The sequence below is a fragment of the Oncorhynchus masou genome, chromosome 21 (assembly GCF_036934945.1).
Source record: "Oncorhynchus masou masou isolate Uvic2021 chromosome 21, UVic_Omas_1.1, whole genome shotgun sequence".
In the NCBI taxonomy this organism is placed as follows: domain Eukaryota; kingdom Metazoa; phylum Chordata; class Actinopteri; order Salmoniformes; family Salmonidae; genus Oncorhynchus; species Oncorhynchus masou.
Genome location: NC_088232.1, coordinates 17235587 through 17351828, shown reverse-complemented (window position 1 = coordinate 17351828; position 116242 = coordinate 17235587). Strand labels below are relative to the sequence as shown.

Sequence of the window (116242 nt, the reverse complement as noted above, 5' to 3'; positions counted from 1 at the left end):
TGGCCTGGTTTAGATCTTATCTGTCAGAAAGATACAAGTTTGTCTCTGTGAATGGTTTGTCCTCTCGCAAATCAACTGTAAATTTCGGTGTTCCTCAAGGTTACGTTTTAGGACCACTATTGTTTTCACTATACATTTTACCTCTTGGGGATGTCATTTGAAAACATAATGTTAACTTTCACTGCTGTGCGGATGACACACAGCTGTACATTTCAATGAAACATAATGAAGCCCCAAAATTGCCCTCGCCCTCGTGTTTCAGACATAAGGAAGTCGATGGCTGCAAACTTTCTACTTTTAAACTCGGACAAAACAGAGATGCTTGTTTTAGGTCCCAAGAAACAAAGAGATCTTCTGTTGAATCTGACGATTAATCTTAATTGTTGTACAGTCGTCTCAAATAAAACTGTGAAGGACCTTGGCGTTACTCTGGACCCTGATCTCTCTTTTGATGAACATATCAAGACTGTTTCAAGGACATATTTATTCCATCTACGTAACATTGAAAAACATCTGAAACTTTCTGTCCAAAAATGATGCAGAAAAATGAATCCATGCTTTTGTTACTTCTGGGTTAGACTACTGCAATGCTCTACTTTCCGGCTACCCAGATAAAGCACTAAATAAACTTCAACTAGTGCTAAATACGGCTGCTAGAATCCTGACTAGAACCAAACAATTTGATCATATTACTCCAGTGCTAGCCTCCCTACACTGGCTTCCTGTCAAGGCAAGGGCTGATTTCAAGGTTTTACTGGTAACCTACAAAGCATTACATGGGCTTGCTCCTACCTATCTCTCTGATTTGGTCCTGCCGTACATACCTACACGTACGCCACGGTCACAAATGCAGGCCTCCTAATTGTCCCTAGAATTTCTAAGCAAACAGCTGGAGGCAGGGCTTTCTCCTATAGAGATCCATTTTTATGGAATGGTCTGCCTACCCACGTGAGAGACACAGACTCGGTTTCAACCTTTAAACCTTTACTGAAGACTCATCTCTTCAGTGGGTCATATAATTGAGTGTAGTCTGGCCCAGGAGTGTGAAGGTAAAAGGAAAGGCTCTGGAGCAATGAACCGCCCTTGCTGTCTCTGCCACTGGGATTCTCTGCCTCTAACCCTATTACAGGGGCTGAGTCACTGGCTTACTGGTGCTCTTTCATGCAGTCCCTAGGAGGGGTGCGTCGCTTGAGTGGGTTGAGTCACTGATGTGATCTTCCTGTCTGGGTTGGCGCCCCCCCCTGGGTTGTGCCGTGGTGGAGATCTTCGTGGGCTATACTTGGTCTTGTCTCAGGATGGTAAGTTGGTGGTTGAAGATATCCCTCTAGTGGTGTGGGGGCTGTGCTTTGGCAAAGTGGGTGGGGTTATATCCTTCCTGTTTGGCCCTGTCCGGGGGTATCATCGGATGGGGCCACAGTGTCTCCTGACCCCTCCTGTCTCAGCCTCCAGTATTTATGCTGCAGTAGTTTGTGTTGGGGGGGCTAGGGTCAGTTTGTTATAGCTGGAGTACTTCTCCTGTTTTATCAGGTGTCCTGTGTGAATTTAAGTATGCTCTCTCTAATTTTCTCTTTCTCTCTTTCTTTCTCTCTCTCGGAGGACCTGAGCCCTAGGACCATGCCTCAGGACTACCTGGCATGATGACTCCTTGCTGTCCCCAGTCCACCTGGCCGTGCTGCTGCTCCAGTTTCAACTGTTCTGCCTGCGTCTATGGAATCCTGACCTGTTCACCGGACGTGCTTCCTGTCCCAGACCTGCTGTTTTCAAATCTCTAGAGACAGCAGGAGTGGTAGAGATACTCTTAATGAAAATGAAAAGCCAACTGACATTTACTCCTGAGGTGCTGACTTGCTACATCCTCGACAACTACGGTAATTATTATTAGTTGATCATGCTGGTCATTTATGAACATTTGAACATCTTGGCCATGTTCTGTTATAATCTCCACACGGCACAGCCAGAAGAGGACTGGCCACCCCTCATAGCCTGGTTCCTCTCTAGGTTTCTTCCTAGGTTTTGGCCTTACTAGGGAGTTTTCCCAGCCACCATGCTTCTACACCTGCATTGCTTGCTGTTTGGGGTTTTAGGCTGGGTTTCTGTACAGCACTTTGAGATATCAGCTGATGTACGAAGAGCTATATAAATACATTTGATTTGATTTGTCACACACACACACACACACACACACACACACACACACACACACACACACACACACACACACACACACACACACACACACACACACACACACACACACACACACACACACACACACACACACACACACACACACACACACACACAGACCAGTGTGGGCTGAGCTCCTGTAATCAAAAGGCTTTCATCTTTAGACAACTGGAATATTAAATCCACAGAAGATTAAAGCAAAAAGAAATTCCAGACAGAAATTCAGAACAGATTCATCCTAACAAATACATGTGGACAAACAGAAACATGCACTAACAAACAAATACACACACAGTTTATGCAAAGGCTTTGTGTGTGTGTGTGTGTGTGTGCTCAAACCCCTAGAAATCTTCTCTTACACACGGTTATCATTTTTAAATAAAATATTTGCCGTTCTGGCTCGGACAAGGCTCACTTACTTAGTTATTCTTCATTCCCCAGACCTTTTCTGTGAATCACCATTTCCTCAGCTCCATTCATGCTGATGTTATCCTGTGTGGAGAGTTGCACATAGCACACACACAGAGAGAAAGGGAGAGTTTTTATTATTCAAGTGTAGGCTATTATTATTATATGTTTATAGGCTTCATTTAATTTAGTCTAGATGTGTGCATTTTTATTACATATTTGTATATCTATTATTCAAATATTGTTAAATTGTTAAACATTTTTAAAGCACTGTAGGTAATTTGAGCCGTTAATTTATATTACAACATTAAGTGGACAGTGTTGTTGATGTTGTTGATGCACATGTGTAGCAGGTCACTGTTCCCTAGCCGCAGGCAGAACAGTTGAAACTGGAGCAGCAGCATGACTAGGCGAACTGGGGACAGCCAGGAGTTATCAGGCCAGGTAATTCTGAGGCATGATCCTAGGGATCAGGTCCTCCGGGAGGGAAGGAAGAGAGGGAGAGAGAAATAGAGGGAGCATGCTTAAATTCACACAGGACACCGATAAGACAGGAGAATTACACCAGAAATAACAGACTGACCCTAGCCCCTTGGCACATAGACAATTGCAGCATAGATACATAGCATAGAGATTGAGACAGTCCGACGATACCCCCAGACAGGGCCGACCAGGCAGGATATAACCCCACCCATTCTTCCAAAGCACAGCCGCCACACCACTAGAGGGATATCAACAGACCACCAACTTACTACCCTGAGACAAGGCTGAGTATAGCCAACAAAGATCTACTCCACCACACGAGCATACTACTCAATAAAAAAAACAATACACAATCGTAACCCCCTATCAAAATATAGCTACAAATGTTTTACTCCATAATCCAACCAATCCTCCTTTATTTATATTTTTCTAGGTATCCAATTGGTAGTAGTTACAGTCTTGTCTCATTGCTGGTCAAGAGCCATGCATCCTCCGAAACACAACCCAACCAAGCCGCACTGCTTCTTGACACGATGCCCATCCAACCCGGAAGCCAGCCGCACCAATGTTTCAGAGGAAACACCATACACCTGGCGAACTGGTCAGCATGCATTGCACCCGGACCACCACAGGAGTCGCTAGTGCACAATGAGACAAGGATATCCCTACTGGCCAAACCCTCCCTAACCCAGTCAACACTGGGTCAATTGTGCACCATCCCATGGGCCTCCCGGTCACGGCCATCTGCAACAGAGCCTGAACCCAGAATCTCTGGTGGCACCACTAGCACTGCAATGCAGTGCCTTAGACCACTGCGCCACCCGGGAGGCACCAATCCTCCTATATGGCAGTGAAATATGGGGCACATATTACAGTCAAAATACACATCATGGGGCAAAACACCTACAGAAAAACTGCAGAATACACATCATGGGTCAAAACCATCCTACATGTAAACAGAATTTCAACCAACCATGCATGCAGAGCAGAACTAGGAAGACTTCCTCTTTTACTGCCCACTAAAAAAATGGGCATGCGAATGATGGGTGCACCTAGCCCAATCTGACAAATGGTCATACAAGCCCAGAGCATTTATGGAGAAGCGACTGCCCAGAGAGTGACTTAACAAAACTAGCCCCAAAACACAAGATTAAAATGAACACAAGTGATCTGACCCCAAGGACAAAATTTACAGCTGGAGGTGAACAATATGAACGCATACATCAACAATTGGCGGCGTGAAGTTGATGGTCAGAGAATGATGGAATGCTACCAAACATTGGAAAGATACTTCACTTCAGCTGAATACTTAAACTATTTAAAAGATCCCCAAAAAATAAAACCTTGACCAAATGCAGAATTAATGATCATAGCCTGTCAATTGAAACCGGACGGCATCAAAAAACATGTTTGGCCAGTGAGGATGTCCTCACTGTGGGCTAGGAGAAATAGAAAGCGAAGGTAACTGCCAAATTAAAGGAAAAACTAACATAAAGTGTCTTTATAGGGCGTTGAGCCACCACGAGCCAGAACAGCTTTAATGCACCTTGACATAGATTCTACAAGTGTCTGGAACTCTATGGGAGGGATACGACACCAGTCTTCCACAAGAAATTCCATACTTTTGTGTTTTATTTGATAGTAGTTGAACACGCTGTCTCAGGCACTGCTCCAGAATCTCTCATAAGTGTCCAATTGGGTTGAGATCTGGTAACTGAGACAACCATGGCATATGGATTACATCGTTTTCATGTGGATGAGGGCATTGTCATCCTTGGTCCATGGCATGGTAGCCAAAATAATGTCCAAAATAATGGCCTGCCCAGAATTTTTATACAGTACTTGACCCTAAGGATGATGGGATGTCAATTGCCTAATTAACTCAGGAACCACACCTGTGTGGAAGCACCTGCTTTCAATAGTCTTTGTATCCCTCATTAACTCAAGTGTTTCCATTATTTTGAATTTATAATTGATTAAATGTACCTTTTTTTATTTTAATTTTATTATTATTAAAAATGAAAAGCTGAAATGACTTGAGACAATAATAATTCAAAATTAAATGTTAGGCAAAAAGGTCAACTCTACTCTATCATTCCTTGAATCAGATGGGTCATTCAAAAGTAACTGATATTGCCAACTACTTTAGTGATTTTTTTAATTGGCAAGATTAGCAAACTTAAACATGACAGCCAGCAACAAACGCTGACATTACACAGCCAAGTATATCAGACCAAATTATGAAAGACAAGCATTGTAATTTTGAATTCCGGAAAGTAAGTGTGGAAGAGGTGAACACAATTGTTATTGTCTATCAACAATGACAAGCCACCGGGGTCTGCCAACTTGGATGGAAAATTACTGAGGATAATAACAGACGAAATTGCCACTCCTTTTTGCCATATCTTCAATTTAAGCCGACTAGAAAGTGTGCGCCCTCAGGCCTGGAGGGAAGCAAAAGTTATTCCCTTACCTAAGAATAGTCAAGCCCCTTTACTGGCTCAAATAGTCGACCAATCAACCTGTTACCAGCCCTTAGTAAACTTTTGGAATAAATTGTGTTCGACCAGATACAATGCTATTTTGCAATAAACAAATTGACAACAGACTTTCAGCACGCTTATAGGGAAGGACATTCAACAAGCACAGCACTTACACAAATGACTGATGATTAGCTGAGAGAAATTGATGATAAATAAATTGTGGGGTCTGTTTTGTTAGACTTCAGTGTGGCTTTTGACATTATTGATCATAGTCTGTTGCTGGAAAAACTTATGTGTTATGGCTTTACACCTCCTACTATATTGTGGATTAAGAGTTACCTGTCTAACAGAACACAGAGGGTGTTCTCTAATGGAAGCCTCTAAAAGAAAGAATCTGGAATTCCACAGGGCAGCTGTCTAGGCCCCTTACTTTTTCCAATCTTTCAAACAATATGCTACTGGCTTCGAGTAAAGCACTATACACATGCCAGCTACCACAGCAACCGAAGTGACAGCAACACTTAACAAAGAGCGGCAGTTAGTTTCAGAATGGATGGCAAGGAATAAGTTAGTCCTAAATATTTCAAAAACTAAAAGCATTTTTATTTGGGACCAATCATTCTCTAAATCCCAAACCTCAACTAAATCTTGTAGTGAATAATGTAGAAATTGAGCAAGTTGAGGAGACTAAACTACTTGGAGTAACCCTGGATTGTAACTGTCATGATAAAAACATATTGTTACAACATTAGCTAGGATAGGGAGAAGTCTGTCCATAATAAAGTGCTGATCTGCATTCTTAACAGCACTATCAACAAGGCAGGTCCTACAGGCCCTATTTTTGTCGCACCTGTAGTATTGTTCAGTCGTGTGGTCAGGTGCCACAAAGAGGGACTTGCAATTGGCTCAGAACAGGGCAGCACGGCAGCCCTTGGATGTACACAGAGAGCTAACATTAATAATATGCATGTCAAATCTCTCATGGCTCAAACTGCAGGAGAGATTGACTACTACATCACTACTTGTATTTGTGAGAGGTGTTGAATAAACCGAGCTGTCTGTTTGAACTACTGGCACACAGCTCAGCTACTGGCACACAGCTCAGACACCCATGCATACCCCACAAGACATGCCACCAGAGGTCTCTCCACAGTCCCCAAGTCCAAAACAGACGATGGGAGGCGCACAGTACTAAATAGAGCCCTGCCTACATGGAACTCTATTCCACATCAAGTAACTCATGCCAGCAGTAAAATTAGATTTAAAAAACAGGTCAAAATACAGAGGTAGATGTGGTAGTAGAGTAGAGGCCTGAAGATGCACACTTAATATGTTGTGAAATCTGTTATGAATGTATTGCAATGTTTTTAAAATGTATAACTGCCTTAATTTTGTCTGAACCCCAGGAAGAGTAGCTGCCTTGGCAGCAGCTAATGGGAATCCATAATAAATCAAATACAAATCTTTTGTTATGGCAAATCTAAATAAGTTCACAATTAACAATTTGCTTAACAAGTCACATAATAAGATGCAGGGACTCTGTGTGCAATAATAGTGTTTAACATTATTTTTTAATGACTACCTCATCTCTGTACCCCATCTGTAAGGTCCCTCAGTCGAGCAGCGCATTTCAAACCACAAAGTCCAAATGAGTATGACATTGTTGCTGCCCGTAGCATTGAAGGCAAGGGAAGCCAGCGAGCATCTGGCCTCCCCTGACAAAAAAAGTGTAAAACATTTTCCAATCAGCGTTGATCTAAACTGAGCGAGCTCTACTGTGAATGGTCGTGGTTAAGTGAAGCCAGCTTGGATTTGCTGTCACTCATATCAAATCCCATTGAGAGCATACGTCATTGACAGAAACACTTAAATTGTTTCATCTTGTAGTGTTGTTTTCCTCCACTGGCTAGCTAGCTAAAATTAGCCCTCTCCTAAATTAGCCATGTATGGAGATAGTGATTTGGACTTGTGGTTTTACTTAATTCTTCATTATGGGCAATGATTATAATGGTGATTCTGATCCATTCATTAATATGTACATTGTTGTGCCCCAGGCCTGAGAGGATGGAAGTTCAACATGTAGCTAGATGTAGAAGGTTATTGTTAACTAGCTAACGTTGCCCATGATTGGAAGTTAACCTAGTGAGCAAGCATTTTAGCCAGGTAGCCTAGGACAACAAAAAAATAAGAGTGTATGACAGAGTGACAGACTGTTTTGTCAAGGAGGATGGCATTGGCGTTTCTCTACAAGTAGGTCGAGTCAACATGTTTTTCTACTTGCGAGCGTGTACACACACACACACACACACACACACACACACACACACATACACACACACACACACACACACACACACACACACACACACACACACACACACACACACACACACACACACACACACACACACACACACACACACACACACAGAAATCAGAACCATAGACAGCCACATCATATTTAACTTACGTTGATTGGACTAAATAGTTTTTGGTATCTTTTAGTTGTCCCTGTATTAGACTAAGTATAGGTGATTTGATAATGTTGGGATGTTAAAGTTGAAATGATGCTGGAATAGTGGAGGCAGCTCCTGTTTTCTTTCCCTCATGTGGCGCAGCGGTCTAAGGCATCGCATCTCAGTGCAAGAGGTGTCACTACAGTCCCTGGTTCGGATCCAGGCTGTATCACATCCGGCCTTGATTGGGAGTCCCATAGGGTGGCGCACAATTGGCCCAGCACCGTCTGGGTTTGGCTGGAGTAGGCGGTTATTGTAAATAAGAATTTGTTCTTACTGTAACTGACTATCCTAGTTCAATAAAGGCTAAATATATGTATTTTTTTTTACAAAAAACTCTGTGGTTCTAAATCAATAGTTTAGAATTTATTCTGCCACTGTGTCTTCTTATTGTCGGGGGGTGGGAATGAATGACAAGGTCAATGTTGCCAAAGTGAAGTGATACAAATAAAATTATGAAAACAACAGCGACAACATAATCTTCATAATTGTTGTGTGTATCACTTCACTTTGGCAACATTGACCTTGTCATTCATGCCATTAAGAGAGACACACAGAAAGAGAGAGAGGAGAGAGGGTTTTTTATTAAACTGTAGGCTATTCTTTTTTTTATAAATTTATCAGACACATTTTATTGAGCCTAAATGTGTGTATTCTTATTAAACATTTGCATATGCATTATTAAAATATTGCTCTTCAGGCAGCAGAAAAGACAGAAGACAGAAGTACTAGGGGAGTACTAGGGGAGTACTAGGGGAGACCAGAGAGCATTTTTGGTAGCTAGCAGGGTTGGAGTTGATTCCATTTTGATTCAGTCAATAAACTTAATATTTTCCTCAATGCTTTTCAGTGACAGAAACTGGAATCAGAATCAGAATCAACTGAATTGAAATGGATCTGACCCCAAACCGGGCGAGGTGGTGTGTAATTCACTCAGTAGTGGTTGCTCTGGAAGAGGGATGGTTTAAAGCCAGTGTGCGTCCCAAATGGCATCCTATGCCTATTCTATATGTAGTGCACTGCTTAAAAAAAATGCCAAAAGTAGTACACTACAGAGAGAGATAGGGTGTCATAAGGGACACAACCCCAGAAAGAAACATCAAAGTTATAGGCCACAACCTCCACGGAATACAACAAGATAAAGAATGAGATTTGTAATCTGATTATCATGTTTTATTATCTGCTCATGGGATCATCTCTGAACCCTGTTTCGGTGTCACTGAGGCTGTTTTAGTTAATGAGCTAGTTTAATAAGCACTGGATTACTAATCCCTCGGATAGAGGACACTCTCACAGATATGGTTACTACAATTATACATTGGTATAGTGAGGGTAGGCTAGTGTTTGTGACAGAGGAAGGAGAGGGGAGAAGAGGAGCAGAAACGGTTCCTCCTTCCCAGATGTACTACAGGCTTCTGTTTTATTTTCATAATTATTAGGATACTACAATTATAAATTGGTATGGGGTGGTCGGCTAGTGTTTATGGCAGAGGAGTGAGAGGGGAGACAAGCAGCAGAAACAGACATTCCTGAAACATAAAAAACTCAAATAAGAAGAAGCTATGACAGAAAAAAACGCTATCCGAATTCTAAGAGATAATAAGAGGATGTATGATTGAATGGGTCTCCCGATGAAGAGTGTGAGTGTGTGGGCAACAGGCCATGGGGTGGGGTTGGTTTGGTTGGCATCAGGGCGGGGGTAAAGAGGGTTGGGGGATTTCAAATCTGCTTCGTGACCATCTGGCCCCAGCAGCAGCTGTTGTCCAGGGCAGGGGAGAACGGTCCTGCCCTGATGCCCCATGGGATTAATGAGAGGTCAGTCAGCATGGTTGGACTGGAGACACTACTGTCACCTAAACACACAGACACGCACGCACACACACACACACACACACACACACACACACACACACACACACACACACACACACACACACACACACACACAAACACACACACACACACACACACACACACGTCTCTAATGATCTGCCAGCAGCCTTTGTGCATAATATCGGAATCATCCTGCTTCGCGTAATAATATAAAACGAATGTGCATGTTAAGTAAGAATTACATATTATTTGGTGAGACAAAAGACTGAGAAAAGAAGAGAGCGAGAAAGTAATCGAGACATGGGGAGAGAGAGCGAAAGAGAGAGAGAAAAGGAAAGAGGCTGATAAAAATTGATTTCCCTGTCTGTGTTGCCGTGGCGACAGTGGTGGATGGTGGATGACTGATTTCCTGTACAGCTGTGTAGCTGGGGGGGAAAGGGGGGAGCGAAGGATGAGGAGGGGTGAAGAAGAGAGAGAGAGAGAGGGACTCTATTGACGTCATAGGCTGGGGGAGGAGTTTAGATGTCCATGTTTCCTGTAGATTTGAAACCACATCTGATCTCTCTACTCCTCAGTGTTTTTACATGGACAGATTGGCTTCTTGAATTGACAGTTATTACAATTCACGACAGAATTTGTAGGGTACAATAGTAAATATACAAACGATTGGGAGATGAGGTTGAAGATGATGTTGAATGGAAGGTTATGATGTTCCAACCATCATACTGAGAGAGGGAGAGAGAGAGAGGAGGGGTGTCCCTATTGTGTACAATGTTATTAATGTTCTCTTTAACCTATCCACCCACACAGCATCTCTCTCCACGAGAAACACTCATCCAAAGCACAACACAACTCTCCATCCCACTCAAGTCCTGTAGTGTAGAGCAAAACTCAACAATTGGGAACACTTACTCATATACTCTTACGCGCAAAGCGTACTATACACAGTTCCCTCATATACACATGCTTATAGCTTTAAGAAACCACTGTAACTTTTTGTCACAATCAAGTAAAAGTATACTGTACAGAAAAGCCAATCACTCTCGTACACTCACATATGTATACACTATTCCCTCTTATACATAGGCTATACTAAAGTCATATAAGTAACAACTATGACTTATATCCTTGGAGCCAGAGCACATAGGGAGGGGCTAGAGAGAGACAGGTATGTCGCATCTATGTGCAATGTGTGTGTGTGTGTGATGATGATGTTGCCTCATGATTCCTCATCTCTATTCGACCCTTCTGCAGACTGCACGGCTCTGGCTTGGTGCTGTAGGAACACAGCCAACATTGTCACCTGGTGGCTAACTAGGGTATGACGAGGTAGAAAATCTGCTGAGGTAAGATGTTCTCCGTGGGCAGCAGAGGGCAGCATGTCTTCATGGATACAGCATCTTGGCTTTCTCCAGTGTTCTCAGAATGTCGATCAGAGAGCAGAGGACTCAGTTTGAATCCTTTAAAATTCCCCCACTTAAAGTAATTCATGATCTAACATTATTTGGACAGGTGACTGACTCTACTACAGAGCTTTTCTTTGATAAACCAACTGTTAAATCCGTGAATACTTCACGGAAGGGTTAAAGTATTCACTTGTCTAACAGTTTATTTACATTTTAGTCATTTGGCAGACACTCTTATCCAGAGCAACTTACATTCATTGTACTCAACCAAGTTAAGTAGGGGGAAAACCCCGGAAATCACAGTCACTGCAAGTAGATCCATCTTCGAAATAGCCGCTATCGGAATTGGTTTCAGGAAGAAAATAAGTACAATGTTTTAAATTATTCGAACAGGGCCAGTGTGTTTGACTGTCTGATGTTTTTATTGCTCTGTCTGTTATATAATAATGGCTTCCACAAGATTGACCAAACATCAGAGAGGACAGGACAGCTCGATTTTGGCAAATAAATGTACCTTTTTATTGAATTGTTATGGGTATTATTACCAAGGCGGCACGCCCCAGACTTCATATTAACAAAACATTTTCACTACTACAGGGTTTGACCCCAAAGAATGTTTTTCCTGAAGGGAGATCCTTTCACAGAAAGGACTATGGATACTTAGTGCAGACATACAGACACTTACTCTGTGTCAGTATGGCCGTGTATATACAGTGCATATCATAAGCATTCACCCCCACCACCCCCTTGGATTTTTTTTCACATTTTGTTGAGTTAACAAAGTGGGATTGAACTGGATATAATTGTGATTTGTTGGTACATTTTTATCACTACCCCACACACACAATTATGTGTAAGGTCTCTCAGTCGAGTAGTGTATTTCAAGCACAGATTCAAACACAAAGAAAAGGGGGCTTTTCCAATGACTCACAAAGAATGACACAGATTGGTAGATGGGTAAAAAAGTAGACACAGAATATCCCTTTGAGCATGGTAAAGTTATTAATTAAGCTTTAGATGGTGAACCAATACACCCAAGACACAGGTGTCCTTCCTAACGGAGTTGCCAGCAGAGGAAGGAAACAGCTCAGGGATTTCACCATGTGGCCATTTAAAAAAAAGTAACAACGTTTAAAGGCTGTGATGGGAGAAAACTGAAGCTAGATCAACAACATTGTAGTAACTCCACAATATTACCCAAAATGACAGAGTGAAAAGGCTCTAAACAATTCATACTGCAACAAAATGTGCCAAAGGACTTTTTGTCCTGACTAAGTTTTATGTTTGGGGCAAATTCAACGCAACACATCGCCAAGTACTATGATCCATATTTTCAAGCATGGTGGTGGCTGCATCATGTTATGGGTATTCTTGTCATTGGCAAGGATTAGGGAGTTTTTCCAGGATAAAAATAAACAGAATGGAGTTAGCCACAGGCAAAATCCTAGAGAGGAACCTGGTTCCGTCTTCTTTCCACCAGACACTGAGAGACCAATTCATCTTTCAGCAGGAAAATAACCTAAAACACAAGGCCAAATCTACACTGCAGTTACTTACCAAGATGTTCCTGAGTGGCCTAGTTACAGTTTTGACTTAAACCTGCTTGAAAAGCTAATGGCAAGACTTGAAAATGGCTGTCTACCAATGATCAACAACCAACTTGACAGAGCTTGAAGAAGTTTGAAAGAATAATGTGAAAATATTGCACAATCCAGGTGTGCAAAGGTCTAAGAGACTTACCCAAAAAGTCTCACAGCTGAAATCGCTGCCAAAGGTGTTTCTAACATGTATTGACTCAGGGAAGTTACATATTTATCTAATCAAGACACACTGTCCATGACATAGACTGACCAGTTGAAAACTATGATCCCTTATTGATGTTGCCTGGTAAACCCACCTCAATCAGTGTAGATGAAGGGGAGGAGACAGGTTAAAGAACGATTTGAGAAAATTGAGTCATGGATTGTGAACGTGTGCAATTCAGAGAGTGAATGGGCAAGACAAAAGAGCCTTTGAATGGGGTATGGCAGTAGGTGCCAGGTGCACTGGTTTGAGTGTGTCATCATGAACTGCAACGCTGACAAGTTTTCACACAACAGTTTCCCATGTGTATCAAGAATGGTCCACCACCCAAAGGACATCCAGCCAACTTGACAGCACTATGGGAAGCATTGGAGTCAACATGGGCCAACATCCCTGTGGAAGGCTTTTGACACCTTGTAGAGTCCATGCCCAACAAATTGAGGCTGTTCTGAAGGGGAAAAAACAGGGTGAAACTCAATATTAGGAAGGTGCTCTGTTTTGTACACTCAGCGTATATGTGTGTTCTATTTTCCGTTAATTCAAATGTACATGAGTATTTTGTGTAGATCATTGACAACAATACATTTTGAAGAAATCCATGGGGGCTGAATACTTATGATATGCACTGTAGCCTAAGTCACCAGAGTAGAGAGTTTATTTGAATGCAAAAGTTTTCAGGTTGTGGTTCTGTTTTTATGGCTATGTACCTGGACACACTCTGGGTTAATATATCACCAATAATCTACCAGAAAACGATTCATTTCAACATGTGAACAACCTTCTTTCTGTTTCTCAGATACCCAATATTAATGAGTAGAAATAATAAGTAACATCTTGTTGGAAATAAACTGTTACAGCGTTAATTTTTGCTTTGAAATCACACAACAATATCAAATTCATAAGTGTATTAATTATTACACATTTCTTTCCAACAATTGTTTCTTGCTGCCTTGGCCTGATCTGTGTTTCTAGGCCAAGATGCTTTGCTCTGTGGTTCTAGGCCAAGATGCCATGCTCTGTGGTTCTAGGCCAAGATGCCATGCTCAGTATTCTAGGCCAAGATGACATGCTCAGTATTCTAGGCCAAGATGTCATGCTCAGTATTCTAGGCCAACGTGTCCAGCTGATGAGACCAGCTGTGAAGAGAAGTGAAAATGTCAGGTCTCTCCACTGTACCACAGCAGAGCTGCTTCTGAAACATTCTAAAGGTTCTAGAAGTTTTTTTAGAGGGCTCTAGAATGTTATAGAATAAAGATCTCTGGAGAAGCAATGGAAAAGCTCAGCTAGAATGTTGATCCACACTAACAAATTATTGCTTAACTGAGGCACACAGTAGTTTTGAATTCCAAGTACATAATGAAGTAGAAATCTGTTTTGTTCATTACTCTAGCGATATTAAACCATGTGAATGAGGTTTGGAATTCAACTGTACATGCCTACTATACTATCACTACACATAAAAGGAGGAGGTCACTGAAACGGTCTTCTCAATAAGGTTTACTGACTGGGGTAGAATTGCAAAAGTACTGAATGTAAAACAAATTTGGAAGACAAACGCTAAATTTAATTTACATTGAATAGGTACGGTTCAGAGATTTAATAGTAAGAAATCTCTATGATGATAGCGAATAAAAGAGGCAAGAGAGGGCAGTCTTGTCTGTTTCCACACCTTAACGGAAAGTAATGTATAAGAAATCTAACTTTCTATTTGTGAAGTGTTGGGTTTCACACCTTACCTCTTGGCCAATTAAACGGATTGTTATCAATGTTCTTCAGCTACTGTACGTTGAAACCACGACTATACCTGGGTAAAAAGGGGCCCAATATTGAAAATAAGTGAATTTGGTGTCACATGGTTGTAACACTGTCACATACACTCCTCGGACAGTTCATTAGGTACATCACAGCGTCAAGGGTTTACATCCAGTCAGCGGAGGTCCTGTGGGCGAAAACAGCTCGGTGACGACGGAGGTCAAAGGAGAATGGCAAGAATCGTGCAAGCTAACAGGCGGGCCACAAACAGATAAATAACGGCACAGTACAACAACAGTGGTGTGCAGACCTGCACATCGGAATGCACAACTTGTCGATCCTTGTCACGGATGAGTTGGAACGGGCTGTTTTCAGCATAAATGTACCACCATCCGATCTGCAGCAACAGGCGTGATGCCATTGCGAGGACCAACATCCCTGTGGAATGTTTCCGACACCCAAAGTATTTGGGCTCTTCTGGAGGCAAAGGGGGGTCTGACCCGGTATTAGATGGGTGTACCTAATAAACTCTCCTGTGAGTGTACTTTGCTTATAATACTGACACACTCCAACTGCACACAAAGAATACCTTTTCAACATATACAACAAATCTCACTGTTCTAAAACACTCCATACAAAAAATATTACACTTTCTACTTCCAATCAGCTAAAATTATAAAATGAAAGAAACAAATGTAACAAGTTCCAATTTAAAATAATTATCGAGACAAAGCAAACAAAAGACAGTTTTAAGGACTAACAAAGACAGCCGAGTGAAAAAAATAATAAACTACCAACATATAGAAAGAACAAAGTGAAAATGTCAGTTTCATAGCTGGCCTAAAGCCAACCCAGCTCCATTGTGTGTGTGTGTGTGTGTGTGTGTGTGTGTGTGTGTGTGTGTGTGTAGATTACATCTAAGCTTTCCTCAGCTCTGTACACAGACAGACAGGTGAGAGCATGTAGAAACTCATCCTGCCTAAAGCATCAGACCTGGCACAGCCAATGATGTAGTCGGGAAGTCTTGAATGGGCTACATTTCACATGACAGGAACCTAACTACCACAGATTTAAATAAGTGACACGTTTAACATAAAGCTAGGCTAGGGATGGTAGATGACATTAGGGTAATCCCCTTCATTGATTATTGGTTAATCTGCTAAAACTGTTTGAATAACGATGTTTAAACTCTGAAGTCAATGATTAAAGGTCCAATGCAGCCATTTTTATCTCAATATCAAATAATTTCTGGGTAACAGTTAAGTAGCTTACTGTTTTCAGTTAAAATGGTGAAAAATAAACAAAAATAGCTTCTTAGCGAGGAACAATAACTTTGCTAGGACTGTCTGTGAGTGTTCTGAGTGGGGAGGGGATATTGGCAGAGGTTTGGTACTCTTTCTTATTGGTCTGTTAACTAATTTACCATCTCCATCACACCAAAACAGGCTAAAATATCAGGCATTAATTTCAAACAGCTTACACTAAAAGGGCATTTTTCACAGTATTTCATCAGTATATCATCATAGTGTGGCAATGTAAAGAAAAACACAGAACAATCATGTTTTTGGACTGCACTGGGCCTTTAAATACCAATGTACTGCTGACCAAGAATAAAGTTACAGATGAAGAGCTTAAAATTGACCTTATGACTTAAAACTGATCTCTGTGACTCATGTGGGAGTGTTGCGTTGCTTAGTGAGAAGCTGTGATTGATTGTCAAGGCATGGTTGTGGTTCAGGGCCCTGCATAGGTGATGAAGGCACGTTGGGTGTGTTCATAATATCAGTCTAGTCGCTACACTAGGACACAACTCTACAGGGGAACTGTTGACACATTGCACTTCCTTGTAAAGAGAGGAGCGGAGGCGCGTCACTTCTAATCTCTTGTGACAGACTAGCGCACGCTGGATTTGGTTCTGGGCTCCCAGATTATGTCACATCATACATACTTCATACTAGAGACAGAGGGATGGAAGGGAGTTACGTGAGAACAAGGACATCATTAGCGTTTCTTGTTCTAAAATACTCTGAGACCAATCCAAATTCCCTCCACCTCTAGATTCTGAAACGATACAGAACCTGCGCATGGTGATGTCATATCCTGTCATGGATTCAGGAGGCTGTATCATTTCATTGGTTGGTTGGTTGCACACTAAAATAATAATCATGTGGACATGAGGGCTTGGAGCCAAGTGGCTTTTCTTTTCGTGCTTAGTGTAACTTGTCTTTGGTTCATAGCACATCTAGCTTGGCTATCAATGAGAGTTCCCTTCTTTCTGTAGGGAAAGGAGAGTGGGATCTACTCTCCATGGCAGACTATTTTGATATCTTCGCTGTGTGTGTGTTTGTTTGTTTGCACTGCATTAGTAAAGTCGAAGTAGGCACACGCAAGTGTGTTAACATCAGAACGTTTGTTTTTGTTTTCTGTGCGAATGAAGTATTATTTCTCTTCGCAAGCACAAGAATCAGATCCAGAAAACATCTGGACAGAGTGCATGCTTTGGAAACGCAGACAGTCAGAGGTTGTTTGAATAAAAAAGTGATGGTGAGATATTTTGACATTCCCTTACTTTTCCTTTTACACTCCATTCCCAACCAGCATCGGTCCAATTAAAAGGCGCAGATAGGTTTTCTTGAAACCCAGCAAATGTTGATCCTTTTTTATTTATTGCCATTTTGGCAAAAAAAAATACCTCAAAGGGCTTTCACGGTCGGTTATTTGTCTCTGTAGTGTGTTACGTATGTCGTCTCAGGTGGTTACATGGTTATGTTGACTGGTGATGTCAGTCTGGTGGATGTAGGGCTTTTACAGTCCATCTGACTCTTCACAAGTCTGGTGCTGACAGGTTATGGCTGACAGGTTATGGCTGACAGGTTAGGGCTGACAGGTTAGGGCAATAGAAAGACAACCAAGTATCACCTCTCCAAACCTCCAACCCTCTTCTCTCGTCCCATTCAGTTTCCTGAGCCACCTCCAAATCTGAGATGTGGAGGCAGGGGAGCAGGGGTCTTGAGGTCACCCTTTCTGCCTCATCCATTCCTCCTCATCCCTGTCTCCCCCTTTTCGGCCATCACACCACAAACTCTGGGACCTCTTCGCTGGTCAGGTCCAGGGAAAAGTACTTGCTGGTCCTCTTGATGGGGAAGCAGTCAAGCTGGTCACCGCGGATACCAGCGCACTGCTCGGCCAGATTGCCCTGGTAACCGCTGCTGTCGCTCAGCTCCTGGGCGCAGCCGAAGGTGTAGCTGTGGGCGGTGTCCTGGCATAGCTCCGCCCAATGGAGACAGCCCTTCTGGTAGAGACGCACGTCATCAAGGGATTGGCTGTGGCGGTCAGTTGACGTCTGAGGCTTCCTGCACATGGAGGTCTGGGGAATGGAACAGAAGCAGAACAATCAGTAAAAGTATTGACTTAAATTACGTAAAAACTGCTGTTCTGTTCTGCTGTGCCTTTTCCTTTATTCTTACTTGCAAAGATTCTGCAGAGAGCAGGTACAGTTAAAGTCAGAAGTTTACATACACCTTAGCCAAATACATTTAAACTCAGTTTTCCACAATTCCTGACATTTAATCGGAGTCAAAATTCACTGTCCTAGGCCAGTTAGGATCACCACTTTATATTAACAATGTGAAATGTCAGAATAATAGTAGAGAAAATTATTTCTTTCAGCTTTCATTTCTTTCATCAGATTCCCAGTGGGTCAGAAGTTTACATACACTGGATTAGTATTTGATAGCATTGCCATTAAATTGTTGAACTTGGGTCAAACGTTTCGGGTAGCCTTCCACAAGTCAGGTTTGGAGGCCTCCTTGCTCGCACATGCTTTTTCAGTTCTGCCCACTAATTTGCTATAGGATTGAGGTCAGGGCTTTGTGATGGCCACTCCAATACCTTGACTTTGTTGTCCTTAAGTCATTTTGCCACAACTTTGGAAGTATGCTTTGGGTCATTGTCCATTTGGAAGACCCATTTGCTACCAATCTTTAACTTCCTGACTGATGTCTTGAGATGTTGCTTCAATATATCCACATAATCTATTTTGCGAAGTGCACAAGTCCCTCCTGCAGCAAAGCACCCTCACAACATGATGCTGCCACCCCCGTGCTTGATGGTTGGGATGGTGTTCTTCGGCTTGCAAGCCTCCCCCTTTTCCCTCCAAACATAATAGTCATTATGGCCAAACAGTTCTATTTTTGTTTCATCAGACCAGCGGACATTCCTCCCAAAAGTATGATCTTTGTCCTCATGTGCAGTTGCAAACCGTAGTCTGGCTTTTTTATGGCGTTTTTGGAGCAGTGGCTTCTTCCTTGCTGAGCGGCCTTTCACGTTATGTCAATATAGGACTTGTTTTTACTGTGGATATAGATACGTTTGTACCTGTTTCCTCCAGCATCTTCACAAGCTGTTGTTCTGGGATTGATTTGCACTTTACTACACCAAAGTACGTTGATCTCTAGGAAACAGAACGCGTCTCCTTCCTGAGCGGTATGACAGCTGCGTGGTCTCAAGGATGAACCAGACTTGTGGAGGTCTACAATTTATTTTCTGAGGTCTCGGCTGATTTCTTTTGATTTTCCCATGATGTCCCATGATGGGACATGATGCAAAGAGGCGCTGAGTTTGAAGGTAGGCCTTGGAATACATCTACAGGTACACCTTCAATTGACTCAAATTATGTCAATTAGCCTATCTGAAGCTTCTAAAGCCATGACATAATTTTCTGGAATTTTCCAAGCTGTTTAAAGGCACAGTCAGTTTAGTGTATGTAAACTTCTGACCCACTAGAATTGTGATACAGTGATATAAGTGAAATAATCTGTCTGTAAACAATTGCTGGAAAATTGACTTGTGTCATTCACAAAGTAGATGTCCTAACCGACTTGTCAAAACTATAGTTTGTTAACAAGACATTTGTGGAGTGGTTGAAAAACGAGTTTTAATGACTCCAACCTAAGTGTATGTAAACTTCTGACTTCAACTGTATGTTTTATAAAGGTTTTACTTGATGAATCAATGATCATGATTGTTTTATCTACTTTAGTTGAATGCACTCATTGTAAGTCGTTCTGGATAAGAGTATCTGCTAAATAACTAAAACGTAAGTGCCAAACAGGAAATGCCGTCACTGTCACTGACCTGAGGGAGAGACACAATGCTCTGGCCTCTCATCTTGACCACAGTCTCAGAGGAACTGGAGGTGGATGAGCCAACGTCCTTCACTATGAGCCCTACGGTACAGACAGAGAGGATGACATTTATTACTACTACTTCTTCTTACTACTACGTCTTACTACTACTACTACTACTTACCACTACAACTACTTCTTACTACTACTACTACTACTACTTACCACTACTACTACTTCTTACTACTACTTCTTATTACTACTACTACTACTACTACTACTACTTACCACTACTACTACTACTACTACTACTTACCACTAATCCTACTACTTACTACTACTACTACTTCTTACTACTACTACTTACCACTACTACTACTACTTACCACTACTACTTCTTACTACTGCTACTACTACTTACCACTACTACTACTTCTTACTACTACTACTACTTACCACTACTACTACTTCTTACTACTACTACTACTACTACTTACCACTACTACTACTTCTTACTACTACTTCTTACTACTACTACTACTACTACTACTACTACTACTACTACTACTACTACTACTACTACAACTACTACTACCACTACTACTACTACTACTTCTTACTACTACTTCTTACTACTACTACTTCTTACTACTACTTCTTACTACTACTACTACTACTACTTACCACTACTACTACTACTTACCACTACTACTACTACTACTACTTCTTACTACTACTACTACTACTACTTCTTACTACTACTACTACTTACCACTACTACTACTACTTCTTACTACTACTACTACTTACCACTACTACTACTTCTTACTACTACTACTACTACTACTTACCACTACTACTACTTCTTACTACTACTTCTTACTACTACTACTACTACTTCTTACTACTACTTCTTACTACTACTACTACTACTACTACTACTACTACTACTACTACTACTACTTCTTACTACCACTACTACTTCTTACTACCAGCCAAATTACAATTCAACCAGTCTCAACGCACTGAGATAGGAGGCTATCCTAAGACAGGCGGAATGAATACAGTGAGGAAGTGACTGTATACCTGAGTATCCAGTGGTCTGGTCAGGGGTCATGGTCAGCATGTCCTCAGTGATGTGGATGCACAGGTCCTGGTTCAACTCTAGGGCCAGCTCATGGAGCTCCTCATAGTCTTTAGGGTCGTCCACTAACATCTCAATCTCTGGAGAGACAGACAGACAGACAGACAGACAGACAGACAGACAGACAGACAGACAGACAGACAGACAGACACTACTATTATTCTCTGGAGGGACAGACACCTAGAGGGTCAGTGATGACCACTAGTTGAGCAGGCGAGCAGGCATGACAAGAACAATGCCGTGCCACATTGAACAAGAGCAGAATATACTTTTCTAAGAGGGGGAGGTAGATTCAGTCTTGCTCTCAGTGTGTGTCTGCATGTGTGTGTGTTCCATATGTAATTGTGAAATAGTTTGCCTTACCATCATCGTCCAACATGCGCTCCTTTCCCCCACTCTCCACCCCTGAGGTGTGTGAGCTCCCATGGCTAATCGTTGAGGAGCTGCAAGTCCTTAGGGCTCGGTGTGGGGTCCCTCCGGGGGCCCGGAAACTGTCTGTCTCGATGCCCGAGGTGTGTGAGCTACCGTGGCTGGCGGTAGAGTGGCGAGACAGGTGTTTGAGGTGAGACACAGTGCTGCCGGCACTGCTACCGCTGGCCCGGGAACGCTTGTCCAGCCCATCCATATCCAGCTCCAACGCATCGCTGATGTACGACTCACGGTACTGCTTCTTCTCTGGAGAGGAGGGATAGACACACACAGAGGGTTAGATACAGCAGTACCAAAGCTGTTGCTGGTCAGAGAGGCCCACACATAACACATACACCATTACAATTGGCAAAGTTGAGGTAAGCTGAAAAACACAGAGAAGCAGAGAGACAGGATATAAGAGCCAGTCTGGTCTAGTATGGAAGCATGGCCATGTAGGTAGCCAGAATGCTCCAGTATGAAGGATGGCCAAGTAGGTAGGTACTAGGTACAGGTTATGCCCAGGTATGACGAGGCAGGTGAGTACCAGGTGTGTCCAGGTAGTTTACCTTCATTTTCCTCCAGCCTGCGGACCTGTTTGAGGACAGGCTGCAGGTTCATGTAGAGGCGATGGCTATTACTGAGGAGCTGCAGGAGGTGGCGGGAACGCAGGGGACAACCGGTGTAGTAGATCAGCTTACGGGCCGATGGAAGACCATCAGGCAGGATTTCAAACTTCTTCCCCTGAAACACAGACAGACAGACAGACAGACAGACAGACAGAGACAGACAGAGACAGACAGACAGACAGACAGACAGACAGACAGACAGACAGACAGACAGACAGACATTATAGGATATCTTCACGCTATATGTCATCCAGATGACATTCATCCAGATGTTTTAACTCTGCAACAGATTGATTGCTTTATTTATTGAAATCATTGATTGATTGATGTTTAACTTCATGATTATAGAATATTTTTGAGCCTGAGAAACAACCCTGTCTGATTCCAGTGTGAGTGTTGCATCTTTGTTAATTTTCATAGTCTTTGTTCATTTTCTGAATCTTTGTTCATTTGCAGAGGGGATGCATGAGAAGATTCAGACACTTTGCTAGAGTGCCAGATACATAGCCCACACGCAAACCACACAATAGGAGGGAGAGCAATGAGAGAATGGTCTCTTCTCGAAAACTACTTCTGTTGTACTTCTTTACAACCAAAACACGCTCTGGAGAAGTATTTATAATAGAGATAAGAGCGTAGTCTACTGATTGAGGGACACAAACAAAACTGCATTAACATTTCAACATTTTCTTATTTTATAACCAGAGAGCAAATTCCAAAGGCTATGTCTCAATGGCACCGTATTCCCTAAATAGTGCACTACAACATAGAGCCCTATGGGCCATGGTCAAAAGTAGTGCACTATATAGGGGACGAGGGTGCTATTTTGGCAAAACCAAAGAGTCAGAGCTTTGAGAAACCCTGACTAAAACAGTGGCCAAATAATTTCTCTAAGGACCTTGGCAGAAGTTTAACACAATAACAGCAGTCTATAGTGTCAGCAACAGTTGTATTTTCTATTTCACCATATAAAATATTTCTGCTGGGATTTGTACTTTGAAAATACAAGAGGTGGTTTGAAGCAGTGTACGAATGCACAAGAGTTGCAGAATTTTTCTATCTAGAATTTAATTTCCATCTACACTGAGTGTACAAAACATTAGGAACACCTGCTATTTTCATGACATAGACTGACTAGGGGAATCCAGGTGAAAGCTACAATATGATCCCTTATTGATGTCACCTATTAAATCTACTTTAATCAATGTAGATGAAGGGGAGAAGGCAGGTTAAATAAGTATTTTTACTTATTTGAGACAATTGACACATGGATTGTGTATGTGTGCCATTCAGAGAGTGAATGGGCAAGTGCCTTTGAGTGCCTTTAAGTGCCTTTGAACGAGGTATGGTAGTAGGTGTCAGGCGCACAGCTTTGAGTGTGTCAAGAACTGCCACGCTGCTGGGTTTCTCATGCTCAACAGTTGTCTATCAACAATGGTCCATCACCCAAAGGACATCCAGCCAACAGCAGGCCAGTGGTCGAAAACGGGTCATTGATGAAAGAGGATAAAGGAGGCTGACACAATTTGTGCAGCGCAACAAACGGGCTACAAGTTAGTCAACTGACAGTCCAATACAACATTGGTGCCAAAAGACCAATAAAAGATTGCACAACTCATCGTACCTTGACACGAATGGGGTATGGCAGTCGATAACCTTACAGAGTTCCACTTCTTTCAGCAAAAAAATAAGAAACTACGATTGCAGTGGGCTAAGCAACAAAGACACTGGACACTGGAGAATTGGAAAAACATTTCCTGGTCTGATGAATCCTGGTTCCTGCTGTCACGACTAGGGTATGGCCTGCCCAGCCACCAGATCTCAATCTGATTGAGTATCTGTGGGATGAGACGGAGCGACCTATTTGGAGTAGAGATCCACTACCAGCCAACTTGTCACAACTGTGGGAAGCATTGGAGTCAACATAGGCCAGCATCCCTGTTGAACGCTTTTGACACCTTGTAGAGTCCATGCCCTGACGAATTGAGGCTGTCCTGAGGGCAACAGGTGGCGCAACTCAGTATTAGGAAGGTGTTCATAATGTTTTGTACACTCAGTGTATGGCGGTCTAGCTACCTATAGAGAGAAAAGGAAAAGCACAGTGGTTGCATAACCATGCATGGAAAAGCTAAATTAGGACCTTCTGGATAGTAAACGGATGATGACGATCCCACATGAATACACTCTGGGGCTGTACAGTCGAAGCCAGTATTTTGGAAGTGCACCAGTCCCTCCTGCAGCAAAGTACACCCACAACATGATGCTGCCACCTCCGTGCTTCACGGTTGGGATGGTGTTCTTCGGCTTGCAAGCCTCCCCCTTTCTCCAACAAACGATGGTGGTCATTATGGCTAAACAGTTCTATTTTTGTTTCGTCAGACCAGAGGACATTTCTGCAGAAAGTACCATCTTTGTCCCCATGTGTAGTTGCAAACCGTAGTCTGGCTTTTTTATGGCGGTGTTGGAGCAGTGTCTTCTTCCTCGCTGAGCGGCCTTTCAGGTTATGTCAATATAGGACTCGTTTTACTGTGGATATAGATACTTTTGTATCTGTTCCCCCCAGCATCTTCACAAGGTCCTTTGCTGTTGTTCTGGGATTGATTCACACTTTTTGCACCAAAGTATGTTCATATCTAGAAGACAGAACACGTCTCCTTCCTGAGTGGTATGACGGCTGCGTGGTCCCATGGTGTTTATACTTGCGTACTATTGTTTGTACAGATGAACGGGGTACCTTTAGGCATTTGGAAATTGCTCCCAAGGCTGAACCAGACTTGTGGAGTTCAATACTTTTTTTTCTGAGGTCTTGACTGATTTCTTTTCATTTTCCCAAGATGTCAAGCAAAGAGGCACTGAGTTTGAAGGTAGGCCTTGAATTACACACACAAGTACACCTCCAATTTACTCACATTATGTCAATTAGCCTATCAGAAGCTTCTACAGCCATGACATCATTTTCTGGAATTTTCCAAGCTGTCAACTTTGTGTATGCAACCTTCTGACCCACTGGAATTGTGATACAGTGAATTATAAGTGTCTTTAACTTCTTTGAACTCTAGGGGCAGTATTTCATTTTTGGATTAAAAAAAACGTTCCCGTTTTAAACAAGATATTTTGTCACGAAAAGATGCTTGACTATGCATAGAATTGACAGCTTAGGAAAGAAAACACTCTGACGTTTCCAAAACTGCAAAGATATTATCTATGAGTGCCACAGAACTGATGCTACAGGCGAAACCAAGATGAAACTTCAAACAGGAAATGAGCAAAACTTTTGAAGCGCTGTTTTCCAATGTCTCCTTATATGGCTGTGAATGCGCAAGGAGAGAGCTCACAATTTCTACCGTTTCCCCAAGGTGTCTGCAGCATTGTGACGTATTTGTATGCATATCATTGGAAGATTGACCATAAGAGACCACATTTACCAGGTGTCCGCCCGGTGACCTGCGTCGAAATTGGTGCGTAAACCTCAGCTGCAAGTATTTTTCCATTTAATTCAGAGAAGAAAGCAGACTTCCACGAACGATATATCAATGAAGAGATATGTGAAAAACACCTTGAGGATTGATTCTAAACAACGTTTGCCATATTTCAGTCGATATTATGGAGTTAATTTGGAAAAAAGTTTGGCGTTTTGGTGACTGAATTTTCGTTTTTTTTTGGTAGCCAAAAGTGTTGTACAAAACGGAGCATTTTTCTCCTACACAAAGAATCTTTCAGGAAAAACTGAACATTTGCTATCTAACTGAGAGTCTCCTCATTGAAAACATCCGAAGTTCTTCAAAGGTAAATTATTTTATTTGAATGCTTTTCTGGTTTTTGTGAAAATGTTGCCCGCTAAATGCTACGCTAAATGCAACGCTAGCTATCAATACTCTTACACAAATGCTTGTTTTGCTATGGTTGAAAAGCATATTTTGAAAATCTGAGATGACAGTGTTGTTAAGAAAAGGCTAAGCTTGAGAGATAGCATATTTATTTCATTTCATTTGCGATTTTCAGAAATAGTTAACGTTACGTTATGCTAATGAGCTTGAGGCTATAACTGGATACAGGTTTTTTTCATAGCCAAACGTGAACAAAACGGAGCGATTTGTCCTACACAAATAATATTTTTTGAAAAACTGAACATTTGCTATCTAACTGAGAGTCTCCTCATTGAAAACATCTGAAGTTCTTCAAAGGTAAATGATTTTATTTGAATGCTTTTCTTGTTTTTGTGAAAATGTGGCTGGCTGAATTCTAGGCTTATAGCTATGCTAGCTATCAATACTCTTACACAAATGCTTGTTTAGCTATGGATGAAAAGCATATTTTGAAAATCTGAGATGACAGTGTTGTTAACAAAAGTATAAGCTTGAGAGCAAATATATTTATTTCATTTCATTTGCGATTTTCATGAATAGTTAACGTTGCGTTATGCTAATGAGCTTGATGCTATAAATAGGATCCCGGATCCGGGATTGCTCGACGCAAGAAGTTAAACAATTGTTGGAAAAATGACTTGTGTCATTCACAAAGTAGATGTCCTAACCGACTTGCCAAAACTGTAAACTTCCGACTTCAACTGTAGGTAGTTGGATGGGCTATTTACAGATGGACTATGTACAGCTGCAGCGATCGGTAAGCTGCTCATATAGCTGATGCATAAAGTTAGTGAGGGAGATATAAGTTTCCAAATTCAGCGATTTTTGCAATTTGTTCCAGTAATTGGCAGCAGAGAACTGTAAGGAAAGGCAGCCAAAGGAGATGTTGGCTTTGGGGATTACCAGTGCGATATACCTGCTGGAGCATGTTGTTATCGTGACCAGTGAGCTGAAATAAGGCGGAGCTTTACCTAGCATAGACTTCTAGATGAGCTGGAGCCAGTGGGTCTGGCGACAAATATATAGCAACGGCCAGCCAACGAGAGCATACAGGTCGCAGTGGTGAGTAGTATATGGGGCTTTGGTGACAAAACGGATAGCACTGTGATAGACGGCATCCAGTTTGCTGAGTAGAGTGTTGGAGGCTATTTTGTAAATGACATCGCCGAAGTCGAGGATCGGTAGGATGGTCAGTTTTACGAGGGTATGTTTGGCAGCGTGAGTGAAGGAGGCTTTGTTGCGAAATAGGAAGCCGATTCTAGATTTAAATTTGGATTGGAGATGCTTAATATGAGTCTGTAAGGAGAGTTTACATTCTAGCCAGACACGTAGGTGTTTGTAGTTGTCCACATATTCTAAGTCAGAACCGTCCAGAATAGTGATGCTAGTCGGGCGGGTGCGGGCAGCGATCGGTTGAAGAGCATGCATTTCGTTTTACTAGCGTTTAAGAGCAATGGAGGCCACGGAGGAGTGTTGTATGGCATTGAAGCTTGTTTGTAGGTTTGTCAACACAGTGTCCAAAGAAGGGCCAGATGTATACAGAATGATGTTGTCTGCTTAGAGGTGGATCAAGGAATCACCCGCAGCAAGAGTGACATCATTGATATATACAGAGAAAAGAGTCGGCCCGAGAATTGAACCCTGTGGTGCCCCCATTGATCTATTTTTCCGACCAGCTCATTTGAGATAAATAACTATAACAGTTCCCTGGTCCAAACCAAAGCCACACAAAGAGTGGAGCAGTGTCAGATATCAGTTTATTAAAAAGTTAGCCTGGCACTCCTTCAGTGTCTCTCTCTCATGCTGTCCATCTGCACGATCAAGACCATTTGACCTCTCAAGAGTTTGACAGTTGTCAGAAGAAATGTCTTCCTCTCCCCTTTCTGGACCTCCCAGACTGAGCCCACACACAGTGGAGCAGGACATACCCTGCTAATGACTGTAGTGCCATACCCCCGAGGCTCTGCCCTAGCCTGAGCCTGTCCCGTCCTATTCTACTCGGACACCTTGTCCATCCAACCCTGGGATCTCCAGAGACCAGACCTGGGGCCAGGCCCAGAAACCTCCTCTCTGTCCATCAGATTCATACCCCCAACATTAGTGGATGCCCAGGAGGAGCCAAACTCCCCCCTGCCAATGGAACAAGCCCTGGCCCCCCTTAACCATCAAAACTCAGACCTTGCCAATAAAACAAAGCTTATCCACCCGCTAACCATGACAACATCTGGTGGTATTTATTGACACGTCCATCCACCCTTCCCTCCCTCCGCTCCCGCCCACTGCTGCGCTGGGCCGGCTGACGTGCTCAGGGTGGAGCAGCAGTGGAGTGAGAGAGAGAGTCTGTTATTCAGAAGAAGGGTGTGGACTGACGGTCCCCTCTGTAAGAGGCCCCTCTAGTCCCTATACAAACCACATCCACCACTACTCCATGCTTTCGTAAGTCTTACTATATGAATAGAAAGGCTATACAGGGACATAGACAGAACAAAACAGGGTCTCTTATCGTAAGTGGCAAAACATTGCGGTGGCATTGATGATTGTACCACTAGATGAAATGATAGGGTATAATTCATAATTACACAAAGCTATTCTAGAGGAACCAATTCACTGAGACATCCTGACATTTACGGTGTGATAGTTGTAAGAAGGGGGCTGTTACATTTTGGACACACCGCATCAACGAACAGTTCAAATATTATTATAATAACTTGGTGGGTGCGTATATTTGTCCTATTTCACACATGTACAAGTGTGTATTGGGAATGTGGTTTTTTGCATATCCCAACTCCCCCTGAGACACCCTCAGTGGCTGCGATCAAGGCCAGGGTCTGCCATTATCAACGGCGATCCTGGAGCAATTAGGGTTAGGTGCCTTGCTCAATTGCACTTTAACAAACTTTTCACCTTGTCGGCTGGGGGATTCAAACTAGCAACCTTTCGATAACAGGCCCTACGCTCTAACCGCTACGCTACTTGTCACCACGGTAAAAGCCGCGGCTTGGTGGCTGTTTGCGCCGATTCAACATGTAGAATAGCTGAAACATGTTGGCCAATATTCTGATCAGAGGCACTCAATTGCACTCGGCTAGTTCCTCATTGTGGTGTGTGATCTGCTTAAGACTGAAAAATGGAGACATGGTAAGCTGCTCTCTCTGATAACAGAGACCCTATGGTAAGAAGACTAACTAGCTTTCGTCAAGGAAAAATACACACACATAAATCTGGTCTGTTAAAACTTCTTTGGGATAGGGGGCAGCATTTTCACTTTTGGATGAAAAGCATGCCCAGGGTAAACTGCCTCCTACTCAGTCCCAGATGCTAATATATGCAGTATATTATTAGTACTGTATAGAAAACACTCTAGTTTCTAAAACTGTTTGAATGATGTCTGTGAGTATAACAGAACTCATATGGCAGGCAAAAACCTGAGAAAAAATCCAAACAGGAAGCGGGAAATCTGAGGTTTGTAGTTTTTGAACTCAGCCCCTATCGAATACACAGTAGGATATGGATCATTTTGCACTTCCTACCGCTTCCACTAGATGTCAACTGTCTTTAGAAACTTGTTTCAGGCTTCTACTATAAAGGAGGGGGGAATGAGGGCTCTTTGAGTCAGTGGTCTGGCAGCAGCCTTAATCTCAGTCATGCGCATTTCACATGAGAGGTAGCTCTCGTTCCATTGCTTTTCTACAGACAATGGAATTCTCTGGGTTGGAATATTATTGAACATTTATGATAAAAACATCCTAAAGATTGATTCTATACTTAGTTTGACAAGTTTCTACGACCTGTAATATAACTTTTTGAACTTTTCGTCCGACGTTCGGTTGGAGCTGAACGCGTGTTTGGATTTGTTTACCAAACGCCCTAACAAAAGAAGCTATTTGGACATAAATTATGGACTTTATCGAACAAATCAAACATTTAGTGCCAAACTGGGATTCCTGGGAGTGCATTCTGATGAAGATCTTTAAAGGTAAGTAAATATTTATAATGCTATTTCTGACTAATGTTGACTGCGCAACTTGCAGGATATTTATTTTGGCTGTTTTGGGCTCTGAGCACCGTACTCAGATTATGCTTTTTCCGTAAAAAAGCTGACACAGCGGTTGCATTAAAGAGAGGTTTATCTATATTTCCATGTATAACACATGTATTTTCATCAACATTTATAATTGGTATTTCTGTAAATTGATGTGGCTCTCTTCAAAATCACTGCATGTTTTGGAACTACTGAACATAACACACCAATGTAAAATGAGATTTTTGGATATAAATATGAACTTTACTGAACAAAACATACATGTATTGTGTAACATGAAGTCCTATGAGTGTCATCTGATGAAGATCATTAAAGGTTAGTGATTCATTTTATCTCTATTTGTGCTTTTTGTGTCTCCTCTCTTTGGCTGGAAAAATGGCTGGGTTTTTCTTAACGAGAATTTTATCTTTAAAATGGTGCCTAATACTTGTATGTTTGAGAAATTTGATTTATGAGATTTCTGTTGATTTGTATTTGGCGCCCTGCCCTTTCATTGGCTGTTGGCGAGGGATTCCCTGTTCCCAGACAGGTTAAGAATTAAACGGAGAAAAGAGAGAAGACTAAACCAGACAGAAAAAGGAATTGAGATAATGCTACTGATTTTGTGTGTGTGTGTTTCCTGGCCAAGGGGAGTTTTCCTAAAGCCCTGATTAGTTCCAGTGGGCCATGGTAGCATGCCGAATGGCACCCTATACCCTTTGTAGTGCACTACTTTTGACCAGGGCCCATAGGGGACGCATTCCTAGCTGTAGCTGTAGCAGAGGTAAGAAGACCTAACTGTAATACGGACAAGAGGAGATCTGCGTCACTATTTCCACAATTGTAGTCTGCGTAAGAGCTGAACTAACCACTGCCATAAGCCAGAACTGGCTCCAAGCTCCAAAGACGTCACCACCTCTGGAATCACGAGTTAAAAAACAACAGATCTTCCAGAGAGAGGGATTCCCCTGAGCCTTCTAAGTGCCAAATGACATCCAACGTCTGACATTTCTGAACAAGGGACACAGGGAATGAGAAGATGTTCTACTCATAGAATAATTATTAAAACACTACATATCAGTGTTGTAGGACTTGAATTTTCATGACTCATATATTCAATATGTATTATCTCTATGGCTCTACTCACCACAAATACCAGTTTGCCCACGTTGCTCCAGGGAAAATCATACAAGAGCTGTCTCACTGTCCCCATGTTCTAAAAGAAACACAGAAACATACAGTACGTGATATTAATCACCATCTAAACCATATACATGAACTGTGTATTCCAAGACACAACCATCACAACCACTTCATTCTTACTCTCGTACCTGGAATATTTGGATTCCACGCAGGGTCAGTCCTAAGGTAAGAGAAGCCTCCACTTCCTTTTTGTCCTGTGGAAGAGATAGAAGTTTACTGGTAAGTTTATTGTGTGTGTGTGTGTGCGTGTGCGTGTGTGTGTGTGTGTCCAGGTTGACTGCTGACCCTATAGAGTCTGTAGTAGTGGACTGTGACATCATCCAGAAGGGAACACTCCTTGATGTATTTGAGATAAGCCTCGGAGGCGGTGAGGGCAAACTGGTCTTTGTGCATGTTGGGGATGTGTCTCAGGATGTAGTCCCGGCCTCGCTTGGCTATCACCTGGAAGAGAGCGACAGAGACAGAGGCTGAAAATAAATTCTCTCTTAAAAGCATCTCGGTGAGTGTGATTACTGGCTAATGGCTCTAATTTCAGCTCAATGACAGAAGACAGGAAGGAAGGCTTGCCAGTGGGGTTAATGAAGGTAGATGAAGCCCCCCGCCCAGGGGAGGAAAGATGTCTCACATACTGAGATGACGTCCCAAAAGGCATCATCCACCCTATTTTCCCTATATAGTGCACCACTTTTGACCCAAGCCCTATGGTCAAAATTGTGCACTATATAGAGAATGGGGTGCAATTAGGGGGGGAAATCCCACTGGAATCTAAAAAGCGGTCAGTGTCAGGTCTGGATTTGGGGTGCTTCTCCTGAACCAGTCACTCACTCCAGTTAGAGAACATCCTAAGAGGAGGTATTTATGTACCATTCGTGATTGTACAACTATTTCCGTCCCTGTGGCTTCAAAATGGAGATTGGATGGCAACAGGCTAATCACAGGACGTGGTTGGTAAACAGAGGGGTGGACCACCTTTGTGTCTGGGAGGGGAGGGGGGGGTCAAGTCGAGTAGGGGAGTAGCCGGATCGCATTCAGATCCTTTCTCAAAAGAGTAAATCGTGCTGCGTGCCACTTCCAGGGACCAACATAAAACTCGTGTTCTAGATCCAGCTATCCCAGCATGCTCCAATGAGGGAGCGTGTCAAAGTGTTGGAGCACAGTGATTAATAAAACAGGCTACAGACCTACATTTGGGCTGTGTGTTAGACTACACTCAGTTTGTCCTAATTCGGACCCTACTCCTTCCTCTTGGCCCTAACCCATCCATGTTTGCAGATCTGTAGCAATATGTTGGATACTTCACCACTACTCTGATTATACCTATCCAGCCAAGGGGAAGGGGATGGGGGGAGGGGGGGGGTTGAATTGGGACGGTCTGAATACTGCCTGGGAAACCACGTGGTACCAGTTAGGTTAGAACAGTGGTATTCAAACTTTTTCAGCGGAGGCCCCATTGTTTCCAGTATAATTTATTGCGACCCCACAGCACCCCAAACCAAATGACACAACCTTAAATTCTGCACATTTCGATTTTTACATCAACAAATAACCTTCAATTCTTTGCATTTTCATCTCATCAAAATAAAAAGAAACCAATAAACACATTTGATCAATAAAATGTCATTGTTCTAATTATCTTTCACTTTATTTTGGCGACAACACTGCAGTTCCCTCAGGGTCGCGACCCCGACTACGAATACCACTGGGTTAAAAGGTTAGATCTACTCACCCATGAGGGGAAGTAGGCCTCAGGTTCAAAGTACTTCCCAAAGTGCTTGTTTCGTTTGAAGTTGCCCATATCGGCTTGGAGGGCGAAGGCTGCCAGTAGAAAGTAAGCCTCCTCTCTCTGGATACACTGAGACAGCAACACCTGCTTCCTCAGGTGCCAGTAATAGTAGTACCTGGCCGAGCGGTCACTATGGGGGAGAGAGGAGAATAACCTTTAGACACATATGGCTATGTAGTAGTAGATCTACATAACTAACGTAGTAGTAGTACCAGCTGCCAGTAGTAGTACCTGGTAAACCTGGGACGATAAACCCGGAAATTATCGACACCGACTATACTGATCACTTATCGCAGGCATTTTGCTGATATACTAGAGAAAGGTAAAGTTTGAAACAAGATAAATGAGCTAATATGGATGAAGGGACAATTGATGGCTACAACCATCTAACTAGTAGTAGTAGTTTAAAGGATCATAAAATACATTTTAAAAAAGTACAGCTGTGGCGCACATTCATGTTATAAACTTATTGTTCTATTTATTGTTATTGCATCAACTCAGGCAATTTATTGCAATGTGGATTTTCATCCATATTGCCCAGCTCTAGTACCTAGCAGAGGCTCTTGCACCTAGCAGAGCAGTCACTAAAGGGGAGGAGAGAGAATATTATGTTACTGATCTTTATACTGTATTAAAGTAGTAGTAATACCTGGCGGAACAGTCACTGTGGGGTGCAACATAATGGAAATTATATTAGTACTACTATTTATATACTACAGTAGTGGAGGTACTCGGTGCCAGTACTACCTGGCTGAATGGTCACTGATAACAACCTTTAGAGACACAGCCCAGCATACTAGGGCTGGGATTCAATCCGTAGAGAGCTGTTTAAATGAGATGGCATTCACGGTGAACGCTGCAGATGTCGGCTCAATCGGAAATGACCTTTAAATGACAAGCCCTGCTACAGCAGTCTTGGATTGAATCCCGGCCTAGGTCTTCACTCTATTCGTGCTGTAGTCTCAGCATCTATCAGAATCAAATAGTACATTTCTATTGCTAATAGTAATTTCTAGGATCTCTGTGGGATTACTTGCCTTATTAATCTCCCATTCTCAACGTAATACTGAGCCCTGAAGTGGATAATCATGGGAGGCCCAAACTGGTCAATGCCCTGAAAACATCAAGATACCTTGGTTATTTTCGAGCAAATCAAACCATCAAGACAGTGTATTCATTCTATCAATATAATATCAAAACTATCATCCTGACAGTGAAATCAAAAAGCAGTTGCTGACATCAAATTTAATTGTACTCTGTTGCGTTAATCTTGGAAACCTTGATACGTCCTAGTATCGCTGGTTGGGAACCACTGCTGTAGATTGACTCACCTTGCTGGCCTCTCTCTTCCACTCCTTGGGACAGTACTTGGACAGCTTCTGGCCCAGCTCCATGTAGATATGCTCATTGTCTGGAGGGGGAAACAAACAAACCAGAGTTACATACAGAAAGCAGCTGTGTTAGAGAGCATTAAATATGCGATGCATTATGCGTAAATTGCGACTGACTAATCTATAAAAAATAATGAGTAGTGATTATGTTGCAAGGTAATTTGTAGATCAGTCCATTGGCAGTCGACTGTAACGTCTAACAATGGGTGCGTTCCTCTGCCCAGGTGTTGCTGACCCATGCCAGATCTTACAACACCTGGATAGATATTATACGTATCGGCAAACCACATGTGGATCAAGCCCATGGACGCGTTCGACATTTAATGATCTACAAATCACTTGGCATCATGAATAACTAATCAATATTATTTGTAGATTAGTCAGTCACAATCGACCCATAATACATCACGGTTTTGGTGTTTTCGATCATGGCCCAAGATTAGTCTAAGCTGCTTTTGATGACACAGAGAAGGGTTAGATGGAGATATCACAGAGATAGATAAATAAGATTTACTTTATATATACAGTGGGGCAAAAAAGTATTTAGTCAGCCACCAATTGTGCAAGTTCTCCCACTTAAAAAGATGAGAGAGGCCTGTAATTTTCATCATAGGTCCACTTCAACTATAACAGACAAAATGAGGGAAAAAAATCCAGAAAATCACATTGTAGGATTGTTTATGAATTTATTTGCAAATTATGGTGGAAAATAAGTATTTGGTCACCTACAAACAAGCAAGATTTCTGGCTCTCACAGACCTGTAACTGGCACCTGTTTGAACTTGTTATCAGTATAAAAGACACCTGTCCACAACCTCAAACAGTCACACTCCAAACACCACTATGGCCAAGACCAAAGAGCTCTCAAAGGACACCAGAAACAAAATTGTAGACCTGCACCAGAATGGGAAGACTGAATCTGCAATAGGTAAGCAGCTTGGTTTGAATAAATCAACTGTGGGAGCAATTATTAGGAAATGAAAGACATACAAGACCACTGATAATCTCCCTTGATCTGCGGCTCCACGCAAGATCTCACCCCGTGGGGTCAAAATGATCACAAGAACGGTGAGCAAAAATCTCAGAACCACACGGGGGGACCTAGTGAATGACCTGCAGAGAGCTGGGACCAAAGTAACAAAGCCTACCATCAGTAACACACTACGCCGCCAGGGACTCAAATCCTGCAGTGCTAGATGTGCCCCCCTGCTTAAGCCAGTACATGTCCAGGCCCGTCTGAAGTTTGCTAGAGAGCATTTGGATGATCCAGAAGAAGACTGGGAGAATGTCATATGGTCAGATGAAACCAAAATATAAATTTTTGGGAAAAACTCAACTCGTCGGGTTTGGAGAACAAAGAATGCTGAGTTGCATCCAAAGAACACCATACCTACTGTGAAGCATGGGGGTGGAAACATCATGCTTTGGGGCTGTTTTTCTGCAAAGGGACCAGGACGACTGATCCGTGTAAAGGAAAGAATGAATGGGGCCATGTATCGTGAGATTTTGAGTGAAAACCTCCTTCCATCAGCAAGGGCATTGAAGATGAAACGTGGCTGGGTCTTTCAGCATGACAATGATCCCAAACACACTGCCCGGGCAACAAAGGAGTGGCTTCGTAAGAAGCATTTCAAGGTCCTGAAGTGGCCTAGCCAGTCTCCAGATCTCAGCCCCATAGAAAATCTTTGGAGGGAATTGAAAGTCCGTATTGCCCAGCAACAGCCCCAAAACATCACTGCTCTAGAGGAGATCTGCATGGAAGAATGGGCCAAAATACCAGCAACAGTGTGTGGAAACCTTGTGAAGACTTACAGAAAACGTTTGACCTCTGTCATTGCCAACAAAGGGTATATAACAAAGTATTGAGATAAACTTTTGTTATTTACTAAATGCTTATTTTCCAACATATTTTGCAAATAAATTCATTAAAAATCCTACAATGTGATTTTCTGGATTTATTTTCTCATTTTGTCTGTCATAGTTGAAGTGTACCTATGATGAAAATTACAGGCCTCTCTCATCTTTTTAAGTGGAACAACTTGCACAATTGGTGGCTGACAAAATACTTTTTTGCCCCACTGTATGTCCCATTAAGGTGTATGTGAGTGCCCAGGCAGCGCCACTGAGACAATCTCCATTTTGAAGTAGTCCATTTTCTTCTTCTACTACTTTGATGAGTTGGAAAACAAACTGAAAGGGTGCATACTGTCACCTAGTGATTGCTCACAAATATAATTAATTGGCTGATCCCTCCTGATGACCCAGATGGAATCACGTGATCCTTATTTAACCCATTGGATGTCCCACCGAGTTGACTACTTTAAAATGTTGTAAGCCCTCAATGGCAATGTCCATGCCAAAATGGGTTTACTCCAACTAGAGTCCTCTATATAACTCTATGGGGTTAATGATTTTATGATGACAGAGTGGTCGTATGCGTGGAATAAATGATTCCCTGTTCAAAACAACTGTGAACTCGGAACTGGGAAAACTGACTTCCGAGCATTCAAGACAACTGAGAACTTGGGGAAGAATTTTTTTTGTTGCTCAAACTGGGAAAATTCATTTTGAATGGTCATCCAAGTCGGAATTCCAAGTCAGGAACTTTCTGACCTGAAGATCACTTGACGTCATGATACAACCTTGTTTTTTTCTCCAAGTTCCTAGTTGTCTTGAAAGCACCATGAGTCACACATTGACTCCTGTGTAGCAGACATACAGGTTCAGGTTGACAGACAGACAGCAGGTGACCATTGCACTGTAAAAAAGTGGGACGGCACTGTTGTTCATCTGAAGTGTTTTTTCTGATTGGCATGATCCAAAATTACACTTTGGTTCGTTCAACCTATTCTATTGGTCTGAAATCAAGTAACGAATTTGACAGATCAATGTGATTTTTTTTATTGAATGACTTCTAAATTGCTTTACACATCTCATGCGCATTCACATTGCATAGCGGTGGGTGCAATGGCAGGTTGACGTTTATTGTCATGAGTCTTGTCCAGGAGACAGCACTGAGCGATTTCCCCTTAGATAACCCAGCTGCAAAGTCAAAATTGCCTATTTTGTAAAAATTCATACTTTTTAGTCTTAATTTAAGGTTAGGTTTAAGAATAAGATTTTATAACTTTGTGTCAGTTGTAGCTAAAGACCTCTGCAGAGCTGCCTCCAGAACAGGGCTCTCCAACCCTGTTCTAGGAGAGCTACCGTCCAGCAGGTTTTTGCTCTAACCCTAGGCCTATTTGGGGCATAGCTTTCCATTTGTTATTTTTGGCCACCTGTGAGAGTGAATGTCCTTTCAGGTAATGTGTTCTGTTTTCGTGTGATTACATGCTCACTGCCAGCACGGAATCTTAAATTATATGTGTAAGTACTGTGATACTCAACAGCCTGGAAATGTTTTCATTGATGAGATGATCACCATTTAGTTACAATATTGTAACCAGTTAATGTGAAAGTCTTACGTAAAGAAGGTGTTTGGAGTCATTATTTCATGTTATGGAACCAACTTCATATCTTGATTAACAGGAAATGTATTTAACTGCTTTTAACCCAATTGAACGCATGGGTTGTGTATATATTTATTTGTTTGTATTTATGTTATTTATTAGGTTTAATCAAAGGGGAAAAGTAAGTTGACTGTTGAAAGAAGTCAGTTGCAACTTGAAATATAGGGTTGTTCATAATAATCAAATATAACAGCTGGCATTGAATAATGTATTTGTTTTCAACAAATGTAGTTTATTTTTTTCAATTAAGAAAACTTAACTTATTTACTTGGAACCCTGCAATTGTTTTAGGTTGATCCAAAGAGTAATATTTTTATAATGTGGAAACAACTACAAAGGAAAGCACATCGCAGCAGTGCCAGTCAGACAGATGGCCACCAGATGAGATGAGCCACCAGATGACATGAGCCAATGTTAAGTCTACAGGACAGGTCTCTGAGCCAATGGCATGCCTGCAGGTTTTCAGTATGAGCCAATCACGTGCCCTGCAGGACAAGTCTATTGACCAGTCTCGTGGGGCTGATTTAGGGACATTCCTGAGCTTCTTGTCTGAACAGCATGAAATCACAAGGCAAACAGTGACTATCCACCCCCACTCTAACCCATACCCCGACCCCCAGCCCTACCAACCACCCCCAGCCCCAGCTCCAACCCCCTCAGCCTCTGTGTCTTTCGCACTGACCAATCATCACTCCGTCCCCATGCCTCTGTCACCCCACTCCACCTCTCTCCAGCACAACTAGGGAGCAGACCAGTCAGTTAGCTAAGCTCTGATTTACCAGTCATCATCATTCCTTTTTCTCCCTCCTTCTCTCTCTCTCTAGTCAGTCTGCCTGGTGAAATGTGCAGTTAATCATCTGTCATCTGTACTGCGTGGCTTAGAGTCAGTAGAGTCTCTATACTGGCAGACTCGCCTGTCAGACCTTTTCCTCCTTTCTTTTCTGATCCTTGACTTTTCCACTCCAATGGCTTTTAAAGAAGAGCCAAACCTGTTGGCTCAGCAGGGAAACGCTCAGCTCATAACACGTATGACTAACAAAGAAGATGAAGATGACAGAGAGAGAGAGAGAGAGAGAGAGTGATAAAGAGAAAAAGACAGAGAGAGGCGCGCACCAGAGGGACTGGTTCAGCCCAGCCAGTAGAATGTCTGACATAATGATTGCTCAAAGGCTGCCTCAGAGTCTAACTCTCTGTTCTAATTATTCATCCTTCTGTCCCAAGTGTGCACTTGTTCACTTGCCTTAATTGATTTATAAGGAAAGGACTGGTATGAGACAGACGGAAACCACAGGAGGCTGCTGGGGGGAGGACGGCTCATAATAATAGCTGGAATGGAGAGAATGGCATCAAACCCCTGGAAACCGTGGGTTTGATGTGTTCGATACCATTCCATTTATTCTGCTCCAGCTATTACTAAGAGCCCGTCTTCCCCAATTAAGGTGCCACCGGCGCCTGTGGTGGAAACTCACACTAGCCCATGTATACACACCAATCCAATGCTTTTAAATGTGTGGGGTGAAGTACACAAGTGCATACCTCCGGAGAATTGAGGCGTAACTCATTGGGACCTTTCTGTACAGAGGAAGGCTCATGCCTTTGATATGACACACAGTAAGCTATGCGGCTACTTTAGCCACATAGACAAATGGGCTGATCTGGGCGAGATATGTCACATAGCCATGGACGATGGACACATGAAAACACACACACAGACAGACATGCACACAGCGACAACGGTAAACCATTCTTACTCTGAATGACACTGAGTCCAAACAGGTGACAGTCCTTCAGTCGGAGCAGGTCACACACCTGGATGAGCAGCTCCTGGCACAAAGTCTTCACCTGAGCAGAGAGAGAGAGAACACATAGCAAGAGGTTTAATGTCAGGATGTGCAGGGGGAGATCGGAGGTCTGACCCCAATTATTCAACTGGTCAATTGGTTTTAGTCCATTTAGGTCGGCCAGTAACACACATACACTACCTTCAAAACTTTGGGGTCACTTAGAAATGTCCTTGTTTTTGAAAGAAAAGCAACATTTCTGTCCATTAAAATAACATCAAAGTGATCAGTGAAGAGGCGACTCCGGGATGCTGGCCTTCTAGGCAGAGTTCCTCTGTCCAGTGTCTGTGTTCTTTCGCCCATCTTAATATTTTATTGTTATTGGTCAGTCTGAGATATAGCTTTTTCTTTGCAACTCTGCTTAGAAGGCCATCATCCCGGAGTCGCCTCTTCAATGTTGACGTTGAGACTGGTGTTTTGTGTGTACTATTTAATGAAGCTGCAAGTTGAGGACTTTGTCTGTTTCTCAAACTAGACATTCTATGTCCTCTTGCTCAGTTGTGCATTGGGGCCTCCCACTCCTCTTTCTATTCTGATTAGAGCCAGTTTGCGCTGTTCTGTGAAGGGAGTAGTACACAGCGTTGTACGAGATCTTCAGTTTCTTGGCAATTTTTCGTATAGAAAAGCCTTCATTTCTCAGAACAAGAATGGACTGACGAGTTTCAGAAGAAAGGTATTTGTTTCTGGCCATTTTGAGCCTGTAATCGAACCCACAAATGCTGATGCTCCAGATACTCAACTAGTGTAAAGAAGGACAGGTTTATTGCTTCTTTAATCAGAACAACAGTTTTCAGCTGTGCTAACATAATTGCAAAATGGTTTACTAATGAGTAATTAGCCTTTTTAAAATGATAAACATGGATTAGCTAACCCCATGTGCCATTGGAACACAAGAGTGATGGTTACTGATAATGGGCCTCTGTACGCCTATGTAGATATTCCATTCAAAATCAGCCCTTTCCAGCTACAATAGTCTTTTAAAACATTAACAATGTCTTCACTGTATTTCTGATCAATTTGATGTAATTTTAATGGACAAAGTTGTTAGCTTTTCTTCCAAAAACAAGAACATTTCTACGTGACCACAAACTTTTGAACGGTAGTGTATATATATATATATTGCTCAAAAAAAGAAAGGGAACACTAAAATAACACATCCTAGATCTGAATGAATGAAATATTCTTATTAAATACTTTTTTCTTTACATAGTTGAATGTGCTGACAACAAAATCACACAAAAATTATCAATGGAAATCAAATTTATCAACCCATGGAGGTCTGGATTTGGAGTCACACTCAAAATTAAAGTAGAAACCACACTACAGGTGTCAGGATTTGGCCAGGGTTGTTCCGGGTTTTGGTCACTAGAGGCCCCCATTGTGCTTTTTGACCTTATGTTTTTTCCCTTGTTCCCCATTATTATTTGCACCTGTGCCTCGTTTTTCCCCTGATTGTATTTAAACCCTTAGTTTCCCTCAGTTCTGTGCTCTGTGTTTGTATGTTAGCACCCAGCCCTAGTGTTCTGTGTATTCTTGTCGATTCCGGTGGAATTCTGTTTTTGTTTTTGAGTATCTCTTGAGGCTTTTTTGTGCTATTCCTACCACCTTTTGGATTTGCCATTTTTGTATTGAAGGACTTCTCCTTTTTACTTTATTAAATACACCGTCTTAAGTACTGCTGTGTCTGCCTCATCTTCTGGGTTCTGCTGACTATTCGTGGCTCAGTTGGTTAAGTGACTGTTTCTCACTCCGGAGACCCAGGTTCGTAACCGGGTCCTGACAGAAACACAGAGCCAAAAATGAACCCAGAGGCAGCCAGTTCCCAGGACCTTTTTGCCATGCTGTCCCACCACCAGGAGACTGTCCAACGCCACGAAGCCGCCCTGGTTCAGCAAGAGTCCTTAATGGCTAGACATTCTCATCTTCTGTCGGAGATGCTGACTTCCATTAAGCAAATATCTGATCGTCTTACCCCGGCAACAGTTCCCGTCCCAGTACCTCAGATTCACGTACCCATGGCAGTTAACCCCCTGGCTGAACCTCGTCTTCCACCTCCCCAACGGTTCTCAGGTGATCCAAGTGCTTGTAAAGGGTTTCTCACCCAATGTTCTCTCTCCTTTGAGCTACAACCCTCGTCGTTTCCCACCGACCGGTCTAAGATCGCTTATATCATCACCCTGCTGTCGGAAAAAGCCCTGGCCTGGGCTACTGCTGTGTGGGATGCCCATAGTTCCTGCTGTGCCAGCTACTCTGCCTTTGCTGAGGAATTCAAACGAGTGTTTCAAGGCCCAAGCAGTGGTTCTGACTCAGCCAAACAGCTCCTGACTCTCCACCAAGGTTGGCACAGCGTGACAGACTATGCCATCCAGTTCCGCACGGTGGCAGCAGCAAGTGGCTGGAACAACGAGGCGCTCACTGTGTGCTTTCTGAAAGGCCTTTCCGACACTATCCAAGATGAACTGGCCACTCGGGAACCACCGGACAATCTCGAGTCCCTGATCAAGTTGGCCTCACGCATTGACCAGCGTCTGAGAGAGAGAGAACTCAACCGTAGACCTCTAGCCCCTATCAGTCCCAGCTCCGAGTCCCCACCTTTATCCTCGCTGGCTCCATCGGAACCCATGCAGATTGGACGCATCTCCCAGACTGAGAGAGACCGCCGGATGAGGGAGCGACGCTGTCTATATTGCGGCAAACCGGGCCATTTCCGTTCCACGTGTCCCGGGCTCCAGGGAAACGCTCTGTCCCGTACAGACCGGGGGAACTGTAACGGGAAACATAACCTCCTCCCATCCGTCCAACTCCCGTCTGCTCATTCCAGTCACCCTCTCCTGGGACAACCACAAGCTTCACCTTCAAGCCTTGGTAGACTCTGGAGCCGCAGGTAACTTCATGGATGGTGTCTGGGCGAAGGAGAATGGCGTTCCCTCTGAACCTCTAAGTGAACCCATGAGGGTTACTACATTGGATGGAAGCCCTTTGGGATCTGGACTTGTCACTCATGTCACTACCTCCTTGCGACTTTCAGTTTCACAACACCAGGAATTGATGAACTTTCATTTGATCTCCTGTTCCGAGTTCCCTCTCGTCCTTGGATACCCCTGGCTTCACAGCCATAACCCTCACATCGACTGGTCTGTGGGCACTATCAAGCAGTGGGGTCCTACGTGCCAAGCTACTTGTATTTTCCAGAATTCCCGAGTTCTACTCCCGAGTCTTTAGAATCCATCGACCTGACCCGAGTTCCCGAGTGTTACCATGACCTCAAACTGGTGTTTAGCAAACAGAGGGCCACCATGCTACCACCCGATAGACCTTACGATTGCCCCATCGACCTGTTTCCGGGCACTTGCCCCCAGGGGTCGGATCTTTTCCCTATCTCCACCCGAACGAGCTGCTATGGATACCTACATCAAGGACGCTCTGGAAGCAGGCCTCAAGCGTCCATCCACCTCCCGGCGGGAGCAGGGTTTTTCTTTGTGGCCAAGAAAGACGGTGGATTACGTCCTTGCATCGACTACCGGGGACTCAATGCCATAACCGTCCGTAACCGTTACCCGCTACCCCTTATGGCCACAGCCTTCGAGCTGCTCCAGGAAGCAGTTGTTTTCACTAAGCTTGACCTGCGGAACGCATACCATCTTGTGCGGATCAGACCTGGTGACGAGTGGAAGACCGCTTTCAACACGCCTACTGGTCACTGTGAATACTTGGTGATGCCCTTCGGCCTGACCAACGCCCCAGCGGTGTTCCAAGCGCTCATAAACGATGTGCTTAGGGATATGCTTAACATATTTGTGTTCGTTTACTTGGATGACATCCTCATCTTTTCGAGCTCCCTTCAAGAACACACTAAGCATGTCAGACAAGTACTCAAACGCCTCCTGGACAGCCATCTGTACGTTAAGCCGGAAAAATGTGAATTCCATTCATCCCGAGTACAATTCCTGGGATTTGTAGTGGAACCCGGTCGAGTCCAAATGGACCCCAGGAAGGTAGGGGCGGTAGCGGATTGGCCCACCCCCAAATCCGTTAAGGAAGTTCAGCGTTTCCTGGGCTTCACAAACTTTTACCGCAAGTTCATCAAGAACTTCAGCTTGGTGGCAGCCCCTCTCAGCTTTAACCAAGGGTGGCAATGCAAGGTTTTTGTGGGGAAGAGAAGCTGAGACGGCCTTCCAAGGACTCAAGCAGCGCGTTCTCTCTGCTCCCATCCTGATACTACCGACTACGGATGAACCATTTGTGGTGGAGGTAGACGCATCAGAGGTTGGTGTTGGAGCTGTCCTGTCTCAGAGGGGTGAAGACAAGAAGCTTCATCCGTGCGCTTTCTTCTCACACCGGCTTACCCCGACTGAGAGGAACTACGATGTGGGGGATCGTGAACTCCTAGCGGTTAAGATGGCATTGAAGGAATGGAGACACTGGCTCGAGGGGGCTTCTCACCCGTTTCAAGTGCTTACGGACCACAAAAATCTGGAGTATATCCAGCAGGCGAAGCGGTTGAACTCTAGACAAGCTAGATGGTCTCTTTTCTTCAATCGATTCCAGTTTATCCTCACCTATCGGCCCGGGTCGAAGAATCTCAAACCGGATGCCCTGTCCCGAGTCTACGCTCCTGCCATTCGAGATGACACGGACATGCCTGTCCTTCCTGCTGCTAAGATTGTGGCTCCGAACTCGTGGCAAGTTGAGGATACCGTGAGACGTGCTCAAGCTAGCGAACCGGACCCGAAAGGAGGTCCTGCCAATCGGTTGTTTGTCCCCAAGGCAGTGAGGACTCAGGTCCTTCTGTGGGGGCACTCCTCTCGCCTCACCTGTCATCCGGGCGTAGGTCGCACCTTGGAGTTCATCCAGCGTAAGTTCTGGTGGCATACCATAAGAGAAGACGTTGCCACTTTCGTCAATGCCTGTCCCGTGTGCTGCCAGGGCAAATCTTCTCACCTCCGCCCTCAAGGACTCCTTCACCCTTTACCTGTTCCCCACAGACCCTGGTCCCATATCTCATTGGACTTTATTACTGGACTTCCTCCATCCCATGGCAATACTACTATCCTAGTCATAATCGACAGGTTTTCAAAGGCGGCCAGGTTCGTCCCTCTGACTAAGTTACCTTCTGCCAAGGAAACGGCTGAGTTGGTAATTAATCATGTGTTCCGAGTCTTCGGCATTCCTCAAGATATGGTTTCTGACAGAGGTCCCCAGTTCGCCTCAAGGTTTTGGAAGGCCTTCTGCCAACTCATGGGGGCTTCTGCCAGTCTATCTTCAGGGTACCATCCGGAGTCCAACGGCCAAACAGAGAGGATGAATCAAGAACTGGAAACCACCCTCCGATGTATGACTCGTGACAACCCGTTCACATGGTCATCCTTTATTGTTTGGGCCGAATACGCGCACAACACCTTGCGCTCCTCCTCCACTGGTATGTCCCCGCACGAGTGTCAGTTTGGCTATGCTCCTCCATTGTTCCCGGACCAGGAGGCAGAAGTCAGAGTGCCTTCAGCCTTGAAGTTCGTCAGACGCTGTCGGCTTATGTGGAGGAAGACCCGTCTTAATCTTATGCGTTCCTCACAGAGGTACCAACAACAAGCCAACAGACGTCGCCGTCCCGGGCCTACCCTGCGCCCCGGCCAGAGAGTCTGGCTCTCCACTAGAGACTTACCTCTACGGGTGGAGTCTCGCAAGCTGTCCCAAAAATACATCGGTCCCTTCAAGGTTGCCAGGAGAGTTAACCCAGTTTCTTATCGCCTACACTTACCCAGATCCCTTAACCTCTTACATCTATGGTGGCGCTATTTCATTTTTGGATGAAAAACGTTCCCGTTTTAAACAAGATATTTTGTCACAAAAAGATGCTCGACTATGCATATAATTGCTACTGTTCGAAAGAAAACACTCTGACGTGTCCAGAAATACAAATATCTTCTCTGTGCGTGCCCTTTAACGTGAGCTTCAGGCAAAACCAAGATGACATGGCATCCAGGAAATGACAAGGATTTTTGAGGCTCTGTCTTTCATGATCTCCTTATATGGCTGTGAACGCAAGAGGAATGAATCAACCCTTTCTGTCGTTTCCCCAAGGTGTCTGCAGCATTGTGACGTATTTGTAGGCAGATCATTGGAAGATTGACCATAAGAGACCACATTTACCTCGTGTCCGCCCGGTGTCCTGCGCCGAAATTGGTGCGCAAAAGTCACCTGCCAGTATTTTTCCATGGGACACAGAGAGGGAAGCAAGCTTCCACGAACTGCATGTCAATGAAGAGATATGTGAAAAAACACCTTGAGGATTGATTCCAAACAACGTTTGCCATGTTTCGGTCGATATTATGTAGTTAATCCGGAAAAAGTTTCACGTTGAAGGTGACTGCATTTTCGGTTCGTTTCGGTAGCCAGGCGCAATGTAGAAAACGGAACGATTTCTCCTACACACAGACGCTTTCAGGAAACACTGCGCATCTGGTATGTGGCTGGGAGTCTCCTCATTGAAAACATCAGAAGCTCTTCAAAGGTAAATGATTTTATTTATTTGGTTATCTGGCTTTTGTGAAAATGTTGCGTGCTACATGCTACACAAAATGCTATGCTAGCTTTGCATACTCTTACACAAATTAGTCCATTTCTATGGTTCAAAAGCATATTTTGAAAATCTGAGATGACAGTGTTGTTAAGAAAAGGCTAAGCTTGAGAGCAAACGCATTATTTTAATTTTATTTGCGATTTTCAGAAATCGTTAACGTTGCGTTATGCTAATGAGCCTGAGGCTTAGTCACAAACCCGGATCCGGGTTGGGGAGTTTCAAGAAGTTAAGATTAATCCCACATTTCACATTTCATTGTTAAAACCTGTTGTTTTTTCTCCCCTTGTCCCGGCAGACAGACCTCCCCCTCCGCCTCGTGTCATTGGAGGCCAGCCGGCTTATACCGTCCATCGGATACTGGATTCCCGCCGGGTGCAGCGGTCCTGGCAGTATCTGGTGGACTGGGAAGGCTACGGTCCCGAGGAGCGCTCCTGGGTTCCTGCCAAAGACATCCTGGACCCTGACCTCATTCGTCAGTTCAGGGCCCTCCACCCTGAGAGAGCTGGTAGGAACGTCAGGAGCCGTTCCTAGGGGGGGGGATTCTGTCAGGATTTGGCCAGGGTTGTTCCGGGTTTTGGTCACTAGAGGCCCCCATTGTGCTTTTTGACCTTATGTTTTTTCCCTTGTTCCCCATTATTATTTGCACCTGTGCCTCGTTTCCCCTGATTGTATTTAAACCCTTAGTTTCCCTCAGTTCTGTGCTCTGTGTTTGTATGTTAGCACCCAGCCCTAGTGTTCTGTGTATTCTTGTCGATTCCGGTGGATGCTCTTGTGGAATTCTGTTTTTGTTTTTGAGTATCTCTTGAGGCTTTTTTGTGCTATTCCTACCACCTTTTGAATTTGCCATTTTTGTATTGAAGGACTTCTCCTTTTTACTTTATTAAATACACCGTCTTAAGTACTGCTGTGTCTGTAGTTGTAGACTCCGTCTCATGCTACCACTAGAGTGAAAGCACCGCCAGCATTCAAAAGTGACCAAAACTTCAGCCAGGAAGCATAGGAACTGAGAAGTGGTCTGTGGTCACTATCTGCAGAACCACTCCTTTATTGGGGGTGTCTTGCTAATTGCCTATAATTTCCACCTGTTGTCTATTCCATTTGCACAACAGCATGTGAAATTTATTGTCAATCAAGTGTTGCTTCCTTAGTGGACAGTTTGATTTCACAGAAGTGTGATTGACTTGGAGTTACATTGTGTTGTTTAAGTGTTCCCTTTATTTTTTTGAGCAGTATATATATATATATATATATAAATGTGGGAGAGGCTCCATATGGAGGGTGTGCCTCCAGAAGCCAAATCAAGCTCTGTACCGCATCGCCATGCGCCTCCCAAATGTTTTAACAATGCGGGGGGCTCTGTATAGCTCCGCATTGATATGATCGTTGACGGTAGTTGGGGGCAGTGCATCCTGTATAAACACAAATTCACTTCCTTGACAACAGCTCTACACTGCTCTGTGATGTATGAATGCCCTGACTTCTGAGGGCATATCCCTGTAAATGCTGCATGGCCAATGCAGCTGTCAAATTGACCATTCACCCAGATGCACAATGCAGTTTCTCCCACCAATTCGTGCACATTCATTGTTTCTTAACTTCATTGTGTGAATTGTTTGCGTTTGATTGTTAGTATATCAATCCCAATTACATATCACCAGTACCACATTTACCGTTAATTCCGATATTGTCTAATCTACAATCTTTGTTCCTTTGGTTATGGTAATTATTTTAATGCATTCAGTATTATTATTCCAGTCGTACCGTTATCATTGTCTTGTCACAACTTCCGCCGAAGTCGGCTCCTTTCCTTGTTCGGGCCGCGCTCTGCGGTCGACGTCACCGGCTTTCTAGCCATCGCCGCTTCATTTTTTCATTGTTCCATTAGTTTTGTCTTGTTCCCTCCACACCTGGTTTACATTCCCTAATCACACTGCATGTATTTATTCCTCTGTTCCCCCCCATGTCTTTGGGTGGAATTGTTTTTGTTACGTGTTTCGTGTTACGCGTCAGTCTAGTTTTTCCCCTGTATTCCGTGGTATTTCACGAGGGATGTTTAATTGTTAATCGTTTGCTTATTTTTCTGACTGTTTCGCGCCTTGCACTTTTACCTTTGGCTGGTTTTTACGCAGTGGCGTCTGTCTGTTTTATTTGCCTCTGCCTAAATAAAGTGTGCGCCTGTTCACAACTCTCTGCTCTCCTGCACCTGACTTCTCCACCAGTAGCGCACAACCCTGACATGTCTGAGTGGACACATTGTTTGCAGAGTGCACAACCTATGCTACACTTGTGACAAACACATTTTGGTTAATTTCATTCCTTTTACAAGTTGTAAATGTAGTCATTGTCTTTTGTTTGGAGCGCTCCAGTCAATGTTGAGTAAGGATGCACACACACACAGAAGTAGGCCTATAGGCTACCTGAAAAGAATCTTACATCTCTCTCCCTTTCTATAACCACTCAGTGTGAAAGCAAAAAATGTCATGCTTTGATTCAGTGGAAACGCCATAAAATAGGCCTACCTGATTACTGCTGACTTGGACGGAAATAGGTTCCAGTACTCATTTTTGGGTGCTGGTACTGTTTATATTTAGGTGCAGGAGCTCCACAATACTTTTGAGCTAATATTCTATACGGAGAACAGGAGCTCAAGCAGTAGAACATTTGAGGTGTCGGTACTCAGCTCCAGTGAGCTCCTGCCCAAGTCATACACTGCTTCTTTTTCCTTTGCGCAAATAGCCCACAGCTGTGTCTTTCCCGAGCCCAATGGCTAAACTCTGAGGGCCTAGAATATTTTCGCTAGCACTAACTTTGGGGCTGGACCCAACTTAATAGTTGATACAATGTTTTAAATTCGTTGCAGACAGGCTATGTGTAGCCAAATGGGATTTTCTTTTATAGGGATATTTTCGACTTCCTGGCTGCAATGTCTTTATTTGTTAGCTTTATGTAGGATATTTGTACATAGTTGGCAATGGCAATAGAAGTTCATTTTTAGGTTTTTAATCATTTTCATCTAGATTTGGATAGAATTTTTTGATTAACCACATGACAATGATTTTGAGATACGAAGACGTTATTATAAATGAAATGAAACTGTTCCACGAAAATGTGCAAATGAAACCCATAACTGGCATGCATATCGGTATAAATGTTAAGATAAATTTGCATTCAACTTGAGAAAGGTTACCGACTCCTTGTGTAGCCTATTACCAGCAACTTCAGGAGAGTAATGGCAGAATCTGCGGAAGCCAGCGAGAGCGGGAGGAGGATGGCCAGGTCAGGTAAAAAAAAATATGTTCTGGTTATCATGATCTCTGGCGCTCTCGCGAGACATTTGTCTTATTTCATCAAAGCTTTAAGCATCAGACAAGCGCAATGTATATATATTTTATTTTATTAAAACACATAGGGTGTGTCTATATATGGAAAGATACACGCTAAACTTTTTCGAGCAATCGATTTGTCGAAAGAACAGATGACATTCGGTCAGCGACAGCCCTAAATAAGATACACTGTGATACAAGGATGAATGGAATTGCCAGTTTGAAAGTAAAATACAACAATTACTGCAATTCCTGACCCTTGCTTTTGGATAATACACTTTGTCTTAATCACAAATATAATCCCAATTTAGTGAGAACAGTTCCACTACACTCTTGATACCAGTGGTCCCACCTTATATACACCTTAATAGTACTGAGATCCTATATACATGTATATTTATATTATAATCATTCATCAGATGCTCTTATCCAGAGCAACTTACAGTTAGAGCATTCATTTTAAGGTAGCTAGGTGAGACGCAGTACTCACATTGACGATGACGTTAAGCGTGTCGTCGTTGGGGAGAAAGACACAGACACAGCGGCGGTCCTGCATAGCTTTGTTATTGTGGAAGCCGGTCAGTTTGTTCATCTTCGTGTGGCTGGGAGGTCGACAGGGCTCCTCCAGGCCCCCGGATTGGGACACCCACCACCACCAGTACAAGTTGCGGTACCAGTACCAGCAGCAGTAGTACCAGCAGCAGCCCTGGATCAGCTATTGCCCAGGCCCAGTGAGGAGACACGAGGCTTAGCAGGCCAGGACATGGGAGGCACCAGAACACAGTGCGGGGCCACACACTGTAGAGGACAGATAGAGGAAGGGACATCACATTAGCACTGTTGCATGGACACACTGTAGAGGACAGATAGACAGAGGAGGGGACATAATATTAGAGCTGCTGCATGGAAATACTGTAGACGACATACTGGAGTGATCTTCGTTGGCTATACTCAGCCTCGTCTCAGGGTAGTAAATTGGTGGTGTGTTGATATCCCTGTAGTGGTGTGGGGGCTGTGCTTTGGCAAAGTGGGTGGGGTTATATCCTCCCTGTTTGGCCCAGTCCGGGGGTATCGTCGGACAGGGCCACTGGCTAGGGTCAGTTTGTCCTATCTGGTGTAATACTTCTGTCTTCTCTGGTGTCCTGTGTGCCCCCTCCCTCCCACTGTTCTGCCTGTGGCTATGGAACCCTGACCTGTTCACTGGATGTCCTACCTTTTCCCATATCTGCTGTTTGACCTGCTCTCTATTCTCTCATCCGCACCTGCTGTCTCGACCTCTGAATGCTCAGCTATAAAAAGACAACTGACATTTACTCCTGAGGTACTGAGCTGTTGCACCCTCGACAACCACGGTGATTATTTGTTGATCCTGCTGGTCATCTGTGAATGTTTGAACATCTTGAAGAACGATCTGGCCTTAATGGACTAGCCAGCCCACAGAGCCTGGTTGCTCTCTAGGTTTCTTCCTAGGTTCCTGCCTTTCTAGGGAGTTTTTCCTAGCCACTGTGCGTCTACACCTGAATTGCTTGCTGTTTGGGGTTTTAGGCTGGGTTTCTGTATAAGCACTTTGTGACATATTCTGATGTAAAAAGGGCTTTATAAATACATTTGATTGATTGAACTGAAGGCAAGTGAAGACAGACTTAAAAATATGCGATCTCACGTCAGGAGAATGTCATCATGTTGCCATAGTAGTCCCTGTCTGATTTCTGGGTAACATCTGAACATCTGTTTGCCTGTTTCTGTCTGGAGAGGTACTGAAGGAATGTGGTGGTGTTGATTGTGTGACTGGGAGGGAGTGAGATGGGGATGGGCGTGTAACTAACTAACTGATTCCCTTTCTCAGCGCAACGATGCAGCGATAACACAACTGTGCTTGGTGATCTATTTCATGTGCATGCACGCACACCTAACACCTAACACCACACACCTAACAGCTCTCTGCTGTATCAGGCTCTCATCACAACAAGACGGGAAAGCAAGTTTAGTATCACACAAAACAAAGTTGGATGATTGATAACATTTTACAATGAGGGGGGAAACTCCTGAGAGCGAGTGCGCGCGAGAGAGTGAATAACAGCAGTGTTGAAACAAGATTGATTATCCATCATGTCTTTCCTCTTCTCTTCCTACTCTTATGATTAAGATTATGCCTCTCTCTTCCTACTCGTATGATTAAGATTATGCCTCTCTCTTCCTACTCATATGATTAAGATTATGCCTCTCTCTTCCTACTCATATGATTAAGATTATGCCTCTCTCTTCCTACTCATATGATTAAGATTATGCCTCTCTCTTCCTACTCGTATGATTAAAATTATGCCTCTCTCTTCCTATTCGTATGATTAAGATTATGCCTCTCTCTTCCTCCTCGTATGATTAAGATTATGCCTCTATAGCACGACATAATTAAATTAACTCAAATCAATGGCTTATGTAATCAAATATTTTTCTTTGTGCCCAACTGTGTATATAAATGTATCTGTATCATTAGAAATTATCTTAGCTCTTAAGATGTTTCTATGTTTTGTTCTCTATTGAAATCATATCCCATTACACTTTCAAGCAGGAATATAATCCTCACTCCCAAATTAGTAATAACACTGCTCAGCACACTTGAGCTAAATGGTGAAAGAGGATGCCTGTGTTGGACGGGGTGAGGAGGGATAGGGGAGAGAGGGACAAGGTGAGCCATTTTTTGCATTCAGCATCACCGTGCCAAGGGAAATATAGTATTCTTTCTAACAAAGACATTTACATATATTTCAGGATGTTTTGTATCCCTGGAAATAATCAGAATTCATGTAAAAATGACAGTTTTGAAAATATAGCTTGTCTCCCAAAAACGTGGCATCTTGGCACAACTTACATATGGGGAAAGTGAAGCTGCCTACAAATGTTTGTACTGAATTAAATATCACTACCTTTTTAAAACCATATATATATTTATTTTCCCAAACACAATTCAACAGAATGCTGGAGCCTAGCAGTTAAGTGTTGGGCCAGTAACCAAAAGTTTGGTGGTTCGAATCCCCAAGCCCCATGGCCATTGGCTCAACTTACCCAACTTACATGGGAAAACATGTTGACTATATTAGCCCACACAGCTACAAGGATGCACTTTCATGCTAGGTTAAGGACTTAATTTTAAAGCTTAAAGAGACCCCAACTGATGGCAATTTGTCTAAATAATCTTAAAATTGTTTACTTTGGTTTAAATACAAGCATCATGAAAACTCTAACACAAATTCATTTGACTTGGTGAAAATCTTTTCTTTTTTTTACTGAACTTCCTTACCTACTTTTCCATGTGGTTTAGTCCTTCACAGACTCCATGAAATAATGACCTCTTCCTAAATATTTGGTCAAAGGATTAATTTGGTGTATGGTGGCTCAACCTACTCCTTTGGTTCACCTTACCCCACCTCTCCCCTACTGTAATTTAGCAGTCAGACTGAGTGAGAGAGTAGTCATCAGATCACTAATGGTTTAGACCCTATAGTGTCATGTCTAGTGAGACATCATGACTACTATACGAGACATCAATGTTCCATAGACTATTCTAGCTCTTGACAGATACCCCTCTCTTCTTCCATCTAGCCTGGGATCCACAGTGATATGCTCCTTTTTTCCATGACTTCAACTTGGCTTCCAGGCTGGGGATCGTCCATCCCCGGTATGAAGGCTTTGTGTGAGGGAGAGGCCTGGATAATAACATTACTGCTGCCTTCCATCCCCTATTCATCCACAGCCCAGTAGAATAGTGATGCAACACCAAAGCTGTGTCCACAGCAGTCCAACCGCCAGACAGAGATAGACCCACTTCCTGCCTTCAGCCCGGGATAGCGGCAGGAACGGATAAATTCTGTCAACGTGGCAAGTTAGCCTCAGAGGCAGGCAGCTTCATGACACAGAAAAACCACCCGAAATACAAACAGAAAGAAAGACAGAAAGTGAGAGAGAGAATTTGAGAATGCCTCTGAGTCTGTACGTCTCTCTGTCTCTCCCTCCCATCTAATGTAACACCACAGGGGTGGGGTGCTCCTATGTGAACCTTTACAGAACTAAAGACAGAGGCTGCACCAGACCAAAAACTCCCCTGGAAGACGTAGAGAGAGAGAGAGAGACTGGAACCAGGGGAGGTGAGAGATGGGGAGTGGGAAAGACATTATGGGAGAGTGGGGTATGTTGAGCCACCCCTTGTTTCGAGAAAACCATGCACTAAATGAATCATTTGGCAAGATATTTACGCTGTCATTTCATGGAGTCTGTGAAGGACTAACCAGATGGAAACAGTGGTAAACAAATTACGTCCCAAAAACTGATTTCCACCAAGTCAAAATCATTTAATGTGTTAGAGGTTTCATGATCCTTGTATCTATACCAAAGTAAATCATTTAAAGATAGTTCAATATATCAGTTGGGGTCTCTATAAGCTTCAATATGAGGTCCTAAACCTAGCATGAAAGTGCATCCGTGTAGTTGTGTGGGCTAATACAAAAAAAAGTCCCTTTTTCAGGACCCTGTCTTTTAAAGATAATTCGTAAAAATCCAAATAACTTCACAGATCTTCATTGTAAAGGGTTTTAACACTGTTTCCCATACTATAGTTCAATGAACCATAAACAATTAATGAACATGCACATGTGGAACGGTCGTTAAGACACTAACAGCTTACAGATGGTAGGCAATTATGGTCACAGTTATGAAAGCTTAGGACACTAAAGAGACCTTTCTACTGACTCTGAAAAACACCAAAAGAAATATGCCCAGGGTCCCTGCTCATCTGTGTGAAAGTGCCTTCGGCATAATGCACGGAGGCATGAGGACTGCAGATGTGGCCAGGGCAATAAATTGCAATGTCCGTACCGTGAAAAGCCTAAGACAGAACAACAGGGAGACTGGACAGACAGCTGATCGTCCTCGCAGTGGCAGACTACATGTAACAACACCTGCACAGGATCGGTACATCCGAACATCACACCTGTTGGACAGGTACAGGATGGCAACAACAACTGCCATCAATAATCCCTCCATCAGTGCTCAGACTGTCCTCAATAGGCTAAGAGATGCTGGACTGAGGGCTTGTAGGCCTGTTGTAAGGCAGGTCCTCACCAGACATCACCGGCAACAATGTTGCCTATGGGCACAAACCCAACGTCGCTGGACCAGACAGGACTGGCAAAAAGTGCTCTTCACTGACGAGTCATGGTTTTGTCTCACAAGAGGTGATGGTCGGATTCGCGTTTATATTCAAAGGAATGAGCGTTACACTGAGGCCTGCACTCTGGAGTGGGATTGATTTGGAGGTGGAGGGTTCGTCATGGTCTGGGGCGGTGTGTCACAGCATCATCGGACTGAGCTTGTTGTCATGGAAGACATCCTCCTCCCTCATGTGGTATCATTCCTGCAGGCTCATTCTGACATGACCCTCCAGTATGACAATGCCACCAGCCATACTGCTCGTTCTGTGCGTGATTTCCTGTAAAACAGGAATGTTAGTGTTCTGCCATGACCAGCGAAGAGCCCGTATTTTAATCCCATTGAGCACGTCTGGGACCTGTTGGATCGGAGGGTGAGGGCTAGGGCCAGGGCCATCTGGGAACTTGCAGGTGCCTTGGTGGAAGAGTGGGGTAATATCTCACAGCAAGAACTTGCAAACCTGGTGTAGTCCATGAGGAGGAGATGCACTGCAGTACTTACTGCAGCTGGTGGCCACACCAGATACTGCCTGTTACTTTTGATTTTGACCCCCCCCCCTTTGTTCAGGAACACATTATTACATTTCTGTCTGTGGAATTTGTTCAGTTCATGTCTCAGTTGTTGAATCTTCATACAAATATTTACACATGTTAAGTTTGCTAAAAGGTGCTTAAGATGCAAGTGATTGTGTTGAATTGTCTTTGGGAATTAAAAATAGACATGGTTTTAAAAAGGTAGTGGTAATATTTCATTCAGTACACAAATGCGTAGGCTCCTCAACTTGTACCCTGCCCCTATGAATAACTTACCCCATCTACGCGGTAGGTTGTGCCAAAAGAGCACTTTTTTGGGCAAGCTATGATTTCAAAACTGTGATATTTATATGAATTCTGATTATATTCAGGGATACACAACATTCTGAAATATATGTAGATATGTTTGTTAGAAATTATACTATATTTCCTTTGACGGACTGATGCTGAATGTAAGAAATGGCCCCATTCAACCCCAATCTCCCCTAAAATATTAGAGAGGGGAAAAGAGAATGACTCACAACAGGCCAGACTGGAGAAATAGAAACATTTCAGATTAAATACATTTATAGAATGAGAATGAGAGAGAGAGTGAGAGAGCAAGAAAGCGAGGGAGCACTCAAAGCACAGCCATTTAAAAAACTGCTGCAGTCAGGAGAATTCCACACTAACATCTGCTTCTCATTCCAACAATGGAGGCCTTTGATTCCTGGCTCTCTCACACACACACACACACACACACACACACACACACACACACACACACACACACACACACACACACGGTTGGAGAGAAACGGACTACCACAAAAAATTAAGTTTAATCTGTTACGTTATCAGCAAAAAATATTGTAGTCAGATTACAGATACTTTTGAAGAACTAGATTACTTCTAGGATTACTTTTAAATTCAGAAAGGATGTTCGTGAAAATAAATCGGACACCTTTCTGTTTCTCAATGACATTCAGTAATGTCATCGAGGTCGCAAGTTTAAGTTTGTTCCGCCTGAGCGAGTCTGACCACAAGTCAGAGACCCCTAATGATGACACATCAAATGTGTTTGATGGATCGCGGGAAAAGAGCAGGAATATGCTTTTGTAGGCTACAGTCCAAACTATGCCTTCCAGTGGTGCGACTGCTGTCGGCATCCAAAGATTATCTAACTTGAATAAACGCTTGTTACAATTACCGTAAAAAGATTACAGTGATATTATTGGTACTGTAAAAATGATTACAGTAACATGCTGTATATGCTTACTGTAAATGTACAGCATTATACTGACAGCGGTTGCCAGCACATTACTGTCATTATATAATATAGCTGTATTGCTGTAATGATTACAGTAGGCTCATTTACAGTATAATGCTTTATTGCATAATACTGCATAGCTTTTCTTACTGTAAACACTTTTACAGCATCCCTGCTGTAAAGCAACATTTTTTTATATACTGTAGCTTGAAACTCTGCTGCCAGTATAATGCTGTAAATGTGCAGCGAAAAGTTTTACAGTTCATCATATGAGCCATTGTGATGCAACACTTTGTATTAAGGGAACCAAGGTGGGAGAATAATGTCAAGCTTTGTCCTATCGTGATTACGTACCCATAAAACATTGTGATATACGGTATCAGTCCCTATTTGCCAATCCAAATAGGGGGCTATGGCGTGAAATCGAATGCTACAACTGGACAAATTGTAACGAAAGATAATGTTGTTGAAAGCCTGGGCAGAAGCTACAGTAAGTGAAATTTCAGCATGGAACAAGTTACTGTGTGCTTCGGGTCGATGTCCTGTCGGAAGGTGAACAGTCATCCCAGTATGAGGTCCTGACCTTTCTGGAGGTGGTTTTCAACAAGGAGCTCTCTGTACTTTTCTCTGTTCATCTTTCCCTCCATCCTGACTAGTATCCCAGTCCCTGCCACGGGAATAAATCCCCACAGCATGATGCTGCCACCACCATGCTTCACCATAGGGATGGTGCCAGGTTTCCTCCAGAAGTGACGTTTGACATTCAAGCCAACGGGTTCAATATTGGTTTCATCAGACCAGAGAATCTTGTTTCTAATGGTTTGAGTCTTTAGGTGCAACTCCAAGTGGGCTGTCATGTGCCTTTTACCGAGGAATGGCCTCCGTCTGGTGCCGACAGAGATGGCCGCCTCGCTTCGCGTTCCTAGGAAACTATGCAGTTTTTATTTCTTTTACGTGTTATTTCTTACATTAGTACCCCAGGTCATCTTAGGTTTCATTACATACATACAGTCGAGAAGAACTACTGAATATAAGAGCAGCGTCAACTCACCATCAGTACGCCCAAGAATATAACTTTCGCGAAGCGGATCCTGTGTTCTGCCTTTCACCCAGGACAACGGAATGGATCCCAGCCGGCGACCCAAAAAAGAGGGAAACGAAGCGGTATTCTGGTCAGACTCCGGAGACGGGCACATCGTGCACCACTCCCTAGTATACTTCTCGCCAATGTCCAGTCTCTTGACAACAAGGTTGATGAAATCCGAGCAAGGGTAGCATTCCAGAGGGACATCAGAGACTGTAACGTTCTTTGCTTCACGGAAACATGGCTCACTGGAGAGACGCTATCGGAGTCGGTGCAGCCAGCTCGTTTCTCCACGCATCGCGCCGACAGAAACAAACATCTTTCTGGTAAGAAGAGGGGCAGGGGCGTATGCTTTATGGCTAACGAGACGTGGTGTTGTCACAAAAACATACAGGAACTCTGTTCACCTGATTTAGAATTCCTCACAATCAAATGTCGACCGCATTATCTACCAAGGGAATTCTCTTCGATTATAATCACAGCCGTATATATTCCCCCCCAAGCAGACACATCGATGGCTCGGAACGAACTTTATTTGACTCTTTGCAAACTGGAATCCATACATCCTGAGGCTGCATTCATTGTAGCTGGGGATTTTAACAAGGCTAATCTGAAAACAAGACTCCCTAAATTGTATCAGCATATCGATTGCGCAACCAGGGCTGGCAAAACCTTGGATCATTGCTATTCTAACTTCCGCGATGCATATAAGGCCCTGCCCCGCCCTCCTTTCGGAAAAGCTGACCACGACTCCATTTTGTTGATCCCTGCCTACAGACAGAAACTGTCCAACGCTGGTCCGACCAATCTGATTCCACACTCCAAGACTGCTTCCATCACGTGGACTGGGATCTGTTTCATATTGCGTCAGACAACAACATTGACGAATACGCTGATTCGGTGAGCGAGTTCATTAGAACATGCGTTGAAGATGTCGTTCCCATAGCAACGATTAAAACATTCCCAAACCAGAAACCGTGGATTGATGGCAGCATTCGCGTGAAACTGAAAGTGCGAACAACTGCTTTTAATCAGGGCAAGGTGACGGAAACATGACCGAATACAAACAGTGTAGCTATTCCCTCCGCAAGGTAATCAAACAAGCTAAGCGTCAGTATAGAGACAAAGTAGAATCTCAATTCAACGGCTCAGACACAAGAGGTATGTGGCAGGGTCTACAGGCAATCAAGGATTACAAAAAGAAAACCAGCCCCGTCACGGACCAGGATGTCTTGCTCCCAGGCAGACTAAATAACTTTTTTGCCCGCTTTGAGGACAATACAGTGCCACTGACAAGGCCTGCAACCAAAACAAGCGACCTCTCCTTCACTGCAGCCGAGGTGAGTTAAACATTTAAACGTGTTAACCCTCGCAAGGCTGCAGGCCCAGATGGCATCCCCAGCCCTCAGAGCATGCGCAGACCAGCTGGCTGGTGTGTTTACGGACATATTCAATCAATCCCTATCCCAGTCTGCTGTTCCCACATGCTTCAAGAGGGCCACCATTGTTCCTGTTCCCAAGAAAGCTAAGGTAACTGAGCTAAACGACTACCGCCCCGTAGCACTCACTTCCGTCATCATGAAGTGCTTTGAGAGACTAGTCAATGACCATATCACCTCCACCCTACCTGACACCCTAGACCCACTCCAATTTGCTTACCGCCCAAATAGGTCCACAGACGGTACAATCTCAACCACACTGCACACTGCCCTAACCCATCTGGACAAGAGGAATACCTATGTGAGAATGCTGTTCATCGACTACAGCTCGGCATTTAACACCATAGTACCCTCCAAGCTCGTCATCAAGCTAGAGACCCTGGGTCTCGACCCCGCCCTGTGCACCTGGGTACTGGACTTCCTGACGGGCCGCCCCCAGGTGGTGAGGGTAGGCAACAACATCTCCACCCCGCTGATCCTCAACACTGGGGCCCCACAAGGGTGCGTTCTGAGCCCTCTCCTGTACTCCCTATTCACCCACGACTGCGTGGCCAGACACACCTCCAACTCAATCAGGCGCAGCAGCGCCTCTTCAACCTCAGGAGGCTGAAGAAATTCGGCTTGTCACCAAAAGCACTCACAAACTTCTACAGATGCACAATCGAGAGCATCCTGGCGGGCTGTATCACCGCCTGGTATGGCAACTGCTCCGCCCACAACCGTAAGGCTCTCCAGAGTGTAGTGAGGTCTGCACAACGCATCACCGGGGGCAAACTACCTGCCCTCGAGGACACCTACACCACCCGATGTTACAGGAAGGCCATAAAGATCATCAAGGACAACAACCACCCGAGCCACTGCTTGTTCACCCCGCTATCATCCAGAAGGCGAGGTCAGTACAGGTGCATCAAAGCTGGGACCGAGAGACTGAAAAACAGCTTCTATCTCAAGGCCATCAGACTGTTAAACAGCCACCACTAACATTGAGTGGCTGCTGCCAACACACTGACTCAACTCCAGCCACTTTAATAATGGGAATTGATGGGAAATGATGTAAAATATATCACGAGCCACTTTAAACAATGCTACCTAATATAATGTTTACATACCTTACATTATTCATCTCATATGTATAAGTCTATACTGTACTCTATATCATCTACTGCATCTTTATGTAATACATGTATCACTAGCCTCTTTAACAATGCCACTTTGTTTACATACTCATCTCATATGTATATACTGTACTCGATACCATCTACTGTATCTTGCCTATGACGCTCTGTACCATCACTCATTCATATATCTTTATGTACATATTCTTTATCCCCCTACACTTGTGTGTATAAGACAGTAGTTTTGGAATTGTTAGTTAGATTACTTGTTGGTTATTACTGCATTGTCGGAACTAGAAGCACAAGCATTTCGCTACACTCGCATTAACATCTGCTAACCATGTGTATGTGACAAATAAAATTTGATTTGATTTGATCTATCATAAAGGCCTCCACAGAGGAACTTTGGAGCTCTGTCAGAGTGACCATCGTGTTCTTGGTAACCTCCCTGACGAAGGCCCTTCTCCCCCGATTGCTCAGTTTGGCCAGGCGGCCAGCTCTAGGAAGAGTCTTGGTTGTTCCAAACTTTTTCCATTTAAGACTGATGGAGGCCACTGTGCTCTTGGGAACCTTCAATGCTGTAGACATTTTTTGGTACCCTTCCCAGATCTCTGCCTCGACACAATCCAGTCTCGAGTTTCTTTACGGACAATTTCTTCAACCTCATGGCTTGGTTTTTGCTCTGACATCAAATCAAATTTTATTGGTCACATACACATGGTTAGCAGATGTTACTGCGAGTGTAGTGAAATTCTTGTGCATCTAGTTCAGACAGTGCAGCAACATCTAACAAGTAATCTAACAATTCCACAACAACTACCTAATACACACAAATCTAAGTAAAGGAATGGAATAAGAATATATACATATAAATATATGGATGAGCAATGACAGAGTGGCATAGGCAAGATGCAATAGATGGTATAAAATACAGTATATACAGTGCCTTGCGAAAGTATTCGGCCCCCTTGAACTTTGCGACCTTTTGCCACATTTCAGGCTTCAAACATAAAGATATAAAACTGTATTTTTTGTGAAGAATCAACAACAAGTGGGACACAATCATGAAGTGGAATGACATTTATTGGATATTTCAAACCTTTTTAACAAATCAAAAACTGAAAAATTGGGCGTGCAAAATTATTCAGCCCCTTTACTTTCCGTGCAGCAAACTCTCTCCAGAAGTTCAGTGAGGATCTCTGAATGATTCAATGTTGACCTAAATGACTAATGATGATAAATACAATCCACCTGTGTGTAATCAAGTCTCCGTATAAATGCACCTGCACTGTGATAGTCTCAGAGGTCCGTTAAAAGCGCAGAGAGCATCATGAAGAACAAGGAACACACCAGGCAGGTCCGAGATACTGTTGTGTAGAAGTTTAAAGCCGGATTTGGATACAAAAAGATTTCCCAAGCTTTAAACATCCCAAGGAGCACTGTGCAAGCGATAATATTGAAATGGAAGGAGTATCAGACCACTGCAAATCTACCAAGACCTGGCCGTCCCTCTAAACTTTCAGCTCATACAAGGAGAAGACTGATCAGAGATGCAGCCAAGAGGCCCATGATCACTCTGGATGAACTGCAGAGATCTACAGCTGAGGTGGGAGACTCTGTCCATAGGACAACAATCATTCGTATATTGCACAAATCTGGCCTTTATGGAAGAGTGGCAAGAAGAAAGACATTTCTTAAAGATATCCATAAAAAGTGTTTTTTAAAGTTTGCCACAAGCCACCTGGGAGACACACCAAACATGTGGAAGAAGGTGCTCTGGTCAGATGAAACCAAAATTGAACTTTTTGGCAACAATGCAAAATGTTATGTTTGGCGTAAAAGCAACACAGCTCATCACCCTGAACACACCATACCCACTGTCAAACATGGTGGTGGCAGCATCATGTTTTGGGCCTGCTTTTCTTCAGCAGGGACAGGGAAGATGGTTAAAATTGATGGGAAGATGGATGGAGCCAAATACAGGACCATTCTGGAAGAAAACCTGATGGAGTCTGCAAAAGACCTGAGACTGGGACGGAGATTTGTCTTCCAACAAGACAATGATCCAAAACATAAAGCAAAATCTACAATGGAATGGTTCAAAAATAAACATATCCAGGTGTTAGAATGGCCAAGTCAAAGTCCAGACCTGAATCCAATCGAGAATCTGTGGAAAGAACTGAAAACGGCTGTTCACAAATGCTCTCCATCCAACCTCACTGAGCTCGAGCTGTTTTGCAAGGAGGAATGTGAAAAAATGTCATTCTCTCGATGTGCAAAACTGATAGAGACATACCCCAAGCGACTTACAGCTGTAATCGCAGCAAAAGGTGGTGCTACAAAGTATTAACTTAAGGGGGCTGAATAATTTTGCACGCCCAATTTTTCAGTTTTTGATTTGTTAAAAAAGTTTGAAATATCCAATAAATGTCGTTCCACTTCATGATTGTGTCCCACTTGTTGTTGATTCTTCACAAAAAAATACAGTTTTATATCTTTATGTTTGAAGCCTGAAATGTTGCAAAAGGTCGCAAAGTTCAAGGGGGCCGAATACTTTCGCAAGGCACTGTACATATGAATTGAGTAATGCAACATATGTAAACATGACTAAAGTGGCATTATTAAAGTGACTAGTGATCCATTTATTAAAGTGGGCTATCATTTCAAGTTTGTATGTAGGTAGCAGCTTCTCTGTGTTAGTGATGGCTGTTGAACAGTCTGATGGCCTAAAGTGTTTTTCAGTCTCTTGGTCCCAGCTTTGATGCGGGCTGAACAGGCAGTGGCTCGGGTGGTTGTTGTCCTTGATGATCTTTTTGGCCTTCCTGTGACATCGGGTGCTGTAGGTGTCCTGGAGGGCAGGTAGTTTGCCCCCGGTGATGTGTTGTGCAGACCGCACCACCCTCTGGAGAGCCTTGCAGTTGTGGGCGGTGCAGTTGCGTACCAGGCGGTGATACAGCCTGACAGGATGCTCTCAATTGTACATTTGTAAAAGTTTGTTAGGGTTTTAGGTGACAAGCCAAATTTATTCAGCCTCCTGAAGTTGAAGAGGCGCTGTTGCACCTTCTTCACCATAATGTCTGTGTGGGTGGGCCATTTCAGTTTGTCCGTGATGTGTACGCCGAGGAACTTAAAACTTTCCACCTTCTCCATGCACTGTCAACTGTGGGACCTTATATTGATAGGTGTGTGCCTTTCCAAATCATGTTCAATAAATTGATTGTACCACAGGTGGACTCCAATCAAGTTGTACAAACGTCTCAAGGATGATCAATGGAAACAGGATGCACCTCAGCTCAATTTTGTGTGTCATAGCAAAGAGTCGGAATACTTATGTAAATAATGTATCTGTTTTTTACTTTTAATACATTTGCAAAAAATTCTACAACCCTGTTTTCACCTAGATTAAAATTCAACAATTTATTTTAGAATACGGCTGTAACATACCAAAATGTGGAGTCTGAATACTTTCCGAATGCACTAAATACTGTAGGTCAATGGTAACAGAGGTTTATAGCTATACAGTACATAATGCTAACTCACAGACATCTCTGACAGGAAAAGTACGGCTGGACAGAAATCTCTAGCCTGGTCCCAGATCTGTTTAGCTTTTGCCAACTCCATTGCTGTCATCAATATAGATATGTTGCACAAACAGACTGGCACTCAGGATAGAAATAGCTTCTGGACCCCCAAAACCACTTCCTACTCCTTCCTAGTTTCTATCTTAAAATATATATATATATATTTTTTAAAACAACTGGCAGAAGTGGAAATGATCTTTGTGTCCCACATGGCACACTATTCCCTACATAGTGCCCTATCGACCCTGGTCAAAAACAGTGCACTACGTAGGGCAGGGTTACCCAACTGGCAGCCTGTAGACCGAGTTTGACCTGTTGGTGGTTGTATTTGGCACCCCATGTTTTCTGAGGAAAAATAATAATAATTAACACATTTGGGGGAATTTTCATTGTTAGACATAAAAAAATAAGCTAAAAACACCAAGAAATCAGCTCCAAGTGATTTTAATTTGGGAAATCTGTTCACAAGTATTTCCATGCCTAATACAGTGACCTGTGATCATATACAAATGTAAGCAAGGTTTGAAAGTATAATGTTTTAGTCAAATATTATATCTGTTTGGGCTTCTTGCGGTCCATTTTCAGTCTACAAATGATTTGCAATTATGCCATTTGAAAATACTTTATGACTTTGCTATTTATTTACTGCCGTCTTCTAGCCCACTCTGGTTAATCAGCTAAATACAGTCTGAAGTAGGTCTGGTTGGCTGGCAGGGCTCCACTGAAACAGGGGGAGAAGGAGAGCGAGAGAGTACTTGAGAATGAGAGACAAATAGATATAACAATGAAATAGATTGTAGTATATGTGATTTGCATCTGTCTATATTAGTTACTAAGCTGTTAGTTCATTTGAGTTGCTTCTTCATTAATTATCCTAATTATCCTAAAAAAGTACATTTTCAGCCCATGCCTAATATTCTAAGAGTTGATTAGGGTTGTGCCGGCACGGGTTTATGGTTTGCGCAACATTGCAACCTATGTTTGAGAACAACCCGTGGCCGTGGCTGTGTAAAAAGCGCGCCAGTATCTCACATAACTATAATGAGATTCACTTTCTAGGATCTCTCTCCCTCTCCACTCTGATAGACATGAGCCTGCAACTCTCATCTCTCCAGTATTGCACTTCATCATTTATTTCCTTACAGAATCATAGCCGCACGAAGGGTTCTGAAGGAAATGCAGCCCTCCTGATACATTTGCCAAAGTTCTAGAATGACTGCTGTCTGTTCAGAAACAAATTAATCATTCAGAATAGCCTACTACAACATGAGAGGGCCTATCATTTAGTCACAGGGGATCAATAGCTTCTTTTAGCAGTGGATTGTTGCCCAATAACAAGAAATAGCCAACACTCGGGAACGTGTTGGCAAATCTGTCAGTGAAAAAAACTGCCTGCAGACAAAACAGGCTTTTTACAATATTTCAAATACAAATCGAAGGGAAACACAGCATGGAAAGCAAATGGCTCCTACTGAAAAAAGAAGACTATGCTGTAGGCTTTCAAAATATTTCATCAACTACCAAATATTGTTTTACAAAAGAGAGAGAGAGAGAGATAGGCTTTTGGTACGAGCGCATCGGCCAGCTGGTGAGTTGTGCATCATTGGGTGAGTCAGTGAAACTGGAGAGGATATTTAGGACCATCATTTCCTCCTCATATTGTAGCCTACAATATGTCTCCACACACCTAGGCCTAGGATATTGATGGACTCAAGACAAGGTCGTTTTTATTGATCTCTGATTCGCAGTTTGTCAGTGTCAAAGTAGCCTGCCATTATTAAAAAATATTCTGCCAAAAGTAGAATTGCATGAAATGCATTCATAAAAAGGCCACATTTTCCCGGACCCTAGGCTATTAAAAATGTGCAACTTCTGTATGTTCCTCTACTCTTATGCTCTATGCCACTACTCAAATGTGATGATATGAATGAATGCAATACTTTATATCAACTCTATTTTTCTCCATTTCCGCCTGACTTACGTGCCCAAAGTAAACTGCATGTTACTACTGCCTGTTACTTAGGCCCAGGATATGCATATAATTGGTAGCATTGGATAGAAAACACTTTGATGTTTGTAGAAATGTTAAAAATAATGTATGAGACAAAAACACAATTGGTATGGCAGGCGAATATCCAAAGAAAAACCAACAGGATTTTGTGTTGTTGTTGAGCTCACTGGTTCTTATAATGGAAAGCTATGGGTTCTATGTAATTCCAGCTCCCAGATTGCAATTCCTATGGCTTGCACTAGATGTCAACAGTCTTTGTTCATTGTTTCAGGCTTGTTTCTTCAAAAACTAGCAAGAATTTTGAGTTTTTGTACAAAATCAGTCTGTTGTCACACGAGGAAGAGGATGCGCGCTTACTCATTTTACTTTTCTATTGAACATACTTCTTTCCATATAAAATATTAAAGTTTATTTACATTTTAGGATACCTGAGTATTTAATAAAAACGTAGTTTGACTTGTTTGAACAAAGTTTAGCGGTAGCTTTTTGGACTCCTTTGTCGGCATGTTGAACAAGTCGATTATTGAAATCGATGGCGCCAACTAAACTGACTTTTTAGGATCTAAAGAAGGATTTTATTTAACAAAACGACCATTCCTGTTGTAGTTGGGACCCTTGGGATTGCAAACAGAGGAAGACCTTCAAAAGCAAGTGATCTATTTAATTGCTATTTGTGATTTTATGAAGCCTGTTCTGGTTGAAAAATATGTTGATGTGAGGCGCTGTCCTCAAACAGCGCTTTTGCTGTAAAGCCTGTAAATCGGGCAATGCAGTTAGATTAACAAGAATTTAAGCTTTTAAACGATATAAGATACTGTATGTTCATAAATGTTTAATATTACGATTATTTATTTGAATTGCGCGCCCTCCAATTTCACCAGATGTTGTTGACAGGTGTCCCGCTATCGGGACGCTTAGCCGTAAGAAGTAGATTTAAAAGGAATAGTGCCGAGACTGGTGCAAAATATATGGTAGAAGGAAACTCTCTCGCCCATGTTTACATCAATACAATGCTTTTTAACTTTAGTAGTACATGTAAGATACCCCAGCAGATACTGATCACATACAGAGATGATAATCATGTCTTTCGCTAACTAAGTACCAATAACTGCAGATTACCCTATGCATGCTGTAATGAATACTATTAGAAAACCCAGCCTCATTTGAATGCTCATTGTGGTCTATCGCCCTCCTAAACCAAATTCCTGCTTTTTGAGTGACCTTGCAGAACGACTCACTCAGCTAAGCTCTGTATCTACTTCTATTCTTCTCATGGGGGATTTTAACATACGCATTGATTACTCCCATAGCAAAATTGCAGATTACTTTTTGTCTGTACTGGACTGTTGTGATTTTCCAACATTATTGGGTGCACATTATGGATCTAGTATGCTGTTCTGGAGTGGGAACTGGGCATCAGCAATCTGACCCCAAGGGCAAGGGCTTATCTGATCGCAAGGCCATTATCATGACTGCCTCCATCTCAATACCAGGACCTTGTAAAAACAAACTGATAACCTTCCGGAATCTGAAATCTTTCACCCCCAGAAACATTATCTGATGTGCAATTACTCAATCTCACTTGAAATGGAAGTTGAACAATATAAAACAATATAAACAATATAAAACAATATTGCCCCTTTAAAAACCTTGGAGATCTCATTCAAACACTCTGCACCATGGTTTAACAAGTACAGTATGTACGTTCTATGAAAGCTGCTGGGCGCAAACTGGAGAGAAGATGAGAAAACAAACCTAAAGGTGCATGCCCAGGCCCTGGCATATCCTCAGACTGCTTACAAAGAGGCACTGAACACTGCACGTAAGAAACCCAGGATGCTATTTTCTGTTGTATCGAAATTTGTTCAACCCCCAGATAAATCCTCCTTTACCCCCTCTGTTGAGCAATTTAATAATTTTTCCAATCCAAAATCAAGGGCATCTATACAATCTAGACCTTGCTTTGGATCCGCCCCTCTGCTTTATACAGAGACTCCCAGCTGCAGTTTCACCAAATTTTAAATTGACAACCTCAACATCTGTCAACTACCTGCCCCTTGGACTCTATTCCCTCAGGACTCATACAATCCAGCCTCATTCTCAGGCTAACCAAGATCATAAATGACTCTCTTAATTCAGGCATTGTGCCTTATTCCCTGAAAACTGCCTCCATTACACCGACCTTAATTGCCCTAAGCAATTACAGACCCATTTCCAACCTGCCCTTTCTAACAAAGGTCCTTGAACGTGTGGGCTCAACACAGCTACAGAAATTATTTGATTTACCTCTCAAACAACAATCTGCATGAACCCTTCCACTAGGGCTGGGCGATATGACGATATATATCATGTGACGCTAGAAAAACATCTATCGTTTCATATTATGCTGTATCGTTTATTTCGTTGTGTTGCAAATCACACTCTTTACGGAAATACCTTTTGTCATTTGGACGACACTTTGCGTTCTTCATTGAATTTACAGAAAATGTGCTATATCATGATATGTATCATATCGGGATATGAAATTACCTATAATTGGGATATGAAATGACATAAATCGGGATATGAGATTTTGGCCATATCACCCAGCCCTACCTTCCACCAGTCTGACTTCTGTGCACGCTATAGAATAGAAACAGCCCTGGGCCCGGTTTCCCAAAAGAATCTTAAGGTTAAGTTCATCATTAGAACCTTCATATGAGCATCGTTAATTCTCTGAGTCGTTTCCAAAAGCATTGTTATTAATATTGCACTTGAAAATGCTTGTATTCTAACGCCTGCCTGACCACTCGAAGAACAGCTGCCCTCCCGCGTCACTTTATACACAGATCTCTGCTAAACATAGGATCACATGGTTTATCGTCTCTCTGTGAACGCTGATAACTTCAGAACAAAATTGAAAACAAACACAGTGTTTCCAATGTCTTGCCAATTGACACTAACAAGCAACGTATAAAAATATGCTTCAAATTAAAGCAGAGATAAATTCATTAAAATATAAATACAGTAAGCTATAGGTCTATTTCAATCATATTGAAATACATGTTCAACAAACTGAGTTCTATTTTGCTACTTGTAGGCGACGGTCTGTAATTTGTCTCAATATATTTTATGATGTGTGCACAATAATGTGCCAAATCTGTGATTTCGGCCATTTTTATTGGGTAAGCGGTAGAATAAACCGCCTCAATATTTGCAGCCGTACGTGGCAATATTTCTCTAGGAGCTGATCCGTCGTCAGTATTGTAAAATAATTATAATGTAAAGGTAAAATTTTATTTGTGAAAGCTGACCCGAGACCAGCGTTGCCTTTCTTTTGACCGCATCAGGAACCGGTATAAGGGAACAGAACCGAAAACTGGAAAATAACAAAATGATTTGAGGAACAGAACCCGAAACTAAAGTGATCTATACTGTTCCGGAACAGTTATTTCAAAAGCATGGGAACCGGTTAATAATGTTATTTTACACAACGGGTGGGTTTAATCCTGAATGCTGATTGGTTAAGACCACATTCCAGCCAGTGTCTATTCCACAAGTTACCACTGGCTAAATCTGTTCCATCTGACTGTGCAATTCACTGTCTAATCAGCCCAGCCAGGCTATAAACTTGATCTCCACTATAAAAAGAATCTAGACATTATTTCACATTTATTTTAGACTAACATTTAGTTTTCAACAGCGGAGATATGTATAAAACTTCCTGTCTGTCTTTCTGACATTTGCAACATTGCTTAAATGTTCATATTCGATCTCCAACTGTCCCATAGTAAGGAACTTGTCGGGAGTCGAGACAGATAGGCAGGCAGCGTTTCTCAGCCAGTCGAAATCATGAATCAGCTGGCATAATTTTTATGGATATATAAAAGTGCAGCGAGTTTGCAGTCTTTCTAACTTCAATTTGCAGTGATTGTGTTCACTGCATTGTTGACTAGCTCCTCTGACCAACAGTGTCCTGGCGCGTGAGCACATTTTCTATGACAGGCGAAATCACACCTCATTAGCTCATTGTTAAGGATGTATCCAAATAAATGTCACTAGAAAACAGCTTAAATAAATGAAAATGTGCCTGTTTTGCTGTTATTCTGGTTGCACTTTTTGATGTGACTAAGTCAGCCGTAGTTGGCTAGCTAGCAAGCAAGGGATAAGAACGTTGCCAGCCACTATGGCAATGGAACATTTAGAACGAACGACTGGATCGCGTCAATAGATACAGAACAAAAACACTGAGTGACTGGGTCACATCTCTAGCAACCGATAGCAACCACATCTCTAGCAACTGAACCGATAGAACGACCAGCCGGCTTGGATAGCAACCCTAGATTTGTGTCCATCTTGTGGATGGATGAAATAGTATGAATAGTATGTTTGGAGAATATATTGGCACGGTTTGCCGACCCTCAACTTCATCCCGGGGCTAACAACACCTGTGCCAATATATCCTCCAAACACAGGCTTCTCTGGCATTATCACTTAATTACGTTCCGGGCATTTTTTTCTAGTCCCACAAAAATCGCAACAAAGCGTTGCTTTGCAAAGTTCTCACTGTCATTCAGAAACGTATTCCATTGTCTGCATGCCTGCTGGAAATCTTTTCCAGTGGGTGTGCATGTGTGTAGGTTATCCGCACCTTCCCTCTGAAGTATAGGTTATTGTAGCCTACTGTGGTTCATAAATTAGAGAGAGATGTTTAATTAGAAAAGAATGGATTTGTTTTTCAATGCTTGTTAAGGATACTATAGTTAACACGTTTCACATTGGATTTATTAAACTACAAAAAACAGAAAGACGTTTTTAATTCTAGTGCTGCTCTGCACACACAAGCTTGTTAGTTTTCTTGTTTGCTCTGGTCCAACGTTAAACCAACTCGGAAGTTCGAAGGTTCACCGTTCCTCCATAGAAGCCGCTCCTCTGTCGGTATAATTTAGATAAAGCATGTCATAAGATGCCCAGTGCGGGCAAGCTTCCTCTTCAAGGCAAGCTTCCTCTATCCTCTCTCCTCAACTGCAAAATTTCAGTTGCATCTCACGCCCTACACTGTGACTGGCAGCACAGTGTTTGTATTTGTCTTTCATTATGATTAAACCATGCTGTTACGGCAAAATACAACTTGCTCTTAACGACTTTCCTATGCAGATTAAATTGCTTACCCGCTCCATAGCAAGCTGCTCTACCTGCACTGATTGGTGAGGTCATTTAATGTTGAGCTAAACAGTTTTTAAAAATGTGGTTTCAGAGGTTTAAAAACAAACAGTTAGGAACAATATACACCGCTACTTTTTGGGGTTCGAACCGGTTCAGAACTTTATTTTGTTGATCGGACCAGTGGAACGGAACAAAAAAAATGGTTCTGTTCAGAACAAACGATTGGAAAATCATTTTGTTTCCAACCCCTAGTTAACGCACTCGTAAGCCTAAGTTCCATGGCTACCGGGAAACCAGGTCCAGGTAAGAGTAATAAATGTTGATGGCAGCAGATGAAGGTGACACCAGCATCTTTTTACTATTAGACATGTTAGCAGCGTTTGGCACAGTGGATCATGAGACTCTCATCAGCAGACTGAAGAACTTGCATGGATTCTCTGGCAAAGTATCTCCAGTGGTTTTGCTCCTTTCTGACTGACAGACAAGAATTTGTGAAACTTGGCTATTACAAATCCAACCCTGCCACAGTCACTCAAGGGTTGCCACACGGCTGTTTTTCCCTGGGACCACTCCTGTTTTCTATATACATGCTGCCACTTGGTATACTAACCCGAAGATTTGGACTGAACTTTAATTTTGATGCTGATAACACAGAAATATATGTGAGGACAAAGGGGGACTGTAACAACCAAACTGACAGACTGTCTAGATGCATTCAAGAAATTGATGCGGTTGATCTTCCTTAGACTTCATTGAAACAAAACAGAGCTTGTGCTTAGATGAACACTTTCTCCCTTTCTCTGGATGATGACAGCATCAAAGCTTCCCTCACAGCCAATAACCTTGGTGTCCTTTTTTACTCTAGCTTCTCATTTGAAGCACACATCCGCAACATCAAGAAAGTGACATTTTTCCAACTGGGTAACGTCGCTCGAATCAAGTCGTTCTTGTTCCCTGGATGCTGAGAAGCTTGTGAATGCCCTGGTAACATCTCGACAAACCATCAAACAGGCAAAGTGTCAATACTGGACTGAAACAAGCATGAGAGCATCAGCTGTTCAAGACGACTGCGTGATCACGCTCTCCGTAGCCGATGTGAGTAAGACCTTTAAACAGGTCAACATTCACAAGGCCGCAGGGCCACACGGATTACCAGGATGTGCACTCCGAGCTACGCTGGCCAACTGGGAAGTGTCTTCACTGACATTTTCAACCTCCCTCTGTCTGTAATACCAACATGTTTCAAGCAGACCACCATAGTCCCTGTGCCCAAGCACACTAAGGTAACCTGCCTAAAAGACTACCGACCCGTAGCACTCACATCTGTAGCCATGAAGTGCTTTGAAAGGCGGATCATGGCTCACATCAACACCATTATCCCAGAAACCTCGCTGTATGTCTCTCTCAAATGTCAATATGCCTTGTATACTGTTGTTCAGGTTAGTTATCATTGTTTTAGTTCACAATGGAGCGCCTAGTTCCACTCTTCATACCCCTGATACCTCCTTTGTCCCACCTCCCACACATGCGGTGACCTCACCCATTACAACTAGCATGTCCAGAGATACAACCTCTCTCATCATCACCCAGTGCCTGGGCTTACCTCCGCTGTACCCGCACCCCACCATACCCCTGTCTGCGCATTATGCCCTGAATATATTCTACCATGCCCAGAAACCTGCTCCTCTTATTCTCTGTCCCCAATGCTCTAGGCGACCAGTTTTGATAGCCTTTAGCCGCACCCTCATACTACTCCTTCTCTGTTCCGCGGGTGATGTGGAGGTAAACCCAGGCCCTGCATGTCCCCAGGCACCCTCATTTGTTGACTTCTGTGATCGAAAAAGCCTTGGTTTCATGCATGTCAACATCAGAAGCCTCCTCCCTAAGTTTGTTTTACTCACCGCTTTAGCACACTCTGCTAACCCTGATGTCCTTGCCGTGTCTGAGTCCTGGCTCAGGAAGGCCACCAAAAATTCTGAGATTTCCATACCCAACTATAACATCTTCCGTCAAGATAGAACTGCCAAAGGGGGAGTCTACTGCAGAGATAGCCTGCAAAGTAATGTCATACTTTCCAGGTCCATACCCAAACAGTTCGAACTACTAATTTTGAAAATTACTCTCTCCAGAAATAAGTCTCTCAATGTTGCCGCCTGCTACCGACCCCCCTCAGCCCCAGCTGTGCCCTGGACACCATTTGTGAATTGATCGCCCCCCATCTAGCTTCAGAGTTTGTTCTTTTAGGTGACCTAAACTGGGATATGCTTAACACCCCGGCAGTCCTACAATCTAAGCTAGATGCCCTCAATCTCACACAAATCATCAAGGAACCCACCAGGTACAACCCTAACTCTGTAAACAAGGGCACCCTCATAGACGTCATCCTGACCAACTGGCCCTCCAGATACACCTCCGCTGTCTTCAACCAGGATCTCAGCGATCACTGCCTCATTGCCTGTATCCGCTACGGAGCCGCAGTCAAACGACCACCCCTCATCACTGTCAAATGCTCCCTAAAACACTTCTGTGAGCAGGCCTTCCTAATCGACCTGGCCCGGGTATCCTGGAAGGACATTGACCTCATCCCGTCAGTTGAGGATGCCTGGTCATTCTTTAAAAGTAACTTCCTCACAATTTTAGATAAGCATGCTCCGTTCAAAAAATGCAGAACCAAGAACAGATACAGCCCTTGGTTCACTCCAGACCTGACTGCCCTCGACCAACACAAAAACATCCTGTGGCGGACTGCAACAGCATCGAATAGTCCCCGCGATATGCAACTGTTCAGGGAAGTCAGGAACCAATACACGCAGTCAGTCAGGAAAGCTAAGGCCAGCTTCTTCAGGCAGAAGTTTGCATCCTGTAGCTCCAACTCCAAAAAGTTCTGGGACACTGTGAAGTCCATGGAGAACAAGAGCACCTCCTCCCAGCTGCCCACTGCATTGAGGCTAGATAACACGGTCACCACCGATAAATCCATGATTATCGAAAACTTCAACAAGCATTTCTCAACGGCTGGCCATGCCTTCCGCCTGGCTACTCCAATTTCGGCCAACAGCTCCGCCCCCACCGCAGCTTCTCGCCCAAGCCCTTCCAGGTTCTCCTTTACCCAAATCCAGATAGCAGATGTTCTGAAAGAGCTGCAAAACCTGGACCCGTACAAATCAGCTGGGCTTGACAATCTGGACCCTCTATTTCTGAAACTATCCGCCGCCATTGTCGCAACCCCTATTACCAGCCTGTTCAACCTCTCTCTCATATCGTCTGAGATCCCCAAGGATTGGAAAGCTGCCGCAGTCATCCCCCTCTTCAAAGGGGGAGACACCCTGGACCCAAACTGTTACAGACCTATATCCATCCTGCCCTGCCTATCTAAGGTCTTCGAAAGCCAAGTCAACAAACAGGTCACTGACCATCTCGAATCCCACCGTACCTTCTCCGCTGTGCAATCTGGTTTCCGAGCCGGTCACAGGTGCACCTCAGCCACACTCAAGGTACTAAACGATATCATAACCGCCATCGATAAAAGACAATACTGTGCAGCCGTCTTCATCAACCTTGCCAAGGCTTTCGACTCTGTCAATCACCATATTCTTATCGGCAGACTCAGTAGCCTCGGTTTTTCGGATGACTGCCTTGCCTGGTTCACCAATTACTTTGCAGACAGAGTTCAGTGTGTCAAATCGGAGGGCATGCTGTCCGGTCCTCTGGCAGTCACGATGGGGGTGCCACAGGGTTCAATTCTCGGGCCGACTCTTTTCTCTGTATATATCAATGATGTTGCTCTTGCTGCGGGCGATTCCCTGATCCACCTCTATGCAGACGACACCTTTCTATATACTTCCGGCCCGTCCTTGGACACTGTGCTATCTAACCTCCAAACGAGCTTCAATGCCATACAACACTCCTTCCGTGGCCTCCAACTGCTCTTAAACGTTAGTAAAACCAAATGCATGCTTTTCAACCGATCGTTGCCTGCACCCGCATGCCCGACGAGCATCACCACCCTGGATGGTTCCGACCTTGAATATGTGGACACCTATAAGTACCTAGGTGTCTGGCTAGACTGTAAACTCTCCTTCCAGACTCATATCAAACATCTCCAATCGAAAATCAAATCAAGAGTCGGCTTTCTATTCCGCAACAAAGCCTCCTTCACTCACGCCGCCAAACTTACCTTGTAAAAATGACTATCCTACCGATCCTCGAATTCGGCGATGTCATCTACAAAATTGCCTCCAACACTCTACTCAGCAAACTGAATGCAGTTTATCACAGTGCCATCCGTTTTGTCACTAAAGCACCTTATACCACCCACCACTGCGACTTGTATGCTCTAGTCGGCTGGCCCTCGCTACATATTCGTCGCCAGACCCACTGGCTCCAGGTCATCTACAAATCCATGCTAGGTAAAGCTCCGCCTTATCTCAGTTCACTGGTCACGATGGCAATACTCATCCGTAGCACGCGCTCCAGCAGGTGTATCTCACTGATCATCCCTAAAGCCAACACCTCATTTGGCCGCCTTTCGTTCCAGTACTCTGCTGCCTGTGACTGGAACGAATTGCAAAAATCCCTGAAGTTGGAGACTTTTATCTCCCTCACCAACTTCAACATGTGCTATCTGAGCAGCTAACCGATCACTGCAGCTGTACATAGTCTATTGGTAAATAACCCACCCATTTTCACCTACCTCATCCCCACACTGTTTTTATTTATTTACTTTTCTGCTCTTTTGCACACCAGTATCTCTACCTGTACATGACCATCTGATCATTTATCACTCCAGTGCTAATCTGCAAAATTGTAATTATTCGCCTACCTCCTCATGCCTTTTGCACACAATGTATATAGACTCGCCTTTTTTGTACTGTGTTATTGACTAATTGTTTACTCCTAATTGTTTACTCCATGTGTAACTCTGTGTTGTCTGTTCACACTGCTAAGCTTTATCTTGGCCAGGTCGCAGTTGCAAATGAGAACTTGTTCTCAACTAGCCTACCTGGTTAAATAAAGGTGAAATAAAAAAATAAAAATAAAAAACCCTAGACCCACTCCAATTTGCATACCACCCCAACCGATCCACAGATGATGCGATCTCTATTGCACTCCACACTGCCTTTTCACACCTGGACAAAAGGAACACCTATGTCAGAATGCTGTTCATTTGACTACAGCTCAGCTTTCAACACCATAGTGCCCTCAAAGCTCATCACTAAGCTAAGGACACTGGGACTAAACACCTCCCTCTGCAACTGGATCCTGGACTTCCTGATGGGCCACCCCCAGGTGGCAAGTGTAGGTAACAACACATCCGCCATGCTGATCCTCAACAAGGGGCCCCTCAGGGGTGCGTGCTCAGTCCCATCCTGTACTCCCTGTTCACTCATGACTGCCTGGCCAGGCACGACTCCAACAACATCATCAAGATTGCCGATGACACAACGGTGGTAGGCCTGATCACCGACAAAGACGATACAGCCTATAGGGAGGTCAGAGACCTGGCCGTGTGGTGGCAGGACAACAATCTTTCCCTCAACATGATCAAGGCAAAGGAGATGACTGTGGATTACAGGAAAAAGAGGACCGAGCACGCCTCCATTCTCATCGATGGGACTGTAGTAGAGCAGGATGAGAGCTTCAAGTTCCTTGGTTTACACATCACCAACAAACTAACATGGTCCAAGCACACCAAGACAGTCGTGAAGAGGGCACGACAAAACCTATTCCTCCTCAGGAGACTAAAAAGATGTCATGGGTCCTCAGATCCTCAAAAGGTTTTACAGCTGCACCATCGAGAGCATCCTGACTGGTTGCATCACTGCCTGGTATGGCAACTGCTCGGCCTCCGACCGCAAGGCACTACAGATGGAAGTGCGTACGGCCCAGTACATCACTGGGGCCAAGCTTCCTGCCATCCAGGATCTCTATACCAGGCGGTGTCAGAGGAAGGCAAGTGGTACCGGAGCACCAAGTCTAGGTTCAAGAGGCTTCTAAACAGCTTCTACCCCCAAGCCATAAGACTCCTGAACATCTAATCAAATGGCTACCCAGACTATTTGCATTGCCCCCCCACTCTTTATGCTGCTGCTACTCTGTTTATTATCTATGCATAGTCACTCTAATTCTCCCTACATGTACAGTGGGGCAAAAAAGTATTTAGTCAGCCACCAATTGTGCAAGTTCTCCCACTTAAAAAGATGAGAGAGGCCTGTAATTTTCATCATTGGTACACTTCAACTATGACAGACAAAATGAGAAAAAAAATTCAGAAAATCACATTGTAGGATTATTTATGAATTTATTTGCAAATTATGGTGGAAAATAAGCCCCACTGTACATATTACCTACATTTTCTCGACCAACCGGTGCCCCAGCACATTGACTCTGTACCGGTACACCCTGTATATAGCCTCATTATTGTTATTTTACTGCTGCTATTAAATTATTTGTTACTTTTTTTTCTTACAACTGCATTGTTGGTTGCGGGCTTGTAAGTAAGCGTTTCACTTTAAGGTCTACCTACACCTGTTGTATTCGCCACATGTGACAAATCCAATTAGATTTTGATTTGACTTAACTATTGTAATGCACTGCTGATAGGCATAACAGTAAAGCTTGTCTGAACTTCAACTCTCACAAGATTCACACAAAACCCACATTAACCCTGTTCTATTCAACCTACATTGGCTTCCTGTTCAATACAGGATAAAATGTAAGGTTCTGCTGCTCACCTTTAAGGCTCTCCAGGGTAATGCACCAATATAAATATTCCAACTTCTAGAGAAGTGCTGGCTTGCCTCTAAAGCTAAGCACGGTCAATCCCTGGATGGGAGACCGGATGCTGCTGGAAGTGGTATTGGGGGGGGGGGGCTGTTGGAGTCATTCTTTCCTCTGGTCTAAAAAAATATCCCAATGACCCATGTTAGTGATTGGGGAAATTGCCCTGTATAGGGTGCCATCTTTTGTTGTTGTAAATGAGAAATGTGTTCTCAGACAACTTACCTTGTTAAATAAAATAACTACTCCCCAGGATGCACACCTATGATTGTCAGACTTAAAACAGCCTGGTCACAACAGTCACAAACCTGTGCCACATGGGCGACATGACCATCTCACATGTGGCCCCTGAGCTCTGGAATACTCTACCTGCACATGTCAAAGAGGCAGCTTTAATTTCCGTTTAAAAAAACAAAAACATATTCAAGCTAGCGTTTGATGGCTTAATCTGCTTACAGTCTATCTTTTGCATTAGTAGGTTGTTTTGTTGACTCTGATAGTTATGTATTGTTGCCGTTTTGTTTTGTTTTCTACCTTGTGCGCATTAAGAGTGACTCATTCAATATTATTATTATTATAAGAAGAAATAAGTTAGCTACCTAGATGAAAACTAAAACAGAATTGATGATGGATTTTATTTTTTGTTTATTTTGGAGTCAAAGATAGTTTCAGTATAGTTTTAGTTTTTCAAACTAATTTGTGAATTATTTTGTTTCAGTTTACTGAATTGTATTTTCATGATTAGTTTTCATTTTAGTTTCAGTTTCATTTACTATAATAACTTTCGTAGGCAGGGCATTGGCCAGGCTGTATCATACACTAATACTTTTCTGTACCTTCAACAGTAAAACACTGTAGAATGCACAGTAAACTACCTTAAATGTGTTTAACAGAATCAATGCTGTAGATTTTATGGGTAGAATGCAGAAAAATTATTTTATTAACTGGAATTTTGAGACTCCGGTAAAAATAACTAACATACAGTATTTCTTTACAGTAATAGCTTATGCCTACTGTAGATTAAAACGTCCAGTTTCAGGCGCCAACCATGCTGTCGGATGAGACCCGACGCTCAGACTATTTAAGTTTTAAAAAATTGTATCAAAACATCTCCCAAATAATAACTGTTGTAATGATTAGGCTTAGCTGTACCGCAGCCTCTGGGTGCCACAATGAATACACTGAGTGCCGTTATGTTTGCACCATTACCACAGAGAAAACTAGCCCAAACAGTTCAAAAGATACACTACATGACCAAAAGTATGTGGACACCTGCTTGTCGAACATCTCATTCCAAAATCATGGGTATTAATGAGGAGTTGGTCCCACCTTTGCTGCTATAACAGCCTCCACTCTTCTGGGAAGGCTTTCCACTAGATGTTGGAACATTGGCTGCGGGGACTTCCATTCAGCCACAAGAGCATTAGTGAGGTCGGGCACTGATTTTGGGCGTTTAAGCCTGGTTCGCAGTCGGCGTTCCAATTCATCCCAAAGGTGTTTGATAGGGTTGAGGTCAAGGCTCTTTCCTGGCCATTCAAGTTCGTCCACACCAATCTCGACAAACCATTTCTGTATGGACCTTGCTTTGTGCACAGGGGCATTATCAGGCTGAAACAGGAAAGGGCCTTCCCCAAACTGTTGCCACAAACTTGGAAGCACAGAATAGTATAGAATGTGATTGTATGCTGTAGAGTTGAGATTTCTCTTCACCGGAACTAGCCAAGCCATGAAAAACAGCTTTACAGTTGGCAATATGCATTTGGGCAGGTAGCATTCTCTTGGCATCCGCCAAACCCAGATTTGTCTGTTGAACTGCCAGATGGTGAAGCTTGATTCATCACTCCAGAGAACGTGTTTCCACTGCTCCAGAGTCCGATGGTGGCGAGCTTTACACCACTGCAGCCGATGCGTCGCATTGCGCATGGTGATTTTAGGCTTGTGTGCAGCTGCTCGGCCATGGAAACCCATTTCATGAAGCTCCCGACGAACCGTTCTTGTGGAACTCGGTAGTGAGTGTTGCAACCTTAGTCCTGTTCTGTGAGATTGTGTGGCTTACAACTTCTCATCTGAGTTGTTGTTGCTTCTAGACGGTTCCACTTCACAATAACAGCACTTACAGTTGACCGGGACAGCTCATGCAGGGCAGAGATGTCACACTTACGTACTTGTTGAACGGTTGCATCCTATGACGGTTTAAATGTCTAAAGTCACTGAGCTATACAATACAGGCCATTATACTGCCATTGTTTGTCTATGGAGATTGCATGGCTGTGTGCTCAATTTTATACACCTGTCAGTAACAGATCCACTCATTTGAAGGAGTGTCCACATACTTTTGGCAATGTTATGACCCATATTATCGGCACAGGTTTTTTTTTCTATCTACAAAATCTTAAATTGCCATAAATTGCGATGCACTCTGGCTGATTTTAGGTATAACTGGCGAATTGTACTGTAAATGCCACTGAAAAGTTGGTTTAACAGTAAAAAAAATAATATTTTTTACCTTTATTTAACGAGGCAAGTCAGTTAAGAACAAATTCTCTAACTGCCTTGTTCAGGGACAGAATGGAAGATTTGTACCTTGTCAGCTCAGGGATTTGATCTTGCGCAACCTTTCAGTTCAACGCTCTAACAACTAGGCTACCTGCCGCCCCAGAAGTACTCTATTTCAAATGTTAATGTAATGCCACTCCACAATACAGTACCCCCACCATATTTTGAGTGCAAGGTATTGTTTTCTCTGGTTCAGTAACATAAACCTTTTTCAGGACCCTGTCTTTCAAAGATAATTCGTAAAAATCCAAATAACTTCACAGATCTTCATTGTAAAGGGTTTAAACACTGTTTCCCATGCTTGTTCAATGAACTATAAACAATTAATGAACATGCACATGTGGAACGGTCGTTAAGACATGAACAGCTTACAGACGGTAGGCAATTAAGGTCACAATTATGAAAACTTAGGACATTAAAAAGGCCTTTCTACTGACTCTGAAAAACACCAAAAGAAAGATGACCAGGGTCCCTGCTCATCTGCTTGAACGTGCCTTAGGCATGCTGCAAGGAGGCATGAGGACTGCAGATATGGCCAGGGCAATAAGTTGCAATGTTCGTGCTGTGAGACGCCTAAGACAGCGCTACAGTGAGGACAAGACGGACAGCTGATTGTCCTCGCAGTGGCAGTCCACGTGTAACAACACCTGCACAGGATCAGTAAATCCGAACATCACACCTGCGGGACAGGTACAGGATGGCAACAAATGCCCGAGTTACACCAGGAACACATAATCCCTCCATCAGTGCTCAGACTGTCCGCAATAGGCTGAGAGAGGCTGAACTGAGAGCTTGTAGGCCTGTTGTAAGGCAGGTCCTCACCAGACATCACCGGCAACAATGTTGGACCAGACAGGACTGGCAAAAAGTGCTCTTCACTGATGAGCCGCGGTTTTGTCTCACCAGGGGTGATGGTCGGATTCGCGTCTCTCCTCGAAGGAATGAGCGTTACACTTAGGCCTGTACTCTGGAGCGGGATCGATTTGGAGGTGGAGGGTCCGTCACGGTCTGGGGCGGTGTGTCACAGCATCATCGGACTGAGCTTGTTTTCATTGCAGGCAATCTCAATGCTGTGCGTTACATGGAAGACATCCTCCTCCCTCATATTGTACACTTCCTGCAGACACATTGATAATGCCACCAGCCATACTGCTCGTTCTGTGAGTGATTTCCTGCAAGACAGGAATGTAAGTGTTCTGCCATGGCCAGCGAAGAGCCCGGATCTCAATCCCATTGAGCACGTCTGGGACCTGTTGGATCGGAGGTTAAGGGCTAGGGCCATTCCCCCCAGAAATGTCTGGGAACTTGCAGGTGCCTTGGTGGAAGAGTGGGGTAACATCTCACAGCAAGAACTGCCAAATCTGGTGCAGTCCATGAGGAGGAGATGCACTGCAGTACTTAATGCAGCTGGTGGCCACACCAGATTCTGACTGTTAGTTTTGATTTTGACCCCCCCTTTGTTCAGGGACACACTATTCCATTTCTGTTAGTCACATGTCTGTGGAACTTGTTCAGTTTATGTCTCAGTTGTTGAATCTTGTTATGTTCATACAAATATTTACACATGTTAAGTTTGCTGAAAACAAACATAGTTGACAGTGAGATGACCTTTCTTTTTTTGCTGAGTTTATTTTGAGATGTGCCTTGTAAGAGGCTACATTTGTTTCACCCGTGAATGAAAGTACCAATTTAACTGGTAATAGTGCCCCAAGCCTTTGTTTAGGCTTCTATATACACACATACACACGGCATGCACTAATCCCATGCAATTACAGTACAATACAAACTCTGCCTCCCCTTAATACATGTCATAAATTAATTCATTAATTTATTACAATTACTGTAAAAAGATTACAGTAAAAGTATTAGTACTATAAAACTGATTACGTTAACATGCTGTAGGCCTACAGTAAATTTACAGCATTATACTAGCAGCAGAGATGTCAGCAAATTACTGTAATTATATAATACTCCCGAGTGGGTCAGCGGTCTAAGGCACTGCATCTCAGTGGTAGAGGCGTCACTACAGACCTTGGCTCAATTCCAGGCTGTATCACAACCGGCCGTGATTGGGAGTCCCAATCACACAATTGGCCCAGCGTCATCCGGGTTAGGGTTTGGCCGTAACTGTAAATAAGAATTTGTTCTAAACTGACTAGTTAAATAAAAGGTTAAATAAATAAATAAAATACAGCTGTGTTGCTGTAATGATTACAGTAGGCTCAAACATGTACCCCTTCAAACATTCAACCTCCAGCTGCGTACTCTCAAATTTTTTTTTTTTGCCATTATTGTAAGCCTGCCACACTCCATATGATACATTTATTAAACCAAATGAGTGTGAGATGCCACAACCCGGCTCGTGGGAAGTGACAAAGAGCCCTAATCAATAATTTTGCTCTTTATTTAGCCATCTTACATATAGAACCTTATTTGTTAATTGAAAGATGTGAATAACTCACCACAGGATAATGTGGTAAAAATCAAAGCATCAATTTTATCCCGAACATTGATATATAGTTGGGGAGAGTCTCTGTAATCCTAGATTCTGATTATTCAGGCGAGAAAAAACATCACCTAGATCAACCAGTTGTGTGAGAAACTCGTCATCATGCAAGAAGACAAGTGAAAAATTATGGTCAGTAAAGAGAACTTTAAGCTCGTCTCTCAATTTAAAAAAACGTGTCAATACTTTGCCCCTTGATAACCAGCACACTTCTTTCTGTATGTGGTAAAAGCGTTACATGGTCGCTGCCCATATCATTCCATAATGCAGAAAATACACGAGAGTTCAGGGCCTTGCTTTAACAAAGTTATCCATTTTCATTGTAGTATCCAAAACGTCTTTCAAGCTGTCAGGCATTCCTTTGGCAGCAAGAGCCTCTCGGTGGATGCTGCAGTGTACCCAAGTGGCATCGGGAGCAACTGCTTGCACGCGCGTTACCACTCCACTATGTCTCCCTGTCATGGCTTTTGCGCCATAAGTACAGATACCAACACATCTTTACCTCCAAAGTCCATTTGATGTCACAAAGCTGTCCAAAACTTTAACAATATCCTCTCCTGTTGTCCTGGTTTCCAGTGGTTTCCAAAAGAGGTTGTCTTCCTTAATTGACACCCCATAAACATAACGGACATATACCAGGAGCTGTGCCAGACCCGCCACATTTGTTGACTCATCCAGCTGTAGCACATAGAATTCACTGGCTTGTATGCAAAGCAGTAATTGTTTCAAAACATCTCCTGCCATGTCACTGATGCGTCATGACAGTGTTGTTTGATGAAGGCATTGTCTGTATAGCTTTTTGGGCCTTTTCCCCCAGCATTGTCCCAGCCATATCCGCAACAGACTCTTCTAGCCTCTTCTTATTAATGGTATCTGTTGCTTTTGTACGTCTTACTACTCGAAAGTAGTCTTAATCCTCGCTCAAAAAACTGCCGTGGCTTATTTTTCAAAATGGCATGTTTTGTTTCTAAATTTATCAATTTTCAAGCAAACGGAATGAGCAGCAGCTTTGTTTGGCTACATACGGACCGTTAGTGGAATTCCTGCGAGGGAGTAACGGTTAATGTGATTGGATGTTAATTATGTGACTAGGCTACCTGTATTTGACATTGTGTTGTTATTTCGCTAACCACTACATGGTTTCATTTTATTTTTGGCAGTGAAAAGAGGCTACTCAGTCAAGAAAAAAGCCTCACCCAAATGTATAGCCCCGTTGGAAAATATAAATGGACTGTTTGAAAATGTGAGGAATTAAAATTTGTATTTCTTAAAATAAAATAAATGTTAAAAAAATGTGAATCACATTTTTATTTGGCGTACCCCCGACAGCATTGCACGTACCCCCAGTACCCCAGTTTGGGAATACCTGCTGTATTGTATAATACCGCACAGTTTTTCTTACCATAAAACCTCTTACAACATCCCTGCTGTAAAGCAAAAAATAGTTTTTAGCTCTGAAACCCTGCTGCCAGTATAATGCTGTAAATGCACAGGGGAAAGTTTTTGCATGCATCAATTGATCCAACGTGATGCCACACTTTGTAACAAGGGAACTAGGGTGGGACAATTTCAACCTTTGTCCTATCGTGATTACGTATCCATAGAACATTGTGATATATGACGTTATCAGTCCCAATTGGCCAACCCAAATAGGGGGCTATGGCGCGAAATCGAATGCTACAACTGGACGAATTATGAGGAAAGATAACGTTGTTGAAAGCCTGGGTGGAGATTAAGTGCAGCCAAATCCTTTCTAATATCCATTTCTGGTGGAAGAGCTTTAGCATGGAACAGGTTTGTGTGTGTGTGCATGATGAAGCAGTGACAGAGTTAGGTTATAGGGCATGGTCTGGATTGAAGCACTCTACCATCTTGAGAACTGGATAATAATTACTTTATTTGCGACATAAAACAAGAGTAAATAAATCATATTGTTTGTTACTTCTCTAATACAGTTGTGATTGAGAATAGCTTAGGCTATAGCTTAGGCTATAGCTTAGGCTATAGACGTTCATTCTTATTTTTGAAAGTGGCAACTTTAGGACAACCACTTCTTAGACTAGAATTTTTGGGAAATAAGCTACTGTTCATAACTTTAATTTGTCTTAAAACATTTATGATAGGCCTAGTACGGTGATAGGTTATTGGCCATTTGGCATTCAACTTTGCATGGAGAGATTTTCCAGGCCCACAAGGATCATTTTTCTTAATAAGCTTAAACTTGATTAAACTTGTCATTTGATTTTTCTATAGGCTATTTTGTTCTCTTATTATTAGTCCTCTGGATACTTTTTAGGCAACTTTTTGAGATGGAACTCAGTTACATTCATTGCTTGATCAGGAGAAAGCCATGCATAAAACAATGAAAGGGTAGCTTAGAGCGTTGGACTCGTAACCGAAAGGTTGCAAGTTCGAATCCCCTAGCTGACAAGGTACAAATCTGTCGTTCTGCCCCTGAACAGGCAGTTAACCCACTGTTCCTAGCCGTCATTGAAAATAAGAATTTGTTCATAACTGACTTGCCTAGTAAAATAAAGGTAAAATATAAAAAAAAGAAAAATCATATTCATTGCCTATTGAATGGAGAGAAAAGTACATTCCTCTCTTGCTGTAGCGAATAGGAATAGGCAAATTATTCAGAATATCACTTGTGTGCCATCCTGCTGTGCGCTGCGAGACTCCGTCCGTTACTGCGCGGGGCCAGTCAAGTTCAAATAAGCTAAACCATCGTCTGTCACATCACAATGTCATCACCATTTGACGATGGATGTCAATCATTGTCGATAAGACTACGCTATTGTAATATCACCCAACCCTAAAGGGAACACTACATTACTCATTCCCTATGCCAGCCTGCAGGCATGGTCATGAGAGTATGCACTTCATGTTGTCCTCTCTTCTTGTCTTACTGATATTGATCTTCTACACCTCAGACAATCAAGATAGACACTGTATCTTATAAGCCTCAGACAAATAATTGTAGACATGAAAAGAGTTGTTATAGGGCTCCCGAGTGGTGCAGACGTCTATGGTACTGCATTGCAGTGCTAGAGGCGTTACTACAGACCCGGGTTCATTCCCGGGCTGTGCCACAACCAGCTGTGGCCGGGAGTCCCATAGGACAGTGCAAAATTGGCTCAGCGTTGTCCGGGGTAGGGGAGGGTTTGGCTGGTGGGGCTTTACTTGGCTCATCATGCTCTAGCGACTTCTTGTGGTGGGCCAGGTGCCTGCAGGCTGACACCGGTCGCCAGTTGAACGGTGTTTCCTCCTACACATTGGTGTGGCTGTTAAAGCTGTTAAGGGTCATGTTCCGGACTCCACCTTCGCCTCTCCCGAGCCCGTTGGGGAGTTGCAGCGATGAGACAAGATCAAAAATTTGAGAAAACGGAGGTAAAATAAAAAATAAAATAAAAAAAGTTGTTAAAAATGTTGATAGAAAGTTAGTTGGTAATCAAATTGGGCTGACCCCAATTAGTCGACTCGTCGATAGGCTGTCGGTTGCCCAAGATTTTTTTATATATATAGACACACACACGAGACACCTGTCTGATCCATTGCAGAGGCCGAGACTAATCCATTGCGGAGGCCGCGGGGATGGCACAGTCCAAGAAGAAGGGGAGTGTGGATAAGTGGCACATCTCTCTCCAGAATACGCTCTCTCCCAACAATTTGTGCACATTCATTGTTTCATAACTGCATTGTGTGAATTGTTTCCATTTGATTGTTAGTGTATATCAATTCCCCAGTACATATATCACCAGTAATACATTTACCGTTAATTCCTATAATTTCTAATCTACAATGTTTGTGTGGTTATAGTCATTTCTTACCGTTTTCATTGTCGGAGTGGACAAGTTGTTTGCAGAGTGCACAACCTATGCTACACTTGTGAGAAAAAGTTTTGGTTTACAGTTTTGTCATTGTCTTTTGTTTGGAGCGCTCCTATCAATGTTGAGTAAGGACGTGCACCTGATTACGCCTAGAAGTAGGCCTATAGGCTATTTGGCCTATGCACAAATGTAGGCATGTAAATGTGCCCATTTGGGGATCTGATAGCATTTCTGACTGGCTAAGCACACCACCACTAATGAGCTGAAGAGCTTCTCAAAGTAATGTCTTCTTCACCTCAAACTGCAAGCAAATGAAGTCTGTTTTTCATCCATTGGGAATAACAATGGTTCCTCGATATATTTGAAAAATCTTTCAAACTCGATAACCACTCAGGGTGAAAAGGAAAAATGTCATGCTCTGATCGAGCGGAAACATCATAAAATAGGCCTACCTGTAGAGCTCTTATCCCTTGTGCAAAATAGCCTACAGCTGTGTCTGTCCCGAGTTCACTGGTGCTGGAAACTCCGAGGGCCCAGAATATTTTATACAATGTTGCAAGTTCAGACTCAAGATGATAATTGATAAAAAAATGATTCAAGTTCATTGCAGATAGGCCATGCGTAGCCAATGTGATTTCTAGGATATTTATTTTAAGCAGGATGTTTTCTACCGGCAGGCTGCAATGTTCTTATTTGTTGACTTTATGTAGGCAATTTTGGTACATAGTTGGCAATGGCAATAAAGTAATTTTTTAGGTTTGTATCGTTTAGATTTGGATAGGAATTTGATTAAGCACAGGACAATGATGTTGAGATACGAAGACATTATTAGAAAGAAAAATGTACAAATAAAAACCATAACTGGCACGCAGATTGGTAGAAATGTTAAGATAAATTGGCATTTAACATGAGAAAGGTTACCGACTCCTCGTGTAGCCTATTACCAGCAACTTCAGGGGGGTAATGGCAGAATCTGTGGAAGCCAGCGAGAGCGGGAGGAGGATGGCCAGGTCAGGTTTTCTTCTGGTAATCTTGATCTCTGGTCATTTGTGTATTATTTCATCAAACAGTGCACTCAAAGCATCATATAGCTTTATTTATTTATTTATAGATTTATTAAGACACATAGGGTGTGTCTATATATGGAAAAAAACACGTTTTAACATTTTAACCAATCAATTGGTCAAAAGAACAGCCGAATTTCAGTCGGTCAAGATTATTTTAATTTGGGGGACAGCCCTATAATCAAATATCATTATCTTCAACACCTAAAAATCTGCTCAATCTTCCATGATTCAGAGTGGAGGTGGAGGGGCATCTCTGCCTTTGCAAATCATGTTTTGAATGATGTTCAATATAAAACTTTGTAACTGTACTATTACCATGTTATTACCACTTTATTTTGTGCTGTAATATAAAGTGCTAGCCTGCTGGTATAAAGACATTCAGGTCAATATAAGAGTAAAATGCCATTACATTCCACATCCCACTCCATAATATCAGCCTCCAGAAATCTCCATGTTGACTGTTACATATCCTCCTCCACTTAAACTATGCTCAGACAGGAGAGAGTCAACAGTCTGTTCTGCACTGAATCAGACTGGAAAATAAAAGCCTCAGGCTGTATCCCAAATAGTCCCTATAATAGTCCACTACTTTTGACCAAGTTGCAGTCTGTTTTGGAATGGGTGGCCAACAATAAACTGGTCATGAACATCTTTAAAACTAAGAGCATTTTATTTGGTACAAATCATTCCCTAAGTTATAGACCTCAGCTGTGTCTGGTAATGAATGGTGTGGCTGTTGAACAAGTTGAGGAGACTAAATTACTTGGTTAGATTGTTAACTGTCATGGTCAAAACATATAGATTTAATGGTTGTAAAGATGGGGAGAGGTTTGTCTGTAATAAAGAGATGCTCTGCTTTTTTGACACCAAATTCCAAAAAGCAAGTCCTGCAGGCTCTAGTTTTGTCTCATTTTGATTATTGTCCAGTCGTGTGGTCCAGTGCAGCAAGGAAATACCTAGTTAAGCTGCAGCTGGCCCAGAACAGAGTGGCACGTCTTGTTCTTCATTGTAATCAGAGGGCTGATATAAATACTATGCATGCCAGTCTTTCTTGGCTAAGAGTTGAGGAGAGACTGACTGCATCACTTTTTTTATAAGAAACATTAATGTGATGAAAATCCCAAATTGTTTGCAAAGTCAACTTACACACAGCTCTGACACACACACACTTACACCATCAGACATGCCACCAGGGGTCTTTTCACAGTCCCCAAATACAGAACAATTTCAATAAAGCATACAGTATTTTATATAGTCGTGGCCAAACGTTTTGAGAATGACACAAATATTAATTTTCAAAGTCTGCTGCCTCAGTTTGTATGATGGCAATTTGCATATACTCCAGAATGTCATGAAGAGTGATTAGATGAATTGCAATTAATTGCAAAGTCCCTCTTTGCCATTCAAATGAACTGAATCCCGAAAAAACATGTCCACTGCATTTCAGCCCTGCCGCAAAAGGACCAGCTGACATCATGTCAGTGATTCTCTCGTTAACACAGGTGTGAGTGTTGACGAGGACAAGGCTGGAGACCACTTTGTCATGCTCATTGAGTTCGAATAACAGACTGGAAGCTTCAAAAGGAGGGTGGTGCTTAGAATCATTGTTCTTCCTTTGTCAAACATGGTTACCTGCAAGGAAACACGTGCCGTCATCATTGCTTTGCACAAAAAGGGCTTCACAGGCAAGGATCCTGCTGCCAGTAAGATTGCACCTCAATCAACCATTTATCGGATCATCAAGAACTCAAGGAGAGCGGTTCAAATGTTGTGAAGAAAGCTTCAGGGCGCCCAAGAAAGTCCAGCAAGCGCCAGGACCGTCTCCTAAAGTTGATTCAGCTGTGGGACCGGGGCACCACCAGTACAGAGCTTGCTCAGGAATGGCAGCAGGCAGGTGTGAGTGCATCAGCATGCACAGTGAAGCAAATACTTTTTTGAGGAGGGCCTTGTGTCAAGAAGGGCAGCAAAGAAGCCACTTCTCTACAGGAAAAACATCAGTGACAGACTGATATTCTGCAAAAGGTACAGGGACTGGACTGCTGAGGACTGGGGTAAAGTCATTTTCTCTGATGAATCCCCTTTCCGATTGTTTGGGGCATCCGGAAAAAAGCTTGTCCGGAGAAGACAAGGTGAGCTCTACCATCAGTCCTGTGTCATGCCAACAGTAAAGCATCCTGAGACCATTCATGTGTGGGGTTGCTTCTCAGCCGAGGGAGTGGGCTCACTCACAATTTTGCCAAATAACACAGCCATGAATAAAGGATGGTACCAACACATCCTCAGTGAGAACTATACAACAGTTTGGTGACGAACAATGCCTTTTCCAGCATGATGGAGCACCTTGCCATAAGGCAAAAGTGATAACTAAATGGCTCGGGGAACAAAACATCAATATTTTGGGTCCATGGCCAGGAAACTCCCCAGACCTTAATCCAATTGAGAACTTGTGGTCAATCCTCAAAAACCCACAAATTCTGACAAACTCCAAGCATTGATTATGCAAGAATGGGCTGCCATCAGTCAGGATATGGCCCAGAAGTCCAGGACTGCCACGCAAAAGAAATACTATGCCGCGCAGAGATGCAAGAGATTGAGACTTTACGGAGTTCGCCCCATTAGTTTGCAGTATATAGATCAATGTTTTTTCTGTGATCGAATCAACATTATATCAGCCCCTTTCCAATGCAACAAACCAAAACGATCTTTGCAAGATCGAGTCTGTGATTTTGTTGTAAGCAGAGCTAGAGCGCAATGGAGTAGAATTCTATTGGCAGTGTAGCCCAGGTGGGGTCTTTCAATCACACGCAAGTGAATATGCTTTTCAGATCTGACGATCAGAGCGCAGAGAAACACGCATGTGCACATTTGTTGATATTATTTGCTAGTTAGCGAGTTATTAGCCCAGTTATAGATAAGCATAGATCATCAATGTGAAGTTACTGCTTCCAACAACAGCACAAAATGTGTAGGATACATTTCACAATGTCTTTGAAAAGCCAGGCAGCTGAAAAGATTAGGTCTTAATTAAAGGGGCATTTTGTATTTTGAGACAGGCATGAATATGCAAATAAGCCAATAAGGAGAGGGGTAGTCTACATTGTGTCACACCCTGACCATAGTTTGCTTTGTATGTTTTGTTTGGTCAGGGTGTGATCTGAGTGGGCATTCTATGTTGTGTGTCTAGTTTGTCTGTTTCTGTGTTTGGCCTGATATGGTTCTCAATCAGAGGCAGGTGTTAGTCATTGTCTCTGATTGGGAACCATATTTAGGTAGCCTGTTTGGTGTTGGGTTTTGTGGGTGATTGTTCCTGTCTCTGTGTTTGTTGCACCAGATAGGGCTGTTTTGGTTTTCCATGTTTGTTGTTTTGTATTATGTTTAGTTATCTTGTATTATGTTCATGTTTAGTTATCTTATTAAAAAACATTAATAGTAACCACGCTGCATTTTGGTCCTCTCATTCAACTCAAGAAAACCGTTACACATTGTCTAATTCTCTATGGTAATAATACTTCATTTTATGTTGTAAAGTGTTTTCTTGCATCATACAACCCAATACAATGCAATTTACAGTCATCTATTTGGCCCATGGTGTTACAGACCAAGTAAAAAATCCTTAATTCATGTTAAGCTCTTCATAATGTAAAATCATTGTTTTTTTTAAGTCTCATGCTATGTAGGCCTGCATTGAACACCACATATAGGCTACCGTAAGATATATCATATAAACCAAAATGTTATGGGATTCGGTGCATTGGTTTTGTTGGTAGGCCTACATTATGCTCAAATAGCTACGATAGCCTATTGGCTACAGTCTAAAACTGTAACGTTACGGCTTCCGTGTTTACTGTAAACATTCGCACAATGTTCAAGTGTCCGCTTACAAGGCCAGTGCCCCCGCGAAAATGTGAGGGAACACTGGTCCCTATGCAGCATTAGCGACAGTGGGGCTCAGACAGAGCTGCTTTGTCTCCACAATACTGATCTGAGAAGATTGAAAGGGTAAATGCTTAACTACGAGTCTTATTGGATCAAATGTCATGTCCCATTACAAAAGCTCAAGTCTGTACACGACAAAGCCACAACATCATTGCTGTAGTACGACCACATCTGCGACAACATGCACATCTGCGATAAGTAGTTGGCGGAATGGTTAAAAACAACAACTAACACTTATATAAAATGATAGGCCTAAACTAATCCAGCGTAGCATTAGCCTATAGGCAACACAACGTTTCAAGTGTCTGACAACATAAGCCAACAGGTATTTTAATCTCATCTGGATATTCATGGTGGTGTCACTATGCTTGATATACTTGATAATGATGTGTGTTATTCAAATACATAGCCGGTTAAACAGGTTAAGGAAACCGACCAGGGAATCGACAGTCAAACGTCTGTGGCAGCACCTGGGCTGTGTCCCATATGACACCCTATCCCCTATATAAATGCACAGCAAGGTTTACTTTCAGATTTTTTTTTTAAAGTACTGACTAGCGCGCACACACAAATTACTATACACACACCTCAAAGTACTATACACACACACCTCAAAACACACCTCAAACCGCCAGTCGCCAGACATGTTTGAACCGTCAGCAGCAGTCTCTCTCTCTCTCCTCTCGCTCCCTCCCCTTCCCCCTCTCTCCTCCCTTACTCCAGGCCCAAGGAGCTCTGCACTCAGCCCTGTGACACGCATGAGTAATCCGCTCAACTATCACTGGTAGCTCTGAGAGAAAAAAAAAACCACAGCCACCCTGACCATTATATATGCTCAAAACAGAAGAGGATGTGGCTGCAAAGAAAATGGCTGTGAAAAACAGAATAGTGTTATTCATACACACCCAATGCCTGACGTTTTAAATGAGGCTAATCCTGTTAAAAACAACTCCAGATATTTTAGAACACAACAGAATATGCAGAGGCATATCAATAGCAACACTAAACTGGGATACTTCCCTGGTTATAAAGATCATGTTCGCAGCTACTGCGAGTTGCACGTGACGTGAGACACTCTGTCCCGCGTCCCAAATTGCACCCTCTACCCTCTGGGGTACTGTGCTAAATACGGAATAGGAAGTTTCCGATTTTTCTTCTTCTCCTTCTGTAGTCCCGATGATATATTTTTCACAAATGAGGATAAGTCTAACCACAGTGATGGATAAAGAATAGACTAGTTACTGTTACTGTTGAAATGGGAGCCAGCCAGCAGCATCTTTCTGCAATACAACTTTACCGTGAGAGGGAGGTTGGTGTGTGTGGGTGAGCGTGTGTTGGAACCCAACACAGACAGGCAGAAGGGGAAAGATAATATTTCTCCATGTCAATAACAGTAACCCCATCCTTTCTCATGGTTGCTGTGCAATATTGTCCTCAGACACTAATATGATTCCCTCGGACACTTTATACTCCAATAACACAGTTCACTGATATGATTTGTACATAAAGGGTAAAGTAGACTCATGGGGTTGTGTTCCAAATGATACCCTATTCCCTATATAGTGCAGTGGGCCCTGATCAAAATTAGTGCACTGCATAGGGAATGTACTGGCATTTGGCATGCAACTATGGTCATGGAACTGGTCCCAGATCAAAATACATTTACATACAGTTGAAGTTGGAAGTTTACATACACTAGAGGTCATTAAAACTTGTTTTTCAACCACTCCACAAATGTCTTGTTGACAATTGAGTGTATGTAAACTTCTGTAAACTTCTGACCCACTGGGAATGTGATGAAAGAAAGAAAGGCTGAAGTAAATAATTCTCTACTATTATTCTGACATTTCACATTCTTAAAATAAAGTGGTGATCCTAACTGACCTAAGACAGGGAATTTTTACTAGAATTAAATGTCAGGAATTGTGAAAAACTGAGTTTAAATGTATTTGGCTAAGGTGTATGTAAACCTCTGACTTCAACTGTGAATATAAGATGGCAGTAATTGATAATAAGACATTTCTGGGCCTATCTATCGTTAAATTGTGCATCATTCAAAACCAGCTGATGCTTCGAGTCAGTCTAAATGATGACATTGTTTTATCTGAGATTACATGATTAATAATTAATTATTCCTCAAGGGGGGACACTACATGTCATTGTATAAACAAAGTGTATGAAAATGCAGTGAGTCTCTCCGCATCTATGCATTGTCTGTGTCACATGGATGGAACTAAAGATAACACAGAATTAGAGAGATGAGGGAGAGGTACAAAACAAAAACAAAAAGACTTGAGGGGGAGGTCGAGAGATGAAATAGAGAGAGGAGGACAGCGAGAAAGGAGAGAATAAAGAAGAGATAAGAGAAGACAGAGAGTGACATAGTGTGAAAGAGGAGAGAAAGAGAGAGGGGACAGAGGTGTGAGGGAGAGAGAGAGAGAGACACTCCATAACACATTGTAAGAGTCAGGCAGCTTAGCTAGCTACAGAAGCAGCATACAGAACTATTTGTCTATGGTAATCACTGCAGAATGGATTATGACAACAGTAGTGGAAGAGAGAGGGCCCTGGGGCTATGGTCTTTGGGTGAGGCAGTAGAGGTGAGGAGGGGATCAGTGAATCAGTCAGGTTTTACACACAAAACCAAACAACAAGAGTAAGTCTGGACTGAAGATCCTCAAGAGGACATTAGAGAGAAAGCCAGAGACAAGACTTTGGAGAAGAACAAATAGAATAAAATCACAAGGCAGGTAGGTTGCTTCCTCCCACAGATCGTCACCAAACTCGGTAGGGTGACATGGGCATGGGAAAAAACAAATTGGTTCTCAAGTGAAACAGCACAAACAGCTGCTCAGAGGAAAAAAGGTCTGTCACAGAAAGACCTACTTAATAGTTTTACCAGCTTGACTGACGGTGATGTTTTGTTTTGTTTCCTGCTCAGGCAGGGGACACTTCCTTCCTGTCCAGACAGAGACAGCACCTGCACCATTTACTTTTCTGTGTGTTTCCTGTGTGTCTGAGTCTTTACACACTGTGTCTACTCCCTACACTAACTCTACTGTGTCTCTATGTGTCTACTTTCTATACTCTTAGAAAAAAGGGTTCCAAAAGGGTACTTCAGCTGTCCATATAGGAGAACCCTTTTTGGTTCCATGTAGAACTCTCTGTGGAAAGGGTTCTACATGGAACACAAATGGGTTCTTCAAAGGGTTCTCCTATGGGGACAACCGAAGAACCCTTTTAGGTTCTAGATTGCATATTTTTTTAAAGAGAGTGTGTCTCTACCGTGTCTCTAGTCTTACCAGAAGACATCAGTTTGGAGCACGGAAGCTGCTCTATTTCCTCAATCAACTGGACAAATAAGCACAAAAACAGGCATTGTTTTTATTCCGCTTTCTTCCGACAGCTGGAGAAGCTAGAGAGGAAAACAAGCATGTACAGTGGCTTGAAAAGTATTCACCCCCTAGGCATTTTCCTATTTTGTTGCCTTTTGGGGGGTTTGTATAATTTGATTTAAACAACATGCACACTTTGAAGATGCAAAATATTTTGTATTGTGAAGAAATCAAGAAATAAGACACACAAAAAAACAGAACTTGAGCATGCATAACTATTCACACTTTTTCTGGCCACTCTTCCGTAAAGCCCAGCTCTGTGGAGTGTACGGCTTAAAGTGGTCCTATGGACAGATACTCCAATCTCCGCTGTGGAACTTTGCGGCTCCTTCAGTTGGTCTCTTTGTTGCCTCTCTGATTAATGCCCTCCTTTCCTGGTCCGTGAGTTTTGGTTGGCGGTCCCCCTGGTGCCATATTATTTCCATTATTTAATCATGCTCCGTGGGATTTTCAAAGTTTCTGATATTTTTTTATAACCTAACCCTGATCTGTACTCCTCCCCAGCTTTGTCCCTGACCTGTTTGGAGAGCTCCTTGGTCTTTATGGTTCTGCTTGCTTGGTGGTGCCCCTTGCTTAGTGGTGTTACAGACTCTGGGGCCTTTCAGAACAGATCATGTGACAGATCATGTGACACTTAGATTGCACACAGGTGGACTTTATTTAACGAATTATGCGACTTCTGAAGGTAATGGGTTGCACCAGATCTTATTTAGGGGCTTCATAGCAAAGGTGTGAATACATATGCACGCACCACTTTTCCCGTTTTTATTTTGGGGACTATTTATTTTGGACTATTTTGTGTATGTCCATTCCATGAAATCTAAATAAAAATCCATTTAAATTACAGGTTGTAATGCAACAAAATAGGAAAAACGCCTAGGGGGATGAATAGTTTTGCAAGGCACTGTGGAACATCCGTTAGCAGAGGTAGCTGATTGAATGGCCATGTATTAGGAGGGAGACTGCCTAACCACCAAGCTGCCAGATCCTTGTTATTCTGTAGCATTGCTGTTAAACATAATAGAGCAACCAATGCAAAATAGAGAAACCAATGCAAAATCTATAGAACTCCTCAATCTGTTAGGAATAATTGTGTGGAGAAAAACAAACATTCTGTTATTGGATTAGCCTACAACGGAAAACTTCCCATGTAATTCAACGACACAGTTATTATACAGTAAGTAAGAAATATGGAAATGAGTTATGTTAAATTGAGTTATATAACATAATGACAATAATATCAGAGCAGGTAACAGGTGCATTCTCGCTTTACTTGTTGGGTGCTCTGCCAGATATGAAAATGACTTGAAATGAAATCCCACGTTCAAGAACATTGGGAAACAGCGGCACTCCAAAATGTTTTTGTTTTTTAAAAGACGTCACCTCATTTCATCTTTTTACTTTCAGCCGGGCAGGCTAACGCGTTTCAGCAATTATGCCTTCATCAGAGCATCAGGAGATGTGCAAAAGCCATTGTTTTTATGCAAGTGCTTAGGTGCACAGGGCAGTGCATAGTGGTATTCAAAACATTAGTCAACCAACAATTATTACAATATAGAGTAACAGTCAAAAGTTTCGACACACCTACTCATTCAAGGGTTTTTCTTTATTTCTTACTATTTTCTATATTGTTGAATAAAAATGAAGATTATCAAAACTATGAAATAACACATATGGAATCATGTAGTAACCAAAAATTGTGTTAAGCAAATCAAAATATACCCTCTGCCCTGAATCCAGCTTTGCACACTCTTGGCATTCTCTCAACCAGCTTCATGAGGTAGCCACCTCAAATGCATTTCAATTAACAGGTGTGCCTTGTTATTAAAAGTTAATTTGTGTAATTTCTTTCCATCTTAATGCGTTTGAGCCAATCAGTGGTGTTGTGACAAGGTGGTGGTACATCCGTTCTGCCAGTCACATTCTGTTAAAGTTCCCCAAAGCACACACATCCCTGGGTCGCTTTCTGTGATGTATTGTTGTCTCTACCTTCTTGCCCTTTGTGCTGTTGTCTGTGCCCAATAATGTTTGTACCCTGTTTTGTGCTGCTGTCATGTTGGGTTGCTACCATGTTGCTGTCGTCATGTGTTGCCGCCATGCTGTTGTTGTCTTAGGTCTCTCTTTATGTAGTGTTGTGTTGTCTCTCTTGTCGTGATGTGTGTTATGTCCTATATTTTTATTTCATTTTTTATTATTATTTAAAAAATGTAATCCCCATGTCCCCGCAGGAGGCCTTTTGCCTTTTGGTAGGCCGTCAATTGTAAATAAGAATTTGTTGTTAACTGACTTGCCTAGTTAAATAAATGTTAAATAACAAACAAAGAAGAGACTTGCTTGGGCCAAGAAACAAGAGCAATGAACATTAGACTGGTGGAAATCTATCCATAGGTCTGATGAGTCCAAATTTGAGATTTTTGGTTCCAGCCACTGTGTCTTTGTGAGACGCAGAGTAGGTGAACAGATGATCTCTGCATGTGTGGTTCCCAATGTGAAGCATGGAGGAGGAGGTGTTATGGTGTGGGGGTGCTTTGCTAGTGACACTGTCAGTGATTTATTTAGAATTCAAGGCACACTTAACCAGCCTGGCTACAACAGCATTCTGATGTGATATACCATCCCATCTGGTTTGAGCTAAGTGGGACTATCATTTATTTTTCAACAGGACAATGACCCAAAACACACCTCCAGGCTGTGTAAGGGCTATTTGGCCAAAAAGAAGAGTGATTTAGTACTGCATCAGATGTGTTATTTCATAGTTTTGATGTCTTCACTATTATTCTACAATGTAGAAAATAGTAAAAAATAAAGAAAAACCCTTGAATGAATAGGTGTGTCCAAACTTTTGACTGGTACTGTATATGTGACCGACTGCCTTGATTCAGTCTTATGTATCGACATTTTAAATTGTGTGTTTTACATTGGATAAAACCAGAGATACAGAGCTACAAAATGGTATATCATAAACTGCATTTGAAGAACAATAGGAAAGTTATCCTGCTTTGAAATTTGAACAACTTGTAACATGCTGTAGAGCTCTTCTTTGTCTACACCCATTCAGCATCATTCACACCCTCTTAAGCTTTAGCCCCACCCAAACTCTGACCATTTTACTCGCCCTAGCAAAGCAGGTTAGGCTGTTGTCATGTTATCCAGTGTTGGTGACTACCTGTGCTGCTGGCAACAATTTAATTGCGCTTTTTTGCCAATGTTTTTCTGACACCGGCCATATTCAATAACAGTTGAGCGTTCGTAAATTCATCAGTTATTCTGCACTCTGGCACACTCAGATGAGAGTGCTCTGAAATCAGAGTAGATGGCCAGACTGAATTTACGAATGCACCCGAAATGGTTACTTGCAGTCTTTTGTTAAAACATATAGCTTATTATCTAAACAATTAACCATATTCCCAACTCATGACGTTACTACCCTGCATGAATCTGCAGGTAGCTAACCAACCAGGTTCAATGTTACCAAGCCAAGCAAATGGCTCTGAGATATGAATAATAAGACCATACACGTAATGTTAGCTAGCGATCGAGCCAGCTAATGTTAGCTAGCGAGCTAACAGTACACTTTAACTTGAAATAAAAAGACTGTCAAAATTAGAAACGTGTAATATCTGAAAATGTAGCTAGCTAGACTATCTTACCCGTGGCCTGAAACCTGAGTAGATAGCCAGAGCGAATTTACCAGCTACATCTATCAACAGTTGTTGCAGTGACATTCTATTGAAATGGACACTTGCATAGTGGAGTCTTTTGTTAAGACATGTAGCTAGCTAGCTAAACAATGAACCATAAACCAACTCATGACGTTCCTACCCTGCATGAATCTGCAGGTAGCTAACCAACCAGGTTTAATGTTAGCTAGCTAATATTAAGCTATAACTAGCCAAGCAAAAGCCTCTGAGATACGAATAATAAGATCATACATGTAACGTTAGTGAATCAGCCAGCTAACTTTAGCTATCTAACAGTACACTTTAACATAAAAAAGCAACACTTTCTGGCAAAATTAGATACCCTTACCCATATACATCATGGATGGATGCGTCTCCTGTCACAGATGCCATGGATGCCCTTAGTTTGAAGATGTAATCTGGAGATATGTGTTTTCTCCATCTCCTTAACTATCATACTTGAAATCCACTGATTTCAAAACTCGGTCCTCCAGAAAGTGGAGAGCAACACGTATGCAATTTTACTATGCAATATATTTTTTTTAAGCTGCGTTAGACATGATTACCTACACATACTGACCAGCTCAAATAGATAGAAGCGTGGTCTATGGCACACTAATCCAAACTCATCTCTCGGCATCTCCAACCCACTCATTATCTCAGCCAATCATGGCTAGCGGAAAGGTTGCTGGCTTTTTTTGTGGCTAAACCAACTAGCCTCGTAATTTAACAATTTTATTTGTATCTACAGATGGCATACAAGTTTGTTATCAAGGCCCCCGAAAGATCACATGTCCAGAAGGCATTTCTGCCAAAAAACACATTTTGATTTAAAAAAAGTTTTCGTTCAAATGTAGTGACCCGCGACATATGACTAGTTTCCTGAAATGGGTCACATATACAAATACCCAGATCAGCAGAATAAACTCAAATAAAATTAAGGTATCAATTTTTTGAAAGGGCCTGAACAAGAAATCATAATTTAGACCTCGAGGGTGCATGGTATTTAATCTATCAGTCCAAATCATTTTAGAGAGGTTGCCACTTCTGATGGATGTGACCTGTTCCAGAAAGGGATTTTCCACCAGAGGCTGGAGCATCAGCTCTGTTTGTAGAATTGGCCAGTGTTTTAGGATTGCACTTTTGATTTTGTTTGAACAATGATTGTTACAAAGCACAGTCATGACGTGCTGTCCTTTTGGGGCTTCTGAGCTAGGAGGTGGGAGCGCTGAATGACAGGTCTATAATATCCTCTGTTAGCAAACTTGTGTGTCATTTCCTTTGCCAGAGCGTCAGACTCTTTCAGTGTAGAGCAGTTGCGTCTCAGGTGTAGAAACTGGCCAGTCGGGATAGTGGTTTTGAGATGTCTCGGATGATAACTGTTGAAGTGGAGGACAGTATTCCTCTGTTGGTTTCCAATAGATCGTAGTTTGGATTTTGTTAGCATCATCCTTGAATATTTTGAGATCTAGGAAGTTGATACTGTTGGGGCCACTTTCAACAGTGAATTGAAGGAAAGTCGTTGTGTTGATCAGATAACGGACAAAGTAATTAAGATTCTCTTTAGATGAACCCCAAAATAAAATTGTAGTCAATGTAGCGCTTCCAAAACTTAATATGGGGAAGAAAAGGTTTAGTCTTTATTTTTAACATAAACTGCCTCCCAATTTCAAGAGCTCCAACAGAAATTAATCAGGGGGATTTACAGTCGTCGCGTGACTTTAGGAATTTGGCAATCGATTGTAGGCCTTCAGCATGGGGAATAAAGGTGTACAGACTGGTCATATCTAATGTAACAAGTAGTACATCGGAATCAATTTGACAGTCATTTAAGCAGATCTTTTGTGTCTTTTAAAAATGATGGCAAATTGAAAACCATAACTTCCATTTAAAAAAATCTATGAATTTTGAAAGAGGCTCTGTGACTGATCCTGTCGCTGATAATAGGTATGGGTGAAGGCTGAGTCAGGTTCTTATGTACTTTCAGAAGGGAATAGATAACTGGGGTGACTGGATAGGTGACATTTAGGAACTTGTATTCACGCTTGGTGATCCAGCTTTGGTGAGACACATGTTGTAACATGCCATCACTTTTGGATTTTAAAGAAGCAATAGGGTCACTTTGCAAGGGTTGATAGGAACCAGACAGTTTCAGGTGCTTTCTATTTTCAGAATTATAATAGCTCATGTCCATAACAACTATTGTGCCACCTTTGTCCTCAGGTTTTATGACCATGTCCTTTTTCTCCTGGAGATTTTTTAGTGCTTGTCTTTCGGCTGGAGGAAGATCGTGATATTGGGGTCCCTGGTCATTTTTTTATATACAGTTTCCCATTCATTTTCAACCAGTCTGCCAAACAAGGTGACAAGTGGGCTTGTATGTGTAGGGAACAAATGATCAGGGTTTTGAGAAAGAACGAGGAATAAGGGAGGGACCGCTGTGTTGGGGTTCCCCTTTCTTTGTAGAGTCTTTTGATATGTTGCTTGTACTGGATCTGTTCAGAGGGGAAAATAAATATTTCAGGTGCAGTTGTTGCATGAATTTGTAGGTATCCACCTTCAATTTGAAGGCTTTCAGGTTTTGATTAGTGGATAAAGACTGTCCCTTACTTAGCATAGACTCCTGCGTCAGTGTCAAGGATGTTTTGTAGAGGTTCAGGACAGGAACTTGCCTGTCCTGGGTGACCACCTTAGTGGACCCCATGCCCCATCTGCCCCTCCTGGTTTTCTTCTTCTTGGTGGTTGGTGTCTGGCTGGGTGGATAGCTCGGTCTTCCGCAAAAGGAGGTGCATGGTCTCATTGTCTGTGTCACTTGGAGTGCTCATCTGGTGATCGGTTGAGAAGAGCTTGCCACCTGCCAGTCAAGATCTTCTACACCAATCTCGACAAATCATTTCTGTATGGACCTCGCATTGTCATGCTGAAACAGGAAAGGGCCTTCCCTAAACTGTTGCCAGGAAGTTGGAAGTACAGAATCATATAGAATGTCATTGTATGCTGTAGCGTTAAGATTTCCCTTCACTGGAACTAACGGGCCTAACCCAAACCATGAAAAACAGCCCCAGCCTTATTCCTCCTCCACCAAACTTTACAGTTGGCACTATGCATCTGCCAAACCGAGATTTGTCCATCGGACTGCCAGATGACTTCCTCAATACTGGTCATGACCCATCACTCCAGAAAACGCATTTCCACTGCTCCAGAGTCCAATGGCTTTACACCACTCCAGCTGATGCTTGGCATTGCGCATGGTGATCTTAGACTTTTGTGTGGCTGCTTGGCCATGGAAACCCATTTCAGGAATCTCCCGACGAACAGTTATTGTGCTGATGTTGCTTCCAGAGGCAGTTTGGAACTCGGTAGTGAGTGTTGCAACCGAGGATATACGGGGTTTTTTTTACGCACTACGCGCTTCAGCCCTCACCTGTCCCGTTCTGTGAGCTTGCGTGGCCTACCACTTCGTGGCTGACACGTTGTTGGCCCAAGACATTTCCACTTCACAATAACAATACATACAGTTAACCAGGGCAGCTCTTGCAGGGAAGACATTTTACAAATGGAATTATTGGAAAGGTGGCATCCTATGACCATGGCACCTTGAGAATCACTGAGCTCTTCAGTAAGGCCATTCTACTGCCAATGTTTGTCTATGGAGATTGCATGGCTGTGTGCTCGATTTTATACACCTGTCACCAACGGGTTTGGCTGAAATAGCCGAATCCACTAATTTGAAGGGGTGTCCACATACTTTTGTATATATAATGTAGCTAATTAGCGCAGGTGGACGCCTCGTCTTCCATCTGTTTTCTTTAAACAAGCACTGTAACATGGAGATAAGGCTGTGTGGGAACACTAGCCCTAACAAGGTGTGTATCAATTTAACCTTCTGTTTTTGAAAATTATTTTTTGTTGATATGAAAGATAAGGTCCTTATGCTTCCAAAACAGTATCGCAAGTGACGGGCGTTGATGTTCAGATTGAGCGTCGGGGCTCTTAACAAAACCCCCCCCTGTACAGAAGAAGCCTTCGTCCAATAACTCTTATGTGTAATTGGTTTAATCAATAATGGGAACCTCAAGGTTAAAAGTGCACTTGTTTAGTATCTGCTCCCATCTGGTATGCCAATAATGCCATCAGCATATTTTCAATGTCATCTTATGTTTCTATAGTTCAGTTCCTATAGTTCAGAATAGAATGTGCACAGATTTCACCTGTCTCTTGTCCATGATAGAATGCTGGCCAGTCTAATAGTAAAAATACTTTTGAGCTATCTGTTCATCACTATACATTTTTTTTACAACTTTTACTTCACTACATCTCTAAAGAAAATAATGAACTTTTTACTCCATACATTTTCCTGACACCAAAAAGTACATTGTGAATACTTAGAAAGACAAGAAATTGTCAAATTCACACACATCAAGAGAACATCCCTGGTCATCCCTACTGCCTCTGACCTGGAGGATTGACTAAACACACATGCTTCATTTGTAAATGATGTCTGAGTTTTGGAGTGTGCCCCTGGCTATCTGTAAATTTAAAACAAAAACAAGAAAATGGTGCCATCTGGTTTGCTTAATATGAAGAATTTGAAATTATTTTGAGACTTAAGTATATTAAAAACGAAATACTTTTACTCCCCTAGTATTTTAAATCGGTGACTTTTTACTTGAGTCATTTTCTATTAAGGTATCTTTTTCTCAAGTATGACAATTGGTTACTTTTTCCACCACTGACCATAGGGAGGAAATTGTTGGCATTCCTCAATACTGAAGCAAACATAGCAGTTTGTCCATAGTGACACAAGAGGGGAAAAAGTCCCCAACAAGCAAACACATATCCCCCCCCACCCACATACGAACACACACACACATGATTCACGGGCTATCCTCTTCCACCGCCTAGTTATACTATGCTAGTTCTATCTCACTATATTACTTCTATACAGTCTACCATCCAATAGCCTACTCCGTGCAGAGTCGTTTCATTACAGAGCAGTAATAATAATATGCCAGATTCCATTCAATAGGAGAAGAAGACTAAAATAATTAGTCCAAAATGAAGGAGTAATTGACCCGTTTCAAAATGGAACAGCGATAATGTTATAGGGAAGACATTTAGTAATGCGCAACTTCATCCAAAGTTTTGCATGCCGGCTGATGTTCTTACGTTGATTTGCAAGACATCCACATACTAGCCGACTTCCAGATGCCATTTGATTTGACACGACCATACTATACCACAGGCAGACAGTGACAACATCCTACAGGACACTTGGTGTCAGTCTTTTTTTTTAATGAAGAGAGCACGACTATAGCCAACTATAACAACAACAATACAGTAGGTACTAGAAGGCGTATGTCATTGCTTAGAACCAAACTGGAAGGGGAGAGACGTAAAACAAAAACCATACGTCGATTTTAGTAGATTAACATTAAATAACATACGAACATATGGTTAAAGGGGTGGTCACAATGTGCAGAATAAACATCACCCATAGTGAGAAAGGAAGATCGATATATTGTCGCAACAAAATGCATCCCGCCTCAAGTATCAGGTCTATAACGTAGCCTAAAGGATAGCAGCAACATTCTGACAGCATCGCTACATTGTAGACACGATACTTATTCGGGTCCGTGTTGTAATGAACAACCAACCAACCGTTGACCAAACATTGAAATGTTTCAATAACTGTTTGAAAACATATTATAACCGTGGAACAAGTGAATACATGTTATACCACTCATGTAAAATACTTTATCAATGGAAAAATAACTTCGTACGTACGCGCAGAGGAGGTGGATCGGTTAAAGGAATTATTAAAGGAATTAGTAGCGAGAGAAATTACAAAGAAGAGAGAGATATGAAATGTACACTTTTTTAATATAACATACCTTTCATTTGAAAAACGAATCCTAATTCCTTTTCAAAAACAATGAATCCGATCAAGTTGCATCAAAACGCTATAGTACATCCAATTTTGTCGTCAGCAAATGCAGACTAAAGTTTTACATTTAAACGGGGATTACACGCGTGTGTCGAGCGCCAGACTTCTATCCCTTTGGAACAGTAATAAGTAGGAATACATGTGGAAGGTGGAATGGTGGCTTCAAACCATGGATACGGGGGTCAGTACAGATTTGATATACTTTAGTAGTTGTTTTAATACCAATTATTATTCCGTGAGAATATCCGTAAATGCATGTCTATTTTAATAGTCCAAGTATTCTCCTAGAGATATTTCGTTGTTCTTTGGATATCTATAAAGACTATGTAGATTGTAGGCAACTGCTCCCCCCTCAACGACTACCAGTTGGTATCGCCCACGGCTGCCTGTCATTCCATTCCTCTGGTCCCATGATTCCACACTGTAGCAGTGCAGTAGTATTTTGGAAGCCTGGTGGCACGGAGTGGGTAATACTGTATTTAGTAGTCTATTCTTGAAGGGAATGTCCACTCAAAAACTATATTTTGGTATTTTTTTCATTAGTACACTGTTGATAGTCCTTAAATGTTTTGTATGTCAGCAGTCAAGTCAAGATGTTTGACTTTCAAGAAGCAAAGTGTCATGGGCCACATCAACACGATGATACAAAATTACATGTATAGGTATAGAGTTTGAAACAGTCAACGTTTCTGCTTGATTTTAGATGTATATGTCATAGGCTACTGGAATCATAATATGGATGGGGAGAAGATAATAAATACACCACATTTTTAAAGTAAGGATCATCCAAGAATGTCATCAGAATTTAGACTACTACAGTAGACTATAGGATAGTAGATTATAGGCTGCACATTGCAGAACTGGTTTGGTTTTAGAGAGAAGCTGCTTGTCTGTATTTTCCCATTGTGAAGAAATTACATGTGGTGTGACCCTAAAAAGCTCCTGTTACAATGGACTCTGGAGGACCATAAGACTTTATCCTGCTAGTCCAGAGCACCTCCCCTTACAAATGGCCCTGGTTACCCTCTGTGTCCTGGTTAAAGTTAGTGCAGTAAATAGGGAATATTGGGTGCCATTTGGGACACATCCCGAGTTTAGGAAACATATAGTGAGGACAACAAGGACCGAGTTTGAGAAAAGTGCTCCAAAATCAAATCTAAGTTTAGTCTTGCGGACCAGACTTTCTCCCCAAGCTCTATGCAACAGCCACTGGACAGGGTTAGACTGAATTTTATGAAAAGGAACCCTCAAGGAATACATTCAGTTTATTAGGTACATCACCCCATTCACAAAAATGGTTCGCTCCTCCAGACAGTGGGTCACGTTGCAGTAGCTTGCTATATGAAGCAGGCAGACAGGCATAGAGGCATTCAGTTGCTGTTCATTTTAATGTTATAATGGGCAAAATGAGTGACCTATGTGACTTTGAGCGTGGTATCACCGTCAGTGCCAGGTGTGCTGGTTCCAGTATCTCAGAAACGGACGGCCTCCTAGGCTTTTCACACACGACAGTGTCTAGGGTTTACTGAGAATGATATGACAAACAAAAAACATTGTCAGTGGCAGTCCTGTGGGCGAAAACAGCTCATTGATGTTGAAGCAGAATGGCACGAATCATGCAAGCTAACAGGTGGGCCACAAACAGGCAAATAACGGCGCAGTACAACAGCAGTGAGCAGAACGACATCTCAGAACGCACAACTTGTCGGTCTTTGGCACGGATGGGCTATTGCAGCAGATGACCACACACGGGTTCCACTCCTGTCAGCTAAAAACCAGAAGACGCAGCTCCAGTGGGCACGCCATCAACACTGGGAAATTGAGTAGTGGAAAAACATTGCCTGGTCCGGCGAATCCTGGGTACTGTTGCGATATCCTGTTGACAGAGTCAGGATTTGGCGTAAGCAGTATGAGTCCATATGACCCCATCCTGCCTGGTGTCAACGGTACAGGCTGGTGGCGGTGGTGTAGTGGTGTGGGGAATGTTTTCCTGGCATACATTAGGTCCCTTGATACCAATTGAGAAACATTTGCATGCCCCAAGGAATTCAGGCTGTTCTGGAGGGTGGTCTGACCTGGCACTAGATGTGTGAACCTAATAAATTGGCCACTGAGTGTATGTCAACGTATGTTTAATACTTCCATCAAAATATGTTTTATTATTCTATGAATCATCTCACAGCCCTGCAACTAGGACTGTTGCGGTGACCATATTACCGCCACACCAGGAGTCATGAGTCATGACCGCGGTAAAATTCCACCTGACTCTTGACTCTGGACATGTGTTGGTAAAACCCAACTCGCTAAATACCTGAGCTAATGGCCTGGTACTTAGTGCTCTGTTGTCCCTCTAACAACTCTGACATCAATGCAAATGCAATCAAAATTCACATCATAACAACAGCATACATTTTTTACAACTCACCTCACTGTGATAATCAATTTGAAGAGATACTTAACATGTGAGACTGGCAGTTTTGACCGGCTGACAAAATGTCATGACTGCCACAGCCCTACCTGCAATACTTTCGTAAGAGATAGAATGTCTAGTTTACAACCCTCAACCAATCACAAGGCTGGAATACTTTCCTTGGAAGTTTCCTTCCTCGTCTTGCCTTTTCCTGTATAATGTCATCATCAGTAATGGCAACATGGTCAACTTGGAGTAGTCTGCATCCCAAATGGCACCCTATTCCCTATATAGTGTACTACTTTTGACCAGGGCCCATAGTGCAGTAAATAGTGCACTACAGGGGATAGGGTGCCATTTGGAATGTACAGGTGATCTCTGATCTGCCCCTCTTTGTTGCTCTGTTGACATGTAATTAGGGCAACCATAGAAATATAATTACTAGAGAAGAAAAAGCCCCTCAGACAACAATTAATTTATACTTGAATGGGAGTGCTCATTCTAGTAATTTTATTTATATGGACCCAACCCAGTGCAGACTGCCTGCCTGTCAATGTAGAGAAATGGAGTGGCCAACATGAAAAGGGACATGGTCGGAAGTGTGCCTACTCAGGCCATGCTAAACCCCCTTGGCCCTGCTCCTAGTGCTTTGATGTGACTGTAGAAAAGCTGGGCCCTGTGAACTACAAAGCCGCCGAGACCATTCACCCCAGGACCCATAGACCACAAATCCCCATTCCCTGTCCTGTCTGTCTCCACCGCAGAGCTACTCAGGTTACCAGGCCTACTCTGAGACATAGAAGTAGGGATCGTAGCAATCGAGGAAACACAAGCTAATTCATTAGGACAGGATCCAGTGGAAAGCTGAGTCACCTGTCATTACGGTTGTTTATACCATATTCAACAGGCTATTACAACAGGTAGCCTGGCTTATTGTACATCGCAGGTGTTGACTGCAATGCGCGCACGCACACACACGCACACACACGCGCACACACACACACACACACACACACACACACACACACACACACACACACACACACACACACACACACACACACACACACTAATATACCTGGGCATCACTTATCTTGTTACCTTGTGAGTGATTAAACTCTGTTACTAAACCCATTCTATCCCTGAGCCCCCACTAATGTGATAGTCCTAATGTGTTACAGTCATCACACATCTCCCCATCACCACCCTACTCCAAACCACCCCATCCTGTCCACCTCCCCCACCCTCCTGCCCGTGTCTGAAAGATGTGTCTTGATTTGATTAGTTGTTCCAAGCCAGAGTGTGTGGAGGGAGAGGAGAGAGAGGTGGGCTTTTTGTTGGGGCATAATCACACTAATTGAAATGACTCCCCCCTGCGTCTCTCTCCGGTCCCTTCCCCTTGCCCCCCCCTCCCCCCACCTGTCTGCTTTCCCCTTCTCTACTTTTCCTCCAGCTTTACTTCTTTGTCTCTCCCAGTCTCAGGTTAGGTTGAGTAGATCAGAGGTTCCGTCATTATGGAAAGCCCTTGAAGTGAGCTCTGCCTTTCGCATTGAAATGTGTCCCTAGCCAGTAATGAAACGTCTGTACACATGTATCATTTAGTATTTGGGAAATTATGCGGCATAAGTGAGTGGGTGTCTGTTTGTTTGTTTGTGTGAGAGAGAGAGAGAGAGAGAGAGAGAGAGAGAGAGAGAGAGAGAGAGAGAGAGAGCGTGCTCATGGTTGGGTGATATGATCTGAATAATTTCACTTGTGGTAAGGCATTGGTTATATCTTTTATTATCTTCCCTTATTTTAGCTCTTCTCCAAAGATCTAAATACAAGTGCTGTTCATCGCAACACATTCAACATTCTCAGTACCACAGTTCAATATCACATCCTATTCAGTCTTTCCTTTAGAATAACACCATTGTCACCAAGCTACCTGCTTGAAGTCATTCTTCTTTGCGTAACACTTTGTGTCATTGCCTTGAGTGGGATGCTTTAGAGAATTCTTCTTTCCTACTTCGAAAACAACGGGCATCTGTTTTTCAAAACCCTTGGAGCCTGCTTTGAAATCAGAGAAGGCAAGCAGTATAAAAATGAAAGCCGAGAGCAGATGTTCTCTAATTGCTGGTCTTTGGGGTTGAGTCATATGTAAGAACGATGTGGATGCTACTACCATGATTACGGATAATCCACTATAACTTAATGGTAAATAATGTTTTGTGTAACTTTTATTGTAAATAAGAATAAAATATGTTTCTAAACACTTATACATTAATGTGGATGCTAACATGATTACGGATCATTCTGAAAGAATCGTGAATAATGATGAGTGAGAAAGTTACAGAGGGTCAAAGATCATAACCCCAAGACATGTTAACCTCTCACCGTTACAATAACAGGGGAGGTTAGCATGTCTTGGGGGTATGATATTATGGACGATTCATTCAAGATTATCCGTAATCATGGTAGCATCCACATTAATGTATAAGTGTTTAGAAACATATTCTATTCCTTTTCCTAATATTGAGTTGCACCCCCTTTTGCCCTCGAAACAGCCTCAATTCATCGGGGAATGGACTCCACAAGGTTCGAAAGCGTTCCACAAGGATGCTGGTCCATGTTGACTCAAATGCTTCCCACAGTTGTGTCAAGTTGTCTGGATGTCCTTTGGGTGGTGGACCATTCTTGATACACACTGGAAACTGCTGAGAGTGAAAAACCCAGCAGCGTTGCAGTTCTTGACGCATTCAAACTGGGGCACCTGGCACCTATTACCAAACCTTGTTCAAAGGCACTTAAATCTTTCGTCTTGATCATTCACCATCTGATTGGCACACATACACAATCCAATAAAGTCTCAATTGTCGATAGGCTTAAAAATCCTTCTTTGACCTGTCTCCTCCCCTTCATCTACACTGATTGAAGTGGATTTAACAGGTGACATCAATAAGGATTATAGCTTTCACCTGGACTCACCTGGTCAATCTGTCATGGAAAGAGCAGGTGTTCCTAAGGTGTTCCTAACGTTTTGTACACATTCTGTAATATATGTTGGAATGTATTTAAAATGTATTAAATATAAATAATTTTGCCAATCCTAAAATGTTTTATCAAAAAATATATTTTACATTCAAAAAAATCCATATGGGTACCACCAGAACTTTTATGGGCCTCTTGTGATCTAGATCTTAAAGTAGTCTCTGAGCTCCAAAAGTAAGCCCAATAAAATTTGTCCTTGTTTTGGTTGGGGTTTGCTAATAGATTTGAAAGCTATTTTGTCTGTGTGTTCTACGACAAGGTCCCCCTGTACTCCAGCCTGCTTTCAAATGGAATGGTTTCATTTTCACTTCACAATATTGTGAAGGGAAACAGAACAATTATGTCTCAAATCTAAGCTACTTGTACTCACCAAGTAAGTAACAGTCCAACCATTCTAAGTATCTTCTAAAATGACATCCCTGCATGACCCCAATAGGATATAAGGATATATCTAGGATATAATATTGGGATATAATACAATATAATATTGTGGCAGCAGTACCCATCTATACTCATCTCATCAGGCAAACAAGGGGCAGATGGTCGGTCAGCTGAGAATTCAATCTACCCCATCATCTTACCCATCTGGGGAGTGATAGGAAGGGTAGAGGGGGAGATGGGGGAGAGGAGGGAGGGTGGAGGCAGAGAGGATGGAGGAAGGTAGGAGAGGTAAGAGGGGGAGGCAGGTAAGAGGGTTGAGGGGGAGGGGGAGGCGAGGAGGGGAGGGGGAGGTGGGAGGTTAGGCAGGAGAAAGGGAGGAGGGGGAGGTTAAAGAAGGAAGAGAGGGAGACAGCAAACTAAGGGAGGAGGGAGGGGAGGATATAAGGAGAGGATAAACAGTGTTCAGGGGTGAAAAAAGGGTCATTCAGCTGATTGAATACAACTCCACACTAACTGATCTGCTGTTATTGGGTTTCTTACATGATTATGACATGGTAATGGATTTAGCCATCTGACTGAATTGATCAAAAATGTGTTGAACTGACTGCTGGCCATAAGGTGCTGAGAGAGATATGCACTCATGGAGAAGCCGTGTCACTAAGTGATCGAAAGCAGTAGTCGGAGCAACGTAGCGACTTCAAATCTACTCAGAATAGTATCTTGTTAAGTTAGCCTTAGTTGTGTATAAAAATCCTCATCTGATGGAGATAAGAAAAGATGGTGATGATATCTGTGTGCGCAGAGGCCCCGGCGCATTGTAACAGTCTGTCTTACAGAGACACACAGAAGTGGATCCCTGCAGAAAGAAAGAAAGAAAGAAAGAAAGAAAGCAGGGATGAGGAGACATTGATTTTAGTCATTGTGCCAAAGCCTTTTTCCTTCCACTGCTGTCGGCAGAATCCATATGTCATTAGTCTTCCTCCACAGCACTGATGCCATAATAATGCTGTAAGTCATTAGGCATACGTTATCTAGCCTAATAATATCTAGCCTCACAAATACAGCCTGTTTTTACTGTGGTTATATTAAATATATACACCGGTATTTATAGTATTATTTGTAAATGTGTGTGCTATTAACATTATGTATATAATACTACACTCTTTTTTGAGTAAGCCCTTTGCCTTAAAAACTGCATCATCACTGGTACAGAGTACTGAGTACAGTACTGTACAGTGCCAGGGACATTGGGCAGAAAAAACATTACATTACTTAAGTGTAGAGTAAAACATTTGAGCTGAAAGACAATTGTTCACCAATAAAAGACTAATTCAGAAAAAACAATAACTACCTTGATGGTGTTATTGTTAGGTTCAGACAATTCCCTCTGTATCGCCAAGACAAAGAGGTCAGGCATCGCTAGTGGAAGCCATGCCACACACACACACACACACACACACACACACACACACACACACACACACACACACACACACACACACACACACACGCGCGCGCACAAGCACACGCACACACACACAGACTGTCCTCAACATCATTCTATCTCTCCTTTCTGGAGAATGGCACCACAAAGAGCCAGAAAGCCCAGCACCAGACGGTACAGCAACACTGAAGAGAGAATGGACAATGGGCACCTCTGAACCAGTCCTTTCACCACCATCAGTGCCCATGTACGAAGGCCTGAGGTTGTGCCCCAAATGGTACCATATGCCCTATAGTGTACTGCTTTTGACCAGGACCCATAGGGCACGATATACGGGTTTAGGGTGCCATTTGGAATGCACACTGAGTCAGCTCAGACCCTCTACAGTACAGAATGTAGCGTTTTATTGCATCATGAACCAGTCCTTTCTCTTCTCATCAAGCCTAGGAGCAGATGAAGAAGGCCTGGATAGAGATGATGCCACTGTCTTGTCCTTCTTTGTCATCCTTGCCTGTGACCATGCACGAATAGGCCTGAGTCAGCCCAGACCCACTAACAAAGAATATAGTGCTAGGCTCCTTGTCATTGCACTGTAATCTGTGGCAGTGACGTCATACCTTTCATCACTTTGTTAATTAGTCAAACAAAACATTTCGTTTATCTGTGTGTGAGACAGAGTGACAGGACCAGGAAGGCGACCTTAAGGATAGGAACAGTCACGAATCAGACGCATTCCAGCTAAAATAAAATATAACATCATCACAACCCGGAAACCCCAACCTCCTTTCTCCTTGAATCGTTGATATATACTTTCTAAGGCTGTCAGAGGTATGATGTGAAACACATTCTCCAAAGATTTGTCATCTCCACGGAACAATAATATAAACACAACATGTAAAGTGTTGGTGCCATGTTTCAGGAGCTGAAACAAAAGATCCCAGACATACTCACAAAAATCTCTCAAATGTTGTGCACAAATTTGTTTACATCCCTGTTAGTGAGCATTTCTCTTTTGCCAAGATAATACATTCACTTGACAGGTGTGGCATATCAAGAAGCTGATTAAACAGCATTGTCATTACACAGGTGCACCTTGTGCCGGGGAAAATAAAAGGGCACTCTAAAATGTGCCGTTTTGTCACACAACACAATGCTACAGATGTCTCAAGTTTTGAAGGAGCGTGCAACTGGCATGCTGACTGCAGGAATGTCCACCAAAGCTGTTGCCAGAGAATTGAAAGTTCATTTCTCTACCATAAGCCACCTACAACATCATTTTAGAGAATTTGGCAGTACATCCAACAGACCTCACAACCGCAGACCAGGTGTATAGCGTTGTATGGGCAAGTGGCTTGCTGATGTCAACGTTGTGAACAGAGTGCCTCATGGTGGTGGTGGGGTTATTGTATGGGCAGGCATAAGCTACGGACAATGAACACAATTGCATTTTATCGATGGTAATTTGAATGCACAGAGTACTGTGACGAGATCCTGAGGCCCATTGTGAGGCCCGTTTTTTTTAAAGGTATCTGTGACCAACAGATGCATATCTGTATTTCCAGTCATGTGAAATCCATAGATTAGGGCCTAATTCATTTCTTTCAGTTGACTGATTTCCTCATGTGATTTTGTTTATATTTTTGTTCAGTATATAAAGGAATGGAGAGATGGAAACAGTCACACTCTTGAAGACCTGAGTGAATAGGTCATCAGATACTGTAAGTCCTCCACATGAAGGTGTTCTAATGCTACTAGCTTAAAATGTGCATTTTATCAGTATTTATGTTGACTTTGTGTTCTAAAACTGGATAAAGAATCAAGTGTCAAATATGCCCCTCAAGACTCGGTTCCAAGACCTTGATTGTTCTTAACATTTTATGTTACCTTGTGTATAAAAACCCCTACAACCCTTATCCTCCAACTCTACTAGTATTACCCTCTCATGTTTATCACGCTCCCCACCCCGTCTCCTTCCTCTCCCAGGCACAGGTCCTATCTCAGCCTGTGGAGACACAACACAAGTTGTGAGGAAGGAGGGGGGAAGCTGGGAAACACAGGGGGGTGAAGACAGTGGGAGGAACTTGAGCTTGTTTCTCTCTATGATGACACTGAGAAGACAGGAGAGATTTCCCAGCCATCCCAGCCATTGCCACACATGCCAACGTGACTATTAAGCCTAAGCACAGAGAGACAGAAAGGTGGGAGAAAAAGAGAGAGGGAGGGAAGGAGAGAAACAGAGAGCCAGAGATGGAGAGAACAAGTGAGAGAGAGAGCATCCTATCTGTCATCATCTTATCCCATCAGTAGAGATGACATCACACCTGCGGGAATCCAGGTCACAACAACACCTGCAAGAACACTTTTGTCTTGGGAATACTGACCTTGACACACACACGTGCATGCACACATGCGCACAAGCACAGACGCACAAATTCACAATCACGTGTGTGCGCAGCCACTCACACACAAACACAAGCAAGCAGGGACTGAAATACAGTGCATGTTTTCGTTTGTGGTCACTGACATCGTCTGTGAAATGTCTGATATAGGGAGGCCAGGCAGTGTGGTGGCAGGACAACAAACTCTCCCTCAAGCTGATTGTGGACTACAGGAAAAGGAGGTCAGAACAGGCCCCCATTAACATCGACAGGGCTGTAGTGGGGAGGGTCGAGAGTTTCAAGTTCCTTGGTGTCCACATCACCAACAAACTATCATGGTCCAAACACACCAAGACAGTCGTGAAGAGGGCACGACAACACCTTTTCCCCCTCAGGAGATTGAAAAGATTTGGCATGGGTCCCCAGATCCTCAAAAAGTTCTACAGCTGCACCATCGAGAGCATCCTGACTGGTTGCATCACCACCTGGTATGGCAACTGCTCGGCATCCAGTCCATCACTGTGGCCAAGCTTCCTGACATCCAGGACCTACAAACTAGGCATTGTCAGAGGAAGGCCCAAAAAATGGTCATAGACTCCAGTCACCTAAGTCATATACTGTTCTCTCTGCTACCTCACAGAAAGCAGTACCGCGGCGCCAAGTCTAGGTCCAAAAGGCTCCTTAACAGCTTCTACCCCATGCTATAAAACTGCTTACATTGAACCCCCCACCACTTTGTCTTTACACTGCTGCTTCTCGCTGTTTATTGTCTATGCATAGTCGTTTTACCCCTACCTACATGTACAAATTACCTCGACTAACCTGTACCCCCGCACATTGACTCGATACCGGTACCCCCGTATATTGCCTCGTTATTGTATTGTTTTTATTTTATTTTATATTTTACTTTAGTTTATTTAGTAAATATTTTCTTAACTGTATTTTGTGAACTGCATTGTTGGTTAATGGCTTGAAAGTAAGCTATCCAATTTGAGGTCTACTACACCTGTTGTATCCGGCTCGTGTGACAAATACAATTTGATTTGATTTGATATACCTTAGAAGAGATCAGAGAAGGGTTCGACCAGTTTCAAACCTGCTCTTTTCATTCTCGTGAGTCCCGTTTGGGCTTCATCGAACTTTGGACTACAGGATGCAGCCGAAACCCAAACACTTGTACAGAAAAAAGGCAAATATTTACTTTAACCTTCTTTTTTATTTCCTTTCTCTACATAAAGCAGTCACCTCTATAGCCTAAATCTATTTCAGATATAACCTTCCCTTCCCCCTGTATCCTGTATCCTGTCTCCTCTACTGTTAAGGTCATGTGTGTGTGTGTGTGTGTGTGTGTGTGTGTGTGTGTGTGTGTGTGTGTGTGTGTGTGTGTGTGTGTGTGTGTGTGTGTGTGTGTGTGTGTGTGTGTGTGTGTGTGTGTGTGTGTGTGTGTGTGTGTGTGTGTGTGTATTACTATCCTTGTGGGTACTGGAAATCCCCATTTACATGTAGTCCCCACATGGATAGGAAAACAAGGAACGTTTTCCCTCGCGGCGTCATGTCCAAGGTCCCCACGAGGACAAAGATTATTTTAGGGTGACATTAAGGGTTACAATTAGGGTTAGGGGCTAGGGTTAGGTTAAAGGGTTAAGGTTAGAGTTAGAGTTAGGGTAGGGGAAGGGTTCGCTAACATGCTAAGTAGTTGCAAAGTATCTAAAAAGTAGTAAGTAGTTATCCACCCACCCATCCATTTCAACCAACTACCCTCCTTGGTTGGTTGAGTAACGTTCTGTCTTATATAACCACACCAATCATAACATATCATACTGATCTGAGTGTCCCGGATTTTCATTTACTATG

At 42.8% G+C, this 116242-nt stretch overlaps 1 protein-coding gene across 1 annotated transcript; it reads right to left on the bottom strand.

Annotated features, from left to right (window-relative positions):
- Positions 1 to 11811: 11811 nt before the first annotated feature.
- Positions 11812 to 104889, bottom strand: LOC135507867 (FERM domain-containing protein 6-like). Its single transcript, XM_064927591.1, has 14 exons — positions 104696 to 104889; positions 50183 to 50490; positions 39703 to 39793; positions 34383 to 34462; positions 34089 to 34165; positions 32995 to 33181; positions 31554 to 31709; positions 31397 to 31462; positions 31213 to 31281; positions 22119 to 22293; positions 21505 to 21816; positions 21084 to 21221; positions 20008 to 20099; positions 11812 to 18238 (listed from the first exon to the last, which is right to left on the bottom strand). Exons 2-14 carry the CDS (start codon positions 50282 to 50284, stop codon positions 17942 to 17944), a joined length of 1842 nt encoding a protein of 613 aa, XP_064783663.1. The 5' UTR covers positions 50285 to 50490; positions 104696 to 104889; the 3' UTR covers positions 11812 to 17941.
- Between the last annotated feature and the right edge of the window lie 11353 nt (positions 104890 to 116242).

What these genes read in the sequence shown, in the direction of transcription:
- LOC135507867 (XM_064927591.1), bottom strand. Translation starts at nt 50,284, where the DNA reads ATGAACAAACTGACCGGCTTCCACAATAACAAAGCTATGCAGGACCGC. An exon ending in CCAGACCACTGGATACTCAG is followed by an intron (nt 20,100 to 21,083) that starts GTATACAGTCAC and finishes TCTGTACCGTAG; the next exon opens with GGCTCATAGTGAAGGACGTT. An exon ending in GCATTGTGTCTCTCCCTCAG is followed by an intron (nt 18,239 to 20,007) that starts GTCAGTGACAGT and finishes TCCATTCCCCAG; the next exon opens with ACCTCCATGTGCAGGAAGCC.